The following is a 144,179-nucleotide window of genomic DNA, read 5'->3' as shown; positions in this document are numbered from 1 at the left end:
TTTTCTTTCCTCCTATTTCCTCACGTATACACTCTTCCAGTAACAGCACCATAGAGCATACATTCAGTGAACTGCCACCTCATGAATTGTCATATCGACTTGCATTGCGTAACAATACTTTTATTCGAATGTTACACCATTCTCATCAGACCAGCAATGCGACTAATTGCTGGATATGTGGCCAACTGCCACCTTATCAAAAGGCGAAGGGAGTTCTGCCCTTCTATCCTCTGCCGTTCTCACACAATGGTTCATGTGGAGCATGGTTTGCCTTAATGACCTCAATAGATAGAAAGTACATAGCTTATCCAGGTGGCTGGATATATGGAAACCTGAATAAAGTAATGAATGAAGCATGTTTTCCAGACAAAGACGGATTTCTTCAAAGGAAGGGAACCGATCTAGAGAATGAAGAGTACGAGCAGGGAAATGCATCCGTTAATTTTATAATGTTAAATGTTCAGCCCAAGCAAAATACAGGTCCACCGTTTATTTCAGTTCTACCAGCAAAAGGTGATTTATGTGTTAATAAGAAAGGCTCAGTACATATGGGACACAGCGAGTGTAAAGTTGTAGAGGAGTTTAATGATAAAGGACTTTCTTCTTTCAAAACATCACGCCATACCTATTTCATTTGCGGTCAGACAGCCTATGTACATCTGCCCTTAGACTGGGGTGGGACTTGTTATATAGCATTCTTATTGCCACCTGTATTCTTGGCCCCATCCCATTATCATAGAGATTCACGACTAGAACATGTTAGAGTAAAGAGAGAGACAGATGCCTCAGGGATTGATCAGACTGAAACAGCTTGGGAGCAATATACAGATTTCAACAAAGGATTCTTCTTCTTCATAGGTCCCGTCCAAAACAGTAAACTGATACGCAAGTTAACAAGGACTCTTGAGGCAGTAGTGAATGTGACTGCATCTGCCCTGGCGAACTTGACCCAGGAACAGTCTGCTATGAGACTTGTTGTTCTTCAACATCGCCTCGTTCTAGACGTCATTTTGGCGGATAGGGGCGGAGCTTGTAGCGTGATCCGATCTAGTTGTTGCGTTTTCATCCCAAATAACGCGCCATCTGTGTATGCAGCCATAACAAGGCTCCACAAGATTGCTCATGACATACATCAAGACCCAGGCACATGGACTTGGTCCAGTTGGCTCTGGGGTGTGATATCTGCTTGGGGATGGAAAGTGTTGTCCTTTCTAGGAATGATCCTACTTATGATATTTGGTTGCTGTCTCTGTCTGCAGTGTAACCCGGCCATTTGCGGCCTGTGTGCAACTGCCTGTATTCCACATCCAAGTATACAAAGGGTTAAGGACGAACAAATGATGCTGTATGATCAACTATACGGTCTCATGAATATAGATATATCCTAAAGGGTTACGTAGGGGACAAGGAGGGAATGAGGAAAATGAAATTTTGCCTGACCAAGATGCCCCCTACGTGTACCCTATGTTACATGTGTGTTACATATATGTGCATGTCACCCATGCATATTTTTCCCATGGTGGCCTGAATCACAAGGCCTCTGCATTTATGTCCTGCATTAGGATGCCTGTCATCAAGTTTCCCAAACGTTAAGCTAGCATAAAGCCCATGTATTTGCATTGTGCACTTTTAAATAAAGCACGATAAACCCTTTTTGTGGTTCAGTCTGAGCCACTTTCTGAATTAAGCTGTAGTTACGTATCTCTTATGAATAACAGTTATCTGCCTGCTGTACAGAGTCACATTCCTGCCCAGTGAGGAAGGTAAACAGAACCCGTCTGTAAAGATAGGGCCTAGCTTTCCTGTCTCCGTTTAAATGAAATCATAGTGCTTGCATCCATAGAAAGCTCACAGCCCCATGCAATGAACGAAGAAATATATGCTTTTTCTGATTCTTAGCGATGAATAACCTTTACTTCAGATAATACATCCCCGACTCTAGATATCTCTAGATATCAGATAGTACAAGACGTGCTGGTCGCCCTGACACTGAAGGCTTCTCTACTAGACTTAAAGTCAGCTCTCCGCCCAGTTACACGTCAATTGCACGTCATGACCAAGTTGCACACAAGTAGGGCAAAGTTCCAGCTGGTCATGCAAACTCCTCCTCTGTGTACCACCCACCTATGACCCCTACCTATCACCTACCTATGACTCATAAAGTGTACACCCACATGTACGCCCACATGCTCTTATCTGTTTCTTTCTCTGCTCTGCGTTCCTTCCTACGCCCTATGTACAAGACAAAATGTATATATGTTGTTCATTGTTATTAAATGTTAGAAGACCCTTCCTGAACCTCAGTGGTGATGGAACTGATTCTCCCTTAACTCGAGTTATTGGAATAAAGCCCTTTTAACTTGGACACCACGGACTCTCTGCCTCTCATTTGATACATGCTATTTGTTAATGCCTAGAAATTATGCCAGGGTAATATTTTATTTACCACAAGCGTTAACAGAGACACATGTTCTGCTGCAATGAAGACGCCGCCTGCATCACGCCGCCTGAGAATAGCGTTTGCCGCATGAGAACGTGAGACGCCGCCTGCATCACGCCCCCTGAGAATAGCGTTTGCCGCATGACAATAGCGTTCTATCGCGCAACCGTGACACGCCGCATGAGAATAGCTTTAGCGGAGAAACATGTTCTGCTGCAACGTACCGCCAGCATTAGCCTGTCTGCAAAGATCAACGACACAGGTAAACGGACATTTTCTACATTTACCAAATAAAGCGTGTTAAGGGTTCGAAGCATTGAACACATTCTGTTTTTATGCCCGGACAATGTCGGGATGGGCTGCTAGTATCATATACAACATGAGGAATGAGGGGCCAGATGTAGGTAAATGTCATTTACCGATTCTTAAATACCGAATTTTACCGATTCGTATTTAAAAATCGGTAAATGAGATGTAGGGGAAAAATCGGTATTTTTTACCGATTCGGTAAAATTCGGTATCTGACTTTCGGAAATTACCGAATCGGTATTTACCGAATCGGTATTTACCGAATCGTATTTCCCATTCATCCCTATGGGCCAAATGGCCCATAGGAATGAATTGGAAATACCGAATCGGTAAATAATGTATACATTACCAGTACATCCCACTCATAATCATAATATACGTTCAAAACGCTTGATAAATAAATACAATCTGCCCCACATTCTCGTATGGCCCAGCAATACATGAAAATTAACATAAAAAAGTGAATTACATTACATTCAATGTGCCAAAATCAATTGTTAGAAAGCTAAATAAAACGAACAACCTAACTCATGCCCCTGCTGAGAATAAACATGCCTCATCACAACAATATCCCCAAAATAAATGAATCAATAAATACATCCACAATCATGTCCAAACAACCTAATTTAAGATGTACCTCCAACCTGTCATTACCTGTATTTACCTCTGAGCACATCAAGCTATCTCAGTCACCGAAGTGAATGTGTTGAGAAAAAGTAAACGCTACCAGTGCTTCTAAATCCTATCATGTTGTGAGACCACGTTACCTAACACAAATCCCATAAAACTAAATATAATTCTATTGTTACCCTGTGTTGTCCCAACACCTAAATCCTACCAACTGCATATTTCAACACAAGTACTTCAAAACCAGCTCATAAATAAATATAAGCGAATGATAAACCATGTGATAGGATTTAAAAGCACTGGTAGCGTTTACATTTTCTTAGAGAACACATTCACACTGGTGACTGAGACAGCTTTCTTAAAGTGGCATTTTCAGAGCAGTAACTTAAAATCTGACTTTTCCTTTGGAAAATTTTAAATTACAATTCAATTAAATGTAAACCCTATATCTGCTCTGAAACTAAACTTAGCACATATTTCATATTAGAGCATTGGATTGTTGGGAGCTCCATTGAAGACAATGCAGCTCCAAAGATCTGTATTCACTGGTAAAGGCCCTCTTATCTGAGTGTTCTAAACTCCACACGCTGCCAAGAGCAATCCATTCTATTGGATGCTACGCCATGAACATCAATTCAATGTAATTTCCATTGAAATGAATGGGCACTCCATGACGAGTTACCCTTGTCATTAGCATCCAAGTGGTTAAAATCACAGGGGTATATTATCAACAACTAGCGATAATTTTTGTCTCTAACTTGTTTAGAGACAAAAATTATCGCCGCACATCGGCGATTTTTATCGCAGATAAACCTTGCTATTAGCAAGGTTTATCGCAAATGCGATAAAAAACGCCCGCAATGCATGAATATCGCTGAAAAGTCAGCGATATTCATGCATTATCGAGCAAATGCTCTTAGCCATGTTATCCACCTCCCATTGGATAACATGGCTAAGAACTGCTCAGGGCAGGTGTTAGCTTTTGGAGATATTCACCCTTAGCGCAAATATCTCCAAAAGTTGGTAATAGGAGATAGCGATGTTAGCGACTGTTTCCAGTCGCTAACATCTTGGCACGCCCACTTTGCATGTCATTAGTGATAAATATCACTGACATGCAAAGTGGGGACCATGATGGTCGCTATCTCCTATTAGCTGTCGCTAACTGGTGTTAGCGACAGCTTGGTAATAGGGAGATAATTTTATCTCCGCTTTCTTGGCTAATAAAGCCAAAAAAGCGGAGATAAAACCCCTTGATAATATACCCCACAGTTAGCTCAACAGTCAAGCCAAGGTGAAGAGCTGAGCAGTAGCAATGGCAAATCCTCTAAGATATGTTCAGTTTTGTGAAAAGCCTCAACAAATATCTTTCAATTTATTTGGACACCTTTCCATTGAATGGATAAATAAATCTGCTGGAGTTCAAATGGAGAAGACTGGAAAACGCCACCAAAACTTTGCTGCACATGAACTGGATATACTTGAAGAGCAGAGGGCTGAAACCAGCACTAGAACAGCAACAAAATGGGCGACTCAAATATTCAGAGACTGGTTAGTAGAAAATGGGTATCAGCCGGACTTTGAGATGCAACCACTGCCTGAACTCTGTAGCCTTCTGAGACATTTTTATGCAGAGGTAAGAAATGCTAAGGGGGAATGTTACAGTAATCAAAGCCTTATATCAGCAAGGGCTGGACTAAATAGACAAATTAATAATCCTCCTTTTAGCAGAGCTGTTAATATCATGCATGAGGCTGTATTTGCACCCGCTAACAATGTGTTAGTAGCAATTTTAAAAAAACAACGTAGAGAAGGCAGAGATATCAGTATAAGAAAAGAATTTATCTCAGCACAGGACTTGTCATTGATAAAACACTGTGGTATCTTGAAATGTGATGAACTTATTTCACTGCAGTACAAAGTTTTTTTTGATACCCAACTACACCTTGCAAGACGTGGCAGGGAAGGATTACGGGAGTTGCCTAAAAATGCTTTCACCTTCCAAATAGATGAAAACAACCAATAGTATGCAACCTTAACTTTTAACGAACAAACAAAAAACCACAAAGAAATAGATGAGAAATTAAGATACCAAAACAGAGGTCGCATCTATGCCCAGCCAGACAATGATATGTGTCCTGTGAAATCGTTGAAATTTTATATTTCAAAATTGCCCAGAGATTGCACATACTTCTATGTTCAACCAATGAAACTTACTGTGGAGGATGCTGCATTTGCCTCTGTTTGGTATTTCAAAAAGCCACTAGGAAAAAACACAATTGGAGGACTAATGAAAGAAATCAGCAGAAAAGCAAGTTTAAGTCGCATTTACACAAACCATTGTCTGCGCGCTACAGCTGTGCAATTGCTTGCAGATAATGGTCTAGAAGCTCGACAGATTATGGCAGTCACTGGCCACAAAAGTGAAACCAGTGTACAGAGTTACTGGAAAGCTTCATCTGAAGATCGAAATATGTGGTCCACTGTACTAGCAAATGCAGGTGACAATACCAAGAAAAAAATATCTGTCAAAAACATAAATGGGCCAGAAACTTGTGCAGAAATAGAAGGCAATCCTTCTTTGAAGATGCCAGGGATCAGAGCAGATCACAATAAGGAAAAATTATTAAAGATGTTTTTTCTCACTGTAACATCACATTTAATGGCAATGTACAATTTGTAATGAAATGAAACCTTATAATTGAAAACTTACTGTAACAAATTATTTCTAATGGTTGGCATGCTTTGCAAAGTTCCTTCATTTCCAAAAGTATTAGTGTGCATGTATAACTCCTAAATTTGAAACTTGTTATTCCATGATTTAGTACTGAAATTGTAGTACAAGGTGATGTTAATGGTGTAATAAATAATATTTTTTCACAAACTTAACGGTCTGTTGTTTTTTATTCTCCTTATTTGAATACAGTTTTATATAGCGCAAACTAGACCCAAAAATATCAGGTATCAGAGTGCTTTACATGAGCACCAGTTTATTTTACAGATGGACACATTCATTGTTGTAAGACACAGGGAGTTTAAGTGATTTGCCCAGAATCACAGGATGCTAAGCGTCGTTGCTGAGATTTGAACCCTCCCTTAGCTAGCTCAGTTGCCATTATGGTAATATACAGGTTAAATGTCTTCTTTGGTCAAATGCCCCTCAGTATTTTAAACCTCCACTCTACTTTCCAACTTCAATATTATGTTTTATTTTTTTCACAGTTGGATATGTAGGTCAGGCATAGGGCTTGTTATGTAGCCTAATGTCTCACATTCCCCTTTAAATTCCAAATATAAAAACATTGAAATATACAGTTTCTAAGAGACTGCCAACACACGTATGGTTTTCAATCTAGATCTAAAACTAGTTTTAAACAAATATGCAGCCTGTGAAGGTCTGCAACACATTTAAAATTATTCAACATTATTCACATTTCACGGACGAGAGCCCAAGTTAAAAATTAAGCACTTGTTCGGTATTTACCTTCCATGTGCGAAGCATCGTCTGCAGCTGAAGAATACTAAACTTAACGATTGGCAAAGCCCCTTCTGACATAAAACAAAAGTAAAACCGGCGCTCTTTCTAGCTTCCGGATTTCTACATCAAGGGGTGGGCTCTTCCTTTTTAACTTCGTACCAGGCGCATGCGCAAAATAATCACCAAATCCCGTAATTTAAAACGTTGTTATGACCTTTCCTTAGCCTGGCATTCTAGACGTCGATTTCATGAATGCCCTGTCATTGCCGTTTAATTTTGTTAAACCTTTTTTAAATTCTCGGGTTCAGAACAACCGTAATCTGCTCCACAACATGGCATCAGTTCATCACTTGGATCACGGAGGGAGCAGAACATGGCGTCAGTTGAAAGGTAGGTTTTATTCATTTTCTTTTACACGCGCGCACGATGTGCAGACCTTGCTGCTACTGTTTTAAAATTATGTGTCATGTAATGCCTACCACGGGCCAATGCTCTAATAGCCTTATAGCCCACCGTAGCGGGCTATACCGGCTGTTAAAGGCCCGCTGGCTCGTTAAAGGCCCTCGCCTTCGGCTCGGGCCTTTAACGCTCCAGCGGGCCTTTAACAGCCGGTATAGCCCGCTACGGCGGGCTATAAGGCTATATTAGAACATTGGAATGTTGGGAGCTCCATTGAAAACAATGGACTGCTCCGGGCTTATAATGGCTGGTATAAGCCTGGAACTACAACATTTCAATGTGTCTTTGTTCACAGCTCTGGCTGTGAACAAAGGCTTCAGGGAGCCTGAGGGGATTCCAATCCCCTCACGTTCCCCTAAGTCTTTGTTCTTTTTTGTTAGAACATTCTGCCCTCTAGTGGCAGAATGTTCTAATAGCCTTATAGCCCTTCGTAGCTGGGCTATACCGGCTATTAAAGTCCCTCTCCCTTTGGTAAAGGCCCTCGCCTTCGGCTCGGGGCCTTTAACGCTGGAGAGGGCCTTTAATAGCCGGTATAGCCCTCTACGGCAGGCTATAAGGCTATATTATAAGGTAAGCCAGTGTTAGTCAATGGGAGAGATAGGCTTTAGAACAGTGAAAAACAACTAGGAGTTTTTTACAGTCAGGACATATAAAGCATATACAGAAGTCCTACTTTTCAATATAATGCACCCTGCCCTATGAGCCTTTAGTGCCTTCCTTAGGGGTGACGTTTAATTATTAAGAAGGAGGCTTTAGGACTGGCAAATGGTTTGTTTTGCCAGGTCAAAATGGCAGTTTAAAACACCATTACAGTCTGCATTGGCAGACCCTAGACATGTTTTAAAAGCCTACTTTATTGGGTTGTACAATAAGTGCTGCAGCACAATAGTAGCATTAAACGTAAATGGTACATGTAGTACTATTTACTATGGACTTGTGTGTAAATTAAATGTACCAATCAGGTGTATGCCAATTGAAAGAGCACGCGCCCTTTAGGAGGGAAAAAGTGCAAAGTCCTAATGCCTACAAAGATAGGTTCAGTAACAGAAGGCGAAACAAAACTGGGGGTGGCCCTGCAAAAAGGGTCATGTCCAACACTACATAAATCTCATTCAGGGTGGTCGTTGACAATTTATTATAGTGACAAACAGACTGGCATAAGAACCTCCTGGAGGCCCAGAGGTGGAGCTGCATTGAGACTATTGACTATGAGCATTTTGTGGTCTCTGTAGCTTGTCTGGAGACTGAATGTCTGCTCTTGATGGACGCAGCCGTCATGGTGGTTTCGGTTTATGAGGCAACTCCTGGTAGCAGAGGCCAGGTTGGCAAACCTGTGCATCGTTAGATCCACTAGTGACATCGTTGCACATGTCACAGCTTCAATGCCTGTCGCATGACATCAAAGCAAGGCACAGACATCCAAAGGTATTGTCAAAAGAGGTGCCTGTGCCTATGGGCCATGTAGAAACAACTCAGTCAGTTGATGGGTAGCTGAGTGAAGGTTGAGAACATATACCAACCACTGAGTCAATGCAGCATATACATCAATTCACCACATTCCAGGGGTGATAAATGACATCTACAGCCTTTGATTCCTGATACACTATGGGGAATATGCACAAGGAAGTGGTGAAGAGAGGCGTTAGACTTCCCGGCTTAATTCCTTTCTCCGCCAACTTAAAAACGCATGGCCGCACCATATTTACAAGAATAAAGTGCAGCCTTGCATTTTCCCCAGTGATGGTGCTAAGGTTAGCAACATCGCAGGGACCTGTGCACCATAGTGCAAGGTTGACTGCGTGCAAGGGACACCCTCCTGTACATAAATAATCCTAGGCATTTTGCTTTTTCCATGTGTGCTGCATAAGGCAGCACACATGGAAAAAGAAAACACGAGGATAAATAATGCATTTCTCCTTGTTTCACCAACTTAAGACCAGGTTTTTTAATTTTGGCTCTGCCTCCTATCTACGCCACCCTTGTAAATAGGGGGCAGTGTCAAAATGTATATGCTGCAGTGGAATGCTCACTGCAACACCAACTGCCCACCACTTTTACGCTAACATATTGTAAATAAGGGGCAGCCCCTATCGCCACCACAACGTCGATATAAGTGACGTTGCGGTGGCGATAGGGGCTTGTACATATGCCCCAATGTGTTTGCATTTTTTACTGCTCTTAGGCCATTACCATCAGGGGCGTAACTACCATTGGTGCAGCAGGTACAGTGCCATCAGGACCCAGAGCCTACTGAACCCTGGAAATCCCAGTATTTTGCAACGCCCAACAGTAGTGAATGGGGCCATTTTCTGGGCCTGCACAGATTACGGGGCATCCTTCCTACACTACTGTGAACAAGTTTCTACTTAATACTGAGATAGGAGAGTGCAGAATATAAGGCCCTGTTTACTTTCTGATACTGATTTTGACTTCAGGAACACAAGGTCTATGCGTTCTGCATTAAGCATAGAAGGATGGGGGAATAAACAGAAGGATGATTTCACAGGGGAGTGAATGGAACTGGAAGGGTAAGTTGGGACAGAGGAATCTTACCCTGCCAGTCTTTGATCTGAACTCTGGTTGAGCTCTCACAAAGCATAATTGTGGTGAGTCTGCAGTCTGTTTCTAGGAAGTTTCTGGGTCTGGTGGACGTCTTCGATCCACCTTAGACCTGCAGCAACCTATTTGCATCTCTCTATTTGTGACCAATTTGTTTGTAATGTACTCCAACTGAATGGAGGGAAGACGGAAGTCCTTGACCTTTGGCATAAACCTGACCTTTGGACCCCTAGACACTGGCCTGGAGAGCTGGGTCTGCTTCCTTCCCCGGTGGAGCATGTGCGTAATCTGGGGATGAGGATCTGTCAATGCATTGTCAGGCTAATAAGGTCTCATCTACCTGCTTTACCATCTTGCGCTGGCTGAAGAAGATCTTATGATGCTGCCTAGTGACACCCAGAGGTCTGTGGTGAATGCCTTGGTCACCTCTCGATTGGATTATGGGAACATACTCTACCTGGGGGCAACCAAGGCAGTTGTTCGACGCCTCCAACTTGTGCAAAATGCCGCGGCGCGTCTACTTAGTGGCTGTCGCAGAACCGACCATATCACTGGTCGTCTTCGTGACCTTCACTGGCTGAAGGTGGACAGTCGAATGAAGTTTAAAGCGCTCAGTTACATGCATAAGATTAGGAGAAAGTTAGCTCCCAGTTACTTACAAAACTTAGTGAATTTTTATTCCCCTGTTCGTTCTCTTCGCTCCTCCTCCCAATTCATTTTACTGTCCCTAAGTTTAGACTCGCCAGGATGGGTGGAAGATCTTTCTCCTTCCTGGGGCCCAAGCTTTGGAATTCCCTCCCTTTCGATATTTGATCAGAGGACTGCTATACTCGCTTTCGCAAGGCTGTCAAGACCTGGCTATTTAATCAATAATTAAGTCTTTTTTATCTTTCTCTTTCTGCTAGTTGCATTATCTCAGTGCCGGGAAACCCTTTTGGGTAGGTGTCGCGCTTTAAAAGCTCAATAAATAAAATAAATAAATAAATAATGTGTGACTCAGTATATTGCATGCTTTTTTTTATATATTTTTATTAAAGTTTTTTCCCCCATTTTCTTTATAACATTACATTAGCAGGGCACAAAAATTACAAAGCGTTAAAACACAAAATTGTACATACAAATTCAGACAGAAATCAAAATAGGTTCTTAGTCTTTTAAGAATCTATACCAAGCTTCCATCGGATAAAAGATTCCCAAATTTGCGTACCCATCTTCTTGCCCTTTTTTCCCCTTTCTAGCGTATATGGCTGTTTCCAATTTTTGTATAGACATTACTTTGCCTAACCATTGGTGGTATGATGGGGGATTAGGATCTAACCAAGCAGAAGCCACAATCAGTCTCAAAATCGCCATTGCCACAAATAAAAAATATTTACAAGTCAGCTGCTCATCAACGCTTAACCCCAATAACATAATGGCTGGTGTTAATTCTATTGTCGATGACATTGCGATCTGAAAGAAATTCACAATATCCTGTTTCAATTTATCCAAGTGAGGACAGACTGCAAAAATATGTATCAAATCAGCATCTGCATTTCCACATCTAAAACAGGTGTTACCAGATGTGCCACCCCACTGGGCAATCTTCGCGGGTGTATAATATAAATGATATAATGTCTCATGGTGTTGAGCTTGGAGGGACGATGAACACAGCACTTTTCTCCCCATTTCCAGTGATTCAGTAAAGGTGTCCCTCCCCATATCTAGATCGATATCTAAATCCAGAGACCATCTATTTACCCATTTCTCTAAATCATCTTTCTTTAATTTCGTCATTTCTAAGTAAAACCTCTTAATCGTGCAGTCTGTACCATTTCCTATAGGATCCATCAATGTGTTTCTTTCAAAACCCAATGCACCCCCTTGTTTGTTTAAGAGACAGCTTCTTATTTGGAGATATTTGAAGAAATGTTTTGTGTCCAGAGTAAAATTGTTTTGCAATTCCGTAAATTGTAATATGCCATGGAGGCCCATCATATCTCCAACTTTTCTTATCCCCCACCTATCCCAGTCTTGAAAAACAATACCCGAAAAGACCTCGCTAGGTAGGGAAGGATTATTTTGTAGTCTGGTATATATATTATACTTCCCGATTCCCACCTTTTTGGAAATCCCTTTCCATACATTGTATGCAGCCATTACGGTCTTAAAGCGTGTTCTTTTGAAGAAGCTACCCTACCCTTGAATCTTAAAAATACATTTTCAGCATTCATACCAAGAACCAAGCCATAAATAGCAAGTGAGCCAAAATTATCCCAGCCCTCCACTTCGGCACCTCCAATCAAGCCCACCATACATTGCAGTGCCGCTGCCCAGTAATAGAGCTTTAAATCTGGTAGTGACCAACCCCCTCTTTCCCGCGGGAGCGACATAAATCTCAATGCCCTCCGCGTCTTGCCTTTTGCCCAAACAAAACGGTTAACCAATTGTTCACAAATTTTAAACCACTTATTATCAAATAACAATGGAATTGCTCTAAAAACATACAAAAATTTATGCAAAACCAACATTTTGATAATATTGACTCGTCCTACTAATGATAGGTGGAGATTTTCGTATCGGTCAAGATCTTTCTTCACTTTGTCTATTATTGGAGCAATGTTTTTTTTCCCACCAAGTTGTCTAGATCGGCTGAAATGTTAATACCTAGATAGAGCCCTTCCTGTACCACACGGTTATCATTACAGATAGTCAAAGAGTTCTTAATAATCTGGGTCTTTGAGGTATTCAACGCATAACCCGATACATGCCCGAATTTACGAGCCTCTGCCTCTAACAACCCGATCGCCTCCGTGGGGTTTGGTGTTATCACCACCACATCGTCAGCGTAAGCGAGTATCTTAGAGGGACCCAATAGTGTATTCAGTGGGGTAATATCTGGACATGACTCTATCTTGCGGATTAGTGGGTCCATATACATGGCAAATAATAGCGGCGAGCAAGGACACCCCTGCCGTGTGCCTCTCTTAATCTGAAATTGACCCGTGATACCCCCGTTAACTCTCAGAGCTGCGACCGGTTCCCTATACAGAGTCTGTAGGGCTTTCACAAAGCCCCCCTTTATCCCAGCTCTTCTTAGGATATGCCACAGGAAGTCCCAGGAGACCCGATCAAACGCCTTTTCAGCATCAAGCAACATTACGGCCATCGGGTCTCCTGTGACTTCGGTGGCATCAAACATGGTTATGACTTTCCGGGTATGGTGTGTCGTCCCTCTGCCAGGGATGAAACCATGCTGATTGCTGCTAACCAGGGGGGCTCTTATTCCTGCAAATCTCATTGCAAGTGCTTTTGAATATATTTTAGTATCATTGTTCATCAGCGTAATTGGTCTATAAGACCCTGGTTCAGTTGCCATCTTCCTTTTTTTAATATTAAGACAATATCTGCACCGCTCCAAGATTTGGGCATAGACTCCCCAGACTGTGCAGTTTGAATCGTTCTAATTAAATCCTGCCCTAGGGTCCCCCAAAAAGTTTTATAAAACTCTAGCGGCAGTTGATCCGGGCCAGCGGCCTTACCAGAGGGGAGGTTGCCCATAGCTTCTTTAACCTCAGTATACTCCAACGGCTTCTCCAATCCTTCTGCTTCTTCTGTAGGGACCTTCTCGACCGGAATATTCCGAAGATATAGAATATTGCATGCTACATGCAGATCTACAGGCCACTGAACTCCCAACTGTGGTAGGTGGCTGTCGCGGTATGGTGAATATGCCATTCACTGGCACAAGTTGGCCAGACCTTCTTCTGTAAGCTGGGAGTATCTGTCACAGGTTTTCCTCCTTTGACATATCAACACAGCTTGAACGATTTTTTTGCTAATCCACCTTGACTCCTTCAGTTCTATCACAGCTGGGAATAGAAGTCCGCAAAATGTAAGCGATGCAAGATGGTGGACACAACTGGTCAAGTGGAGAAGTTCAGGCCTACGCTACTCAGATACATGGCTACCTAACACCGCAGTTTTGGTCCAGGGTGGTTGACAATGTGTTCCTATTTTAGACAGCTTTATTTTTCATCTTTGCAGTTAAAATTCTGATTTTAGTTTAGGGGGCAGAATGTAAGTTGGGTGGGCAGAGGGAACTCCATTGGGATGTTAGAGGACATTGCCCTACCATCCTGGGGGGCCTGCTGTCCACCAAATCTAGAGTTGGCCTCCATCTATAACTCTTTAAATTGTTAGTCATGGCTGCTCCTGTCAAAGGAGGAATAGTTTGATGGACAGCACCGTCAAGCATGATGGCCCTCTATCAAACTTTTGCAATGTTTTGCATTTTCAAAATTTTTTGAAAATGTGAAACTAATCTCCTACACACCATGAGACATTTCCCTTGGTGTGGGGGTCACTGTTTTATTTTTCTTCTCTATCCATACAACCTTTTCAGATCTGCACTACCCATGACCTTTAGCTATTACTAAAACTGTATACAGTACAGTTACTTATAGAGTCTTTCAGCTAGCATTAGGCGTCCATTCGTCTGTTGTTGTGACAGTCACATTTTTCTTCAACCCAGCACATGGTGGAGGCCATCTTGAGCTTATGGAGTATAAGACCATCATGGGTCACAGTGATTTTCAAAGACAATCAACAGGCATAGCTGCTGCAGCTGGGGCCTTGCTGCCTGTGTTTTGAAACTCACAGAATGCTGTTATCCTCCAAAGCTGAGAAAGGACTGCACTGGATACAGAGAAGTGCTCAGGATCATACTTGTTATAATGAATAGGACTTTGAGATTGAACATTACTTTCAGGATTCATCCCCTGAGGATTATGAACCCACACATTTGCATCTCATTGCTTCCATGAGGGGAATGAAAAAGATCTTCATCTTAGCCCAGACTTTGATGACCTTTTTTCTGACACATGTATGGTATTATGGTATCTACTGGGATGGAAATGGGATTGCACGCTGTTAGATGAACTCTTTATTACCAAAGTGAATTTCTCATTTTGCAGTTGATGAAACAGTCATGCTGAACAAAATCTAAATAACACCTAAGGAATTTGTCAGTTGTAAGAAATGCATAAGTCTGAACGCTATTTGCATCTGTTACATACATTATAACTATATTTCAGCCCCAGGAAGGCACAGAGCGGCTTATTTATGTGAGTCTTACGTTACTTTTGCACCACGTAAAGTGGTACATGCATGATGCAGGGCTCTCAATCAGATTTAGGAAGACACGCAAAGCCACCCTGCACAAATTGCTGCATTGTCTTACTCTGCGCCCAAGAGGCATTTCATGGGTGTTGCAGTGGGTATTCCCACGCAACACCCATGGATTTTGGTGTTGTCCCAGATTCATGAAATCATGTAAACCTGGGGAAGAGCCTAAACTTTACGCCTCCAAAGGGAGAAGAAATATGTTTATCTTCATTTTTCCATTCTGCAGCACACATAGAAAGATGAAACACCTCGTAGGATTGTTTCTGTGCAGGAAGGTGCCCCTTCCTGCACAGAAACAATCCAGAATTTCACAGAGCCACATTTGCACCCTGGTGCAAGGGTGCCTACTTGGAACTAGGCTGCCGAAATGGCACCAGTGCAAGGAGAAAGGACCAGAATGCATTGCAAAAATACAGTGCATTCCTACCGTTTCACTTTAGTATAGGGCAGATCAGCAAGGTGACTTGCTGCGCTGCCTTATACCACAATCCCATAAATGAGGGCAGGAGTTTTAACAGGCTGTAGTGACTTAGATATACAGAGATTATTATAATTCACATCATATACAACATTAGGAATTAGGTGTTGAAGTCCGAGTGATAAGATCAGTAAAAGTGTCCGCTTGTCTTTAAATATCTGCCCTCCTTCGGTAAATCCTGTGGTCAGCTGAGTGATTACAGATATCCAGTACATCTGTTTCTCTCTCTCATAGCACTGTTCCATATTTGCTGGTCTAGTTCTAGCCAGTGTATTGTTCATTATATAGTTGGCAGTGGGTGAGGGAACTATTGAAGCACATGACGCCCTGATGGATAAGAGTTTAATAGTTAGAGCAAGGAAGGCTGATCTAATAGATGCTGTGTAGCATAGCAGGGAGAGGTGTGGTCAAAAGATGGATGTGTGAGGTAGCTGTGTGGCATAGCTTGGAGAGGTGTGGTCAAGAGATGGATGAGTGAGGTAGCTGTGTGGCATAGTGGGGAGAGGTGTGATCAAGAGATGGATGTGTGAGGTAGCTGTGTGATACAGCGGGAGAGGTGTGGTCTGAAGATGGATGTGTGAGGTAGCTGTGTGATACAGCGGGAGAGGTGTGGTCTAAAGATGGATGTGTGAGGTAGCTGTGTGATACAGCGGGAGAGGTGTGGTCTAAAGATGGATGTGTGAGGTAGCTGTGTGATACAGCGGGAGAGGTGTGGTCTAAAGATGGATATGTGAGGTAGCTGTGTGATATAGTCGGGAGAGGTGTGGTCTAAAGATGGATGTGTTAGGTAGCTGTGTGGCATAGTGGGAAGAGGTGTGGTCAAGAAATGGATGTATGAGGTAGCTGTGTGGCATAGTGGGGAGAGGTGTGATCAAAAGATGGATGTGTGAGGTAGCTGTGTGATACAGCGTGAGAGGTGTGGTCTAAAGATGGATGTGTGAGGTAGCTGTGTGATAGAGCAGGGAGAGGTGTGATCAAAAGATGGATGTGTGAGGTAGCTGTGTGATGTAGTGGGGAGACGTGTGGTATGAAGATGGATGTGTGAGGTAGCTGTGTTGCATAGCGGGTAGGGTGTTGTCTAATGATGGATGTGTATGGTAGCTGTGTGATATAGTGAGGAGAGGTGTCGTCTAAAGATGGATGTGTGAGGTAGCTGTGTGGCATAGCGGGGAGAGGTGTGGTCTAAAGATGGATGTGTGAGTTAGCTGTGTGACATTGTGGGGAGAGGTGTGATCAAATGATGGATGTGTGAGTTAGCTGTGTGATATAGCGGGGAGAGGTGTGATCAAATGATGGATGTGTGAGTTAGCTGTGTGACATTGTGGGGAGAGGTGTGATCAAATGATGGATGTGTGAGTTAGCTGTGTGATATAGCGGGGAGAGGTGTGGTCAAAAGATGGATGTGTGAGGTAGCTGTGTGACATTGTGGGGAGAGGTGTGATCAAATGATGGATGTGTGAGTTAGCTGTGTGATATAGCGGGGAGAGGTGTGGCCTAAAGATGGATGTGTGAGGTAGCGGTGTGGCATAGCGGGGAGAGGTGTGATCAAAAGATGGATGTGTGAGGTAGCTGTGTGATATAGTGGGGAGAGGTGTGGTCAAAAGATGGATGTGTGAGGTAGATGTGTGCTATAGCGGGTAGAGATGTGATCAAAAGATGGATGTGTGAGGTAGCTGTGTAATATAGCGGGGAGAGGTGTGATCAAAAGATGGATGTGTGAGGTAGCTGTGTGAATTAGCGGGGAGAGGTGTGGTCTATAGATGGATGTGTGAGGTAGCTGTGTGGCATAGCGGGGAGAGGTGTGATCAAAAGATGGATGTGTGTGGTACCTGTGTGATATAGCGGGGAGAGGTGTGGTCTAAAGATGGGTGTGTGAGGTAGCTGTGTGATATAGTGGGGAGAGGTGTGATCAAAAGATGGATGTGTGAGGTAGCTGTCTGATATAGCGGGGAGAGGTGTGGTAAAAAGATGGATGGATGAGGTAGCTGTGTAATATAGCAGGGAGAGGTGTGGTCAAAAGATGGGTGTGTGAGGTAGCTGTGTGGCATAGCGGGGAGAGGTGTGGTCAAAAGATAGATGTGTGAGGTAGCTGTGTGGCATAGCGGGGAAAGGTGTGGTCTAAAGATGGATGTGTGAGGTAGCTGTGTGATATAGCGGGGAGAGATGTGGTCAAAAGATGGATGTGTGAGGTAGCTGCATGATATAGCGGGGAGAGGTGTGATCAAAAGATGGATGTGTGAGGTAGCTGTGTGATATAGTGGGGAGAGGTGTGATCAAAATATGGATGTGTGAGGTAGCTGTGTGATATAGCGGGGAGAGGTGTGATCAAAAGATGGATGTGTGAGGTAGCTGTGTGATATAGCGGGGAGAGGTGTGGTCAAAAGATGGATGTGTGAGGTAACTGTGTGATATAGCGGGAAGAGGTGTGGTCTAAAGATGGATGTGTGAGGTAGCTGTGTGATATAGCGGGGAGAGGTGTGGTCAAAATATGGATGTGTGAGGTAGCTGTGTGGCATAGCGGGGAGAGGTGTGGTCTAAATATGGATGTGTGAGGTAGCTGTGTGATATAGCGGGGAGAGGTGTGGTCAAAAGATGGATGTGTGAGGTAGCTTTGTGGCATAGCGGGAGAGGTGCGGTCTAAAGATGGATGTGTGAGGTAGCTGTGTGATATAGCTGGGAGAGATGTGGTCAAAATAAGGATGTGCTGCAGTGCCAAAGAATGCTGTGTAGTCTGAAGAAGAAGTGGTTGTGAATGGGATACTAAGTATATAATGCACCGAGACCAAATGTAGGTGTGTGGTGCAGCAGAAAGGAGGTCTCATCTCATGGAGAAGGGTGATCTAGAGGAGAGGAAGTGTCTATGGTTGAAGGTGGGATCTAGTGTAGGCGATGTGTTCTATGAGAGTAGGTAGGATCTAGGTTAGGAGCTGTGTTTATTGGTGGGGTGTCGTAGTAGAACAGCTGAGGCGTTGTGAGGAGCTGTGGTATTGTGCAGGTTGTGCCTTTCAGAAGAGATTGTGAGGCAATTGCTGTGCTCAGCCGCATGGACGGGAGAGGGTAGAATACACCATATTTACAAAGATGTGAGGCATTTCTGTTGCCTCTGAGCGCTAGTGCACTATGGTGCATGGGTGCTGTGTTGCAGGCAGGATTGTTTTTGTGCAGGAAGGGACACCATCCTCCAAAAAAACAATCCTTAACAGTGTTTACCTCGTTCTACCTGTGCTGCAGAATGCAGCACACATGCAAAGAGGAAATTACTCGCACTGGGAAAGCTGTATCATTTACATTACTTTGTACATACCAAACCACACCGAGCCATGTACGCTTTGCAAAGCTTAGCAAATAACAAAAATAATGTTCCAATTTTACTGCGCCCCAAAAGTGTCACAACCCCAAAGCAATATCATAGTAAATCTGCCCCCTGGTGTAGGGAAGGGCTGGGATAATACCATAAGATATCCATGTTTAAAGCGCTGAGGCTTCACTTTCCAAGGGGGGGAGGGGTGGAGGCTCACAGTGCAACAAATGAAACCGATCATGGATTCCTTCATCTATAATATCTACGCTAAACAACCTCTACATCTTGTGTCATAATGCTGTCGTCACTTCCTGCAGCATCTATTAATTACCAGCAACATGAACACTCTGCTATGGTTTCTTCCTTTCGTATTGAAATCCGACTTGGACACCCTATTTGAACATGTACTTGAAGCAGCCCTTGTCCTGATGATCAGATGTGACTGAACCCACCTGGTGCAGTTACTCAGGGCAAGCTTTTCCACCCACATGTTTAAGGTTGTCCTACGTGTAATCTGTGGGCCCGATTCACAGAACTAAATTAAGACAAAATCCTAAACGTCCTACCATTTTGGTATTCACAGAAGGCACTTAGGCCCAGATGTAGGTAAAATGGATTTACCAATTTTTAATTACCGAATTTTACCGATTCGGTAATTAAAAATCGGTAAATCTAAGGGGTGGATATGTAGGTATTCCAGATGTGCTGGAATACCGATTCTGAAGAATTCGGTATTTACCGATTCGGTAAATACTGAATCGGTAATGCCCTTTCATTCCAATGGGCTTTGAAGCCCATAGGGATGAATGGGCATTACCGATTCGGTATTTACCGAATCGGTAAATACCGATTTGCACAAGGGTGCAGGGGGTGTTTCTTTGACACCCTCTGGCACCCCCAAAACAGGCTCGGGTGCCATGTGGCAGGCATACATGCCCTAAGGGCAGGTCTGCCTGTCACATGGCATAGGTGTGCATGCACATATGTGCATGCACACCGGAATCGGTATTTTACCATCAAATTGGATTTGATGGTAAAATACAGATTCTGTAAGGCCTCTGGGACTCTGAAGAGTCCCACCTACATCTCGGTGCCTCAGAATCGGTAAATTTACAGATTTTTTATTTTACCGAATCGGTAAAATTACCGATTCGGTAATTTTACCGATTCGTTAAAATAATGCCCCCTACATACCTGTCACCCATATACCAGTCGGTAACGGCCGAAAATACCGATTTTCGGCCGTTACCGACCGACCTACATCTGGCCCCTGCTCATTTTGATCTTCACAGAAGTTAGGAGTCCTAACTTTAGGACTCCTTAATGTCTTATGTGAATACCGAAAGTCTTAAAGTTGGGATTTTTCTCAGTTTAGGAGTAGTGAAGTTAGGAGTCCTAACTTTAGGACTCCTTAATGTCTTATGTGAATACCGAAAGTCTTAAAGTTGGGATTTTTCTCAGTTTAGGAGTAGTAAAGTTAGGACTCCTAACTTTAGGACTCCTAAACTGAGAACAATCCTAACTTTAAGACTTTTGGTATTCACAGAAGGCATTTAGGAGTCCTAAAGTTAGGAGTCCTAACTTCACTACTCCTAAACTGAGAAAAATACTAACCTTAAGACTTTCGGTATTCACAGAAGGCATTTAGGAGTCCTAAAGTTAGGACTCCTAACTTCTGTGAATACCGAAATGAGTAAGTGCCTTCTGAGAATACCAAAATGAGTAAGTGCCTTCTGTAAATACCAAAATGGTAGTAAGTTTAGGATTGTGTCTTAGGTTAGTTCTGTGAATCGGGCCCAATGTTATTACCTGACTGCGCTTGTAAGTGCCACCTCTCAGCACTTGTCCCTGCTACGCCACCTGCCTCTTTACTTCTGAAGTATGTTTGCAGCTGTATGTGTGAAAGAGCCCTGTTGCACCATCTACAGAGTCAACCTCCATTCATGAGTAGAACTTCTCAAAGGAGTATGCAGACTGTGCAATTACCACAAATGTGACAACTCCCCTGTTAGCAGGGATGGCTTCATTTTTTAGATGTTATCTGACTTCCTGTCTATAGTTTACTCCTCTCGCCACAGAAGCTGCCCTTTTAAATCAACAGTGTCAATTTAAACATAAAATCCAAAACGCAGAAACAAGAGAATGTGAAAAAAATGTTTTTAATTATCACGCTTGACAGAAACTATGGTTAAAGGGGGATTCTTATTTAACCTAAAGGAGGTAACCGTTATTACAACAGATGTCTACACGTATTTGTTATAGTTGGCTTTTGAATTTGTTTTGCAAACTGCTTGAAAAGTCCAGAAAAATCTGTTTACCCCATGTTGAGTGCCAATTGCTGCGAATTCTGAAGAGTTCCTCCAAATCTGCTGAGGTGGAATCTCACACCCAGGGTGAAGGGACTTTAATCAGTGCACACACACGCTGAACTAGAGATGCCCAAAGACCGCATTACAGACACAAGCCCATTAAGCTATTCTTTGCATAAGCAATGTTTTCAGGTTATTTACCAATAGCCCTTTAACTGAGTTCAAGAACATAGGGGTAATCAAAACAGTTTGTCTTACAGGCAACACAATCAAATATTGCACTAAAGAAAGCAGGACCTGTAGTTGTAAAAGTTAATTTTAAAAGTGTTTATCTTTTTGACCTTGCAGAACGCAATACTTGATACTTATACTAAACTCAAATCTTCACCTTCCTCATCCTCCCATCCCCTTTTCCCATGGCATAAACTTTTGCACATAAATCTCAATGCGTCCACCATTTACTCCCGATTAATGATACCTCCTGAGACCCGAGACAAAACCAAAGTGGAACTCCTGTGGGAATCCGATCTGGGAATGAATTGGCCTATCTCTTTCTGGAACAGAATTTGGACGAAACTGAGGAAATCATCCGGAGCGGCCAGCACAACACAAACACTCTTCTTTATTTACAATAGATTGTTTCTTACCCCCAAATACTTACATAAAATACACAATGCAAATCCTAACACTTGCTGGACATGTTCTCAGGTTGATGCTGATCTCTATCATATGCTGTTCACATGTTCTTATATTTTGGAAACAGGTCTGGCACCAAATCAACTCTATATTTCACTCCACAATTCCCCTGTCCCCTACACACATTTTTCTTGGTAGTTTAGCACCGGACTGGTAAATCCCAGCTACCACTTATTGATTTGTTAATAGCTGTAGCTTTTCAGCAAATATAAAAAAAACTGGAAGGATTCCTCTAAATTGTCCTATTTAGCTTGGTGGTATGCTGTATATCACAATCATCGCCTCGATACAACACTCGTTCATCCTATCTCTCTTGCTACTAAATGCTTTCACCTTTGGTGCCCACTCACACAATTTCTAGACAATGACGTGAAAAAAACTTCTTTACCCGATCCCTCACAATAAGAAGTTATCAAGCCTCCTTGACCTCCTATTGTTTGTCTATAATTATGCGTGAATAATCATTCTCTAGAATATATTTTTTTTTCTTCAAAATTGTGTCTTTTTGCATTATATTGTTATTTACTATTTCTGTGAACCTTTGACTGTGCTCATATCCTCTTATATTTTATCCTTTCACCATTTTAGTGGATATTATATATCATTAATATTCTTTATTATACCTTCATGTATTCATGTATTAACAAATAACTGCACATACGAAGTATTGTTATTTTGTTTTGATGATCATATTATTCTTTTCAATAAAACCTTTTCTGAACTTAAAAAAAAGTGTTTATCTTGTGGAAATGAAATGAATGGTAACAACACAGAATAAGGTTGTGTAGTTATAATTGGTACTAAGAATGAGAAAAATAAAAAATATTTCAAGCATGTTTGCAAGTTGGATATCATCTTATATCCTAGTGGGTTTTCTACACTCACACTAATTTAGTAGGCTAAAACATTAGATCGCATCCCTGCCTGAAGAGCACCTGTAATAAATAGATCACACAGAAGACCTTCTGAAAAAGCAAAAAGAGTGCTTCAATGAAGGACTGGAGTCCCAGCCCGCCTGCTCCCAGCTCCAACAGATGGCTCTCCCGATGTAGGGCATATCCCTGACTGAGGTCCTGATTCACAGAATTAACTTAAGACAAAATCCTAAGCTTAGTTCTTTTGGTATTCACAGAATGCACTTACTACTTTTAATATCCACCTCCGGGCCGCAAGCTCCGCCTTCAAGCTGGAAGCTCCGCCTCCGGGCCGGAATTTCCGGCACGAGTGTGGACGTAAAGTTAGTAGTCGTAAATCCATTCTGTGAATCCCAAAAGTAGTAAGTGCATTCTGTAAATCCCAAAAGTAGTAAGTGTAGGATTTTGTCTTAAGTTAGTTCTGTGAATAGGGCCCTGAGAGCGCACTTAGGGCGAACAAAGCGATACAAAAGGGATAGATTTTGTATTTATTGTTAAAAGAGTTCTTGTTAAAAAGGCTTAAATCAAGGTTCTGTGCTAGTCGGTAGCCCGGACGGGCTACAGCGTTGTTGAAAATAACAGTCTAGCAAATCCAGCAGACTGCGTCGGTAGGGGCCCACTCAAATGTCGCCAGACTCAGTCACAGTTCCTTTTACTTGGGGGCGGCCGGCATGGATGTGCAAGCCGGTTCCGTTGATCCTCGCGGTGCAGAAAGGAAGTGTTGAAGGATGTGTTGTCCCCCGATGCGGTGCAGGCAGTGGCCCGTTGACAGAGTCGGTGGATCCAAGGCTGCGTTGCAGGGCGAGACGGTGCTTCGATGCAGTGCTTGCAGCTTGCGATGCGGTGACAGAGCCGGAGTTCGGGAGCTGGCGTCGATCAGTCCGGACAGGGGTGCGAGTCGGGCGGTGCGCCGCGAAGCATGCGAGGCGGTGCCCAACGCCGGTGCGCTCACAGGACTCGGAGTCAGCAGCAGGGACCGCTTCGGTCAGACCAGTACGAGTCTGTACTGTGACTGAGTCTGTCGACATTTTGAGTGGGCCCGTACTGAAGCGGTCTACTGGATTTGCTAGACTGTTATTTTCAACAATGCTGTCCAGACTACCGACTCGCACAGAACCTTGATTTAAGCCTTTTTAACAAGAACTCTTGAAATCTGATAGTACTGTGGCTTCTTTTTGTCGTTTATTGGTCTTGTGGTAACTCTATATAAAATATACTTATTTATCGCTAAGTAAGCTTAGCGTAATTTTTTCTATCGCCGTGCATCGCCAGTTTTATCGCAGAGATAACGTGCTATTAGCAACGTTTATCTCAAATGCGATCACATTTCAGGCGTTAGCGGCAAAATGCGTGAATATCGCTGGTAATCCAGCAATATTCACGCATTATAGCCAATGGGGATTTAGCCAAAATATCCACCTCCCATTGGATATGATGGCTAAGAACTGGTCTGAGCAGGCGTTCGTTTTCAGCGATATTCGCGCTTAGCGCAAATTTTTTAATTGCTACGCCTGCGTTAACAATAGGCGATAGAGATGTTGGCAACTGCTTTTAGTCGCTAACAGGTTGGGTACGCCCACTTTGCATGTCATTAGCGATAAATATCGCTGACATGCAAAGCAGGCCCCAAACCACTCGCTATCGCCTACAAACTGTCGCTAACTGCTGTTAGCGACAGCTTGCTAATAGAGCGATGAAATTATGCTGTTGGGGCCTTTTGCCCAGGGGTAGTGAGTGGTGCATGGACTAAGTCTGTCTGTGGGGTCTCTTTAATGTAAACATCCTGGATGGCATTGGTTTGTGGTGATTTTTGTGTGTTTTTCGTTTTTTTGGGGTGTACTGTTGATGTGGACTGGCAATGTGGGTGGTGGTGGCCATCTTGAGTGCTGGTACAGGCAACATGTGCTTGGGGTGCAAGGGGCCATTTTGAAGGCAGGCAGTGTTCTCAGGCCTGCACCCATTTTGCCTAGCTTTCATCCATTATGCCCAGGGGTAGTGAGTGGTGCATGGGCCTAGTCTTTCTGTGGGGTGTCTTGAATTTAAACATCATTGAGGGCATGGATGGCATGGGATTGTGCTGATTTTTATGTGTTTTTCGACTTTTTGGGGTGTATAACTGATGTTCCTCTGTCTTCCATTGCTTTTAGGTGCACAAGAGAACCACCAGTCCCAGGAAGAAGTCCTGCAGCGGTGTGTGTGCAGCACAACGTCACGTGTGGCCACAGACAACTCTGCAACTTGTGCAACTGCGGCCTGCTGTTCTGAGTGACATCTGAGGAAGATGGCCCCAAAAAAAGTTCCCCGTAGCTCCTCTAGCAAGAAAGTTGCCAGAAAGGAGCAGAAGAAGCAAGTTACCAAGCAGACTGGTGTGCCGCCCGCCACATTTTTTGGGAATAAAAAAAAAAGTGCGCCTGCAGCAGCAGCGGGATCTGCTGGGGACCAAGCTGGGAGCAGCACCCCCGCTCCATTGGGCTCAGTGCCACCACCCCCACGTCAACTTAAGTCCAAGCCGTTGAGTGCTGCAGAGGCAGCCAGTCTACTTGTTCAATCACCATCGACCAGTGATGTTGGCTCATCGCAAGAAAGTAGCAGCAATGTCCCTCAATCAACACAGGTTGTTGTAACTCATCTGACGAGTGTTGACCAACCACAGCCGCAACAACAGCCACATGTGCAAGTACAAGCCCAAGTACATGTGGAAGGAGAGGCGGCACAAGGAGAGGAGCAAGCAGAGGTGCATGGAGGGGCACAACAAGTGCCCACAATAGTTGTTCCTCCAGAAGTAGGGGCACATCTGGAAATCGACAATCAAGCCAAGGTATCATTTGAGGAAGCCACTCCTCCTGATGATCATTCATTGTCTTCCACACCCCGAGCAAGGAAAAGATCAAGGGTTTTGGTGTCTACATCTTCTTCAAGCCCACCTCCTTCTGATGATATGGATCTTACTTGGGAACCAGCACCACTGCCGTCTGAGAGTGAGGCTGAGGCACACCATGATCTGACAAAGGTAGCTAAGCGTAAAAGGAAGGTCGTCGAAACTCTCATAGTTATGGAGTGTGATGACGCTCAACAAGAAGTGGCGTATACTCCTGCTGCTGAAGACTCCCACGAGGACGACGCAGTCATCACTAACGTCAATGAAGCCCCAGCGGGCATGCAGCAAACAGACATTTTTACCCTAGCCCGACAAGCTGCTGAGCGTGATGATGAAGTCGACGAGGAGGCAATGGGAACACCAGAATCATTGAAGTTAACTAGTACACCACCACCTACCGCTTCCATATTTCTTCCTCGCAAGAAGGGAACTCCATCCACCACGACCTCAATTAGTGGTGGGCAAAGTGCACAACGTAGTAAAGTTCATCAATACGCATCCTCCACTTCATCTGGCATTAGCAGCATGACCACCACCAGTATCGCCACCTCCGGCCCCCCCAGACATTTCAAGTCCGCAGTTTGGGACTTCTTTAGTATTTGCCCAAAAAAGGAAAACCGAGCCATTTGTAGCATTTGTAAGTTTGCAGTTAGTCGTGGTAAGCTTGGTACCAACTATGGGACTGGAGGACAGAGAGGTCATCTTGAGAGACAGCACACTGTCCAATGGTTTGCGCACCTAAAGGAGATCAAGGAAGCCCGAATTGCAAGTCGAGCAAACGTTGATGTTCCATCTGATGATGACGAGGAGGAAGAAGGGTCACACACTTCATTTACACCCAGTACCCCTGTCAGCACACCCCCTGTGAGCCACACTAAGAGTGTGGGACAGAGTGAGACACCAAGGCGAAAAAGTTCATCAGCGAGCATAACTAGGTCGAAGAAGTCATCATCATCCCGTAAAATGGTCCAGGGCAACATTAAAACCATGTTGTTTTCAGACGCGCCATATGAACGCAACCACCCAATGGCGCGTCTGTATAACACTAAGCTGGCTAAAATGCTAGCCCTGGATCTTCTCCCTTTTTCTTTTGTAGAAGGGGTTGGTTTTCTAGAATTAGTGGCAGCGCTCTGTCCTAAATGGAAGGTTCCTAGCCGGTACTATTTTGCCCGAGTTGCGGTTCCAGCACTACATGAAGATGTGCTGGAGGTGATTGGGGCAGCTTTGCAGAGGAGTGCTGTTCACACTATACATCTGACAACAGACATGTGGACCAGTGGCGCAGGCACTGATTACATGTGCATCACTGCACACTGGGTCTCTTTTTCAGGTGTTAAAGCAAAGCTAAACGCAGGTGTTGACCTGGACCAAGTTTTTAAAGCTGCTCGGAAACATGCAACACTAGCCATGTTTGGCTTGGAGAAACGTCATACAGCAGAAAACATTTTGAATGAGTTTAACACAAAGGTCTTGCACTGGCTGTCCCCAAAAAACGTGAGATTGGTTATGTTTCCACGGATAATGGCGCCAATGTAGTTAAGGCCACGGATCTGGGTCACTATTTCAGAGTGCCGTGTTTGGCGCACTGTATAAACCTGGTTGTTAAAAAATTCTTGGATAAAGACAGTCCAGCATGCGAATTAGTGGTCACCTGCCGAAAAATGTGCAACCATTTCAGCCATTCTTTTAAGGCCCGGAAGCATCTGAGGAGCCTGCTACATGAACGTCGAATGCCAGTGAAAGTACTCATCCAGGAGGTGCCAACACGTTGGAACTCAACCTTCTACATGCTTGAGCGTCTGTGTGAGCAGTTTACGGTACTCGATCAGTATTTCTTAACACTGGGTACAGCTCAGAAGGACCTGAGGCTAGATGCGGCGGAATGGAAGCTAGTTAAAAGCCTGACAGACATGCTTCGTCCTTTTGAGGTCTTCACGCGTGCAGTCAGCAGGGAGGACTGTAATTTGGGAAAAGCTATCTCATTGTTGCGCATGCTGGAGCACAAACTGAAGGCGGTGTCTTCTAAGTTTCAAAAAGATGAAGAAAAGCAAGAAGCTTTTGTTTTGGCGGAGAAATTATTAGAGCGCCTACTTGGCGATGAACATCTTTAAAAGATCCACTCAGAACAGCATTACATTTGTGCTAATATTCTGCATCCACGCTAAAAAAAGGCGCTGGCAGGCAGTGCATTATTTCCTTTTGGTGATGAAGATGTTACAAAGTACAAACATTGGCTAGCCTTGTCAGCCATGAGGTTTGAAAGAGAACGGCAGAAAATTCAAGGAAAAGGCATTACATCAGCATCAGCAGGCCATCCCCAGTCTAAAGACTCTACTTCTGCACCTGTGGCTGTGGCAGAAGTGACCTCTCAGCCGTTAAAGACACTGGCAACCGGATCATCTGCACCAGACACAACAGAAATATCGGGTGATGATAGTGAAGAGGATTGGCTAGCTGAGCTTGGGTTTGGTTCTCAAAAGGTCCGAGCAAAAAGTAAGCAAAGAGGAGGAACCATGGAGAACCTTGAGTTGATGGTGCAGGACTATCTGAATGACTCAACAGAGGTCTATGTTAATGCTGACCCATTGGCGTATTGGCATGGGAAAAAAGAATTGTGGCCAGAGATCACCAACCTGACTCTAAATGACTTGTCTTGCCCACTCGCAAGTGTGTCTTCTGAACGTGTTTTCAGTGCTGCTGGTGGCATTGTAACTTGCAAACGGACCCGCCTCTCGCCCAAAAATGTGGAGAGATTAACAATGATCAAGATGAATCAGCACCTCATACCACCAGATTACAAAGTACCAGATTACACGATGGAAGACGAGGAGGACAGCAACTTAGATGAGGGAATTTCTTCTGTGTTAGGTGACACTGACCTACTCCTGCCTGAATTCGCAGTGTATGAGGACGAACTCTTCTTCCCTGACACCGAGCCCTGAAAATGAGCCAATGAATCAAGAACTTTCTTTTTCGTACTTATTCACTTTTATTCCTGTGTGTCTGTCTTTCTTTGTTTTGCACAGTTAATATAATTAAAACTTTAATCACCTGTACTTTTGCTTTTTGGCTGTTTGGGGGTCTTCTACTTGTTTTCGCCTGGGTTGACGGCTCTGGGCCATTGCTGGGAAGGTCTAATACCGGATAAAACTGGTTTGGACAACATCCATGAGGAAAAAGGTTTTGCATTTTCTGACATTTCGCTCAATGTAGCGTTTTCGGGGGCCTGTTTGGGGGGCTTCCTGGTGTTTGTGGGTGGGTTTCGGGGTCTGGGAGCAACGCTGGGTATGGATACTTTTCATTGCAAGAGGTTTGAAGGAAATCCATGGAGGCAGAGGGGAGTTAGGGCCTAGCTGCAGAGCGCGCACTGAGTGATTTTGGAAATTTTCAGAAAAGTGACAAAGTCCCCATTTTTGTACTTTTGCTTTTGGGCTGTTTGGGGTTCTTCTACTTGTTTTCGGCTGGGTTGACGGCTCTGGGCCATTGCTGGGAAGGTCTAATACCGGATAAAACTGGTTTGGACAACATCCATGAGGAAAAAGTTTTTCCATTTTCTGACATTTCGCTCAATGTAGCGTTTTCGGGGGCCTGTTTGGGGGGCTTCCTGGTGTTTGTGGGTGGGTTTCGGGGTCTGGTAGCAACGCTGGGTATGGATACTTTTCATTGCAAGAGGTTTGAAGGAAATCCATGGAGGCAGAGGGGAGTTAGGGCCTAGCTGCAGAGCGAACACTGAGTGCTTTTGGAAATTTTCAGGAAAGTGACAAAGTCCCCATTTTTGTACTTTTGCTTTTTGGCTGTTTGGGGGTCTTCTACTTGTTTTTGCCTGGGTTGACGGCTCTGGGGCCATTGCTGGGAAGGTCTAATACCGGATAAAACTGGTTTGGACAAAATCCATGCGGAAAAGCCTTTTGGCACTTTTTGTAACTTAGGGTTCGTTAGGGTTAGCCCTAGCAGCAGGATTGCATGTGTTTCGGGGTGTTCTTGATTTTTGCAACTGAGTTCTGGGGTCTTAGAGCACTCGTGGGAATGTGTAATTTTGGTTGCAAGTGATTTGAAGAAAATCCATGGTGGGAAAGGGGGGATCACTTACTCTGTGAGAGGCACTTAGTGTTGAAAACATTTAGCCATTTACACTTAAAGAAAGAAAATGACACAGACTTAAGTTTCAGGAAAACAAACTTACTGTTAAACCCCCACCCACCAGACTCAAAAGCAGTAAAAAACAGGTATGCTCAGATTAAGTTTCAAAAAGTATATTTGTGTAGCTCTAACAAAATAATCTCCCGCAAGACCCTCCCTAACCCCAACGATTGTCCTTCAAAAGTCCCAAAAAGAGCCCAACTCCCAATTCCCACCCCCCAAAAGTCTCTAAAAAAGGGGCAAGGGACACTACGGTAGGATGCTGTTCACTGTAGCGGCCAGGGCATCATACTCCTTGCGGAGGGTGGCATGGTCGGAGCGGAGGCCCTCCACCAAGTTCTTATAAGTTAAGCCCTCCTGCTCCAGGTAGGACACTCTGAGGCATAAGCGGCGCTGGCGTGCCTTGCAACTCCTGTGGGGGGCAGCTGATGTCTTTGCTGCTCGGCGGTGGCGGTTGGCTTTGGTAGCCCGGCTCCGTACCGCTGGAGCACTGTGCTGGCTGGCAGCCCGTGTGGGCCCGGAGGAGGATGCAGCTGTCGCAGTAGATGTACTAGTAGACTGCGTGTCCTCCTCCTCCAGGGCCAGCAGCCGCCGATATTCTGCGACAGTGGCATCCAGCCTCCGTTGCCGGGCCATTCGAGCCTGCTCCTTCCTTGATGGTTTTGGGGATTTGAAGGAGCAACTATATGAAGAAAGAAAGACATAGTCTGTAACCAATGCTCTTAAGATTAACACAACATGATTGAGCAGAAAGTTGTGTCACAGTACAACTAGCAACTTGAAAGCACAGTACATAACTATTGAGGCCAGTATCTATCTAACCTCCTACTTCTTCATCCTTGCTCTAACATTAGTGGGAGTTTAAGGAACAAATTCTACGAGCACTATGGACTTCCATTACAGTCGACTATGACAGTACACCAGTCTTATTCTTCTTCTTCTCTCTTGTTTAGGAAAATTGGTACGTTATCTTCTGCAAGCCGGCATAATGCCAGCGCAGTGAACTTGCACCCGAGAAAAACAGACGCACACCATGATGAGTGAGACAGACTTGCGTTACTGTACCGGTACAGTACATGCAGGTGGTGAAGCTCATATTTTTCTATAACAGGTGGCACTGAGAATACTCTGTTAAAAGGGCTACTGCTTAATTAATTTAACTTTCACCCTACAGTGCAAATGAGTACTAGAGAAGGAAAAAGAAGAAACTAAATAATCTGATTATCTATCACTTCACATGGGATGTATTTGATTACATATGGGATGACTTTAGGTGCTTTGCTTTTTATTGAGTGAACAGCGATAAACCCACACATGAATGACGTACTACTACTAAACTAAAATTATTAACTGAGGTAGGGAGTGTCCACCGTAATAACCGGATATATGCTGTGCTTGCAGTTGCAATACAAACTACTGCTACTATTCATGGTAGTATTTGGACAAAATAACAACTTCTTTTCCTTGCCTTTCCTACACTGGAACGGACGTGAAGGTGCGGTGTTACATGCTCTTCAAAGTAACACTTAGTTCATCCAGTGACCGTCTACTCTCTCTAGATACACATATGCTATCTAAGAGTCAGATAGTACCATGATCCAGGCATCCATCCATTCAAAGTATATGCACACATACAGTTTCTGTTTCACCCACCAAGGCTGTTCTCCTTCCACCCATCCTTGCTTCATCATTCACCCAGCCATGCACCATACCATATTCTTTCCCTCCCAGCCACCTCGGGGACCAAGCAAACACATATCATTCTTCTTTGCCAGTCATCATTAAATTTCTCATCCTTCCACACTTACTTACACCCTTCTTTCGCTTTTCGTTCATCCCATCCATCAAGTTCATCTCAGATCTGATTGGCATTCTTCTCGCCAAAAACTTCACAGCTAAGTCGAAGTACATTTAGAGGAGGCTACTACCTGGTTGATTTATAATACACCCGTGCAGAAAGCACACTCTGCAGTCTTCAATCTCAATAAGTAAGGAATATATAGCTTACCTTTGCCCGCCACCACCGTGTGAACCCTCACAGGCACATTGGTGTCGTCCGGCACTTGCACCGCCTCCTCCCCAGAAGTGTTGTCCTCCTCATAATCCAGCACCACCACCTCCGCGCTGGCCCCGCCACCAGATGTTCCACCTACAAAGTACATTTAAGATTGTTAGAATACACCACTCACTACTATATACTATTTGGTCTAGGAATAAAGAAATGTGAAAAAAAAACAGAAAACAATGTAATAATTTGTGACTGTCTAATCTAAAGTAAAAATGTTCCTTTTTCCAGGGAAGGCTCAGTGCATAGAGCTATTGCTGACTAGAATGGGAGTCTAATGGAATTGCCAAATGTGCAATCTTAGTTAGCTACATAGACAGACTAATAAGAATAATCTAGTAATACCACAGGGAGTCATAGTCGAGGCAGGATAAGAATTTAGATACAGTCTACAAGAAGATCAAAGACGATTTAGAAAAAATCGAATGAGGAACGCTAGGAAAAAATAGGTACTCTATATTAAAATGAAAACTTACTGGGGCCAGCAAAGGAGCCCTCGCCTGGCCGATCCTGGCCTTCTACAGCAGCAGCAGCAACCACCTCCTCCTCTGTCCTCTTGCCCCTGGGGGGACCTGATGTACAACATGAAAGAAAGAAAGACACGAAGACACGGATGATTGTTGTCAACCAAATCAAACATTTCAAAAGAACAATAACAAAATATTTTGGCGAAATAGCAAATAGACAACTATTCCACAGGATATATTGACCGATCCCATGTGGTCTACTACGTTATTAGTATTGCTTCATTTGCGGACCATCGACTTGGAAAGTTCTTATGTAACTCACTAAACAAACTACTAAAAAGGTTCGCCTAGGACTGGCAGGCAGCAGTCCGCAGCACGCAAAGTGACAGACAAAGTCCATCGTGATTGCAGATCAGCGACAACACTAAAAAGTTTCCTACTACATTAACCAGTCATTAAAATACTCAAACTATCAATCCTCCACCACTATTTCTTCTTATCGCCATGTGTACAAAGGAAGTACTGGACTTGAGTCTGTAGGGGCTGATTTAGAAGCCCCTTGCGGCTCTTTTGCTCCATTGTTGCGTGACTTTTGTGACGCAGCGGCAGGACAAAAGAGGCGCCATGGTGCGGCGTATATTAACAACGTGACGCATATGGGAGATGCATCACGTTGTAAAGCCCTGCGCCATCAGGGGGGCGTTCCGGCGCAAGAGAGGGCGTTCCTGCGCAGGAACGCATCCTAAAAGTGGCTGAGTGACATCTACAAGATTTTAATCGGTCACTTTGAGGACAATGATGCGTGACTCAAACCCTGCGCCTGCTTGAAGCAGACGTACGGCTTGACGCAGCATTGGGGAGATAGAGCACCCCAGAGCATTGCTGGAGCTGCACCATCGTTGCGACGCAACTCCAGCAATGCGCCGCCTTTACGGCACAGAAGCGTAACGCTTCGGTGACGTTTTGGGCACATGGTGCGCCGCATTGTAAATATGGTGCACCATGGGTGGTGGTGGCGTGGCGCACAATTACTGGCGCATCCCTGCTACTTTGCAGGGATGCGCCGGTAATTAAATATCTGACCCTTAGTGTCTAGCATTACACAGTTCTTTAAACTACACTCATGCATAATTTCACAGGCCAATGAAATGAAGACAAATCGAAAACAAATAAGCATAGTAGCAGCGCTACTGAGAAGGAGAGCAGTGCACCTGAAATGCACAGAAGATTTTGAAATATAATTTACCTACAATGTAATCAGCAGCATTATTGCTCTTGGTAAAAAACAAAAATTTGCAAGATAATAACACATAGAGCAGGAGAAAACAGAGTAGTAAAGAATAGCTACTACTACTCACCAAGCCCGGGGATCTCAAGGCCGAGCAGGTCCAGCAGATCGCGTTCCCGGTCCAGGATATCCGTCCAACGGTGGGTGACTTGGTTGTAGGTGCGCCGGACCCGAGATTGTTGTTACATGGACCGGCACACCTTCTCCCACCGCCTCCGACGCTCCCGGAGCCCGTAACCGCTAGCGATCTTGCCGCCTGCCATGATGGTCCTGGGGAGGCGGTGCTGAACATAAAAAACTAGTGCGGCCACCTCCTCCGCGCTGAAGATCTCCCGGGGTGCGACATTCTCCCCCCTCAAACGCCCGCACGGGAGCCGGGCACGGGGTGCGGGACCCTTCCCCTTCGCGGGCTGCTTCCCGACTCCCTTTACCTTGGTCTGGGCAGAAAGGAAGCTAAATAATAAAGAAGAAATTGAATAGGGAAGAAGAAAGGAAAAGAGTTTAAAAAAGTAGTTTAAAATTAACAAAAAGTAGCAGAAAACACAAAAATATAGAGCTAGAAAAATAGAGGGATAGATAATAAGTAAAATAGATAAAAAAAAACTTCAAACAAGCAAAGGATGGCAGAGATTCAGAGAGGATACAGAAAGCATGCCCAGAACCATAGCAATGAATGAGAAACAAAATGGCCGCGCCCGTTCACGACCGCGTGGGTAAGTTCGCGCGAGATTTTCCTCGCGATCACACGCGAAATTGTTCTAGCAAGCCGCACACTTTGCGAGATTACACATAGCGCCCGGAAACGGAATTACGTCACGCAAACAAGATGGCTGCGCCCTTGTACGACCGCTAGGGTAACTTCGCAAACCTGTGATGATGAACCAGACGTAGAAACAACATAGTCGCGGCCGTTGCGAGCCGACAAGTAAGTTCGCAATTGCGAACTGGTACACAAACCTCGCGAACTGGTAGAAACCCTTGCGAACACAAAAAATAAAAAATTTGCGGGAGTTTGCGGATTTTGCGGATTGCGAATCCGTAAATACGCAAGTTCACGGATTGCCAATCCGCAAAATCCGCCCATGCTTAAAAGAGATACTTTCTCCATCATGTGTGTGTTCTTGACACCACATTGCCAGTGCAGCCCATGCCATTGACAGGAAGTGTTGGTGGGCATATTTGATCTAATTTTACACTGGCTGACAGTATTGATAATGTGGTCATAATAGTAAGAAGCATATTAGTAAGATGAATTTTATTGACATCTTCTTATATAAAAAAAAACATGTCACAATATTTCAGAAAAGCTGTTTTTTGAAAACCCTGACTGTAATGCCCTGGGTTGCATGGGTGAGGCTGACTTATGTGTTAGTTAGCTTGGCAGGGCTTTCGGATGCTTGATTTCTTGGATGACCCTATAAGGGGCAGGACTCCATATTTGAGTGCATGCCTCAGACCAGCCCTGTTTGAGGTTGCACCCTTGGTGTTTTTAACACGAGACAGAGTGTAGTGGATTGTTTGATGAAAGTGCGACTGATTTTGAAAATGTTAAAAATCTGTTATCCTTCTGTTTTAAATGAAAGGTTATAGTAAACATAAAACTATGAGAGCAACATTGTAAGAATTGGACCACCTTATAAGAGCTGCTTTGCCATGTATGTTGGCTTAGGGTATAATGAAATTGCATGATATGTTATGGTGTTCAATAGTATGGTGTGCCACATTTCTCTATGTGTTATGTTGTCATGCTTTTATATTGTGTTTTGTTACCAGGCTGTGATAAAGGCATACCATTGCTGATTTAAAGAGTGCTGCAGGCAGATATAGGTCTCCTTAAGTGCACTAAGACACAAGAGGGAAGGGGGTGGGCACAAGAAGGTTTACACAGCCAGCTTTACAGCTGCATCGCCTCAGACTTCATGGGTAGTGCCAGCTTCTCTGAGGCATATTTTTACCCGAGCAGGGAGTGGACCCAGAACATCTTTGTATTCTTCCTCTTTGGGGGTTCTGTATTTCTCTTCTCAGGGAGAGGTGGTGGGAAAGCGTTGCTTCTATTGGGATGTTTACAGTGTCTGGCAGCCCCCAGTTGCGCAACCTGCTTTCCAAATGAGGCTTGATGGGAGGCTGGCTCAGCCGGGCCTGTTTCCTCTCTCTTGAAATCCTGCTTCCAGTTGGGTGAAGGGTCTTGACCAGCTCCGGCACAGCAGCTACATCGGACCCTCCGTGCAGTTGATTGCTCTGGCTCGTCTTGGTCAGAACTTCGAGACCAAAATGAGCCAGACATCCATGTGGCTTCTGTCTACCACCCACCTTCTGCCCTTAGGTGCCAAACATTACAGACAAAGCAGAGACCTTTGATGGAAAACGTGCAAAAGAAAGAGATACAGATTTAGTGGTGCTTCTCTGGTCTATTTTCTATGTTCCCTGTAAGAACGTGGGTATGACTGGGTATCCCGGTGCACTGTAAGGTCATCATTTACTATGTTGTAAAAGTTAATACATTTGAATATACAATGAAGAATATGTTGTATAATGCACCACTTTTGCCATTTTAAAAAAACCATTATTAGGGGAGAACCACCCCCTACCCCCCAAGCACACTTGCAAGAGTCAAGCCGGCTCGCTACGTAACATAGAGCGTAGAGGGACTGCTCTGACAAACTATGCCAGGTCTGCTTTGGGTTCCCAGTCTGGCCCTGACCTGAGAGCTCAAGACTGGGTCCAGAGCATGGAGGGCCCCCTCCATAAACTTTGCAGGGGGGCCCCCTCAAGTTTCGTTATGCCACTGCCTTGACCTGGACTTCTCTCTGCATCTCCACTGCCTGGATGTTCCTCACTCAGACAGCCTCCATCTCATCGGTCCGCTTGTCTGACAAATCATGCGAATGGGCAGGGACCAGGATTTCATCCAGTGATATCCCAGGTTGTCGGAGTATCTGGCACCGTAGCTTGATGGACTTTGATCCCTGGATGATTTACGCCCTGATCTTCTCATTTTGGCCTATGGTTGTGCAGGAGCGGGTCAACTCCCAGAGCCTGGCGTAAACTATGTCCACTGTATTTTCTTCTGATTGCCAGGCTTGGCGCAACATGAAACGCTCGTACTCCGGGTTCATCTGTGGGTCGAAGTATCTATCCAGGGCTGCGATAGCGACATCATACTCGTGGGCAGCTCGGTGTTGGACAGCATTTCAAACAGCTTGTAGAGCTCGTCCCCTCCGAAGTGCATCAGCAAGATGCGCTTCACCATTCCGTCCATTTCTCGAGTTCCAGTGAAATAATGGTTGAGCCGCCCCACCAATAGCTCCCATCTGAGCCCGCCCATGGCGGGGTCAGCTAGCTGGCTGAGTGAGGGCATAGGCGTCACTGACACGGGCCAGTGAGGCAAATGCGGCCGCATGCCGGTAGCTGGTGCAGCTTTCATTGTGCGGAGCGGAACGAGAAGAAGACGCGAGGGTCCGTTCACACCTCTTCGCCAGTGTGGCATGGCAGGAAAGGTAGGCTGCGCAGTTCACAAATGCAGAGCAAGGAGGGCACACCAGACAGCAGCCTGATCTTGGCCGAAGGTCACGTGCAACCTGGGCCAGCTTATTTATCCCCTCGGATCGCACCAGGTCACGAGGGGTGATATGTGCAACAATGTTGTGTGCGGGCTCGTTGGCCTCTCTACAAGACCCTACTTCTGATGCTCTGGTACCACAGGCTACAAGCTCCAATCTGTCTCCATCAAGGGGTTGGGTTGGGGAGAGGGGACTGCTTGGACTTTTCCCACTCAGATGGCTGATCGCCAGCACAGTTTACACTGTGACTTGCTCCATCAACAGGACAGCCATGATTTACGTGGTCCTGGCCCTCACTCTCATAGGGAATGGGTGAGCCCAACAGGTCCAAGCCTGATTCTGCTGCAGTAAATGGGACAGGAAGTGCCATGCCCAGAACTGCGCCCCTTGGATCAGCCTCCTAGTGGTCCTGAGACTCAGAAGGGCTTGGAGAGGCATTAACAGCACCATCAAACATGACTGCCCCAAAAACAACACGCTGCGTCCCATGCACAGGATGCAGGACTTATCAGCAGTCAACAAGTAAGAAATACTACTTTGTTTACCATTGTCCACCATCAGTGCCAGCATCAGTGGAGGTGTGTGTGCTCAGAAGTCCATTAGGGGTTGGAGGAGCTGAGGAAGCGGACCTTAAGCACAGTAAAGCAAAGCATTTCTACCGGTGTAGGACAGAAAGACGCGCCTCAGGCTGAGGTTCAAGATTTAACACCTTGGCCGCGGCTGGTATGCCGCGCCGGAGCTGGACATTCCGATCGCGGGTGTGGTCATGACGGCTCCCGGCCGTCATCAGCACACGCCCACCGTGACTCATGACGGCCGGGAGCCGTCATCAGCACCGAAGGGGTTAAGTTTCTGCATCACAGGCACCCAGACAAAAGTACCACAAGAGATCGGGTTATTTATAGCTTTGCATCCTGTTCCACCGGCACTTGAGGAATTCGGATTTTCACAGTTTACATCACTTTCCTTTCACAAACTCTGGGGGGGGATAGCGGAGGAAGTGAAGATTAGTCTGAAGAGCGAGGCAGTTATATATGTTTCAAAATAGAAATCAAGGGGCATATTATCAAGACAGCCCATGTTAGATGTGAAGGACATCTAACCTGATCTTCAATTGGAATACCATAGAGCATATTATCAAGCCCATTATCGCCGTTTTAGCAGCAGTTTTCTGCCGCTAAAGCGCAGATAATCTTATCTCCGTGCTTGATAATATGCCCTCAAGTTTTATCAGGAGTGTCTCAAATATGTCTGCCCTGCTTTTTTTACAATCCCGAAACATAATTACAGGTAGTGCAGAGTTTAATGCACTCCAAAATTACCCAGTGCGATAAAGTCAGTCAGGCCTGCGAACTGAAACAGAGGGAAAAGTCACGAGGACTACAAGAATATGCAGATTTCAGTGCAGAAATACCACTTGAAAGGGGAAACTCATCATTAGAGCTAATTGGTGCACTTGTAAAATTCTAAAGCCCGGGGCTTCAGAGCACCAGGTTCAGTGACGGTTGTATAACCCTCTGGGGCACAGGTAATTGCCGCCTACATTTGTACTTTCAGAAAACCACATATCACAATCAGAACATAATTACATTAATAATATATAGCTCCAATAGGTGAAATGAAAGAAAAGACTGAAATATCGAATATGAGGTTAGACACTCACCAAGCACATGTTTGCTTTTGTCTTAATCATGCGTTTACGCCTCCAGCACATCTTAAAAAATATTTAGAAACCGTCAAAACATATTTTTCACTTTAAAAGGTTAAGATAATATTTCATAGAGTGCCTTTCAACCACGGTTATAGAGTGTTGAGTAAGTACACTCCATTAATGTAAGGTGTATAGTGTGCATACAACGTGCGAATCACCCCACTGATTGTCAATCAATACCCTCCCCGCAAACATGTGCCACAGAGCGACAAAACACGGATAGTTGATCATCACGGAGTAGGCCTTTATTTCACCTTTAAGGTACTCTTTATTTTTGTTCATTGAGTATTCACTTTGGGCCATATGTATCATTCTAAATTGCTATCGCAAACGCCAAAATTCGCAGAATTTCAGCGTTTGCAATCGCAATTGGGCTCAGTGGTATGTATGAAAGAAAAACTGCTTCGCAAAATAACGAATTGCAACATTTGCAATTCCCTATTTTGCGGTTGCATTTAAGAAATCGAAAATTGCTATTCCTTAAATGCAATGTAAGAAGCACATTAAAAGTGCAATTTGGCCTTAAGGAATCGCAAATTACCGACAACTTCAAGTTGGTGGTAATTTGCGATTTCTCTGAAAAATGCACTTTTTTGCATTATTCAAAGTGCCATGTGGTGCACATTCATGAACTTAAGGCATGTATATGTGCCACATGTGCACACATGCACATTTCAGGGGTGCAACAGGGTGTCCTTTTGACACCCTGCACTCTTGAAATGGCATTCTCAATTTGCAATTCTCTATTTGAGAATCGCAAATTGAGAATGTCTTCCCATTCATGCCAGCTTCAGTGGAGGTGTGTGTGCTCAGAAGTCCATTAGGAGTTGGAGGAGCTGAGGAAGCGGACCTTAAGCACAATAAAGCGAAACATTTCTACCGGTGTAGGACAGAAAGACTCGCCTCAGGCTGAGGTTCAAGATTTAAGTTTCTGCATCACAGGCACCAAGACAAAAATACGACAAGAGATCGGGTTATTCATAGCTTTGCATCCTGTCCCACCGGCACTTGAGGAATTCGGATTTTCACAGTTTACATCACTTTCCTTTCATCAACTCTGGGGGGAGGGGTAGCAGAGGAAGTGAGGATTAGTCTGAAGAGCGAGGCAGTGATATATGTTTCACATTAGAAATCAAGGGGCATATTATCAAGACAGGCGATAAAATTATTGCCGCTTTAGCGGCAGAAAACTGCAGCTAAAACGGCGATAATGGGCTTGATAATATGCTCTATGGAATTCCAATTGAAGCCCATGTTAGATATGAAGGACATCTAACCTTATCCTAATAATTTTATCTCCGTGCTTGATAATATACCCTCAAGTTTTATCAGCAATGTCTCAAATATGACTGACATGCTTTTTTTACAGTCCCGAAACATAATTACAGGTAGTGCAGAGTTTAATGCACTCCAAAATTACCCAGTGCGATAAAGTCCGTCAGGCCTGCGAAATGAACCAGAGGGAAAAGTCGCGATGACTACAAGAATATGCAGATTTCAGTGCAGAAATACTGCTTGAAAGGGGAAACTCATCATTAGAGTTAATTGGTGCACTTAGTGTGTAGTGTGGTGTGGCTCACTTAGTAGTGTGGCTCACTGGTTAGAGGCGGCAGACCCGAGAGCAGAGGACGGCCCGGGACCAGGGTTCGATTCCCGGCGCGGCAGGTTTCTGGACCAGGGTCAGCGGACTCGATAATTCTCTCGCCACGGTGCCCACTCTGATCAGCGTTCACACTCGGCAACTCTGGGCATTAGCTTGCCTCATCTTCACTAACGGCCCCACCAGACCGCCGGGGATGCCTGGTCTCACCCTGGAGATACCCATTAAGGGACCATCTCTCAGGGAAGCCAGGAAGGGTTTCGCAGCGGTCGAAGCGCCTTGGGACCCTACGGGTAAGTAGTGCGCTATATAAATGCCTATACATACATACATACATACACTTGTAAAATTCTAAAGCCCGGGGCTTCACAGCACCAGGCTCAGTGACGGTTGTATAACCCTCTGGGGCACAGGTAATTGCCGCCTACATTTGTACTTTCAGAAAACCACATATCACAATCAGAACATAATTACATTAATAATGTATAGCTCCAATAGGTAAAATGAAAGAAAAGACTGAAATATCGAATATGAGGTTAGACACTCACCAAGCACATGTTTGCTTTTGTCTTGATCATGCATTCACGCCTCCAGCACATCTTAAAAAATATTTAGAAACTGTCAATACATACTTTTCACTTTAAAAGGTTAAGATAATATTTCATAGAGTGCCTTTCAAACACGGTTATAGAGTGTTGAGTAAGTACCCTCCATTAATGTAAGGTGTATAGTGTGCATACAACGTGCGAATCACCCCACTGATTGTCAATCAATACCCTCCCCGGAAACCTGTTCCACAGAGCGACAAAACACGAATAGTTGATCATCACGGAGAAGCCCTTTATTTTACCTTTAAGGTACTCTTTAATTTTGTTAATTGAATATTCAATTTGGGCCATATGTATCATTCCAAATTGCTATCGCAAACGCCGACAATCGCAATTGGGCTCAGTGGTATGTATGAAAGAAAAACTGCCTTGCAAAATAAGGAATCGTAACATTTGCAATTCCCTATTTTGCAATTGCATTTAAGGAATCGCAAATTGCTATTCCTTAAATGCAATGTAAGAAGCACATTAAAAGTGCAATTTGGCCCTAAGGAATCGCAAATTACCACCAACTTCAAGTTGGTGGTAATTTGCAATTTCTATGAAAAATGCACTTTTTTGCATTTTTCAAAGTGCCAAGTGGAGCACATTCATGCCCCTAGGGCATATATGTGTGCCACATGTGCACACATGCACATTTCAGGGGTGCAACAGGGTGTCCTTTTGACACCCTGCACCCTTGAAATTGCATTCTCATTTTGCAATTCTCTAATTGAGAATCGCAAATTGAGAATATGTTCCCATTCATTCGTATGGGCCTCTAGGCCCATAGGAATTATTGGGGAAGTATTCCTTAATTGCGAATCGCAATTTGTAATTCTCAATTAATGAATATGTAGGATTCGCAAAATTATTTGCAAATCCTGCATACATAGCTTTTTGCGATTCTCAAATAGCGATTCGCAAAAAATCGTAATTTGAGAATTGCAAAATCAGAGTTTGATACATATGGCCCTTTATCATTTATTCAGGCATAGGTAAGACACACTTTGTTTACTACTTAACTTATGAAAGGAAGAAGAGGCCGTATTTCAAAGGATACATTTAGGCAAATGATTGTATATACATTACAGTCATGGCATTAACCATCAAGACACAAAATTTGTAATGACTCCCACTGTGCTCGCTGTGCCAGCATGGCCCAGCTTGCACTGGCCCCTGAGTACCACCAAGGGCATCGGGCAGCATTGATGTATCACATTGACCACCAGTCACCTTTATTAGTAATACCTTTTCCAGCCCTCCATCCCCGAGGTACAACCACCAGGACTCTGCATGATGCCTTCGCCCCACCGGGTTTCCTAAACACAGCCCCCCCCCCCAAAGTATTTCAATACACAGGCATCTTGGGTAGGGCAGGAGAGTCCAGGACCACCAGCAGGTCAGTCCCCCCTCCCGCCAGCCCGGAGCCCCATTAAATGCTCGCCCTTTCCAAGGGTTGGTCAGTAACCTCAAAAAGAGTGCACACCCATTTTTGCTGCCAGGGACCCAGTCACAGGGCAAGAAGCACATTGGAGCTCTTGCCCTCCCCCTCCTATAGCTTGACTACAAGACCCTTCTTTAATGGCCCCTAAAATGGTCTGAATAAACAGTTTGTGACCTTTGTTAGACAGATGCACTCCATCCGGCAGATATAACTCTGTATTGGATACCTGGATCAGATTGTGCCTGATCATGTGTCCTGAGGAGCCAGCCAATAACTTTGCGAAAGCCTGATTCAATTTCTTTACCGATCTGTTCACTACTTGCGCAGGTGCGCCCTTGGCCCAAACCAAACGTGGGATTACCTCAGACCAAAATATGACTGTGTCAGGCAAGAGGTGCTTTACCCATGACTGCATAGAGATCAATGCTTCCTTCAATCATCTCCGGCTGGAGGGGATCATATCATTACCCCCTGAATGGATAACCAGGACGACCGGGGCTGGAATTTCGGTGAATTGCAACGCCACCCCCTAGTGATTGAACAACTCGCTTAACCACTACCCCCAATCCCTATCCAGTGGTGTTTGAAGCCCAATGCAAATGGTACCCTCTCTAATTCTGATCCATTAAATACTGTCCTGCTCTGCGCACAAAAGAGTGGCCACACCAGCATACCTGTATCAGTGGCCACTTGTTGACTGTAGGAGAAAGCAAAGAAAGAAAAAAGGGGGAAGAATTACTAGTCGCCCTCAGGAAAAAGGATTACTGCTGAACAATCCCTCAAAGCAAGATGACTTTCATCTGCCTACTCCTTTTATCACACATAGTGATAACCCTATTGAGGCTGCCATTGTGGCAGCCCCAATGCGAAAGGAATGTGACGAGAATTGGGACGTATCTTCACCCAGCAAAGTTAAAGAGCGCTTACACGAGCGTGTGAACTGGAATCTGGTCAGCGGGAACCATCTGCGTGTAATAAAAGCCTAGAATCCCCACACCTGGGTCTCATATAAAGGAATGTCTGCATCAGTGTTACCGGACAATAAGTGGCTGCCGGAGCAGCACGCAGGCGCACCCATTCTCCCTTTCCCAACAGGTCTGTCTTGGCTCTCCTTACCCTGACCTGCAACATGTCCTGTGATACGACATCAGATAAATTGACTCCCACACCTCTGTCTCTGTTTGCTGAAGGTATTAGTTTTGAAACTCTGAATGCCCCAAAGAAAGCAAGTGAATATTGTTAGGCTTAACAGGTGTGCCACATAAGGTGGTGCACATACCTGGGGTAGTAGTCCGAAAATACAGGACAATCTAGATCAATAGGGGCTAGATGTAGGTAAATCTATTTTACCACTTCTTAAATACCGAATTTTACCCATTCGGTATTTAAGAAGTGGTAAAATAGAGGGGGGGAGATGTAGGTAATTCCAGATGTGGAATTACCGAATCGGTAATATTCGCTATTTACCGATTCGGTAAATACCGAATCGGTATTTCCTATTGATTCCTATGGACTGTGAAGCTCATAGGAATCAATGGGAAATACCGATTCTGTAATTACAGAATCGGTAAATACCGATTTTGGCAAGGGTGCAGGGGGTGTCACTTTGACACCCTCTGGCACCCCAAAAATTGACATGTGCGCCATGTGGCACACAGACATGCCCTAAGGGCATGTCTGTCTGTCACATGGCATAGGTGTGCATGCACACCTGAATTCGGTATTTTAACACCCAATTGGATTGGGTGGTAAAATACCAAATTTGTAGGGCCTGTGGGACTCTGAAGAGTCCCACCTACATCTGAGATTTACCGAATCGGTAAAAATACCGATTCGGTATTTTACAGAATCGGTAAATTTACCGAATCGGTACATTTACCGATTCTGTAAAAAAATGCCCCTACATACCGAAAACCCATTTACCGGTCGGTAACGGACTAAATCGGCCGTTACCGGTCGGTAAATGGCTCCTACATCTGGCCCTAGATCTCCTATTTTCCTTAGCCCCCTGGGCTAAATATTCCCAACCTTTCACCGCCCATCGCACCTTGGGATCCTTGGTAAGGTCAGTAACCCCCTCCAGCCCTGCAAAGAAGGCAATCGCAGACAACTGCCTCTGAAACAGTGCTGATGATTTCCCATTCTCTTTTTGCTTAACCAAAAATAGCAAAACTCCTTGCGGTATGAATCGCTCTTCAACTCCGGGAGAACAGAAAAAAGACATATACACCTGCCGTGCATGCTAGTACATACTCTTAGTCTTGAGGGCCTGGGCGGAGTCTATCAGACCGGGGGCAATGGGACACTAAGCTTCCACAACTCCTCTGAGAAAACCAACATCCTGCTGTCTGCTTATGGCCATCGCGCTCTGATTCTGTCAACTTAGAACGAGACAGGGCGTCAGCTACTATATTGTCTACTCCTGGCATATGTTTGGCAGTAAAATACATATTACGCGCCAGGCAGCAGCAGATGAGCTCTGTAAGCAAGCGAAGCACAAATGGGCATTATGCACTCTGATTATTGATTGGCATCACTGGGGACATACTGTCTGACCAAAACACAATACCCTTGTTAGCCCACATGGGCCCTTAAAAATGTAGTGTCACGATGATAGGGAATAGCTCCCTATCAGCACAAATGACACCCATTCAAGGGGCCAGGTTTTCATGCACCACCTCAGGCCCAACACCGCGCCGAACCCTATGCTGCCTGCTGCATCTGTGTAGAGGGCACTTCTGCATTTAGCTGGTTGTTGCCCAAGCAGACAGCCGTTGATTCAGTCAAGAGCCCTTGCCAGGTGTGCAAATCATCCTTTACTTCAGAAGAGAGTCTGACATGGTGGTGTTTATCCTGTAGCCCTGGCAATGTTCCTGGAGAAGACCCTGCCCATGGGTATAACCATGAGAGCGAAATGTAACTGCCTAACTACTACCTGTAATAATGCAAGGTAACATTCCTGACAGCTAGACATTCATCAAGGAAAGCCCTGAACGCCAGCACGTTCTACTGAGGAAGCCTGCACACCCCAGCTATGGTATCTATCTCAATGCCCAGGAAAGTCATGCATGTAGCAGGACCCTCAGTCTTGTTCTCTGCCAAAGGAACTCCGAAGGACTCAGCCAACTGTTGGAAACCCAGCAGGGCCTTCTCACATGCCACCACGCCAGGGGTACCCAGGAAGAGAAAGTCATCCAAATAGTGTACCACGCCTTAAGAGGACACCAGATCTTTCACTGCACACTCCGAGAAATGGCTAAACGACTTGAATACAGAACTGGCAGTAGAACAACCCATTATCATACACAAATCAACAAAGAAACTCCCTTCAAATGTAAAACCCAGAAAGGGAGCGTCATCTCTGTGTACTGGCAAGAGGCGGAGGGTGGCTTCTACATCAGATTTGATCATCAAGGCACCCTTGCCCAATCTCTGCAGGTGGTGAATTGCTGTGTCAAATGTAGGGTAACGCACAGTGCAAAGCCCTGGATCCAACCTGTCATTGACTGATTACTCCAGCGGAAATGAAAGGTTGGGAATGAGGCGGAACTTCCCTGGTTCTTTCTTAGGGACCAATCCCAGCGGGGAAGATACCAGGTCTTGCTGTGGTACTTTGTGAAAGGAGCCTGCAACTCCTCCTGCACTTACTTCTTTCATGATTTTCTCTCTAACGATCTCTGGGTTGCAAAGAACTGACTGCTGGTTACGTGGGGGTACTGTAGTAGATGAGGCACTGGCTGGAATGCAAAAACCATATTTGAAACCATAAAATAACCTATGAGTGTGTTGCCAAGAATCATATCTGCCAAGGCGGTGAGCCAACACATGCAAATGAATGGGAGTGGGTACATACTTACGCTGACTACAGTTAGCGACTTTTGGGAGGGTGCTTATCCTTTGGCTTTCCCAACTTCTTTAAGCACTTGCTCCCAGGGTGATCCTGGGTACCAAAGAAGGAACATAAGTGGACCCCCTACTGCATTCTTTTTTGTTATACTGCCAACATGCCTGCATGTTGTCCCCTGCCCCTTTGTCCAAACGAAAAGAAAGAGGGTTTTTTGCAACTGACAGTGCCATATAAAATTCTGCATGCCAGATGTTAATTTCTCGCTGATCCCATGCCATTTTAGGCCTGACTGCTTTCATACTTCTAAATATAATATCATACTGGAGCCAGTCCGAGCCTTGAAATTCTGACGCAGCACCATGAATCATTGACATGTACCTGAAATGTCGTGCGGCAGAAGCAGGAAACATCTCCACCATGATAGCTGCATAAATAGCAAACCCGCAACCCAATTCTTAATGGAGCAGTCCACCCATGCTTTCTTTTGTTTGAGCTTCCCCTCCTTGCCTGCCCTGCTCTTGCCTGGGATCACGCCCACGTTGATAAGATCAAAATCATCTATGTACTCCCCATTGAAAATCTTCTCCCTTGTTTCCGCTAGCACGTGCCACATAATAGCTGCAGATGGCGCTAATGCAGGGGCTGTGGAACCAAAGAAGCATTGGACTAATGGTAAGAGGGGTCTGCAATGTTGGTACTGCTGCTGGGGCTGACACTGTATGTAGTACCGGACCAGGAATTACCAATTTACTACTAGTATGGGCTTGTGATGTGGAAGCAACTACAAGGGGTGTTTGTGCCACCCCACATGGTTGCACCCATACCTGGGTTACCCCGCTGCCTTGCTTAGCTATTAAACATGTTGGGGTTTTCCCACTCTGCAGCCATGCCAACCTGTGTTGTTCTGACTTCAGGAGAGGGAGTGCTGATTTCGCTGCAGTAGTTGTGGCGTTTTGCGAGGGGTCCGCCACCTACGGTGAACCCCATTTCTCTGCCTGCTTTGACTGCTACACGCTACCTGCCCCTGCGTGCTGGGAGCTTGGTTTGTGCCTGGACCCACTAGGGGGGCGGTCCACTTTCGCAGTCTCACCTGACAAGACTGCCTGTGCTTGTGTGCCATGCATAATAGGCTCCTGAAAGGCTTCCTTGTATCGAACCGGGACCTTCCTCTGCCACTTAGGTAAGGTCAGCCTTTTGCGACCACTCTTCTGAATCTTGCATCAACTTTTGGAGGGCCCACTCTATGCTGCGCATCTTTGTGACCTACCACAGTTCACTGAATGACCAAAGCTCTTTTTGGGAGGTTGGGGTGTCCTCGGCAATGCGGGCGCGCTTTGGAGCCATGCTGGGAATAAACATCCGTGTACCCACCAATGCACTACGTGGAATGGAAAGAAAATCTTATTTAGTAAACGACTAACCATCAAACATAATACAGTTTGTCATAGTTTTCCATAGATACTCCTTCAGATGTTAAATTAATGTCTGTGCATAGGGTATGTGGTCTACCGCAGGGTCGCAGCCACATTCCACTACTCCGGCACGCCCCCACCAACCAGTAGGGGGCCGGTTGTGTGTTTATCTCCCCAAACCTGCTGGGTGGGCGAAAGCAGCTTCTATTGCCCGGTGCACCTAGGCCTAGGAGCCCACCTGAGCACCAGGTGAGAGGAATTTTTATTCCTTTTAAGGAGCGTGCTTTGGAAAATACTTTTGACATGTTGAGCACAATCTTTTGGGCAGTATAAACTACCTGAAGGCATAACATTTATTTTACTGAACTAATAAGTAAGTACGGTGCCTTCCAACCGTAATACCGAAGAAAACAGACACTATAAATCTTGTTATGCAAAGAAACATTGACTCTCCATAATAACAAGCCTTGTCAGTTATACCCAGTGCAGAATTCTTGTTTATTTTCTATTCTCTTTGTAATTTTGTTTTATTATTGTGAAACGTGCAATGCGCAAGAACGGGAGTCAATTTTTGAAGGGCTCAGGTATATTCCTTCAGATACTTGTGCAATTGACAACACATATTCAGAGCATGTTTTTCTATGGGTAGTTCCCATTTAAATATTGGCATATTATCAAGCCCATTATCGCTGCTTTAGCTGCAGTTTTCTGCCGCTAAACTGGCGATAATTTTTAACGCCGTTCTTGATAATATGCTCCAATTTTCTTGAACAAGGTTATGCCAACACCACAATTCATAATCTGGAGTTCCAGAACGTCCCAGACCTTTCCAGAGGTGTCTCCCTTGACTCTGCGAAGACCTCTGGCATCTTCATATCTCTTGTCTCTCTCTTCTCCCTTTCCCCTTTCCCCCTGGGGGTGTTCAGATTGACAGTGTGTTTTCTGTCCATAACTGTTACGCTGTTAGCTCCCAAGGCACCTGGGGAAGAATATAGCATGTACAATGCGTGCTTTTACTATGCTGTAGGTAACAGTGCGGTGTTACAACGACCGCTTTGTTACAACGCAATGCCATTACTATGCAAGTCATTACATCGACTTGTAGTAGATGGCGCCGTAACATTAGGAATGTATAATTTACTATTCCAACTCCAGCCTATGCAACAGTAGGGAAGGTGTTGGAATAGTACATTTTACTATTCTTTATGTTAGAGCCCCATCCACTGCAAGTTGATGTAATGACTAGTGTAGTAATGGCATTGTGTTGTAACAACGCGGTCATTCTAATGACCGCGTTGTAAAGGCATCACTGTCTAAGGACCGTGATGTAAAGGTTGTTTTCCCTTGGGAATCATTATCACCGAGGTAGAACAACCTGGAGTGCAAGTGAGTGCCTCATTAACAGCTTCTCTCTAACCCCGACACAATGAGCCGGACGCCACTAATCCTAACAAATTAACTGAGGGTATAGTGCACAAACAGCCAAACTACTCTTCCACGGGGGATTTCTTCAGTGAAGTGCGCCTCTCCGCACATAGTACACCCACTTCATTCTTAGCCAAACTACACTTTCTGAGGTGATTTCTTCAGTGAAGTGCCCTGCTCCGAACACAGTGCACCCACTTCACAATTTCATTAAATATCGTGAGGCTTTTAAGGGTAAAACAACTAGATCTGTGAATTCAGTGCTCAGCTGTTGCCAACTTAAGGATCTGATCATGCCATCTCATCTCCAGATCAGTGCACTGAATTGTTGTTCTGCTGATCATGTCTTGTGTGTCTTCCCTTACATAATAAATAAATGGTCAAGGGAATGGATGAATTGTTCTTCCTGAGAACCCTGACAGATAGAAAGAATCCCCATAGCCACATGTGTGCAATGGCTGATGCAGAAAGCTCTCCAGGCAAATCCGAGCCAGCTACTGCTCTTTCTACAGGAAGAACTTCACTGCAGCTGGTTGAGGATTTCAGCATCTAAGAGGTCAGCTTGCTTTTGATTTCCACTGCTGAAAAGTAAGAGGTATCTAAAGGTCACTTGGGTATTGTTGGCCATGGTCCTCTCTCTTGCATGAGCTGATTGAGGATTTTGTTTCTACAGGCAGACCTTCCCTGCAGTTGGAGGATGAGCACAGCACTTCTCAGAGCTCATGTTTGATCTCAGCCATGAGGCAATGAACAGCAAAAGATTCCAAACATAAGAAGCACCAGGCAGGTGGATGCAGATATTGTCATGTGAGCGTCTTCAGTTTACTAGATAGAGAATCCATTATTTAATCCCAAGTTGCATTTCTTGGGCCGGGTTTACTGACAAATGAGTATGATGCCTTCTTTAAAGGTGGACCATCATCCATTCACTCTTAAGACACCTTTGCTGACTTTATCATATCTTGAAGAGACCTCGAGACAGATTTGTCAATACTTTGTGCTGGTGCAAAGTCACAAAAGGGTATCAACCAATGCAAATGTTTGACTTATATTTACTTTCCAGTCATTTGTTTTGGAACATTGCCTACAATTATTAGAAAGTACCCCTTTGCACCGCTTTGGGTTCCTTTGTGTCATAGGGACATATGAAAGGCACATTCCCACACTATCATGCACAGATTTATATGCAGATCCCTTAATTCAAAAAATGATGTACACTCTAACATACACCTTCCCAAGGAAGGTGTTAAAAAGGAGACATTTTTCACTTCTCCAACTGTTTCTAAGTTTTGCATGCGTGCTGCACTGTTCAGCAAATATAAACAGCAGAAATATTTAAAGTTTGTCTGAGCAGAGAGTTGTTCTTTAGAAAATGTGCCCTTCCACTACAAAATCTTTCAAAGACACATACACATACCTTTACACTACAGAGCAAAGGTGTGTGTGTGGAGGGGGAGGTGGTAGGCAGTCTGATTATTCACCAGCTCTTGGGAAGAGAACAGAGAAAGAGCATGAAGCATGCAGGGCTGAAAGAAGTCTTGACCCTGACCAGTGCCAACAAGCAAAATGGACATCGAAGAAGCAGAGACAGACTTGGATGTGAACACTGCCTTACAACAGAAAGAAGGACTTGTCAATGCCATGTGTTCTCTCAAGAATGGAAAGCTCATAGCCATGTCAATTGAATGCAAAAATGTTCAAGGCATACCTTGAAACATCAGACAAGATCCTCCATCCACAGTTTGCATAAAATTCACGGGAAAAGAAAATACTAGATAAGTGGCACCAAAGCATCATCATCAATATTCCCAAGCAGGGAGCATCGACCAACAATAACAACTGGTGTGAAATCACCCTTCTATCCATGCTGATTGGAATCCTGGTGAAAAGCATCATATGGCGCATTTCTGATGCTGTAGAGAAGCAGTTTAGAAAAGAGCAAGCTGGTTTCCGCTATGGCAGCGGGTGTGTTGATCATATCCTTACTCTACACAACATCATAGCACAGTGCACGAAAAGGCAGAGACATCAACTTCAATGATTTTGGGAAAGCTTTTGGCAGTTTCCACCAGGAGAGCCTCTGGCATATACTGAGAGCCTTTAAGATACCCCTGCAGAAAGTTCTCCTCATTAAAACTTCTATGATAATTTTACCTGCGGTGTGGGAGATACTGAGTATAGCTTTGCTCTTCAACCTAGTCATGGACAGAAGACCAACCCAGAGGCATCAGATGGACCTTCTTAAAGTGGAGGACCTTTACTATGTGGATGACCTAGTCTTGGACACCAAAAGATGGAGATGCATAGTACACACTATCAGACAAGAACAAGAAAATCACAAAAACAGCTCTCCACTGGACCTCTGAAGGCAAATGGAATAGAGGCGCTGGGACGCTCACGGGCAGGCATGCACTTTAAAAATCTGTAAACATAAACACATAAACAGGCAGGCAAAAGAAGACCTGGAGCCAAAGTGCGGAAACATAACTGAAGACCCACAACCATAGCTGGGGTACCATGAGGCAACTTGTGCAAGACAGGCAGAAGTAGAAGTCCTACGTTGCTGCCCTGTTTGTCCGTAGGCATGAAAGTAGGTAAGTAAGTAAGTCCTGGGAAGAGAGGAGCAGCGCTACATCTCTGTAGATGTGGCACCGTCCTGCTCTCTTCCTTCAATTAAATGTAGCACAGAAACCTTATGGGAGATCCCTCTCATTCCCTCTCCTATTTTTGATTTAGAAAGGCTCACAGAAGTCCTTTCATGAATTGTAAATCATTTTTTGACATCTAAAATATCTACTATACTAAAAGGAAAGCCATTTTGTGATTACAGACCCTCTGATTTTGCTTTTTGCAGGGATTGTGATTGCAAAAGGGCATTATAAATAAGTCACTTAGTGCTAGATGTAGGTAATTGTAAATTACCGATTCGAAAATACCGAATTTTACCGATTCCGTATGTTCAAATGGGTAATTGCTATGTAGATAAAAAATCAGTAAAAATTACCGAATCGTTAAGATTCTATAATTACCGAATCGATATTTACCGATTCGGTAATTGCCATTCATTCCTATGGGCCTCCAGGCCTATAGGAATGAATGGGAATTACCGAATCGGTAAATACCGATTCAGTAAAATAGGGAAAGAGTCAAGGGTGGCAGGGTGTCACTTTGACACCCTGTTGCACCCCTCATTAGTGCTTGTGTGCACATGTGGCACACTGCCACATGGCACAGTTGAAAATCCATTGATTTGCATTTTCTACGGTATTCCTTATTTACCACCAACTAATATTTGATGGTAAATAACGAATCCTTAAAGCACATGAGCACTGTTTAAAGTGCTTCCTACATGTCATTTACTGATTCGGTAAATACCGAATCGGTAAATGTTGATTCGGTAAATACCGAATCGGTAAATACATTATCCCATATATACTCCACTTGTAATCCAACAAAAGGAGTACCCCTCTGCCAAACTCTACATCAAGCACAATATATATATATCTCTCTCTCGCCACGTATACATATGGTGTGAGAAAGAGAGGAAACAAGTGGACAAAGCAATGAGAGAAAAACCCAGGCTGACTGAGCAGTAGCTTTGAACAGATAGGAAGACACTGATGTAGGGCAAGAAGGATTCTGATTAAAGGACTGTAGTGATGGGATCTCACAGGCAGTGAGTTGGCAGCTAATATTCAATATAATCCCAGGGAACTTCCAGAGCTGCCTTTCTAAATTACAAGTAACTGCTGATTAGAGACATAATTAGCTTTTGTGCAATTATTCTGTGAAGTGTTAGTGCTGTAATAAGAGCTTGCTGCTGCTCTATTTACTTGCAGGAGGCAATTAGTGAACTGTTTATTTATTATGGAAATATAATATAATTGTTATTATTGTAGCAATTAAGAAAGTATTTATTTTACATTTATAGAGCACATGATGCATTACTCATCTGAGTGAGTGTAACAGGCAGTCTCTTTCACTCTGCCCACTAAGCAGTGGGTCAGTCTTCCCAGTTTTACTGACCTTTGGAGGCTGGTACTCTTGTCTACCCAATAATTGTAAGTTTGGCAACCTCAATCTGTCCAGCAGTCAGAGGGTTAATTTTGACAGTATATTGTTGGTCTTCATACTTTTTAGTGCAGAAAGTCTTGCACAGAATTTTAACCACCTCCAGCTTTTTAACTCTGTTCTGCAAGTGGAGTGTTACTCTGATAAATAACAAGTACACTTAAACGAGTCAGGTGAAGTGTCCCTTTTCCATTCCCTAAGCTCTTTCTAACAGGCAGAGCATCAACCCCTAAACATGTTGGAAATAACAAGTATATAGTTCAAGATAGCAAAGTCCCAAATCAGCCTCATCCTTTTATAAGCCATGTCTCCAAATAGCCTCTTGGCCATTTCTACCAGGTCAGTGTCCCAGCTGTAGATCACTCACTCAGAGCATGTGCAAGCCTGGCTAGGGGAAACATCCATCACAACGCAACTTTTACGACGCACTACCATTACAACGCAGGATATACAACGCAAGTCATTACAACGACTTGCCCTGGAGGGCGCTGTAGGATAGGGAATAGTTTAATTTACTATCCAAAACCTTCCCTACTATCCACGGGGACTGGAGTTGGAATAGTAAATTAAACTATTCCACTATCCAGCACCCCCCAACGCAAGTCGTTGTAACGACTTGCGTTGTAAATCCTGCATTGTAAAGGCATGCGTAGTAAAAGCATGCGTTGTGATGACATACAGCCCTGGCTAGCGGCAATGTGTGGATGTGCCGCTGGTGTGCCGAAGGGGTGCCTAAGGAAAACATTTCTGCACCTGTTTGTGCTACTTTCAGGCGGTCGAGCATTAATCACTGCCCGATTTCGTATGAAAGCAAACCATTTATAGACTAAATATTAATTTCTGGCCATTTCAAATACAGGTGTAGACCAAATTATGCCAACTGAACCTAGGGTGAAATTGTATGCTTACAATAAGGTGTCTCGACCAACTTGATTTTTCCAATATTATGGAGCCTGGAAAGGATTGCTTACCAGAGGCTTTGTTAAACACGAATGGCCTCATTTATGAGAGGGTTGCGTCATGTTTGCACCATGCACCGTGGCACATGCATGACACAAACCTCTAAGTCAAATTTTTGAAGCCCAGCAAAGCCACTTTGCGTGACTCTAAGTGGCTTTAAAGATCTGGAATAAATCACTGCAATGCGTTATCCTGCCCTGGGTAGGAATTTTATGGGGTTTGCATTGGTGTTCCAACTCCCATAGATTTTCACGCGTCCCCAGATTTACAAGAGCGTGCAAACCTAGGGATGCGGCAAAAACGTACACATTCGCATGGAGAGGCATCACCAGGAGAATTATCTCCATTTCTACCTGTGTTCTTCCTCTTTCCATGTGTGTTGCATTTTGCAGCACACATTGAAACAGGAATGTCTCCCAGAAATGTGACTATGCAGGAAGGTGCCCCTTCCTGCACAAAAATAATCCTGCATGCAACCCAGGCACCCTTGCACAATGATGCAACAGTGTCTGCATCGGAACCAGTCTGCCGAAACTGTGCCGGTGCAGAGACGAGTACAGGAATGCATCATATTCTTCTAAATACAGCACATAACTATGGCCTCAAGTCATTGTCATATCATGCAGATTAACTTTGCATGTTACTACTCGATGTTGAAGTAAATGTGTCTATTTTAACTGAAACCTGGATGAATGAGGCCTCCTACACAGATATTGTAGCTGTCATCCCCCAAAGATATAGTATAATCCACAAAGGGGTTTGGGTCGCAGTGATTTTTAAGACCTCTCCAAAGCTTATAATTGATCATTCAATTGAGTTTAATAAAGCAATTGATCCTAGGATATCGATTTCAGCTTTTGCTCAACATATTTACTGCCTATTTACAGACCAGCTGAAGATCCAGCTTTGTTTTGAAAACATTTTGCTGAATTTGCATGTTTATTAGCAGCTAATAACGACAAGTTCATTATTTTGGGAAATTTTGATGCCATGCATAATTTTCTTTTACTAAGCCACACAACCCGTGGAATTCGAACTTTTGACCCATTTCATTAGGGATCCCCCCTGCCACGGCTTCGTCAGTAAAAAGCCTGGGGATCATGATCAGTTGCGATCTTCCCATGAAGGTCCAGGTCAGTTCGGTGGTCTCAGCATGCTTTTTTCATCAGCGCAAAATTAGGAAAATCAGCAGGTTCCTCTCCATCGAAGCCTTGACCCAGGTGGCTCCTGCACTGGTCATCGCACGCATCGATTACGCCAACTCCCTCTACGTGGGTATTCCTGCCTGCCAAGCACTCCGCCTGCAACGTGCTCAGAATCAGGCGGCCAGACTCATTCTTGGACAGCCTAAGCACTCCCACGTGAAACCATTGCTGAAAAGCCTTCACTGGCTACCTATTCCCCAGCGCTGCCTGTTCAAGTTGGCCTGCACCATTCACAAAGCCCTGTCAGGACGTGGCCCTGCTGTTATTGCCCTAAACATCCAGCGGTATCTTCCCTCTCGCAACCTTCATTCTTCTAATAAGAACTTACTGGTGTCCCACTCTTTTAAACGGAAGAAACACCCTTCCCCCCTACCTGCGCACGACGGACTCCTATACCCAATTTAGGAAACTTCTCAAAACCTGGCTTTTCTCCCATGCGTACAACTGATGCTCACTTTCTGTTCGGCATGGCGATCGGTCCTGTTCATAGCGCCAAGAAACCGCCTGGTGAACATGCGCTCAAAAAATTAATTTTAACATAACATAGCATAACAACCATGCATATTGGACTGTTTGATGCTTAGTAAAGACTCAAACTTTGGCAGTTGGAAAGAACATGATGAAGATCATATAAGGAAGACACCTCGCTCTCCTACAAACGTCAGCGAAATGACTCTCAAGAACGCTTGAAAAGAAGTGGAACAAGTTAATTTAATTATTTTATTTCATTTGCATCTAATACCTCTAAGACGTTAAGTCATGAAACATTTGTCTAATCCTTGCTGTCTAGCTACTGCTCATACCACCTCTCAGTAATTCTGTGATAGGTTGTCTGATTGCTTTATTAATATGATTAAGCCAATTAAAGATGACATGAATTCTTCAACTGACACAGTTGTCTACTTCAGCCCCTCTGTTATAAAAAGTACAGATAGCTCTCTGATTAATTCTATTCTTCTTATTCAGCAAGATGCACATTTTGAAATCACTCCTGTCTATTAAATCCCCAGATGATGTGTTCCCACACTAGCTAATTATATGAGTTGACTGAAGCTGTCACGCCAGCCATAACAGATATCTTTAACCTGTTTCATCATTCTGTAAAAAGTGCCCAAACTTTGGAAAGGAAGTGAATGAAACTCCCCATACAGAAGCCACATGTTGGGCTCTCTCTGCCTTCCAACTATAGACCCGTGTCTGCAATAGGGGTGGGCGGAATTTGCGTAACACAATTACGCAAATATCCGCAAAACGGTAAAAAATCTCCACGAACACGCAGAATATCCGGCAACAGGAGGAATTGCTTGTTCGCGATGCTTTTTCCCTGTTTGCAATCGCTGTTTTCATGCTCGGGGGAAAATATCTTGTGAACACGCATTTTGAGAACGCAAACAAGCAAAAAATTTTGCGAAGTCGCAGAACGCAGAATTTGGGGTAATTTTGCGTTCTCCGCGAAACGCGAAATTACCCAGATTCCACAAATTCCGCGAGCGGAACGGAATTTACTGCCCAGGCCTAGTCTACAACCCCTACTGGCCAAGACTGGTAAGAAATATATATCCAAATGGTTGCCGGACCACTGGGAACGCTGTAGCTTATTACACATGTCTCAGACAGAATGTGGGGCATGATGTACAACGCGATTTGATGCTCACAAAGTTCAAATTTGAATTTTTGCAACTGTAAAATGGCACTGTTGAATATGGAAAACCCAAACTGTGATTTGGTAACACATTACGAAATTGCAATTTGGGTTTCAGACTAAATACAGAATCGGTATTTGCTATCTAGAATTATTGGGAAACTTTCTTGAACATTTGTAGTTAATTTAGAACTTTTCCGTTAGAAGAGCTTGGAGATTTTGAAGGAAATTAAAAATATGTATAATTTTTGTATTCATGTTTCCGATTCCCGCCCTTTTCTATTTATTTATATTTTTATGTGGATATCTCTATACCTATTTGGTCGATATGCTCCATAATTTAATTCATGCATTCATCCAAGCATTCAAAATGATATTTAGGAGCATGCGCCAGCTAATTACTGTCAAGGCTTGTGCACAATAGGGCTCACACCGTGTAGTGTTGAAAGTCCATGGCTCAGTCACCATGTACCACCGTGCTCTTGATTCCTATATTTTTGGTGGACTTAATATTTTGTCCCTTGCAAGGGAATTGAATCCTCACTCTACATGTTTTATGTTATACATCTCCACTTGACTCTGCTGAAGCGATCCTCATTTCGAATGAGTAACTACTGTCTCTGTGTCCAAAACCTTGACAACACTGACAGCTGTTGACGGTTGTACGGCATTACAACGCAGGCTTTTACCCCGCATGCCATTACAACGCATTTTTACAACGCAAGTCATTACAGCGACTTGCTTTGGGGGGCGCTGGATAGTGGAATAGTTTAATTTACTATTCCAACTCCAGCCCACATTGACAGTAGGGAAGGTGTTGGATAGAAAATTAAACTGTTCCCTATCCTACAGCGCCCCCAGCGCAAGTCGGTGTAACGACTTGCGTTGTAATAGCAGTGCGGGGTAATGCCCGTGTTGTTATGGATGTTTCCCGCTGTTGACAGCTGACCGATGTTCATTGAATACAGGACTATTTACTTGCCCGCCAGGTAGGAATGTAGCCCACTGGTCCTGCTTGGTGAATTCCTGCATTCTGACAGGACCTCGTGTGTGTGTGTGTGTGTGTGTGTGTGTGTGTGTGTGTGTGTGTCTGTGTGTGGTTGTGGTTGTGTCTGCGTGTGTGTGTGTGTGCATGTGTGTGTGTGTGGTTGTGTTTGTGTGTGTGTGTAATACACTCTGACGGGAAGTCCTCATGAGTGTAGCACCAAGTGTGAGTCAAATTTGAGCTGTAGACCTTGTTGCTATCTTTTCTTTGTCTCCAGTACATGTTCATCTATGAGTCCTTTTACCTGTGTACCATTCCTACTGAATCACTGCAGTCTGACATGAAAGCTGCCTCTCACCTGCCACCCCATCTGCAAAGAAAATGAATGTGTGAATTTGTGAATGTGTATGTTTGTGTATGCATATTCAAACATATGTGTGTGTGTGTGTGTGGGCGTGCATGGGTGTTTGTGTGCATCATATATATATCCCTTGATGAAATTCCCACATGTGGGTATAGCCCCAAGAAATGGGTCGCCTTTAAGGCGTCTGTATACATTGCTGCTTGCTGACCCTTTGCATGTCAATGTACTGATATTTTTGCCTCTGTATGAGGTGGGGAAGTGCCCCACTCTCCCTTGCTGGTGAATCCCTGCAGTCTAACATGAATGTTATCTCTCACTTCCCATTCTAAGTGCAAGGTTTGTGTGAGAGAGTTTGTGTGTGCTTCTGTTTGCATGCATATATGTGTGTGTGCTTGTGTGCGTGTGTGTGTAATAACCCCTGATGGGGTTCTCAGGCAACAGTGTGTGATTCAGCTTTGAGGTTGCTTCAGACTTTGCTTGTTACTGTCTTCCCTTTGTCCCCCTACATGACTGTGCATTCTTCTCTCTTCCTGAATGGAAAATTAAAAGTAGTGGAGAGAGGGTCTCTGTGTGTTCCACTGTTTGGTATAAGTTCAATATGTCTGCCTGCAAGAAACAATGGGCCTCATTAACGAGAAATGACGCATCGCTGCGTGAAAGCAGCAATGTGTCACTTCTCAGTGCGCACTCCTTGCGACATTCCTGATGCGTCATATTTAATGTATGACGCATCATGTCGCAAGGAGTTACAGGATACGTCAGTATTTCTGATGTATCTGTAAGCGCGAAAGTGACGCATTGCTGGCGTGTGTCACAAAAGTGACGCAACTCCAGCAATGTGTCCTTTCACATGGGGCAAGCCCCATGTGAAAGGGCCTGCATCAGTCTTACGCCTGCTGTGAGGCAGGCGCAAGATTTTGACGCAACGGCGTCCTAAAAGTGACGCAGTGAAATTTAATAGATTTCACTGCGTCACTTCTACGACCCTTCCTTGCGTCAATACGCCCCCCTTGCATACATTATACCCGGCGCAGGTATAATGTGGCGCAGGGGTTTACAAACTGACGCATCTAGGTAGATGCGTCAGTTTGTAAATATGACTCAACAAGGCGCATTTTTTAGGCCACTGGTGCGTCACAAAAAGTGACGCACCGGCGGCGTAAAAGTGACGCACAGCCTCATAAATGAGGCCCAATATTTGCACGAAAGGTTGACTTGGGCTCAGTCATCTGAAGAAAGAATGTGCTGCCTGCGTCTACCATCACTTCAGTGTCCAGCTCTGCTAGAGAGCTGTAACTCAGTAAAAGCTCCTGACTGGCCAAAGGATTGCTTGGAACAGAGATAGATTCCCTAGTCGCACTATAGGGAATATCTGCCATTGTCATCTCGTCAGAGGCTCTAGTCCTGATGCACTTCAGGCACTACAAGATGTGTGTAAAGTAGTTCCAATTCTGCCTCTTGTTTCTCTTACATTTTTTCTGTGCAGCTGTGGCCCATGCAGGTAAGAGTGGTGGGGCCGGGTCGGGGGGGGATTCGACAGAAGTCAAAGAGGGCAAATTACATAAATAGTTAATTTTTCCCTGTTGTTGTCTGTCAAAATCTCACCCACCCCACCTCTCTAACTTGCACGGGCCACGCCGCTTTCTGTATGTAGGTACATCTACATGTGCATACAGGATATAGCAGTAAATATGGGAGATGCAAGCCGGGGTACTGGGAAAATGGGGAATAATTGATACAAAATGGGTGGGCTAAGGGAAATATAAGGAGAGGTTTAGATGAGACATACTAATACAAACACAGCTCCATCTAAGAGCATGACAAATTCACTCGTACAAAACCAGTGAAATCCGGCAGTCATAGTTACCTGAGCAAACTATAAATGAAACCCCCACAATGTACTGCTTAGGAACTTAATATTACATCACTGATGGCATTGTCAGTGACATCACTGGTGACATCCCTGATGACATCTCAAATGACATCACTGATGGCATCACTGATGTTACCATCCAGTGACTGAAACTATTTTGTAAGAGTTTATGATTGTTAAGCATCTGCACTTAAGTACTACAAAGGTAAGGTAGTATACTAGATGTACCTCTAATGAGTGATACAACTTTTAAAATATATCATGAGAGTGGCTGTGTGACTGTTTGTATCCTTGTGCGTATGGGTGTAGGAGTGGATTTATGGGTGTATAAGTGGGTGTGTGAATAGCAGTGTGGTTTAGTGAGATGCTGTATGTGTGGCTGTATTGGTGAGTGAGTGGGTGTGTCAGTGGCTGTATGGGTGGGTGAATGGCAGTTTCTGTGGCTCTATGGCTGGGTAAGTGGGTGCATAGTGACTGTATGGGTGAGTTAGTGAGTCTGTGTGAATGGCTGTATGAGTGAGTAGGGAGATGTGTGGTGTGTGTATGGATGTTTGAATGGGTATGTAAGTGGTAGTGTGAGTGTGTGAGGGTATGTATATGTGAGTGAGTGGCTGTGTTGAGAGGGTGATTGGTTGAGTGGGTATGTGTGAGACTTTGGAGGTAAATAAGTGGGTGTGTGAGTAGCTGTATGGTTGAGTAACTGGATGTATGATTGGCTTGGTGCGTGAATGGTTATGTGAGTGATTGGGTGTGTGAGTGGCACGTTGGAGGAATGAGTGGGTGTGTAAGTACTGGAATAGGTCTGTGAAAGGGTATATCAGTGGTTAAGCGGGTGTGTGAGTGGGGGTACTATAGGTTGTATGGGGGTGTATGTAGGTATTTGAGTGGCTCTGCAGATTATGTCATCAGTGATGCAATTTGAGATGTCATCAGTGATGTCAATAACCATGTCATAAGTGATGTAATATGTGAGGTCATAAACAGTGCAGTGTTGGGGCCTAAGTTATATTTAGCTCAAGTAACTATGTTACCGATTGCAGTGTGGTACAAAAAGGGATCAGGGCCTCCGGCTTAGTGCCTGTAGATTGTTCATGTTTTTGTATTTTAATTTTTAAGGGAAGAAGGCTGTGTGGACACCATTCCCTAGGCCGATTTAGGCCCTCAGGGCCAATTATTTTTAGTGTGGGGAGGGAGTTTGTGTGTCCCCCTTCCTGGGCTGCTTGTAACTCAGGGGACCCCATACCCCAGGGCACAGCTTTTTCATTTTTTAAATATTTTCTTTTGTAATAAAGGCCTCTTCCCTGGGCCAAATTTGGCCCTGTGAACCCCATCCCCGGGGTCTGCCCTTTATTTATTTTTTAAGACATGGGAGAAGGGCTGCTCGGCCTCCTCACAGGCCTACTTTGGCCGTAGGGACCCCATCCCGCGGGCCTGACCATAAGACTGTATGCCCTGGTCCAACCCAGGGCACCCAGTTTCTCACATTTGGATGGCAGTGGAAGCCTGAAGGCCCCACCGTCCCAGCTAGCTCCCCAAATTCTGCAGGAGCTGGCATTGCTTTTGAAAAGAGGTAGCTGGGGTACATGCAGCTCCCTCTGTCCAAAAGCAAGTCTGCTCCGCTTCTAGTAAGTGAGAGCATTTTTAATGCTCTCAGGTGCCAGAGGCGTAGTTTAGTTTGGTATGGCTTGGTGATTGCAGTAATGCTCCCACCAATCCATAGCAAATCGCTACCTCCCGAGGGTGGGCACCTCGGGAGTTAGCAGTAGCCGGCCCTGGGGGGTGGCGGGTGTCCCCAGCGCCTTGTATGGCTCCAAGAGGGGGTCTCATGGCCGCCTCCTTTCTTCATATTTCCTGTAGTGGTCCCCGAGGCAATTGAAGGGGGTCTTGTGGCACCCCAGCATTTTTAAAATTAAATTGTTGGGAGGTGGCAGCCCCCAGGGCTGCAGGGGGTCCATAAGCCCCCCTGCTGTGTTTTAGCATTAAGCACTGAAGAGGTGGTGGTGTCTTTGGCTGACGACTTCAAGAGGCCCCCCAATTTAAAAGAAATACGCCCCAGGGAGGGGCTAATACTTGGTGCAGCAGGGGAGTCCGTATGGGCCTCCCCTGTATTCATTTTTAAAGAAACACCTGGGGCATAATAACCCCCAGGAGGGGTGGCTCTTGAGCCCCCCTCCTGTTTTTGCATAATGCCCCCAGGACCTGGCCCACCCTTGTGCCAATAATTAGCTAAACATGGGAGCCCTGGCTTTTTTTTTCTCAAAAAAGTCCTTGGGGATCAGGGTGTTTCTACCCTGCCCCCTTTTCATTTTTGTGCTTTTTTTCGGTGACTCATTTCAATTGAATCATTAGATGGCTGCCAACACTTCCTGATTTGAAGTGTTGACAGCCAATCAAATTTCAGTAGGGTTTCAGTACGACTTTGGGCTTCCAGATATCTATATTTTTTCAACTAAAATGTCTCTAAAACTACTGTAAGGATTTACACCAAATCACAAAACGCACGCTTTATGGAACAACATATAGAATTCTGCAAAATTTGGTATAATTCCATTCGGCGGTACGGGCTCTAGTGTTCAAAAAATGAAAAAGCTTAATAGATATAACATGAATAAAACACGTTTTGGGAGCCCTCTTTTTTCCCCGGACCCCTCTTGATGGTTCAGCCGAAACTTTCAACACAGCAGCTGAACTCAAATGGGGAAGATTTTGGGATTTTTTTTTAAAGATTTGTGAAGCGGCGCCAAAGTTACTGTCAAAACAAAAAATTATTTTCCCATGGAAAAGTTGGTCCTAACTTTATGGCTTTAATCAGTAGATTATATAAATGTAGAAATATAGATTTATATATTTATAAATAAAAAATGCTTTACTATGAAAACTTTGTTCCTAACTATATGGCTATTGTCAGTAGGTAATATATGTGTACATAGTGCCATCATAGAGACAGGTAGTAGGACCAAGTAGTTGTCCAGTAAAAGTAAGTAGAGGTGTGTGAAAGGAGAATCTGTGTATCATAGCATCCTGTTCCTTATTGAAAGTATGATCTATTTTGCAGTTGCGTCGTGCTCTAAGAAACTCATGATAGGGTATGCTATGAATGAGTGGGGCAGGATGATGACTCTTTGCATGCAGTGTATGTTGTTTGTTGTTAGAGACGGTAAAAGCTACATCCAAAAGTGCACAGTAGGTTCTACTTATACTGTGAGTGAAACTCAAATTCAAATCATTGGTAGCTATACATTGATAAATTCCACTTCTAAGTTCTCATTCACACGCCAAATCAGGAATGAATCATCAATATACCTTATCCAAATAGGGACGTGTTCAGTGTATTTTTCATTGGTCTCAACCCACACCACCTGCTCTTCCCGTCAACCCAGAAAAAGATTTGTCAGGCTGGGAGCAAAGCAGGTGCCCATAGCTGTCTCTGTCTTCTGTCTATACAGTGGTTTTTTTTCGAATAGAAAAATATTTGCTCTAGACAATACATCATCATGGTCTGCAACATATTTCTGTGATCTAGCATGGATATTGGCCTACCCTAAATAAAAATGCATGCAAGCATCGACACCCTTCTTCTGGTCAATGCACGTATACAAGAAACATACATCTAATGAGACCATTATCATTTTCTGTAATTTCATGAGCTTCGATTTTCTAATGTACAGAAACAAATCGATTCTAATGTCCACATAATTCATATCATGGGTGTAAGAACTGGGACCGCCAGTTCTCCGGGGAGTAGCATGGCTCAAGGAGGAAGGCGGCCAGGGGCTTATGTGTAAAGCAGCTACTTAACAAGCACATCCAATGAAACACACAGTGGCGCAATAATGGAGACCACACCAGAGGTTGTATTTGAAAAATCAAGATCTTTTATATAAGCTTTCAATTAGAGCAAGGCATTGGTAATTCACTAGCATTTCAGATAAGCATTTCATGAAGACATTCCATGTATCACGGGCAGGTTGCATTTCCTGTGAAGAGTAAGCATTTCAGTAAGGCTTTTCACTAAAGTTACAGCCAGTTCATCTATGTCGTGAAACATTAACCAACCCCGCCTGTCGCATCAGACTCTTTGACAGGCAAAGGGGTAATGGTATAAACCTGGAGGATCCTACAAGAAGCGACAATTATAATGCATCTAAGTAGCACATCAAACCTCTCATGGACGCTTTTCCTAGAAAGGAATAAAACATATCAGCAAGTACTTATCAGTCTAACTAAGAACTTCAAAGAACACAGCCTTTAGTCATTCGTGACAAGCCTTTCTTCTTGTAAATATGGGCCGGCTGCGACCCAGATCAGAGCAACAGAATGTTATGGAAGTCCACCTCTGCAAGAAAATTCAGTACAGTGAAGTGACTCTCCATCTCATTAACAGGCTTGTAAACATGGTACACTTTAACCATTTCAGGCTTGTAAATATGGCTCACGAAGAATAATTCAGGCTTGTAAATGTGTAGGCAAAACAATGAAATGAGGCACATTCAGAAAGGGGCCAACGGGGCCCAGTCACAGTTAACCCCGGGGGAGGGGCGACCTCGGGCCTCACTCGGCCTACCGCCCTCCTCTCCAGGGGGTTACCTCACTTCTTCGGCCCTCCAGGGCCCTTGCGTGGTTCTCGGGGGAAGGAGAGGGCGCTCTGACCCTCTCGAGGCCTCACTCGACCCAGCGCAGTGCCGACGCAGCCTCAGGGCACCGGCGCTGGGGACGAGGTGGGGGCTCTCACTCGGGCCTCGGCGGCAAAGGGGGCAGTGGTGGTTCTTGGGCACCCCAGGGGGGAATCTGGCATGGTGCGCAGTAGGCGGAGGGGGCTCTCGTGGTCCTCCACCCCCCTCCGCGGTAAATCAAAACTTCGCCGGGTACTGAGCCTCACAGGCAGGGGCTCGTCCCCGGCTTGGGTGGGGGGCGCGGCCGATGACGTGGCGGCGCTCCCCCATCACGTGATGTGGGCCCAAGGCGGCTTCAGGCCTAGCGCGGCCTGTCAGATTCAATGCGGCGGCCCTCTCCTGGCATCGAGGGCCGCCGAGGGGGGTCAAACTCGGCACTGAACGCAGCACGAAGGCGGGCAGCCCCAGGCGGGCCGGCATTGCCTCAAAGACGTCGCGTGGGCGGCGCTGATGCCGCGGTTACGTGGGGCCTCCCCAGGCAGTCAGGTACAGCGCTTGGGGGCGCTTCTCAGCACTAGGTGCCGGCAGGGTAGGGAGGCAATTTTGACGATCCCTGACAGGGCAGGCAGCCTCTGACACAGCGCTGGGCAGGAGGGCAGATTACAGCGCTCCACAAGTTAGTCAGTCAGAACTGCAGGCAGGATGGGGGCAAATTATAGCGCTTGTCACACAGTTCAGTCAGGGGGAGACAGGTAGGCCCAGCTGAAGGCAGGGGATGCGCAGGGCAACTCAGTCCAGTACCTGGTCTCAGGAAGTAGGTTTCTTGGCGCTTGGATGGTTCTGCACCCTTAGTTGCTTGTTTCTTGAAGTTGCAGAAGGGGGGGGATGATGAGTTGAGGGCTTGAAGAATTTCTCCTCAGTCACTGCAGATGGGCCCTGGGGTTCCCTACCACTGGGCCAGATCAGGGGGCTAGCTTTGGACACCTCACCCAGCTTAAGAGGCAGCACCTAGATCCTGTCACTCCCAGGAGCATAGGTTCCTCACTAGGCCCTCCCGCCTAAAACTCCTGCGTGGGTTCCCCAGGTCAGTGATGCCCCAACAACTGACTGGAAAAAGTTCCCTCCCTTGCTTATATATGCCCAGGTCAGGTGACCACTCTCTAAGGCGGGAAAAGTCAGGTCCGCCTTCCTTCTGGAAGGTTCCAGGAGCTTCCCCACTCTAACTATGGACAGGGGCTGGGTGGCTGGTGTTGCAACATTGTATGGGGACACAGCCTGCTCCTGGCAACTAGGGTGCTACACTAAAAAGACCATGCTGCAGTAGCAGGGGCCAGTGGCAGCCATGTTGAAAGTAGAGAGCACCTGCACCCTAACACAGATTAGCTATGCCAAGGTGCCCGAAGACCTAAGGGCCAGCAAAAAGTAGGTGGGAAAAATGAGGCAAGGGCAAAAAAAATCACAGTGAAAGACCACCCTAGGGCTGACAGGTCTAACAATGGGTATAACAAAAACATAGACCAAGTGTTAGCAATGATTCCTCCTCCGATGTGGGGGATCAGAATGTAAGGTTAACCATAGTTTTTTCGTCTTCAGTGTCAGGTCCCTTTGCTAAGCACATCCTCGGTTTTGTGGTCCTTCCGCCCCTTCTGTTGGTTATTCTCTGTTTTTCTCAGATCATTTTGCTTTTCCTTTGCCTCTTCCTCTTCCTTGTCACTTTCCCTTTGTTACCTTTGGGTCATTTGGTATTTAGTTTTATTAGTTGGAATTTATGGATTAAGGTCAGCGGGTATAAACCTGATGGGATTGCCGACCCTTCTGCGTCTGAACTCAAATCTGAGCTGGAGCCTGTGGACACAACCTCTTGTTGTCTTTGTTGTTGTAATATTCTTAGATCCCTTGGTGCCCAATGGAATCTTTTGGTACACGTTAGGATTTGGCCATCAGCATAATCTTTCTTGTCAACCAAGAATTTTCATTGCTTTTTGGATTTTATAGTATCCTCATATGTTTTCAAACAAACTTCGAGGGCTTTTAAAAATTCAATTACAGTATAGTCATCCTTATATTTGTCCAATTCTGATCTCACCTTTATTAGTTCTTGTCTGGTTGTTTTCCAAATACATTTTAGCATTTTGGTCAAGAGTTCCAGCAAGCCTTTGCAAATTTTAGCCATATAAACTGCCCATTCTTTCAAAAGGTCAGGATTCGGATTCTCATATGTAGGAACAATTGAAATTCCCAAGTTTCTTTGCACCCTTCCCACTTCTACATTATTGGTTACGGAAGTAACTTTCCACCACTTGTTCAGTTAGCATTTTTGCTAATTTCTCAAGTAGTGCCAAGTTCTGTTTCAATGACGACTCATGGATGCTGGTGATAATATTCGTTTTAGTGCCCAATTGATCAGAGTCCAGATCCTCATTAAAAAGTAACAGTGCAGCAGCCTACTGTGTTCCCTACTGTATTAACAATCACCGGGTCAGTCATTAGTAAGCTCCAATGTTGTTTTAGAATCTGTCTAAACTGATGAGATCTCTTGTTATACGTGGTGATCAACCTTGGCTTGTTTTGCACAATAAACGTTGTGCTCTTCACTTGGTGTGCCGCTTTTATCATTCTGGAATGCTGGAATGGTTTGTTGGTATTTATGTTTGATGGCTGCTGCTACCAGGGCAGGCACGGGAACCACGAGGTGGATTACGGCGTCCCAGCAGTTCACTGTTTACTGAAACGTGATATATATATATATACATATATATTTATACATGTATATATTCACACACATATATATACATACATATATATATTTATATATATATATGTATCCATCAATTGCAGGTAAGCCCCAAAGGATTCGACCGCCAGAAGTTAATATCGTTCCAACTCATTTATTCTGTATTTGAAGACTTGCAAGCAGGAGTATGACAGGATAAAGCACAATGTCATTAAAATGCCAGACGCGTTTCAGGAATCTAACTGTTCCTTTCATCAGTGGCAAACATAGCAGCACAGAGCAAAGTTCATCGCACACCTTTGTAATCACTACCAGCTGCTTCAATGGGCGTGGCTTTAAGCAAAGCCTTCTGGTGCTTGTGGTGCGTCAAAGTTTTCCCTTGTGGGTTTGTTCTGTTACTTCGTGTGCATGAAATTAAGTAAATGCCCAAGTGGGTTAGTGTTTTGTCCGGAAAAGCTCCTGCCCCGCTTTGCAGAGTTCAAACAGGAACACCAGCTGGCTCCGATCCTGCATCGGCGCCCTCTCCTTCTCCCCGTTCTCCGCAGTGCACATTGGCACTGCACGGACCTGCTGAAGCAGTGGGTCGAATCCACGGCTGGGCAACAGCCGTAAACATCGATCAATTGGAGGTAAGCCCCAAAGGATTTGACCGCCAGAAGTTAATATCGTTCCAACTCATTTATTCTGTATTTGAAGACTTGCAAGCAGGAGTATGACAGGATAAAGCACAATGTTATTAAAATGCCAGACGTGTTTCAGGAATCTAACTGTTCCTTTCATCAGTGGCAAACACGGCAGCACAGAGCAAAGTTCATCGCACACCTTTGTAATCACTACCAGCTGCTTCGATGGGCGTGGCTTTAAGCAAAGCCTTCTGGTGCTTGTGGTGCGTCGAAGTTTTCCCTCGTGGGTATGTTCTGGTATTTGTGTGCATGAAATTAAGTAAATGCCCAAGTGGAGCATCGCCAATGTACACTGCGGAGAACGGGGAGAAGGAGAGGGCGCCGATGCAGGATCGGAGCCAGCTGGTGTTCCTGTTTGAACTCTGCAAAGCGGGGCAGGAGCTTTTCCGGACAAAACACTAACCCACTTGGGCATTTACTTAATTTCATGCACACGAAGACAATTTTTGTGGGTTCTGAGAGGAACTGTGGTAGTCTGACATGCTGTGTTGTACCAGTGAGGAAGGAACGGAAGCAGTCCGGTGCTTTGTTGTGGATGCCGGTGTCATGGAGTCTCGTGCTTTGGGTGCGTTGAAAGACGGTATCGAAGGCGACCTAGAGGTCCAGAGGGATGAGAGCTGCTGTTTCGCCCCGGTCGAGGAGGGAGTAGCTGTCATCTGTGGCAGTGAGGAGGGCGGGCTTGGTGATGGCATTGCTTTGGAAGCTGGATTGAGAGGATGCCAGGACATGGTTGGCTTCAATGAACTCGAAGAGTTGGGCGTTAATGGCCTTCTCAATGACCTTGGCTGGGAATGGGAACAGGGAGATGAGTCTGATATTCTTGAGGTCTGTTGGGCCGGTGGACAGTTTCTTCAGCAGTGGATTGATCTCGGCGTGCCTCCAGTCATCGGGGGAGGTGTGGTCTCGATGGAGCACTTGATGGTGTGGCATAATTCAGGGGCGATGGAGGTAGCGGCTCTGTGGAAGATGTGGTGCAAGGAGGGGTCCGAGAGTGCTCCTTAGTGAATGCTCTTCATGGTCTTGAGAATGTCGTCTGTAGTGATTGAGGTCCAGTTGAGCAGAATCTGTTGGGGGCATTGTCGTCACATGTGGTGGTGGCAGAAGTCATGGGCAGGTCTTGGGTGTGGATGCTGTCATAGATCTGCTTGATGTTGTGGTGGTAGTAGGTGCTGAGTTTGTTGCATAGGTCTTGGAAGGGTGGGACTTCTGTGGTCTCACTGTTGGGTTTGGTGAACTCTTTGACAATGGTGAAGAGTTCTTAACTGTTGTGTGTGTTGGCATTGATTTTGTCATGGAGGGCATTTTTCTCTGTAGTTTTGAGGAGGAGGTGGTGTGCTGTGACGGCGGCTTTGAAGTCTGCATGGCCTCCGGGGGTTTTGTTGTTCCTCCATGTCTTCTTGAGCCGTCTATAGGTGTGTCTGGAATTGTGGAGAGTGGCAGTGAACTAACTGGCTTTCTTGGATTGTTGCTTGCTGGGTGCTTCCTTGAGGGGCGCCAGCGCATCGGAGCATTTGGAGATCTATCGGTGGAGGTTATATGGTGCGGTGTTGGCATCTGTGGATGTCGTCAGTGTGGTTGTACTGAGGGTGCACTGAGATGTTCTTTGGTGACCAAGTTCCAGTTATTACGGGGCAGTGGGTGCGGAGGTGTATGGAGGGTTTGGTAAAGGTGAAATGAGCACAGTGGTGGTCGGTCCAAAGATGGTGGTGGCGTCCTATCGGTGGAAGGTTCATGAACCAGGGTCTGTCGCGCTGGGTGCGGTCCAGGCATGGATGGACCGCAGGCAGGCTTGCCTTTGGTGCACGTTTGGCATGCTGGCAGCACGCCCTCTGTGGGACTGAACAAGCCCTGCTGACGCTCCGCTATTTTTAACTCGCTTTATAGCCTTATAACAGTTGTGGCTGCTTATCTCCTCGGTGGTTACTAGGGGGAGATTATCACAAGTTGTGTAACTAGTTAATCATCAAGTGACTTTTTAAACTTATTTTAAATTGCGCATTTGCACATCACTCTTTTGGTGCCTCAGCCTATAGATCATTTGCATCTTTCAGACTAGATAGGCTGATAAAGAAGGGAGGAGGGCTAGCAGTAATATATCGGGAACATATTTGAGCTAAGTTCTCTCCTGCGGGTAACCCTCACTACAAAGGCCTCATTTTTGCACTTGATTTAAGTCCAATAAATACTTTTAAGGGCTTATTGGTCTACCGCCCCCCAGGCTCAGAGCTAGTTTCACTGGAAACTTAGATTCATTGTTGGAACCCTTCCTAACCACTAATGAATTTACAATCCTGGGCTATTTTAATTTATATCCTGAAGATCAAGAAGAAAAAGATACAGCTATACTTATGGAAAGCTTGGGTTCGCTGTGGCGAACCCAGATGATTCATAAACCTACGCAAGAGGCAGGGCACACACTCGACGGGGTTTTTTCTTCAGTACCGGGTCTGGCAGTTAAAGAGATCTACCCAATGGTCTGGACAGACCACTCACTCATCTTAATTGATTTGGTAAATTCAAAGAACCAGACCCACCAAACCACAGCAAAGCACCTATAAAGCATGGAGTAAATTAGATATAAATAATTTAAAACTTCAGCTGGAAAACACACAGCCTACCCGGAGTACTCATATAGACGAAGCAGCAGAAGATTACACCAAGTGGCTCAATGATGCCTTTAGGACTACGGTGCCCACATGCACAAATGAACCGTACACAACCATCTGCCCCTTGGTTTACTGAAGCCCTGTGTCTAGAAAAACACAATTGTCGTAGAATGGAAAGATGCTGGAGACTGAAATATGAGACACTCTATAAAAATAACTATAAACTCTCCCTCTCTAACTACAAATCACTACTGATCACAGAGAAAAGGTCTTATTTTTCTCAACAGATAGAGAAAGCACAATATTCAACCAAAGAACTTTTTGGGGTAGTTGAGAAACTGACCACAGTTCCCAAATATAAAGCTTTAGGGAGCTTGACAAGCTCAAGTTGATGACATATATAAAAACTTTAAGTTGACTACACCCAATAAAACAGAGAAGGATCCCTTGAGTAATGAAACCGAAAGGAATATCTTCCCTAACTTCTCAGAGGTTTCAAAAGAGAAGGTAGAAGAATTGATCCAGAGAATCAAATCAGGATCCCAATTGATCCCTACCCTCTTGCGTTGTTAAGAAACATTGCGAGGGAGGTGGGCCCCACTTTAACCAAAATATTTAATAACATCTTCACCTCAGGCACTTACCCGGCTATCTGGAAAGATGAAGCCATCTTACCACTAATAAAGAAAGCTAACCTGGAACCATTATCAACTAGCAACTACAGGCCAATTGCTAGGCTGCCCCTCCCAGCAAAAGCAGTGGAAACAATTATGAATAGCCAGTTAACCAAATTCATTCAACAAAATGATTTACTCGATCCATATCAGTTCGGTTTCCGTCCAGGTCACAGTACGGAGACAGCACTGATTAAGGCAACAGAGGAGATAAGAGCAGTGATGGATAAAGAAGGTGCAGAGGTACTTATCCTCTTGGATTTGTCAGCAGCCTTCGATACCGTACATCATGACACGCTGAACCAGAGCCTTGATAAGATAGGGATCAAGGAGCTGGAACTGTCTCTAATATAATCTTTTCTGAAAAACAGAAGACAGACAGTGATTCTTAACCAGTTCGAAGCAACACCGTAAGTGCTCCCATGTGGGGTTCCCCAGGGCTCCTAGTTGAGCCCTTCCTTATTCAATATTTATGTGTCGGAACTGGCTCCGTTAGTTCAAATCGTTGGTTTGCAATCTAACATCATACACGGACAATACCCAGATTGTGATCGCGGAGTACAATAATTCTCCTTCCCCAGCAACTCAGTTTAAAAAATGTATGAGAGAAATCAGCGGATGGATGGGAAGACATTGTCTTAAACTGAATTGAGACAAAACCGAAGTGGTAACCTTCGGCAACCTACAGCCGAGCTGGGCCGCTCACTGGTGGCCGACAGAAATTGGAGAAACACCAAAACCAGTAAAATAAGCCAAAAACCTAGGGGTTCTGACAGACAGTAAACTCTTCTCCACCCAAAAAACGAATGCGACAGTGTCTTTCTACTTGATAAAAAAAACTAAAGAAGTTTCTTCCCTTTATTTCCCCTGAATCCAGGAGAACAGTGGTCACCACCATGGTGCTATCGAAGCAGGACTATTGTAATGGTCTCTATCTTGAATTACAAAGACAACATCTAAAAAAGCTTCAGATGGTGCAAAATTCGGTGGCTAGGCTTCTATTGAACTTACCAAAAATTGCATCAGTTAAGGAAGAAATCAGAAAACTCCATTGGTTGCCAGTGATAAAAACAAATTAGGTTCAAGGCGCTTTGCCTAGCCAACAAGGCCTTGAATAACAAAGGACTGGCTTCATTGAAAAGCCTATACTCATGTGGAAGAGGTGTGGCGCAGCGGCCAGGGCGACTGGCGCCGGACGTTGGGAATCACGGTTCGATCCCTGGCACCGGCGGCAGGGGTCTGCCCAGCACCATGTGACTCTGGGCAATAGCTTGCTTAATCTTCCTGACGGCCCCCAGTGCTGGAAAACCTACGGGTAGCTGTGCGCTTTACAAATACAGGATTATTATTAAAATTATGGTGGAACCCGGACAGACAATTGAGGTCCTCCAATGCCGGGCTGACGTTAGTTCCCAGGATTCAAACAGCGAGCTGGGGGGGCCGAAGCATTGCCTACGGCACAGCTAAAATCTGGAACATGCTACCAGATCAAATAAGAGGCTCCAACTCTCTGTGCGCTTTTAGGAAAAAACTAAAGACGTGGCTATTCCACAATTAGGATATGCAGGAACAGGTAGAGTCGGTTCATTTCAGTGCCAAGACACATCTGGGTAATTGTGCGCTATAGAAGTTAAAATAACATAACATGTAGCGGCAGCCATTAAGTAGTGTGAGGGGAGGGCTGGACACCTAGGAGGTGGGAAGCAGGAAACACAATACTTGAAGGGGGCAGGGCTTTGCGGGTTAAGCAGGGGCACAGCACAAACGAGGGAAAAGATTAAAAAAGGAGGGAATATAGAAAAGAGTAAAACATAGTTCAAAAGTCTGCAAAGAAGACAGAGGGGCAAAAGAGGCAGGAGGCACACAGACAGATGGCAGACCAGCAGCAGAACAAATCTGCTCCCCACTAGCCCACTAGTGATGAGGGACAGGCAGGATTATGCAGATGGAGGATGGCCTCAAGCACCAACCAGCAAGGACCACTGGACCAAGGGGCCGGGGCAAGGGGCAGCAGCTACCAGGCGGAGCTGCGCAGGGAGAGAAGAAGTTCACTGACAAGATCAGTGAAATTGAAATTGCTCTTTTCCTGGAGCAGAGGCTGTCATGAAGTAGTGTGAGGGGGAGGGCTGGACAGCTGGGGCAGGAATTGGGAAGCAGGAAACGCAGTGCTGGAAGGGGGTGGGGCCACGGGGGCAGAGCAGCAGTAGGGTCGCGGCGCAAAAGAGGGTGAAAAAGTGAGACAGCTATTGCCCCATCTCACTCCTGAATGGGGATGTTAAGATCCTGGCCAGTGCTCTGGCCACCCTGCTCAATAAGGTTCATACCCCACCTGGTTGGCTTTGTTTCAGGCTGGGACTCTCGCAATCACCTCTGGACCCTGGCTCACGTCGTTTGGCTGGCGAAAGACCTACCGGATGAGGCCGGTCCCTGTGCATTAGTGCTGAGAAGTTGGATGATAAGGCATAGAATGGGGGTATCTCTTCGCAGTCCTCTGCCGGTTCGGTCTGGGTGATGACTTTGGGGCATATGTAGGTAATTTCCATTTTGCGATTCCCAAATAGCGATTTTTAAGGAATCGCTATTTGAGAATAGCAAAATGGAATATAGTTAAAAATTCACAATTTTCTTGCGAATCTCTATCATTCCTTAATTGCGATTCGCAAATTGCAAATCGCAATTAAGGAATGAGTGTCCCATTCATTCCTATGGGCTAAGAGGCCCATAGGAATGAATGGGGATACATTCTCAACTTGCGATTTTCTATGACAAAATCGCAATTTGAGAATCGCAATTCCAAGGGTGCCAAGGTGTCCAAAGGACACCTGTTGCACCCCTGGAATGTGCCTCTAAGTACATGTGGCGCACATACATGCCCTAAGGGCATGTCTGTGCGCCACATGGCACTTTGAATTAAAAAAAAATGCATTTAGAAAGGGAATCGCAAAATACCATCTGCTTGAAGTAGGTGGTATTTTGAGATTCCTTAAGCCAAAATCGCATTTTAAAATTCACTCCTACATAGCATTTAAGGAATCGCAAAATTGCGATTCCTTAAATGCTTGAGCAAAATAAGGAATTGCAATTTTTGCGATTCCTTATTTTGCTAATGTGCACCTACATACCAATGCACCGTTTGCGATTCGCAAACGCCGCAATTCGCAAATCTCAAACGCCTACCTACATATGCCCCTTTATCACCAAGCTCCAGTGGCTGTATTACGACACCTCACCGCAGATGAATTGCAGACGTTTTCTGTCCACTGCCTTGCAGATCTGGCATGGGAATGATCAGGGTTGTGCCCCTCTCTCCAATCGCCTTCCCGTTAACCCTGGAAGCATTAGCATTGGCTGTCCGTCAGACGCCGGAGATCATGGGCATAGCGATGCCATGTGGTCCCTCCACAATTCTCCTTTATGCGGATGATATTCTGCTGATGCTTAAGAACCTCCCTCAATCCCTTTAAACTCTCTTTACCATCATAGATGGGGATGTATGTCAGTACAATGCGATCAAAATGATCGCAGTACTTGACAACGCAGTTTTTACAACGCAAGTCGTTACAACGACTTGCGTTGCAGGCCGCGGATTGAGGATTATTATAATTTTCTATTCCAACTCCAGCCCACGTAACAGCAGGGAAGGTGTTGGAATAGAAAATTACAATATTCCTTAACCAACAGCGCCATCCAGACACAAGTCGTAGTAATGACTTGCGTTGTAATGGCAGCGTGGTAAAGGTTGTGCGGAGTAAACACCGCATTGTAAACAACGTTTACCATAGATGGCTTTGTGCAGATGATGGGCTAAAGGGTTACCTGGCGGAAGAGTGAGGTCCACCCCCTCTCTTCATCTATGACCCCAGTTATCGCCAAAGGCTATCCATTCCGCGGGATGCCGTCCTGCCTCAAGTAGATGGGGATTTTTGTCAGCAGGGGGTTGCAGTGTATGCCAAAGGTCAAAATTGGATCCCTGCTGGAACGGATTTGGCCAGAGTTTGCCAAGTGGACACATCTCAATCTCTCCCTTTAGGGGCATGTCCAGGCGGTTAACGTATGTTCTGAGCATGTTGACCTTTCACGACCAGATCTCCCTCCTTCATTCCACGGGCAAACCCACCGAGGGTTTCATATGGGGTGCAGCCTGATGGCAGCTGGCAATCTCCAAACTGGTCGCCCATAAGATGTGTGGTGGGTAAGGTCTTCCCTCAGTGGAACATTATGCTCTGTCCATCCTACGGCCGCAACTTGTTTATATGCAGTGGGGAGTGACAAACCCCACCTGTGGGTTCTGATAGAATGGAGCCTTTCAAATAGTCTGTCCGTCCTTTACCCACTCTATACATTCAGCGCCCTCAAGCAATGCTCTGCTAACCACATGCACCGGGCGATAACCCTCACCTGGAAATGAGCGTATGTTCTTTTTTCGGTCCACAATTGTCTACATGCTGAAGCCTCTACTTAGCAGAATGCTGGCATCTGTTTTTGGTGGTTCTCTGCCTAACTAGCCTGAGTGGTGGTGGCTGGCCATCGAAACGCTCTCACAGTTGCTTGCTAATAGCTCCCTCAAGTCCTTGGATGTATGACGTTACAACGCATACTTTTACAACGCATACCATTACAACGCATTTTTTACAACGCAAAATCCTTTACAACGCATTCCATTACAACGCATACCATTACAACAAATTTTCGAAAAACTGAATTTACAACGCATTCCATTACAATGCATACTACCTTTACAACGCATACCATTACAATGCATACCATTAAATTGCATGTATGGTAAGTATTGGATAGTATAGGGGTAAAAATGACTATTCTAACTCCAGGGCGTGCAACAGTAGGGTAAGTTTTGGATAGTGTAAGGGTACTATGCGTGATGGTATGCGTTGTAATGGTATGCGTTGTAATGACTGCGTTGTAATGACATGCGTTGTGATGGTATGCGTTGTAATGGTATTCGTTGTAATGACTGTGTTGTAATGGCATGCGTTGTAATGGATCTTGTGTTGTACAGGTTTCGTTATAATGGTAGTGCGTTGTAAAAGTTGCGTTGTAAAGGTTGTTTCCCCAAGTCCTTTGCGGCCCTTAGGGACGAGTTTTGCATTCCTCCGCGTCAGTATTGGCTGTATCTGCAAAGTAGCCACTATCTTCACAGTCTTCTGGGGGTGCTCTCATGGGACTTGGGGTCCTCCTCTACTGTTGACTACTTCCGGGTATGGGGTTTCTACCAGGTAGTGATGTTGGGTCTGTACAATCTGGTGATCCATTACAAATATTCCCTACCCCAGTCGCAACATTTGCAAACGTCATGGCAAGCGGTCCATCCGGTGGATTATGATGAGAAGGGTTTGGACAAGACTCTGGATGGCCTGGAAAGCTGTGTGGAGGAGGGCTGGATGAAGTTCTGTCTTTTTAAAATAGTGCCGTATTGGTCCGGGACGCTCTCCAAACTGGAGAGTGCAAGCTTCCTCCACCACTCGCGCTCATGGCGATGCGCCCTCCCAGGCTGTGACCTTCTGCACATACAGTAGGGTGACTGGGTAGTTGTGTAGTATGGGCAGAGGTGAAGGACACGCTGGGCCAGATGCTACCACTCCCCTCTCTACGCACCTGTTCCACTGTGCTTTTACATGCCCTGCCCCCCCCCGGATGTCGCATTACGAGCGCAGGTTCTTCATCATGGCCTTGACATCGGTAAAGCTGTGCATCCTATGGCACTGGCTCACCCTTATGTACCCGGACATGTAATGTAAATGTAATTTGCACTTGTATAGCGCCTATCACCCAGGGGTCTCTAAGCAATGTACGAATACCGCTGTGGAACCCTTCCAGGCCTGTTCCTGTGAGGTGTCCACTCCTGGACACCCCCAAGGCAAAGTCAGGCATCCTAGCGCTGTTAGGGCCGGTGTGGAGATTAAGCAAGCTATTGCCCGGAGTTGCAGAGTGGGACCCATGATTAGACTAGGCACCGAGGCAAGAATTATCGGGTCCAAGGACATTGAGCCCAAGACCCTGCCGCGACGGGGATTGAACCCTGGTCCCGGGCCAGACCTCTACCTCAGGGTCTGCCGCTCTAATCGGTGAGCCACACTTCTCCATGAGAAGGGGAATGGGGAAAGGCTAACAGAAATGTTTAAGATAAAGTCCTATGAGAGGATCATATATATGCACAACAACAATAAACTGGACGTTCCTTGCTGATGATATGTGATTGGGTGGCCACCCCAGTATACCCTGTGTCTTCTTCCATGTTTCGGGTGGTCCTTGTTATCATCCGTGAAGGGACGCGGGAGATCTTGTCACCCCCTACCCCCCTGCTAGCACCCTACCAGCCTCCTTCTTCTTCTCCACAGTCCCCCCCCCCCCAATCACTTTCGCAGCAGTTTCTTTCCTTCATTTCCCTTTATTGTAGCTCGTTGGATTTGAAGTGCTGAGATAAATGTTTCCCAAATGCGGCATCTGCTGTTTTTTGCACTCTTCCCTGACAGCTGAGCCTGTGTTCTGTACTGTTTATGTTGAAAATCTAAAATAAATTCTACAACAAAAAAAATATATCCGTCTTCAAATTAATTTCTGCGACTGATATTTCTCTGGGATAATTAGGTGCAATAAGAGTTTTTACCATCAGCAGAGTTTCCAAACCTCGCAGAATATTGTTTTGCTATTGTGTTTAAGCGTTTTATTGTACCAGATTCCATTTTTGCTGAACTTGTTTTTGCTGGCTTTAGGACTCTGTCCACTTTACCACAGCTAACCAGTGCTAAAGTGTATGTACTTACTCCTTCAAAGATGGTAACATTGGTTTATGCACAATTGGCATATTGAATGTATTTATAAGCCACAAGTAAAGTGGTACTACATGTACCCAGGGCCTGTAAATTGAATGCTACAAGTGGGCCTCCATCTCTTATTGTGTCATCCACTTAAGTAGCCCTTTAAACATGTCTCAGTCCTCACATTGCAGTCAGTAGGTGTGCCTGGGTGGAGCATCACTGGAAGGGTAGGAAGGGTGCATCTGGGCACAGGCTTGAATGGGCTGTGTCCTGCCTTGACACAAAGGGATGCATACCCCCTGTAGTTAGTCTGGAGTCAGGGCAAGGAAGGCAGGATGCCTGTGGACTTCAAAGAGAAATCCCTAGAAACTTCTCTCACTTCAAAGGAAGGCACAGGTAAACATATTGGACCTCAGACATCAGGTCTTCAGTTCACTTCTGGACCTGTGGATAATCTGTTAGGAAGAAGGACTGCTCTTCTGCCTGAAAAGACTACCACTCTGCAGGACTGCTGCTCTGAACAACTGCTGCCCTGCTCCCTGCTGCCTGGTTGAGAAGGACTGAACCTGCTTCTTTTGAACCCAGGATAGCAGAGTGACTCCGTGGGCTAGTTGGCTGACCTCCTGACTAGAACCTCGGGGACGGACGCCCCCAACAACCTTGAACCTAGCACCTGGACTCTGCGATCTGTGAGTCATACCCTAGGAAGTGATGCCACCTCAGGCCTGGACCCTTAAAGGTGGGCCTGGAGGTGCTCTGCCAGCCAATCTGTGCACCCAGCAGAACCGAAGCATCTCCTATGCTGAGCAGCATAATTCAGAGCAGAACAAACACATTGCCTCTGCTACAACAAGGTTCACTCCAGTGCAAGGACTCTGCATCGACCTTGCCACCTGCATCGGAATCACCACTTGTGCCAAGCTTCCGAACGTAGGCACAATCTCTTGTTAGTGGCAACCTTGAGGACGATGCACATTTTTTTAGGAACAGACACTTTGCCTCAACTGCGCAATGCATCTTTAATGCCGAACTTCACATCGCAAGCCCTCATCAAGAAGATCAACAACAATGATGCTGGACCTCACAATGCAGCCTTGAATCACCTCAGATTCGACACATTACTGTAAATGTAAATGTCATGGTACTTATAGAGCGCACTGTCACCAGACGGTCACCTTGCGGTGTCGCCTATTCGGCTTCCTGGCGCTGATACTCATACCGCTGTGGAACCCCTCCTGGCTTTCCCTGTGAAGTGTCCACTCCTGGGCACCCCCAGGGTGAAGCCAGGCATCCTTAGCGCTGTTGGGGCCGGTGTGGAGGCCAAGCAAGCTATTGCCCAGAGTTGCAGCATGGGGCCCGTGATTAGAATAGGCACCGAGGCAAGAATTAACAGGCCCGAGGAAATTGAGCCCGAGACCCCGCCGAGGCGGGAATTGAACCCTGGTCCCGGGCTAGACCTCTGCATCAGGGTCTGCCGCTCTAACCATTGAGCCACACTCCTCCACATCCACATTGCTGTAGCGGCATGATGCATCCTCCTAGCAAGACTTCGCAATGCTCCCCAACCAGGATTTAAGGAACTCTTTTTCAGCGAGCCTAACTGGGCCCCTCGAGCCCATCACAGTCGGCCTAAACTAGTGACTCTGTCTTGGTCCGGCACAACCAGATATTCACAGCTCTTTTTGGTGCTATTTTTACTGATCTATTTAATATTGCATGTCTCCTGTTCTACTAGTTGGATTTTTGCCATTTTGATCTTGTTTTATTTATTACAAAGAAAACTCTATGTTACTAATATGTTGAAAGATCGTTTTGTGGTGTGTTTTCACTGTGTTCCTGTTTAAACTGTTGCACAAATAATTTACACATTCCCTCTGAGTTAAGCCTGACTGCTCTGTACCAAGCTGCACGAGGGTTGAACACAGGTTATTTTAGGGTTTGCTTGTGGACTCACCCTGACAAGGATTGTGGTTCCAACTTGAGCAGGGTTTCCCCCACCTATACCAGTAACCCAATTTCTTACACTGGTGATCAGCGGAGAAGGTTTGAACTTGTATTTGTGCAGTGCCATAAAGTAATTGTGTGTTAACTAACATCCCTTATAAATCATTTGAGACCATTTAGAGGTTTTTTTAATTCTCCTTGAATGCAAACTTCCAAATCAACTCTGAATTCCACTGGACTGTCTGAAACAATACCTACACAATAGAAAATTACACTGTGGTTGAGCTCAAACTGTTCTGTAAAGAAAGGGGACTGCAAATGAAGAAGGACATGAAAAGAGCTAGAGTTTCAGAAAGCTCTGAGGGCCAGGACAGAGGTCTACCAGTTGATGACAGCAGCAGAGGTGCAAGATGAACAGAATATTTGGTCCATGAAAGGAGCCTTAAGGAGCGGTAGCTTAAAGCATATTAGGCAGATTCCAGAAGCATTGGTGGCAGCATTCACTCAGTGTCTGAAGGAGAAGAAAAAGTTGCATACCCAAAGATCTGTTACCAAATTATGCGGTGGGAGATAACATCGATAAATGGTGTTTTGCCTGTGAGGTGGCCCTGAGGGTGCACAAAATCCCAGAGGACCACTGGGGGGTGGGTGGCTTGTGGAAAAACATGACTCCAGTGGGGTGGAACACACTTCTAACCCTGAAAGTGAAAGACCAAACCTCGTATAACCCCATGAAAGCCATCCTTCTTACTAATTTGGTCTGACCCTTGAGAAGTACCGCAAGAGGTTGAGGGACAGCCACAAACAACCAAATCAGTATTGGGTGGATATCCTGGACTACTCTAGCAAGGCATTGAATGGCTGGGTGAGGGACCGCAAGGCTAATGATTACAATGGGCAGTACAACTTGATTCTCAAGAAGCACATGCTCAAAATCTCTTCTGCAGAGCTGTGTCAACACCCAGCGGACAGCAAGATGACTGACCCAAGGAAGCTTGCTGAGGAGTCCGACCTCTAGGCCAGCAACAGAGGGCTTGATTCACAAAGGTAAACTTAGGCTTACGTGTAAGTTTGCTACTTTTTAGTATTCAAGAAGGTATTTACTAGTAGTACCTTTACTACAAGTAACTTTACTGCTAATATGTTTACTAGTAGTAAAGTTACTAGTAGTAACTCACTTTTGTGAATACCACACGGTAGCAAACTTAAACATAAATAGTAAACTTAGACTTAAGCCCAAGTTTACTTCTTTTTGGTATGTACTGAGGTATGTTAATGCTAGTAACTTTACTACTAGAAATTATACTGACAGTAATGTTATTAGTAGTAACTTACCTTTGTGAATACCAAAAAGTAGTAAACTTAGACTTAAGCCTAAGTTTACTTTTGTCAATTGAGTCTAGAGTATCGAAAAAGGCATGTTGGGGGATGCCCAAATGGGTGGATTTAGGGGTCCTACCAGAAGAAAGAGGGGGAGAAAAACTTATAAAGTAGGGAGTTCTCAAAAGGCTCCTAAAATAATAATTCCCAAGGGGACTGCAGTAAGCAGTTCCAATCTGTACCAAAGAAGAAGGCATTGTCCGGCGGCCATCTTGGGTGAGGCAGGCTTGCTAGTCGGCGGACTAGGCTTGCTGCCTCACGGGCGGGACTATAAATTTGGACGGGGATGGCCCCGCGCAGCGGACGCGAGCAGCGGACGCGCCTAACCCGCGCCGAAGGAGTGCCTAAGGAAAGCCCGCCTGCGCCCGGCAGCGTCTCGGAGGCGGACGGGGGCGGGCGGGCAGGCAACTCCTTGATGCAGCCCCAGGGAGAAATTTGCAGGTACTCATCAGCGCATCTCCTGAGCTTAAGACGTAACATCAATAGAGGATGTACAGTTCAGGGCCGGTGCTTAAAGGGCAATTTTCACTGTGGGTGGTCATTGAACAAAGTTTTGTCGAAGAGGGCCCACAAGGAGCCAGGGCACTTTTGTGATCCGATGCATGGGCTGGGACCTTTGGTACGTACTTTCAGATGTGCCCTTTTGAACACTCGGTCGGTGAGCAAACATGCTCAGGATATGAAACCTGCTTGCCTCTTCCTGACAGAAACTTGGCTCGGCGAGGCGTCTGGTCCGGATATCGCCAACGCCCTGCCTCCTAACTATTTTATGTTGAGGAAAGATCGGGGCTTGGGCAAAGGCGGTGGAGTGGCACTGGTGATAGACAGACGCTTTGATCGTTCCATGGTACCAACGGAAGACATTCATGGAGCAGAAGCGTTGGGATTCTGCCTGACACTTTCACCTGCCCAATCCTGTGCGGGACTGTTGGTCTACAGGCCTCCGGGTCCTATAGGGTCCTTTCACGAGGGGCTCTACTCAGTGATTTCGGCAATGAGTGTGCAGTATAAACACTGCCTACTCTTAGGCGATTTTAACATCCACTTTGATGTAGCGGATGCTGCTGATAAAATCAAGCTTTTAGACACCACTAAACCTTTGGGCCTGTCGCCTTATTTGACGTCCCCCACCCACAACAAGGGGCATACGTTGGACCAAATTTTTTCTACTACTCCTATTGCTGTTGCCCCCCCAATCAGTGCTGTGGTCTGACCATATGCTGGTGACCTTTGATATCCAGTATAAAACCAGCTCTACCATCAGAGACAATGGGCGTCAGCCCCAGATACCCCGCGCCCTCCATCGAGTGTCACCGGATATGATCAAGCAGTATCTGTCGATACACCCTTGCTTGTCGTCAGGCGATATAGAGGAGGATCTTGCTCTCTTCCAAACATAGCTCACGCGTTGCTTAAGGGAATTGGCACCACCTGAGCGGGCTCTTAAGATCTCTACTCGCGCTTCGGCACCGTGGTTTACGCCAGCACTCAATATCAGACGTAGGCTTTGTAAGAAGGCCGAAAGAGCATGGCGATTAAACTATCTGGAACCACTGAAGGAGGCCTACAGGCGTCGCATCAAGACCTATCACAAGGAAATCTACTTGGAAAAGAAGGCCTACTTTGCCAGGAGGATTGAGGAGGCCACTAACACCAGCAAATAAATCTTCGTGATTGTAAAGGAATTTACATCGCCGGCCTCCATTACTCCTAAGTGCTCATTTTCGGAACCTTGGGTTACCCAACTGGCAAGTTTTTTTGCTAATAAGATCAAAAGCATTCAAGCAACTTTTCCACCTACAGTGATAGTGGGAGTGTCTAATCCAGGACCCTCTGTGTCGGCTGCGGGGCAGCCTAGTCTGTCGATTTTTCCTCCCATTGGGCAGCAAGCTTATTTTGAATTTTTATCTAAAATTAGGTCTGGCTCCCCGCTGGGCCCCTGTCCCACTAAGTTTTTAGCTAAAATGGCATATGTCATCAACCCTACGATCAACTCGATTTTAAATCGCTCCTTGGAGACAGGGGTAGTGCCGCCAGTATGGAAACAGGCGTTGGTTCTCCCTCTCTTAAAAAAGCAGTCTCTGGACCCTAGCATGCAGGCCAATTATCGGCCTATCTCTCTGCTCCCGGTCCTGGCTAAGGTTGCGGAAAAGTATGTGCAGGCCGTTTTCTCTGACTTCGTAGAGTCACATGGTGTCCTGCATCATACTCAGTCCGGCTTCCGGGCAAATATGAGTACTGAATCGGCACAGCTGGAGGTGTCGGAGGCTATCAAGGAGGTCCTGGACATTGGAGGGAAAGCACTGCTGGTGTTATTAGATCTTTCGGCGGCGTTTGACACCGTTCCCCATGACCGACTTCTGGCAAGACTCTTGGAGATTGGTGTCGGGGGAACGGTGTTTAGATGGTTTGAGTCTTTTCTTTCCAACCGACAACAGACAGTCTGGGCCCCTCCGTACTCAGCCGCAGTGCCGTCTCTGGAGGTGGGAGTCCCCAAGGGTCGATTTTAAGTCCCACTCTCTTCAACATTTACATGTCCCCTTTGGCGACACTGGTCGAGGCATTTGGTGCCCAGATTGTCTCGTACGCTGATGACACCCAGCTTCTCTTCACCTGCGGAAAAATATGGACTTTGATGGGGATCGCATTAAGAGCTCTCTGGGTGCGGTTTTTGCCTGGTTTCGACTTAACCAGCTAAAATGTAACAAATCCGAGGTTCTTTTCTTTGGTTGTCCTTCGGACCCCGGTTGGAAGACTTGGTGGCCGGCGGGTATGTTTCCACCTTCCGCCGACACCTTGGCGGCTAAGAATCTTGGAGTTAAGATGGACAACTGTCTTACTCTTAAACCACAGATTCTGGGTCTGGTTGGACAGTGCTTTGGGATACTAAAAACGCTAAGGAAATTTCTTCCTTTTATTTCCATTGCCCACAGGAAAACCATGGTACAAGCCTTTTGGATGGATCAAGGCTTGACTATGCTAACGTGCTCTACCTTGGTCTTCCTGAGTATCTTCTATCGCGTTTACAGGTAGTGCAGAACTCGGCAGCACGGGCAATTTTTGGCCTTAGCCGTAGTTCCCATGCTGCGAGTTTGCTGAAGTCTCTCCACTGGTTGCCAATTCGGAAACGCATTGAGTTTAAGGCTCTTACCACCGCGTTTAAGGCACTTCACGGCACCGGTGCATTTTACCTAAGGAAGAGAATTGGTTTTCACCATCAGTCTAGAGCCTTGCGCTCGGCGTCATTGTCTCTGACCACGGTCCCGGCAATTAGGCGTGCTCGGACCGGAGGTCGATCTTTTAAATATCTGGCGCCCTGGGCCTGGAATGCCTTTCCACTGTCACTGAGAAAGAGTGAGAACTTACTGTCCTTTAGAAAAGAGCTCAAAACGTGGCTGTTCCGCCAATAATCTCCCCTCTCCGCCGGGGTTATGCTGTGTTGGGTTTGATAGCGCTGGGACACTCTGCTTGAGTAGCTGAGCGCTCAACAAAACACCAGTTAACATAACATAACATAACATAATAAACAGACAGGAAGGTTTGTACCCCAGTTTACTGAGAGCTACGCATATTGCTACATATATGGGCACTCCAAGGGAGATACCAAATATCCCAAGAGGGCACAGCCCCCCACCAGTAGGCAGACACCTTGGTTGGTGAGTGTAGCGCTTGGGAGGAGGTAGCCCCAGTCATTTTTGGGGAGCAGACTGATACTACTCTAGCATGCCTGGGGGATAAGGAAATATTGCCAAAAGCCCATATCCCTTACCAATACTTCTAAGTACAGTCAGTGGGTATCCATCAATAGACAATGGGTGGAGACTCTGAGACACTTAGGACCCAACATGACTACTGTAAGGTGTCAGCTGGGGTCCTCTGAGCAGGACTTCCCTTACATATTCCACCAAGTCATAGTCGCAAACAACCATGAGAGTAGTCTACCCATGGCTCTGGTTCCCTTTAAGTTGTGGGGGGCTCAGATTCTCTAAAAGTAGCTCTGAGCCTTGCCATGCCGGTAGATTAGTTGTTTAATAATGACCTGAAACACACTATCTGGAAGGAGGTATAGCTTAGGTCACACTTAGAAATGTTGGGATTGCCTGAATGAGTCTTCATTGCCACAAGGTCCATGTCTGCCTGGGAATGGAATCGTGGATGCCTGGAGCCTGTAAGAATAACCCAAGCAGCTGCTAGGAAGAATAAGGGCAAGAGGTATGGGAAATCCGCCCGTGAAGTTCCCACAGACCAGGTCGATGGGGTAACTGAAGAGGATGCTCCTGAGCCTAGATGGGAGGACATTGCCACACTGGGTGACCTGCCAGAATCTGCTAGATGGCAATTTGAGGGTGGGCATACCAGTGAGGAATTCTGCAAGGCGCAGGAGTGTCCCTCTCTTGAGGGCTTGAAGTGAAAAGCTGAGGCCCAGGCAGCAGGTGATACCTCTGGAGATCACCAATCTATTAGGAGAATAACCTCATATACAGTGAGCCTAAGGTTCTTGGAGCTGTGGAAGCCCATCTGCTGGGGGTTGAACAGTGTTACAGGACCTTCTGACTGGGGCTGGGTCATGATAGCCACCTCACATGACATCTGGGGCAAGAAATGGTCTTCTCCAGGTTTGTTATCTACTTCTATTGGCCCTGGAAGAAGACAAATCAAATCAAATCAAATTGACTTTATTTCGGATATATTGCAATCCATAAAAGTACACACAATAGACAATTCATAATAAAACATCACAGTGATCACAAAGTCAATCTTAAATTACATACATCTCAAATGTATCATAAAAAAGAGTGCATTGACAGAATCAGAATAAAAAATGCAAGTAAGGTCCATATACAGAATGTACGAAATAAAGTGCGATAGTGCCATAAACTGCAGTTAATGCATATTTACTCATCCAAACAATTTCTTAGTCTCATGGTCATTTTTAAAAATTCTAACACCTGACTGGGGCTGGGTCATGATAGCCACCTCACATGACATCTGGGGCAAGAAATGGTCTTCTCCAGGTTTGTTATCCACTTCTATTGGCCCTGGAAGAAGACATCCTCAGATGCATTCCATAGGTCCTGTCATTCCGGCCAGGCCTGTGGAAAGTCAATGAAAAAGCCTGACCCCCACTACCTGTCATTGGGAGTCCCTTTCAATGGGTGGGCATCAACATTGTTGGTCCCTTGGATGCCAAGACAGCTTTAGGCAATAGGTCCATCCTGGTTATGGTGGACCACACCAATAACTAACAAAAGGCTATTCCACTAAGGTCAGTAACTGCACCTGCAATTAGCCGGGCCCTGATGGGGATTTTTACCCGTGTGGGGTTGCCCAAAGAGGCAGTGTCTCACAGAGGCACCTGGTTCATGTCAGCATACATAAAGTCCATGTGGGATGAGTGTGGAGTGACTATCAAGTTCTCCATACACTATCACCCCCAAACAAATGGGCTTGTGGAGAGATCCAACAAGCGCCTCAAAGGCATTATAATGATACTACCTGAACATAAGAGAAATAGGTGGGATGTCCTTCTTCCATGCCTTATGTTTGCCTACAGGTAGGTGACACAGAAGTGCATATGGTACAGCTCCTTTGAGCTCCTCTATGGCCACAGTGCTTTGAAAGGGAGGCTGTTGTTATGGGCTGGGCAATGAAGAAGCTGAGACTATAACTGTTTGAGACTCACTTCAGGGTTTAGACAGACCACAGGCCCCTCAGGTTGCTCATGCAAATGATGGGCGAAAATCCTAATCTGTTGAAGTGCTCCATGTCCCTGAAGGGAATAAAATTACTCTGTAACACTGTCCTGGGTCTGACAATGCCAGTGCTGATGGTCTAACCAGGTTCTTCTACCTTAGTGTTGAGCACTCCCAAGAGGTTGGGTAGTTCTCCCCACTTTCAGCTGGGAGTGACACATGCTAGAACTGTCAGCCTTAGGGTGTCTTCCCCCGAATCTTTTGGCCTTCCTCTTCCATTTTTGCTGATCTTGTTTTTACTGGTCTTGTGACTCTATGCACTTTTTAACCAAAAAAAAAAATGATCTTGCTACTATTTCAACAAATGTCTTCCACTCTTGTGTCAGGCAAACTATTAGGTTTTTTAAAATAACCCTCAACCACCAATCTAGTTGGTGGCATGCTTCATCTTTGGGTTCCCATCTCAGATGTCTAATGCATCAAAGGTGTGCTACTATAACTCCTGATTACAGCGGTTCTTTTTTTGTGATGCAGTGAATTTAATGTGAGATTAATTGAAAATTACCTCAAGGGGATCCTTCTGTTTGAGAAAATATAATAGTGGACCCTTTGGATATAGTTAAAACAGTGAGAGTGGATGTGCAGCGAGGGGGAAATGATATCTCACATCCAAGTGCAAATTGTGTTAGGTCAACATGTTTTTGCCAATCATGCGCCCTGTCTAAATCACAGTGCCTTTCTTTAGGACCAATTAACCTACTGGGAATGTCCTAGTAACCGTGAACTTTACCAGTGCTTACCAGTGCTAAAGTGCATTTGCTCACTCCTTAAAACATGACTTATTGCCAATTTACATATTTAATTTATTAATCAGTCCCTAGTAAAGTGGTACTACATGTACCCAGGGCCTGTTAATAAAATGCTACAAGTGGGCCTGCAAAAACAACAGTTGATGTCATATCTCATATCATATCATTTGTAAAGTGCACTACTTACCCGTGAGGGTCTCAAGGCGCTGAGGGGAGGGGGTGCTGCTATTGCTCGAAGAGCCAGGTTTTGAGGAGTCTTCTGAAGGTGAGCAGGTCTTGGGTCTGTCGCAGGTGGGTCGGGAGGGTGTTCCAGGTCTTGGCAGCGAGGAAGGAGAAGATTCTGCCACCTGAGGTTGTTCGTTGGATGCAGGGGACGGCGGCGAGGGCGAGGTTTGCGGAGCGGAGCTGGCGGGTGGGGGTGTAGAAGGTGAGTCTGCTGTTCAGGTAGGCTGGTCCATTGTTGTGGAGTACTTTGTGTGCGTGGGTGAGGAGCTTGAAGGTGATCCTCCTGTTGACGGGGAGCCAGTGTAGGTCTCTCAGGTGGGGGTGATGTGGCTGTGACGAGGGATGTTGAGGATCAGACGGGCGGAGGCGTTTTGGATGCGTCGCAGTCGTCGTAGGTGTTTGGCCGGGATTCCTGCATAGAGAGCGTTGCCGTAATCCAGCCTGCCACTTGTAGATCCTGTGGAGCATGCAGAGGGTGTTGTAGCAGGAGGAGGAGATGGCGTTGACCTGCTTCGACATGGAAAGCGAGGAGTCGAGGATGAATCCTAGTTTGCGTGCATGGTCCGTAGGTGTAGGTGCTGTTACCAGTGATGTCGGCCACCAGGAGTTGTCCCAGGCAGAGGGGGTGGGGCCAAACATGAGGACCTCCGTTTTGTCCGAGTTCAGCTTCAGACGGCTGCTCCTCATCCACTCAGCGACGGCCTTCATTCCCTCGTGGAGGTTGGTTTTGGCTGTGTGCGGGTCCTTGGTGAGGGAAAGGATGAGCTAGGTGTCGTCGGCGTAGGAGATGATGATCAGGTCGTGCTGGTGGGCCACTTGTGCGAGGGGGGCCATGAAGATGTTGAACAGGGTTGGGCTGAGGGAGGAGCCCTGGGGTACGCCCCAGATAATGTCAATGGCTTCGGATCGGAAGGGTGGGAGGCGGACTCTCTGGGTTCTACCAGAGAGGAAGGACGTGGTCCAGTCCAGGGCCTTCTCCTGGATTCCAGCTTCTTGGAGGCGTGTCTTTAGTGTGCAGTGGCAGACCATGTCGAAGGCCGCAGACAGGTCCAGGAGGATGAGGGCTGACGTTTTGCCGTTGTCTAGTTGGTTCCTGATGTTGTCTGTGGCGGCGATAAGGGCTGTCTCTGTGCTGTCGTTTCGTCTGAATCCGACTGGGACGGGTCTAAGATGTTGTTGTCCTCAAGGTGGAGGATCAGTTGCATGTTGGCGATTTTCTCGATGACCTTCACTGGGTAAGGTATTAGGGAGATGGGCCGGAAGTTCTTGAGGTCTATGGGGTCCGCCTTTGGTTTCTTGAGGAGGGCGTTGATTTCAGTGTGCTTCCAGCTTTCCGGGAATGTCGCTGTCTCAAAGGAGATGTTGATGACCTTTTGTAGATGGAGTGCGATGGTTGCGTCTGCTTTGTTGAATACGTGGTGTGGGGAGGGGTCTGATGGTGATCCTGAGTGGATGGTGTTCATGGTCCTGCGCGTCTCGTCGTCGTTGAGGTGGGACCAGGAGGTCAGGGGGTTGGTGCAGGTGGTGTTCACAGGGGGAGTGGGATCTGCCGTAGTCTGGGCAGTTGCGGTGTTGAAGCTGTCGTGGATGTCAGCGATCTTGCGATGGAAGTAGGTGGCCAGTGAGTCACACAGATCTTGGGAGGGCAGGATGTCGTTGGTGTTGGTGCTGGGGTTGGAGAGTTCCTTCACTATGCTGAAGAGCTCTTTGCTGTTGTGTGCGTTGCTGTCCAGTCAGACAGAATGCAGAACAATGTCATACATTCACCCCAGTACAGAGATACAGTGGCATGGCGATCACGGGACTCACGTCTGAGCATACCCGTCCTACTCGGGGTGACAAATGCAAAAACAACAGTTGATGGACAGAATGCAGAACAATGTCATACATTCACCCCAGTACAGAGAACTGGGCCTAAATCCATCGTTTTTTGCTCACCATGCAATTCCAGTTTGAACCTAGCCATATGCAAATCAGTCTTGATCCTGTGCCCCATGGGAACAGTCCAGCCCAAACTGCCAAGCCAGGTACTCCTTGGACTGGAAACAAGCCTCCAAGGACCGGTTTCGAGATTTCAGTCCTCATCAGCCAGGATAGCTTGATTCCAGTGGCATGAAGAGCACGGGACTCACGTCTGAGCATACCCGTCCCACTCGAGGTGACAAATGCAAAAACAACAGTTGATGGACGGAATGCAGAACAATGTCATACATTCACCCCAGTACAGAGATCTGGGCCTAAATCCATCGCTGTTTTGCTCACCATGCCATTCCAGTTTGAACACAGCCATATGCAAATCAGTCTTGACCCTTTGCCCCATGGGAACATTCCAGCCCGACCTGCCCAAGCAAGTTCCTCACTGGACTAGAAACAAGCATCCTAGGACCGGTTTCGGGCTTTCAGCCCTCATCAGCCAGGATAGCTTGATTCCAGTGGCATGGAGAGCACGGGACTCACGTCTGAGCATACCCATCCCACTCTGGGTGACAAATGCAAAAACAACAGTTGATGGACAGGTGGACAAGTGGCCCTGCAGCACATAATTTTCCACCCACTTAAATAGCCATTTAAGCATGTCTCAGGTGAACCATTGCAGACTGTGAGTGCCATTTTAAACTGTTATTCCGACCTGGTAAAATATGTTTTTTTTTGCCAGGCCCAACCCTTCCTTTTTAATACATATATGTGACTCTTAGGGTAGGCCTTGGACAGTACAAAGGGCAGGGTAGAATATATTTAGAAAGTTGGACATGTACTTTTAAGCTTTACCTGTCCTGGCAGTGAAAACTACTGCAATGGCCTATCTCTCAAACAGGATACCATTGGAGTTACCTTATTACACATACTAAGCTGTAACCTCCAAATGAAAACAGGTACTAGTTCATTTTTGGAGCCTTTGAAACGTATTGAAAAATCATCTGTTATTGTAACGTTGGATTTTGAATTACAATTTTGAAAATGCCTCTTTGAGAAAGTTGGCATTTTGCTGCCTTAGCCATTTAGTGCCTGTAGCCTACCACTGGGTGACATGACTATGTGTAGCTGATAGTTGGCCTTCATGTATTCCTCCTAGACAGCCACATACAATAGAGTGCTTAAGTGTGCCAGGTTGGGCCATCACTTGCAGGCTGGGAGAGAAGAACTGGTCACAGTCCTACTTACACTTGAATAGGCTGTGACCTGCCTCCACACAAAGGGCTGCACAACCCTTGCAGTTAGCCTGGAGCCAGGGCAGAGAAGGCAGGATGCCTGTAGACTATACATGGAAACACCTAGAAGCTTCCTGCACATCAAAAGAAGGCCCAGGTATAAGTATTGGACCTCAGAAACCAACTCATCAGTGCATGTCTGGATTTGTTGATACTCTGCCATGAAGAAGGACTGCTGCTCTACCTGAAAGGCTTGCCACTCAGCTGAACTGCTGTTCTGAAGGACTGCTACCCTGCTGTGTTGACCTGCCGCCTTCTTCCTGGGTGAGAAGTACTGGGTCTGCATCTTTTGAACCCAGTACCCCAGAGTGACTCCAAGGTCTAGTGGGCTGACCTCCTGACTAGGTACTCAGGGAAAGAAGATTTCAACAACTTTGAACCCAGTATCTGAACTCCGCCATCTGTGAGACCTACCCTGGCAAGTTGTGCCACCCCTGTTCTGGATCCTTAGAAGTGGGCCTAAAGTTACTCTGCCTCCCCATCTATGGACCCTGGAGAACTGAGGCATCTCCTTTGCTGCGCAACCCAAGCCCAAGCTGAACCGAAGCATCACCTCTGCAGTTAGGGTTCTCTCAGTGCAAGGACTCTGGATCGACCACCCAGCCTGCATCGGAACGACTGCCTGTCAGAGGCTTTCGGCACCCAGGCCTTCGCATCGCAAATCTCTCATCAGCGGTAGCCTTAATGATGACACAGGTTCTCGTATTGCAACCTCACAGCTCCTCAGAACCAACACATGCCTCGACTGGGTGACACATCTTCAACAACAGGCTTCGCACTGCAAGCCCTCATCGACAGAATACTCGTCAATGATGCAGGACCTCACATTACAGCCTCACAATACTTGAGAATTGATGCATTGCCACTGGTGCACAATGCAACCTCAGCGTGGGACCTCGCAACATTCCCCAACCAGGATTTAAGGTAGTATGAGGGTGAGAGCACACTACCTCACATCCCAGGACTTCATTTGCCCCAATGCATCATGGTAAATGCTGTGCATGATATAACTTACTTCAGTAGTAGTCTTTAATTTTTTACCCTTGTTGGTGCAAGTTGTGGTAAAAGGAAAAAACAACCAGCCATGAGAACCACGGAAATAGAGAGGACAAATAGCAAAAACAGAAGATGGCCAGTGCATAAATTAGACAGGCGTAGAATAGACTAAAATAACTAACTGCTGAACAAATTGAACCGATGATGGTGGACACCAGACACCGAAGATGAGTCGTAATACAAAAAGAGTAGTGTGTAACTACAAAGAACTCTACAAACATTATATACACTAAATATAATACATACCAGGAGAAATTAAACAAAAACAATGGGAGCAGGGATTTATGGTATATACCAGCGGGTGATGTACAGATGAGTAACATAACAAGGCACAGACAGGGAAAGAAATTCATGTCACATAGGATAACACCTGAAAAAAAGAACAAATATAGATTGAAACCAGAGCCTGGTATGAACATTTGAATAATGATATTAACCTAACAGACATAATAACTTTACCAAAGTGTTACTAGGAATATCATTGATTAGAGAAATGCAAAAAACAACAGGTTAGCAAAATCAAGTTACAAATCCTTGTCCAAGGTCCTTACGAAAGATATGTGAATGGAGATGAATTCTTCATGTCTGCTTGGGTCTTCAAAGGACTATGTTCTGACTCTCTATGAAGCTCTGAAGACATAAGGATGAATGAGATGTAACGAGCAGTCACCTGTTGAAGTTGAGGGTGTTAGTCTAAAAATTCCTTTCTCCTGGCAGCAGTAGCTCTCAAAAAGCCTTGTAAAAGAATTATTGCATAAACCCTTCCTTTAAGTGTCTTCCTTTTGTCTGCTTGAAGGGCCGACACCAGGTCAGTAAATTGCAGAAAGCAGTGAGTGATGGCTCATGGCTTTGTAGTGGGTGAAGCAACTTGTAATTTCGGACCTAATCTGTGATTCCTTTGAATATTGAGTGATAATGAACCTAGAATCACCAAAAAATCAGGAAGCAAAGTTTTGAGAAAGGATGATATATCAGAACCCTCCAAGTCTTCTAGGATTCCATACATGCATAAATTATTCCTTATGTTCCTATTTTCTAAATGTTCAGTAAGTTTGTTTAACCCCTTGCATGCTGATGACGGCCCCCATCCGTCATGCACTACGGCGCTCATGTGCTGATGACAGCTGGGGGCCGTCTTAAACCCGCCCACTTGCGATTTTGCCGCACAGGCGCAGAATCGCGGCAGCAAGCAAGGGGTTAAGGAATCAATTTCCTAGGAAATATGGGTACATTCGTTGATATCATCCTCAGTGTTACTTATCTGTTGTTCTGCCTCAATAACGATATGATCCATGCTTAACAATCCAAGAATTTAGAGGTTTCATCTCCTCTAACAAATTTTTCAAAGTTAAAGGATTAGGAGATTTCAAGGGTGAATCCAGGTCTTTTTTAAGCTTTTTAGCAGATGCAGAGCTGTCTTTTGTGGAGATGACACCAATAGCACTATGAGGTGTTAAGGCACAGTTATCTTTGTTTACCCTGTGATATAAGGCCTTACTACCTTAGAGGATTGATTTATTAAGGGACACAAATCCAGGCATTTTAAAGCAGAAGGAAGAGGATTTAATAATATCTTTTAGTTTGCCAGTATGACCATTGAATGAAATTACAACTGTTTAAGAGCAAAGAAAGATTGCTGTGCCCCAGGATTATCCAATACTTATAAAAAAGCAACAGTATTATCAAAGAAATCCCTTTTAAGGTACTAGTGTTCACTAACTAATCTGTAGGCATAACATGTAAACCCAAGAGAGAATGCCCAAAATGTAGTTCAGGAGTGTATAAAAGACCTGTTGGGGTTCCTGCTCCATCTGAATAGCCACTGCATACAAGAATCTGTACTCATGCTCTCCTCTGATAAAAATAAAATGTCTGACACCAGCTGTGAATTGCTGTGGAGTGAAGGCAATCTTAAGCAATTGATGACAGGCGCTGGTGGCGATTCTGAAAAAGAGACCGCTCACCTTCCCAGGCCTGACACCCGCCAGCTGCCTAGCAACACACAATATACAGCATCCACAGGCTCCAAGGAAAAGATGTCTGCCTGCGTCTCTGAGCCTTCTTCACCGGCGCTGAAGCCATATTGCCAATCTGCATTACTCTAGTAATGTGAAATTTCCAAAATATGCGATTATAATTGCTTAAGTATTTAAGAGTAGTTTGGGGCAAAAGTCCTACCTCAGCAGCACAGGCACAACAAACTTAGAAAGCACTAGCTGCTGCTGTTGTTGATGTCCTGTTACATTTAGGATTATTTTCTTCCAAAATGCATCCTCTGGACTATTTCGGACACAAGGGTAGAATTTGTGCTATGAAAATAGCGCTAAATGGTGGATTATGCTTCTCGCATAATTGTGAGTAATTCTAGGTAATTTTATGGTAATAACTCTAGATGCAATTACGCGAGTTACGCACACCCCTAGTAGAAAGGTGGGAAGAGAAGTCAAACGTGGCCTTCTCTTGGAGTTAGAGTCCAGACCGAAGTAGATATGAATGTTTAGCTAATGTAAGTTAATTGCTCTCATCAGTCAGAAATCTGATTATTGGTCATGTAGACATCTGCCTAGCTTTATTTTTTTAGTTCTGTTTCCACAATCTAGCTCAGGAATGGGAGATTTAAAATGTGTCTTTAGTCAGCTAGTATTTTCAGCTCAGCATTGGTTTTCTTCAGGAGTCAATATAAATTGTGTATGTTTCACGGGTCCTGCCAATAGGTCTTTGGCGATTGACATGTGCACTAATTTTGTGATATTGGGGTGGAATTCTTTGATTCTGGATGTCAAGTACAGTTTCACAGGGAGGTTGCATGTTTTGACCTTGAGTTTGGTTGCTGACTGCTGGTTCATCTACCTCTGTTACCATTACTTGGCAGTTGGGAGATTGTGCCAGAAGACATGGTGATGTTGTGGTAGTATGTAATAAAATTTCGGATTATGACAATATAAATTAGACCCTCATATAGCTGTGATCTTGCATCAACGGTGCTTTCTTTTGGGGAGTCAAGGTTTGTAAGTTCTCGAAAGATGTTAAAAATTCCTCAACTGGTTTGAAGCATCAGTAATCTCTTGGGATGTTAGGCTTGTTAGACACATTTGATAGTTGTATGATAAGCATTTCTATACATTTTGCATTTGACTATGAACAATGTTGTCACCGAAAAGAGCTATTGTAATTCTCTTCTGGATATCTCTGCACTGTCCCAAATGTTGAGAGGTCTTTCCTCTGATGTTTTCTTGGTCAGCTTCAAGCAAATCACCTCATCATTTGTAGTAAGTCATTACAGTTAGGGATATGTAATAGTTTGTCATAGTTTGGTTCATCGCCAGCACTTTTCTAGAGGTCTCATGTATTTTGCCTTTTACTCTGTTTAGAGCACAACTGCCTTTCTGCTGAGTTTTCAACACGTGAACACTTAGGGTCTATGAAATTCAATTTTACCCACACAGTCTTATCAATTCAGAGTCTGTTTGTGGTTTGGTGTTGAATTTATTTCCCTCCCTCCAATGCATGAGCTCGCCACTGATTTCAACGCATAAAACTGAGCATGCATTGCATGCCGCCATGTGCAAGACAAGTGACCCAAAGAATATAGCTGAGCTGTAGAGACTCCCTTGGGGTAAGCTTAATGAAATCTTATTTGACGTACCACTACGAAGGACAGTTCTTCCAACATCAAGAAAATTAAGAATACCAATTATGGGGTCGATTAGGATTGCGGTGAATCCACATCCTCCGGGCCGGCGGAAGCTACCGCCAGCCCGGAGGATGCGGATTCACCGCTGCGGTACATGAAAAGACCCCCCCCCGCCACGTTAGGAGGACTGGGGGGTCATCGGCGGACGAGAAGACGGTCCGCCGCTTTTCCACCGCGGTCGCCTTCCGACCGTGGCGGAAAAGCTCTAACATGGTGGCGGTGTCTATCAGACACCGCCAGCCATATTAGGATGTGCTTCAGGACATGCCTTTCCGTGGCGGCAATAAGGCATATGGTCTTTTCTTTGGGGGCCCGTTGCGGGCCCCCAGGGTGAAGGGGGGTGGGGGTTGCACATGGGGGGTACCTATGGTACCCCCCTGCATTTGCATGCACAAATGTAAATGCAAAGCATGCATTTTAACCTTGCGGCGGGTGCTGCTTCAAGCAGCACCCGCCGCAAGGTTAAAGATACGGGATGTGACCGCCAGGGTGGCGGTCACATCCTAATTGCACCAGAGGGACCGTCGCTGCCCCTGTGGACGGTCCCTCCACCTCGGGAGCGGCAGACGGACGCAGGTCCGTCTGCCATCCTAATAGGCCTCATAGTTTGGAAACTCCAAACATTCTCTGACTTGGATAAAAATTGTCCTGCTACCCACCCACATCAGAAAGCATTGCTTGGCCACCATAATCTCTTGCTGTTGTGGCTGAAGTATCCATGCAGCTTTTGATTTCATATTTTACTTAAGGCTGGATGCTGAATATCTACAACCCTTGATTCATTATGGTTCACCAAAGATTGTCCATACTCAAAGCTACCCAGCAGCTACTGGAAAGGGAAAACACAAACAGGATACATGACATGAAAACATATCAGAATATTGAAAGTTTCTTTTAGGTTCTGTTAAATAGTAGCACTTCCCTTCCTGAACAAGCCAGGGCAACTGATGAACTACTCGGATGCACTGCTCTGGTGATACTCTCAGAGCACCCTCAGGAACAAGGAGGGTGCCTGCAAACCATAATGCCTCATTCTTTTAACTCACAAGAAATTCTTTGAGAATGAATTTCTGCAGCTTTTAGCGAATTGTAGCAATTCCCGAGCAGTCCTTGACCCCTTGGACATCAGGGATTTTCAGCGCTATCCTTTTTCTCACATCAGCAGCAACTATCACATCTATTGAGATTGCACCGCTTGCAAATACAACTTTCCCATGTAATCTGAAGATTTTGTGCATAATGCCCCTCTTTCAAAAACAAGGTCTGAAATTCTCTGAAACAAGTTACTATAAATCAACTGCTCTAGGATGAATACAAACTATGTTGGACAATCAAGGCCCTCATTATTAATTTGAGTGTATGGTATCCCTGTGTGAAGATACCTCTTCGCCAGGGGTTCCTGCATCCAGAACTACAGGGTGAGAGAATACTGGTCCAGGTGTTGCCAGGTATCGTTGTGTTTGTCTCTGCAGCCAACACCAGAGGACATTTCATTAAACATCTGCCAACAGTGCAGCCTTCATCAACCACAGCTTGAACTTCCATCCCCCGCCTAGAATGCTACGCTCTGCCTCCCTTTAACTTACCCCCCTGCATCTACTGAAGCAGAAGTGGAGGACGCTTCTTCTCCTACATTGCAACAAAAACCTGGAACAGCCTCCCGACATAGCTCTGGACCATCAACTCACTTTCAGAATTCCAAAGGGCACTCAAGACCTGGCTGTTCAAGTGAGCCTCCTGGGACCTGCAAGTGCCTGTCAGATGACTAGCAGCTCTTTATAAATCATGGTTCATTGACTGATTAAGGGTAGAGGAATGAAAAACACTGAAGGAAAAACAAGTAGGAGATGTCACATGGCTTTTAGAATCCTGAAGAATCACAAGACACTACCGGCAGGACTGACCAGATTTATGGTGCGTGTCCGGACCTTGAGAATGAGCCAGAGGGTTAGTAAGTGAAGTCCATGGCCAGCACCTGCTTCTACTATCCACGGCACACAGCTTTGACCTCCTACGTGGCCTCTTGCAGGGTCAGCTGGATGCAGCTCAGATTCCATTACTACAACTGACTTCATGCCATCGATAGGAAAAGAATACAATGAAGAGATCATGTAACAGGGGATGAATAGAAATGTTACCCATTTTACAGGGCAGGAACTGTTGATGGAGCACTACATTTACTAGACAGTGACACACATGGTTTGGGGATGAAGGCTTCAAGTAATGGCCAAATGACTCTCCATTTTACAAAGAACCCCTGTAAGAAAAGAGGCTAATTGAATCTGCAAACACCCATGTAATCACTGCTCTGTATGGTGAGTGCAGCTTGTTGTGACATTTTGGTAAAAGAAGTCCCTGCTGATGGGTGATTCCACTGGCCCTGCAAACTTTGGGGTCTGATTTATTGGCCACATGAATACAATGTTCCATCAGTCCACTGCCAGTATAGATATGAGCTGCTGCTCCTGAGTCAAGATCTCTAGGTTGCCTACTCCAGTCACTGAGGTAACATGGCTACAAGGAAGCTGCAAAATCCATAACTGGTGGTGTTTTGTGAACTCTAGTCTCACAAAAAGGTACATGCACAGAGTAGCCCCGCACCCTTCAAATAGTGTCAGCATAAGTATTCATCTAAAGGTACACTTTTTTTTTTATAGCAAAGCGTTCAACAAAGTTCTCATTATAAGTGAATGACCACGTTTTCAGTTGTTTTCCCAAGATGAGTTAATCAGGGTCTTCAAGTTTAAAATGTGATCTTTATTCAAAGTTCTTTTATGAAAAGGAATAGCCAACGTGTTTCGTCAATTACCAGACTTCTTCAGGGCTATAAAAATACAAAACACAGAAATACTATTTACAACAATGTAGAAATACTATTTACAACAATGTAGACACACATTTAAAAACATGTTAAAAAACAGATATTATGTAACTTGCCTTTCCACAATCCTTCTTGTACATATATGCTTATTTCTTGGGAAAACATTCTCACCAGATGCTTTTAACAATGCCAAAACGTTTAAGTCAGATGTTGGACCAGTAGGTTTTAAACAGAAATTTTAAAAATACATGCAACAGCAATTTATCAGCATGATCTCCTAGGACTTATCCATCTGTACAGAATGAAGTACCTTTATTTTCTTTTTTTTTGATAGTCCTAATTCAAGATTCTGTGCACTTTGAAAAAGCCAGTCAGTCTGTAAGTAGAATAATATCCCAAATTACACTCCAAATTAACTAATATTTACACATAGCAAACAACAAGGCAAATGCATTGTATCAACAATTTATACAGTTACATACATATAAGATCTTGTTATCAGCAATGTGATAAAGACACACACCAACAGTGCATGGAAATAGTCACATCCCTTCAAATAAATGCTAAATTGTGCCTAAACACATCTGAAGTCATGATCTTCGTCATTGCTCCTGATAAAAAAATTCAATTTATCATCTAGACCCATACAAAAAGGTCATAGGATCACACTCCTAGTGATTTAATCAAGGAGATTAAACATTGCACCCATTATGTCTACTGACTTGTCATTTGTTTATTAAAAACATTGTGACTTACTTCCAATTTCACCTATGTATTCCAAATGTGTTCTAGGTTCGAATAGTCTTTTCACAACCGACAAGTAAAGTATATCCTAAGTAAATCGAAAAGATAATGCAAATTTTCAACGTTTGAGAGATCCAAGATTTCTAATATATTTTTATTTAATTTCATTAAGAAATCAAGTAAGCATCCATATTTTCTATATGGACCCTACATTCCCTAATATTATCACTACAGCAGGCTTTATATATATTGAGCCTAAGAAAGCATTATGGATGCCATAACAATTGTAATGACAAGGACCAATGGATTACATAAAAGATGTCCATCTCCTGTCTTTTATTATAGTGTTCATACCCCCCTAGTCAGCTATTAAGCTCCCAACCAGTTTTACAAAACCATCATTTTGGAGGATCGTTACTCACACAATCAAATTTAGAAGTCTAGACTAACACCCTCCATAGTGCCACTTAAGTTTGACACAGTGTAAGGGCAGCAGAGTTTCTAGCCAGCACTCTATCTATTTCACTATTCATGCACCGCGGTGGCCATCTTTAAAGAGGGCACGGTTCCCGCAATAGACAAAGTCTTATTATGCGTTCAAACGGGGGATACGTTCGTGGGTGTATTAAACCGACCCCACATTTTGGAGGATCACTGCAACATCCTCAAAAATATCACTTAGATACACCGCAAACCAAGGGCAGCAAAAACACTGGTCAACACAGTTTTTGTACCAATCATACAGCGCAGTGGCCATCTTTGAGGAGGACACGGTTCCCACAGTATTTCGTTATGCGTTCAAGTGGAAGACCCATTCATAGGTTTATTAAAACCCTCCCCACAGTAAGCAGAGTTTCATTATACATTAAATTTAAGGACACGTTCATAAGTTTATTGGGACCGTCCCCGTCCCCCTTCCCTAGCGCTATTGATCATAATGTTAAAGAGCGGGCAGAATTATACATAACCACACAGGAATTAAAGGCCTAAGTTAGCATTCATCATAATACCACAAAGATCACAGGCACAAATATGGTGACAATCACATAGAGATGCTGCAACATGCCCCTCCAGACAACAAATTACATCATATTTCACGCGAAACATACAGACCAGGTCAACCTTGGAGTGGAACAGCCACAACCATCACAGGCCGACACGCAGTATATTATAGTAGTCAAATAGCGGGGTGGCCATCTTTTAGAAGAATACTTTTCCCACAACTAAACAGCGTTCCATTGCACTTTTGGCTCGGAGTACATGTTCTTAGATATGTTAGAGCACTAATAGTCATAATATTTAAAAACAAGCAGGGTTATACTTAAATCGCGCATTATCCTTCCCTCGCCAAGCCATCTATTCACCCCAAAAGTTCGCGGTCCGTCGCAGATGCGGTCATCTGGTTTGAAGACCCGGTACAGATGACTCGCTTTTAAGTAGTTTATTAATGGGCTAAATGATCAATTAATTAAAATCAATTACTCCTGAATCCCGTATGTCGCTTACAAATACTTATATGTGGTGAAAGGTAAGAAACCCCACATTTTTAATAAACCGCGAAATACATTACTCTATTATGGTTCAGTTAGACGTAGTTTTCATAGTATGACACTATTTGAAGGGTGCGGGGCTACTCTGTGCATGTAGGATTTGTATGCTATTGGGGAAAGTTGGAAGGGGTGGGTGATAGTTGCACCCTGAAGGGAGCTATTATGTAAATATTTGTAAATGCCACGGAACACAAATCTAATGAAGTGCTGCAAAGATGGTGCTTAATGTGCTAACATACTATATGTTATAGGTTTAAATTCATGTGCAAAGCACTGAAGAATACATGCAAAGTTAGAGGGGATAAAGGCCGATGGGGTTATATCACAGAAAACAAACTTTACGTGAGGGGACTCACATCGGATTAGGACACAATACTCTAATGGACAGATTCACTCAAAAGTGCCTAGAAGACTAAAGGAATAGCCATTCTGCAGAGAAATAGTTTGGAGTAGTAATATTAGGATCCTCAAGAGGTTTCACTTTGGGAAATGCAGATTAGACACACAGGGACATATTTACAAGGGGAAATCACCACCAGAACGTCACTTTTAGCGACGTTCTGGTGGCGATATCCCATTCTCCTTATTTACAAAGCAGCCTTAAATAAGGCCCCTTTTCAAGCTTCACTTAGCGTGAAAGGAGCGCGCAATGGGTGTTGTAGTGGAAATTCCGCTGCAACACCCATTTCCTGCACATAAACAATCACCCCTGCAGTGCAGGCACCCTCGCAGCATGGTGAAAGGGTGCCTGTGCTGGCGCTAGGCAGCTTTATTAGCACCAGTGCAAGGGGAAACACAGGTGTGCATTGTATTTTTGTAAATATGATGCATCTCTGCATTCTAAAAAATGATTTACCAATTTTGGCATTACACTGTGCTCCAACATTTTCTTGTAAATATCCCCCATAGTTTCTCACAGTGGCGCCTATTTTTGCCCAAACCAAGACATTTTTACACAAATGGTGCTAAGGAAGCTGTGAGGGTTTGCTGAGGAGAAACACTACTGGTTGGGTATTAACCAAGCCATTGATGACAGGATAGATCTCTCAGCTGAAGGATCTGGGCAGTGTGTTCATATGTCTCCAGGCACTTTGGAACAAATACTTCCGGTGGACACAGGGATGGTGGTCACTCTGCCCTGAGGGGAACAAGGACGCCTCTTCCTCCCATGCCCAATAGGCACACTCCAGATCTGATTTCAGGAGGGTTGTGGCCACTATTACAGGTACATGAAAGAATATTCTAACTATCAAACCTCTCCCCACTAGCATGCACCCTGCAAATGTAGTAGATGTAGATGTAGAGGTACTTGTATAGCGCACGACTACCTGGAGGCATCTCGGCGCTTTTACGAATACCGCTGAGGAACCCTTCCTGGCCTGTCCCTGTGAAGTGCCCACTCCTGGGCACCCCCAAGGTTAAGCCAGGCATCCTAGCATTGTTGAGGCCATTGTGGAGATTAAGCAAGCTATTGCCCAGAGTTGCAGAGTGGGAGCCATGATTAGAATAGGCACCGAGGCGAGAATTATCAGGTCCGAGGAAATTGAGCCCAAGACCTGCCGAGGCGGGAATTGAACCCTTGTCCCGGGCCAGACTTCTGCATCAGGGTCTGCTGCTCTAACCATTGAGCCACACTTCTGAAGTGTGCCTGATGGGCAGGTAATCAGAACACCTCTTGCCACAGAGAGAATGCACCCTCTGCTCCTCTCTCTCTCTCTTCCTGATATTTGCTAAAGACAGGGACCAGACAAACACTATTCTTGTGCCATTAGTAAAGCGTCATTCTCCACGACTAGCGGCAAATTGTTCTTCTGACATTTAAGTGAAATCTGTAGTTCTCGGAAAGGCCAATTAATCAGCCCTTTACTGGATTGGGGATTTTCTGTACTTTAAATTTACTCAGAGATTGGGAGCTCGAAATGTATTAAACTTTAATAGGCTGGTTAACCCCGAAGGACGGACCACTGGTCCAATTAAGGAGCTGCGACAGTGTAGATGCTTTAAAGGAAGCGGAGATGGGCAGCCTTGGACTGGATTGTGAAAAAAGTCTGTACGTTTACCAACATCCTGCCACCACAGAGGCCTTGCAGCACTGGAGCAGAGACAATCATGTGCGCCTGACTAGAGACGACTGACCCGGTCACAGCCCTTCAGGTCCTTCTGAGGTCCCGCCTTATAAGCACATCTCTTACCTCCCCTTTATTCAGCCTACATTTCTAGATGGGGAGGTTTAATATGGATTACAAGAAGTAGTGTTTGAAGTGGCTTGATCTTAATTCTTGCAACATTTAATAATTTTGAGAAAATGCTACCTTTGCAAAAACATAAAGGTAGCAAAGATTGTATTTTTAAAAGGGACCAAAATAAATGCAGCTATAGAGACACTATGGGGAACTATTCCGATGTCGGACGGACCTAAGTCCGTCCGACATTGGGCAGGAGCTGTAACCGACCGACCTGCCTTCATCAGTTACTGCCCTGGTAGTTCGATATACCTTACAATGCAAGCATGCTTTCCGACGGGAAAGCATGCTTGCATTGCTGAAAGCAGGGGTGCAGTTCATCCCTGCACCCTGTGACCGGCACCCCAAGGTGCCTGCCACCGGGTGGAGGGATGAACGGTGGGGCACAATAGGTGCCCCCAGGCTGCCAACCGGCGGCCTCACACCCATGGGGGCCCTGCTGGGGGCCCCCAGACACAGCTTCTGACTGCCTTTTCATGACGGACAGGCCAGCACGAAAAGGCAGTAAAAAGCTGCCATCATACTCCCTCGGTCACATAGAGGCGACCGGGGGAGTACTGGAGGATTTCCGGACTGCGAACAGGCTCTCCGAGCCTGTCGTCCGTAATCCAGAAATCCGAGTCGGATTCCTTCCTGCCCGAGCCCATCGGAATGGCTTGGTTGGGAAGGAATCCGAACAGGACTGACCGATTCGGTCTGAAGGGCTCCGAACATGGTTCGGAGCCCTTCCGGCCAAAATTGGAATCGGCCCCTATGTGGTAGTTGGAAAATGTCTACACTCACAAAAAAAGAGAAGGCCTAATAAAAATAAGGCCAGGGATGTTAACCCACTTTAGATTGAAAAGTTATTTTGTTCCTGCCCCCTGCACTATGTGGGAATAGTAATTAGCGAGAAACAGAATAAGAGGGAAAATCAAAAGATTTTATAATACTGCCCTCACCCACTATGCAGTGGCATACTTCATCATAGGGTCCCTGCAGACGTCCAGGCACAGACCAACGCACTGGGTGGAGCACTATTTTTTTAGGGTGGGGGAGAAAAGGAAACAAAAGAAAGTTCGGGAAAGGAAAGAGTGTTCCCTAAAGAAGGGATCTCTAGTGCAGAAAAGCAAGGGAATAAAACTGTCTAAGGAGATACCTTTGCAATACCTTTATTCTTGATTCCCCTTGACAGGGTTAAAAATAATGCGATCTGGGGATATAATGTAGGGGTAACTGTCCCTAAATCCACACTGCAAGTACCAACATGTTTTGGCCTTCCACTCTAGTCCCCATGGGTCAAAAAGGCCTTCTTCAGGGTGTAGATCACTTGGATAGTATGGTTCTGACCCAACATTTGGTCTGTGTGAAAAAGCAAATTTTTTATATAAAAAATATAAGATGCACCTTCTACTATATCCATACTATATTCATTTTCTGTAAAGGAGACAAAACATAAAGAGTCCTGTTTGCTCCCTTCCAAAAAACATCATCAGATAGGTTCGATTTCTCCATTTCAAATGCACCTCTGTGTTGTGCCTCTTATCTCACTCATAAAAACAAAAGAGTAGTCATGCTACTACAAGTAGGAGGACACCTGTGAAATTCTGTGGACACTGTAATACTAAACCCCTTTAAAAAGTTTTTTTATCCTCTTCATCCCATTATAATAAAAGGAAAAAACCAACACTAGAGCGTATGACACAAAACATCTCACCTGAGTTTAGGAGTAATTCTCTGAACGGGGACCGATGTGGGAACGCTGTCTTATTGTCACACTCTGTATAAAGAAGCACAAGTCAAACTCATATTTTAGATCCAAATACAATTTAGCAACCCTTCTCGATTCGGATCCTTATCTCTCAGTAGAATAGCTCCATTCGTCTCTACTTTAAATAGCACATGAATTTTATTTTCAAATCCGCGGAGTCCTTCTTGTTGCGCTCACTTACTTCACGGTAAGTTTTGAATTTTGAATTCGGGAGGTCCCACCCTGTACTACTTGTCATTTAGAGCATGAAGGTAAAGTAATGTTATTGGTACCAAAGGGCCGGTCACACCACCACGCACCGCGCACACTCCCCGTGGGTGTGCCCAGGCTGCCCCATTCCCGCCGCAGGCCGCAGCTGTGCTCCTGACCAATAGGCATGGTCTCTGCCTCTGTAGCGCAGCGCCGCTTCTTGCCGACTGCTCGACTTCTCCCCTGTTGCACGTTTGTATCCCCTGTGTTGGTGCTGTCTCCCCTGCTGCCCTTCTGTGCCCAGCCTTTCTCTTTTAGTTTTAGTTAATTTGTCTGCCGTTTTTGACCCGCTGTGCCCCCGCCGCGTTTCCCGCCACCTCCCCGCTCCCCGCCGCTGATCCCCTGCGGCCCCGCCCCCTTCTTCCTGAACCCTTCCCATTCGCCGCCCCGCTCCCGCCTCCCAGCTGCCCCTCCCTCGCTCCACCCCCCCACTCTCCTCATATGGCAGAGTGGCAAACGCGCAGCGTTGACGCGCAGCGGGCGCGCCGATTGTGTGCCAAAGGCGCGCCAAAGGTAAGCCCGTCTGCGCCCGTCCGCGCCTGGACGGCGCCCAGTGCCAGGACCCCTGGCCCCCACCGACGGAAGCCGACCCGACGGACCTACGACGCCACCGAACTCAACGCACTCAACACCAGCCGAACCCCGGGTTGCTACCGATCCACACTGAGACGCACCCACGGACCCTTCAGCTGCCACTCCTGCAAGTTCACCTGCAACCGGACCCACGCCACACCAGCACCCACCAAGCCGAACCCCAGCAGCACCCACCTGAAGTGCATCCTGCTCAACACCCGCTCCGTCCACAGACACGCCGTCGAGCTCTGGAACCTGCTCGACACCACAGCCCCAGACGTCGCCTTCCTCACGGAAACCTGGATGAACGCCTCCTCAGCGCCCGACATCGCCATCGCCATCCCGGACGGCTACAAGATCATCCGGAGGGACCGCTTCAACCAGACCGGAGGAGGCATCGCCATCATCCACAGGGACACCATCCGCATCACGACCAACACCGATGATACCCTCGCACCCACCGAACACCTGCACTTCCAGATCCACGTCAACCCCAAGACCACCCTCAGAGGCACCCTTATCTACAGACCCTCGGGACCACGCACACAATTCAGCGAAGACATCGCCGACTTCATCAGCCCACACGCCCTCCCCTCCGCAGACTACATCCTCAACTTCCACCTGGAGAACAACAACGACCGCAACACCACCACCCTGCTGGACAACCTCGACAATCTCGGACTCAAGCAACTGGTGACCACTCCCACCCACTGCGCCGGACACACACTCGACCCGGTCTTCTCTTCCAGCAAAGACATCGCCTTCAGCCACGCCACGGGACTTCACTGGACGGACCACAGCTGCGTCCACTTCATCTACAGAAAGAACACGATCCACCACCACCAGCTTCAGGTTCTGCGCAGAAGCTGGAACAAGATCACTGCAGACCAGCTCGCCTCTTCCCTGAGCAAGAACCCTCCCACCAGCACAACGAACCCCAGCCAAGCGGCCACCAACCTCACGAAATGGATCAGCGACTGCGCAGACGACCTCGCCCCTCTGAAGACCCCGCCAAGCAGACCCGGCAGCAAGAAAGCCCCATGGTTTAACGACGAACTCAAGAGCTCCAAGAAGAACTGCAGAGCACTCGAGAAAACCTGGCGCAGAGACCCAACACCGGACAACATGACTGCCCTCAAGCTCGCCACCCGAAAACACCACCAACTGATCCACGCCACCAAGAAAACCGCATTCAAGGAACGACTGGACAACAACGCACCCAACAGCAAGGAACTCTTCAACATCGTGCAAGAGCTCTCCAACCCCAACGCCGGAAACAACAACATCACCCCTTCGCAAGACCTCTGCAACTCCCTTGCCTCCTACTTCCACAACAAGATCGCGGACATACACAACAGCTTCAGCACTCAACCGACGCACGCCACGACCGAATCACCGCCCCCCACAACCACCCTCCGCGCCTGGACCCCGATCAGCACCAAAGACACCGTCCGCACGATGAACTCCATCCACTCCGGATCTCCGACAGACCCCTGCCCTCACCACGTCTTCAACAAGGCCGACGCTGTCATCGCACCCCACCTGCGGGACATCATCAACACCTCCTTCGACACCGCCACCTTCCCGGAGAGCTGGGAGCACGCCAAACTCAGCGCTCTACTTAAGAAACCTTCAGCCGACCCCACCGACCTCAAGAACTACCGCCCCATCTCGCTGCTCCCGTTTCCGGCAAAAGTCATTGAGAAGACCGTCAACAAGCAACTGTCCGCCTTCCTCGAGATGAACGGTTCCCTCGACCTCTCGCAGTCTGGCTTCCGGGCCAACCACAGCACCGAGACCGCCCTGATTGCAGCCACCGACGACATCCGAGCCCTGCTCGACAACGGAGAAACAGCGGCCCTCATCCTCCTTGACCTCTCCGCGGCCTTCGACACTGTCTGCCACCGTACCCTAGTACAGCGCCTGAGCAACGTCGGAATCCAGGAGAAGGCACTGGAGTGGATCATCTCCTTCCTCGCCGGAAGGACACAGAGAGTCCGCCTCCCCCCGTTCAGATCGGAGGCCACCGAAGTCATCTGCGGCGTTCCTCAAGGCTCCTCGCTCAGCCCAACACTCTTCAACGTCTACATGAGCCCCATCGCAGCCATCGCACGCCAGCACAACCTCAACATCATCTCCTACGCTGACGACACCCAGCTGATCCTCTCCCTCACCAACGACCCCGCCACCGCCAGAGCCAACCTGCACGAAGGGATGACAGACGTAGCCAAATGGATGTCGAACAGCCGCCTGAAACTGAACTCGGACAAGACGGAAGTCCTCATCCTGGGATCATCACCCTCCGCCTGGGACAACTCCTGGTGGCCCCCCTCCCTGGGCAGCGCACCCAAACCCACGGACCACACACGCAACCTGGGCTTCATCCTGGACTCCTCCCTCTCCATGACCAGACAAGTCAACGCCGTCTCCTCGTCGTGCTTCAACATCCTGCGCATGCTACGTAAGATCTTCCGATGGATCCCCACCGAGACCAGGAAGACGGCCACCCAGGCCCTCGTCACCAGCCGTCTGGACTACGGCAACTCCCTCTACGCCGGAACCACCGCCAAACTCCAGAAGAGACTCCAGCGGATCCAGAACACCTCAGCACGACTCATCCTGGACATCCCCCGCCGCAGCCACATCTCCGGGCACCTGAAAGACCTGCACTGGCTCCCGGTCAACAAGAGAATCACCTTCCGGCTCCTCACCCACGCACACAAAGCCCTACACAACCAAGGCCCAGGATACCTCAACAGCCGCCTCAACTTCTACGCTCCCAATCGCCAGCTTCGATCGACCAGCCACGCCCTCGCTGCTGTCCCCCGCATCCGAAGAGCCACCACGGGAGGAAGGTCCTTCTCCTACCTGGCAGCCAAGACTTGGAACTTCCTTCCGACCCACCTCCGCCGGACCCAAGACCACCTCGCCTTCAGGAAGCAGCTCAAGACCTGGCTGTTCGAGCACTAGCGGATCCCCTCCCCCCAGCGCCTTGAGACCCTCCGGGTGAGTAGTGCGCTATATAAATGCTTTGATTGATTGATTGATTGATTACTTTTTCAATCCTATTCCCTGTAGCCCCCTACTGCTGAGAGATGCAACACAGCATCACCCTCCTTCCCAACATACTTCGTCAAAGACTGGCGTTCGTCTTATCCCACCCTCTCGGGTCCTCCAGCGATAGCTCGTTCCTGCTGGAACCTACTTTTAGCCTGTTTCTCCTCTGGCTCTTGATCATATCCAGATCCGAGCATTACAACAGTAGACAACTAGTATATCATATGTCTGGGAAATTGCTGTCAACTGTGGCGGCCATATTGGAATTCCTGCAATGGTTATACTTCTTGGGCTAATTCTAGATGTCTAAGGTTATAGCAGCCATATTGAGAACCCTATTTCCTAAGGGTCTATGTTTGGGATATTTTTCAAAGACAGAGTCTATTTCAAAATTAATAGGGGACTCTTTACTACTGTGTTCGCCCGTCTGTTATGGGTGGGTATAGTATCTAATCCCATATTTGTCCCTAATGATCCCTTCTCTTTTCGGATCACTAGGAGCCAGTTTCTATTGATTGTATACTACAGTTTATTGTTGTTCTCTCCCCCTTCCTTCTCATTCCCTCCAGACATATGCTTTCAATTATACTTTCTGATTGCATCAAGTATTTTAGATCATTCAGACCCCTCTTACCCTTGATTTAGGTGTTGAATATACCATGTAGTTAGTACCAATGGATAGAGTCATTTAAACCCAGACTACTGCTGTTTAATCTGTTTACCCATCTCTGTTCTCTTAGAAAAAGGAAATTTGTAGTGTCAGTGATAGTTGGTAGAATGTATGGTCTATCAATCACTGTCCATACCATTTTTTTCTGTGTGGCTCATTTCTTTGTAGTAGGTTGTAAGTTTCGTGTTGCATCTACCACACCGTATGTTACTCACATGTTCCAGTGTTCGGACCTTCACACGGCAGGTAGGCATACAAACATATTGTAGGCCACAAGGACATTTCAACAGATAAATGACATTTTCTGAATTACACATTGTGTGTTTCCTCAGTACCCATGGCTCACGTAGGCCAATGTCTACACTTTTCCCATTCAGTGTAATTAGACAAGCTCTACAGTAGCCACATGCATAGTGGCCAGTCACCGGGGGTAAATTCCAAGGGTTCTCCCTCCTATGGTGTGGACCACCATATCTTCAATGCTTACACTTTTTCAAAAAGAGAATAAAGGAGGTGGCTGGTTAAGTCCATTTGAATTTAGCATACACCAGTTCTTTTGTATAACCTTCTTCATATTATTAGATGTCGTATTATATGTTATAACACATATACTCCTGTCCTCCTGATCTCTTTGATGTGTCTCAAGTAGAGCCTCGCTGTTGTTGTTCTTGGCTCGTTTCTGTGCTCTCTTGATTACTTGTTTGGGGTAGTCTCGTTCGCGGAGCTTCATGTCAGTTATGAACAGTACCTGCGTAAACACAGGCCCTGTCCATATGGGAGGGACTCCATTAAGGAGGGTGGGTGGAAGCTTTTAAATGAAAGTAGTCTGTTCTTATCAGTTGGTTTATGAAACAATGACTCACTAGGCCGACATTGTTCGCCTTGATGTTCAGATCAAGGAATGAGAGAGGGTCGGTTGTCACTGTCCCTGTAAAGAACAGGTAGGGGTTTCTTTCAATTAGCCATGTCAAACATTCCTCTGCTATGGACTTGTTCCCCTTCCAGATTATCATCACATCATCTATTTATCTTCTCAAAACCCGTATTTGGTCGAAGAGAGGGTTGTTTTGTGAGAAGATATTTTTACCCTCAAAGTTCGAGACATAAAGGCAAGCCAAGCTTAGGTCAAAAGAACTCCCCATGGATGTCCCATGGACTTGTATGTAAAATGTATCCCCATAGTGAAAAAGTTCTTGGTGAGGGCTGGTTCCATAAGGCACAGAATGAAAGCTCTGGGTGTCTGGTAATCCAACTCTTCTGCAAACAGTATATTCTCAACCACCCTCAGGGTCTCTCTCTGGGGGATGTTGGTATACAGTGACTTGATATTGAGTCCAATCAGCGGGGAACATCCTTTACAACACAACTTTTACAACGCACTACCATTACGACGCAACTTTTACAATGCAAGTTATTACAACGCATTGCGCTGGGGGGCGCTCTAGGATAGGGAATAGTTTAATTTACTATCCAACACCTTCCCTACTATCCACAGGGACTGGAGTTGGAATAGTAAATTAAACTATTCACTATCCAGCGCCCCCCAACGCAAGTCATTGTAAAACCTGCGTTGTAAAGGCATGCGTGGTAAAAGCATGCGTTGAAACGTCATACATCCCAATCAGCATTTCATTACTGGGATCGAATTCCAGCTCCTTGATGAGGTTAAGTACCTCACCAGTATCCTTCAAATACGCCAGCATTTTTTTGCACATGGGGCGGAGATAGAGATTACGACATTTGGATAGATGTTTGAGTACTGAATTAATCCCCAGAAACTAGAGGGCGACCTGGAGGGGGACGAGTTGATGTATGTATTTATGGTAAAGTATAAAAGTATGGGACCGTGGGATGTTGATAACATAGAAACATAGCCTCCTCCTGGCTAATCCAGCCATGTGAGACAGCCTCTTCTACATGGGTACTGATTTCTCTCATTAGGTCATCCGTGTTTTTTTTTTCAAGGATAATGTAGTTTCTTCTGTCACTCAAGAGGTGCAAACTTTCGTTGTTATAGGCTTCTTTTCATTGAATGACAATAGCCCCGCCTTTATCCGCAGATTGTATTACTATTGTCGGGTCCTCTCTCAGCAGGAGGCTATCTGTAATGAAATAAAGAACATCTAGCACGGTTATATGGCATTAAAACGTGGGCTTTTACACCGTATGCCATTACAACGCTGTTTTTACAACGCAAGTCGTTACAACGACTTGCGCTGTAAGCACTGGATAGTGGAATAGTTTAATTTTCTATTCCAACTCAAGCCCACGTTTCAGTAGGGAAGGTGTTGGAATAAAAAATTAAACTATTCAGTATCCAACAGCGCCCTCCAGCGCAAGTCGTTGTAACGACTTGTGTTGTAAAGGCAGCTTTGTAATGGCTGTTTCCCTCTAGCACTTTGGAGCATCCTGACTTCTCTTTCTGTATTAGAAGAATAATCTGGTGACACAAATCAACAAAACCACTAAAATTATTTATAGGAAGACATACAACACACAACATGACTCATGGTCAACTGCCATGAACAAAATCCTCATTTGAAAATGGCACAGAAATAAAAAATAAGTTACCTTAAAAACAGAGTGGTGGTTCACCGTGAGATATGCTGAGTGTTCTGTGTATTCCTATACATAACAGGTGAATGTTCTTCTTGTTGTGTGTTTGAGCCTCAACCATAAGTCATTGTTACTTGTAGAATTTATTTGCGAATCATATTGTTTTTTCTATGGCCCACTGCAAATGACCTTCAAATGTAAATGTAAATGTATGTGTCTTGTAAAGCGCACTGCTGCCCTGAGGCGTCGTGGCACTGTAGACCGCTGGGGAACCCGTCCTGGCTATCCCTGTGAGATGGTCCCTACTGGGTATCTCCAAGATGAAACCAGGCATCCCCGGCGAATGTGGGGGGCCGTTGTAGAGATGAGGCAAGCTAATGCCCAGAGTTGCCGAGTGTGATCCCTCGTTAGAGTAGGCACCGAGGCGAGAGTTATCGAGTCCGCAGACCCTGGTCCACGACCCTGCCGCGTCGGGAATTGAACCCTGGTCCCGGGCCATTCTCTGCTTCCGGGTCTGCCGCCTCTAACCAGTGAGCCACACCAATCCCTCTTCTGTATCTGCTGTACATGGCCAAAGGCTGTGCGCAGTGGGGGTTTGGCAGCAATGGTGTTTTTGGCACAGGGCCATTCACCATTAGTGGAGTGGGTGTGTATCACTTACAACGCAACTTTTACGTCGTAATGCTGTTACAACGCAGCTATTACAACGCAGGATCCATTACATCGGATGCCATTACAACGCATGGCATTACATAGCAGATGGTATTACAACGCATACCATTACATCGTAAGTATTGGTAAGTATATAAAAAATTTTTATTTTATTTAATATTATATAATTGATTTAATTATTATTAATTATAAATGAAAATAAATAAAAATATTTATTTATGTTTTTAAATATTATAAATTAAATTTATTAATTTAAGTAATTTTTTAAATAAGTATGAGTATAGGAGTATATGTTTTGGGGTACTGAGGTATATGTTTTGGGGTGTTTGGGTATTTTTAGATTTTAGGGCAGGGTTTGGGTTTTGGGGTACAGGGGTGTTTTTAGGTTTTAGGGCAGGGTTTGGGTTTGGGGTACAGGGGTGTTTTTAGGTTTTAGGACAGGGTTTGGGTTTTGGGGTACAGGGGTGTTTTTAGGTTTTAGGGCAGGGTTTGGGTTTTGGGGTACAGGGGTGTTTTTAGGTTTTAGGGCAGGGTTTGGGTTTTGGGGTACAGGGGTGTTTTTAGGTTTTAGGGCAGGGTTTGGGTTTTGGGGTACAGGGGTGTTTTTAGGTTTTAGGGCAGGGTTTGGGTTTTGGGGTACAGGGGTGTTTTTAGGTTTTAGGGCAGGGTTTGGGTTTTGGGGTACAGGGGTGTTTTTAGGTTTTAGGGCAGGGTTTGGGTTTTGGGGTACAGGGGTGTTTTTAGGTTTTAGGGCAAGGTTTGGGTTTTGGGGTACAGGGGTGTTTTTAAGTTTTAGGGCAGGGTTTGGGTTTTGGGGTACAGGAGTGTTTTTAGGTTTTAGGGCAGGGTTTGGGTTTTGGGGTACAGGGGTGTTTTTAGGTTTTAGGGCAGGGTTTGGGTTTTGGGGTACAGGGGTGTTTTTAGGTTTTAGGGCAGGGTTTGGGTTTTGGGGTACAGGGGTGTTTTTAGGTTTTAGGGCAGGGTTTGGGTTTTGGGGTACAGGGGTGTTTTTAGGTTTTAGGGCAGGGTTTGGGTTTTGGGGTACAGGGGTTTGTGTTTTGGGTTAATTAAATTATATTAACCATTTTTAAATTAATTAAAATATATTTAATAAATTAAATTAATTTTATTTCATTAATTACATTTTTAAATTAAATTAATTAAATTAAATAAATTATTTCAATTAATTTAATTTAATATCAATTATAAAAATATGTACATTAAGTTAATTTTATTATTTTAATTAAATTAAATTATTCCCATTTTTTATTAAAATTACATTTATTAAATAGATATTATTTTATTAAATTAAATTAATGGCTTTTTTAAAATGTATTTTATTTAAATTAATTAAATTAAATTAAATTAATTAAATTAACTTAATAACATTTTAAAAAAGGGTATACTTACCTATACTTACGATGTAATGCCATGCGTTGTAATACCATCTGCTATGTAATGCCATGCGTTGTAATGGCATCCGATGTAATGGATCCTGCGTTGTAATAGCTCCGTTGTAACGGAATGCGATGTAAAAATCCGCGTTGTACTGACACCAATCCGCTAATGGTGAATGGCCCTGTGCCAAAAACACCATTGCTGCCAAACCCCCACTGCGCACAGCCTTTGGCCATGTACAGCAGATACAGAAGAGGGATTTGTGTGTTAGAGTTGATTAAGGATGGAATGGGAGAGGTGTGGCGCCGCGGCCAGGGCGACTGACGCTGGAACCTGGGGACCTCGGTTCGATCCCCGGCTCCGGCGGCAGGTTAGCCCAGCACCATGTTACTCTGGGCAATAGCTCGCTTAATCTTCCCGACGGCCCCCAGCGCCTAGAGACCCTTACGGGTGATTGTGCGCTTTACAAATGTGGACTTTACATTCCAGTGATGCAAGAGATGACTGACAAGAAGATTCAGGTGTAGTTGAGCCCATGAGAATACTGATGATATTACATCCATTTACCCCTGTACTTTCAACCAAACAAAGGGCCAGATGTAGGAAGGCCATTATCGGTCGTTAACGGCCGAAATCGGCCTTTACCGACCGGCAATAGGCTTTTCAAATGTAGGTGGCAAATTTACTGATTCGGTAAATACCGAATCGGTATTTACCGAATCATCATTTACCGATTCGGTATTTACCGAATCGGTATATGAAATGTAGGATGCACTTTGAAGAGTGCTTCTGTGCTTACAGAATTCGTTATTTACCACCAACTATTAGTTGGTGGTAAATAACAAATACCTCTGTAAATGCAAATCTGTTCATTTACACCTGTGCCATGTGACAGACATACATGCCCTTAGGGCATGTATGTGTGCCACATGTGCACACAAGCACTATTCAGGGGTGCAACAGGGTGTCAAAGTGACACCCTGCTACCCTTGACTCTTTCCCTATTTTACCGAATCGGTAATTACCGATTCGGTAATTACCACATCTTAACGATTCGGTAGTTTTTACCGACTTGTTATCTACATAGCATATACCGATTCGAAAATACCGAATCGGTAAAATTAAAAGGTGCCCAGTCTTGTGGAGTTCGTTTTAATTGCAGGACAAAACTCAGAGCAGAAACAGTCTAGTTTTTTTTGCCCATGTTGGGTCCAACCTCTCTGGGAAACCCTTAGCTTCCTTTCTTGGTTCTCCAGAGTTGAAAATATAATTGAGCACCACTTTCTGCAACTGATTGAAAAGTTATTTCTGGTCTGTCCTGCAGTCTGAGGTCCTCAGGACAGGGTTCTATGCACTAGATCTCGCTCCATGCTTTAGCTTTGTAGGAGACTTTGGGGACTACTTTGCCTAAAAAATGGGTAATCCAGGTTTCCCAGGGTTGAGTATGCTTCCTCCACTGTCCACGCAGTACTCTTGCAGTGTCCAGCAATTTGTTGTCATCTGGACCCCATTGGAGTGAGGAGTCATTCTGCTTTTTTTGTCCCTGGAGCAGACAAACTGGAGGTCAGTCACCTGACCCTTCGAGAGTAGTTTTAGTCTCTGGGTGCCAACAGGAGTCCTCTTTTTCCAAGAGGTATCAGGCGCTTTCTTTTTTCACGCAGGACCTTCTTATGGTGCAGTCTTCCCAAGACTAGGAATAGTTCTCAAGTGGTGGCAGTCAGAGGCCATTCTCATCCTGTGTACTAGCTAGGGATTGGAAAATTTTCCCCGCCCAATCTTGTCTAAGTTCTTGCCCTATGACCACCTCCTTTTTCAACACTTCTTCTTCGCTTTACCAAAGAGTTCTCAGAAGCCATAGATTCAAGATGGTCAAACCCTTCTTTCTTCTAGAAGAGCTTCAGGCAGGCCCCAAGCCACTCCTGATTTAGATCAGCTCTCCTACCTCCACACCACTCTCCTGAGATTGGCAAGACAGTATCTGACTGTCTCTGTCACTCAACCCACACTCTTCTAGACAGTCTTCACACTCACACATTAGGACTAAAACCTTGGGGGAACACCTCTCCCTGCACCTCTCATCTAAAGTCAGTAGAGTGTCCCTCCCACCACTTGGACCATGAACCCCAGCGCCAGTTTCCCCATTCTCCTCAGGGATGCTGCGCACTACTGGAGCTACCTCATGTCCTTGAACCTCCTGGTGTATGTTAACCTCCTCCTTCAAGTCAGGCGCCACATCTCTGCGTGTATGTACTGCTCCCTCAGCCCTAGATAACTCAATTTTGTGGACACCATCTGAGCTGGACTCCACCTTCAACTCAGCCAAGCCCACTTCCTGAGCTTCACACTTCTTCTTTTCAGCTAAGGCTTGCTCAATTTCTTTGCACTCCCGGTCTAGCTGCCTCAGCCTCCGGTCCCGAGCACAAATCCGATTCCTCTCTTCACAAGCCAATATTTCTAAAAATGTTTCCTCCTTAAGACCACTGCCCTCTTTGTATTCTGGCTGGGGATCCTCCCCCTCAGACTGCTCCTCAGAGTCATCTGTTAGTGTTGCTTATCAGGGTAGCACCTCATATCTATACAGGTCTGCCTAAAGATCCTGCCTTGTGGATCTCCTCTTCACAGGCAGGCCCCTCTCCTTGCAAAATACTTTTAGCTCCCCTGTAGATGTACAGGTGAGAAAAGTTGACTTCCATTTTGACAAGGTCCAACAGGTGCAACAACTAACCAGAGTTCCAAAAACCAAATTCCAAAGGGAAACAGGGAAAATAGTATGTGGTTGCGTTTTGGTCTGCACTCACTAGTAGTGTTCACCAATCACTGTACATGAGTCACAAATGCAAGTCCAGAATCCCACCGCTGATCATCAATGTTAGATTTGGGGTCTCTAGTTGGCACAGGTAGGTAATTGTGACAAATTGGAGCCCTTGCCTCTAGTCAGGCTAAGGGGGTACACCACTAAAATAGTCCCTGCTCGCCCCCTTTGTAGCTTGGCATGAGCATACAGGCTTATCTCAGAGGCAGTGTGTAAAGCATTTTTGAACACATACAGTAATCCAGTGACAACACTACAGATGGACACCACACATTTGTATATTAAAAATAAGGATTCTTTATATAGATTCAACACTAGACCACAAACAACCAAAATCCACAATACTGTACTTAAAATGGTGGAGTTAGCTTAGTTCTCTTTAGATCTTAAAATGCGACACTTTGAGTCAATGTACCTTTAGATGCGACACGCAGGGCAACGAAAAAGTGTTGCAAAGATGGTGATGTGTTGAAATTTTGGTGCAAAGAAATAAAGACGTTGTCTTCTTGTAGTTGCGGCACGCTTCTCCGATGATGTCTTGGCTCGATGCATTAGCTGCAGCGGCGACACCCTTGTTCAGAGATGCGACTACAGAGGCTTTGGCGGAGACACTCTTCTCCCTCGATGCGAGATGCTTCTGCTCGATGCGACAGCTGCAGCGGCGACACCCTTGTTCAGAGATGCAACGACAGCGGCTCCGACGGCAGCACTCTTCTCCATGGATGCGAGGCGCTTCTGCGGTGCAATGGGTCAGCTATAGCGGCGACATCCTTGTTCAGAAATGCGACGGCAGCGTCTGCGACGGCAACATGCTTCTTCTGTGACGCGAGGCGTTTCTTGTGATGCGATGCAATCCGTCAGCTACAGCGGCGACACCCTTATTCAGAGATGCGACGGCAGTGGCTGCGACGGCGACACGCTTCTTCTTCGTGAGTCGCGCTTCCTGCTCCTTGCGACACGCAGTCCCTCAGAAGGCCCAAAACAACAGCAGGCACTTCCAAAGAACTCTTGGGGAGCTGGTGGTTGAAGTCTGTTGTCACTGAGACTTCAGCAAGAGGCAAGTTCTTCTCTCAAGCCCTTGGAGATCCTTCACAAGTTGAATAAAGTGCACACAAAGTTCTTTCTCCTTTCTTTGGCAGTCAGGCAACCACTGCAGGCCAATCCCCCAAGCAGCACTTCAGCTTAGGGATAGTCGCTCCTCAGTTTCTTCTGGTTCCTCTCCTCAGCAAAGGTTTCTTCTTGTTGTCCAAAAGTGATCTAAATTCTTGGGATCAGGGTCTCAATACTTATACCCCAATGGCCATTGATGATTTTCCTAAATTGGTTGCTTCGTGTGCAGTATGCCGTAACACAGATCATTCTGTTGGTATTCTGTCTTACTGTTTTTGCCGTCAGTATGGTTTCTCGGTTTTGGAACCATGCTCGTTTTCTTGGTCGAGTCAGTAGTCTTTTAGGATATCCTCTCTAGAGCAGACAATTGATTAGGTCATCTGACTCCCTGAAGTAATCTTCATGCCTGGAGCAGTTCCTGCGGATCCGCAAGAACTGCCCGAAAGGGAGGTTGTCTCTGAGACTTCTGTTGTGATGACTGGTATACATCAATAGGGAGTTTCTTTCTGCAGGCTTCCTATAAAGAGTCATACGCAGGTGGTCTTCAGATGCCTTTATCGAAATGTCCAGAAAATCTATGGCATCTCTGCTAGATGTAATCGTAAATTTGATGTCCTCAGAACATGTATTTAACCATTCAAAGAAGCCCCTCAGGTCTATCTCATCTCCTGTCCATATCAAGAGGATATCATCAATGTACCTCTGCCACTCAGTTACATTCAGCTTGTATGGGTTCTTGTAAGTATATGTCACGTATGAACCTCATAAAGGATAGAGCCTATGTTGTTTCAAGGCTCATAGTGTTTCCTTTCATCCTTTTTTCCTTCCCCACTTAGGAGCATTATTATACAGCCCTACATCTAGACTGAACTCGGCGGATTCTGTTCCCTGTTTTTCTTTCAAGTAGGTATTCATACCACTAAGATCGGATTTTAAACTCACACACCACTGTAAATATAGCACCTTACACATCGTTTACTCTCCATAGGTGCTCCCTCAGTCCTGAAGAAGACCCCGCCACAAGGACCACTAATCATCCTTTACAAGAAGGGGTCGAAACGTCGACTATAATCTTAGTACAAACTCCAGTGACACCATATAAGAGAAATTTAGGGTCTTACAGAGTTATGTACCACTTTGGGAACATTACGATCATGTATGGGAACGTACGGATGTATATATGTCACTACCACCTTTCGCGGTCCCCCCCCTGCACTAAAACACTTTATCCCCCTCTCTCTCCCATTTCACCTGGAGCACTGTATAAAAAGGATTATTTACTATTTCAAACCCTTGAGCATATATAAGACTCATGTTGTTAGATGCCTTGATTTGTACTGCATCTGTTCTTTGAAAAATCTTGAAAAAATATAAATCAGTACTAAGTGAATCTAATGATCACATTTATATTCGTGTTGTGTGCTCTTTGTAAATATATACATCTAACTGCCGTGACCACATTGCATAATACTGTTCAGATTCATAAAACAGCCAACAACAGGTCAGAAAAAATACTGGTGGAAGGCAAAAAGTTCAGAGATGACCCTGCAAGAAGGACCAAGTCCAACAATCTCCTTCACAATTCTGCTTAGGCATGAACCAGAGGGTTTTGGAGGGCTCTGAGAATGAATGAGAGAAGGTGCTATCAACACTATTTGGATCAGCAAGTCAAAGGAAGAAATGTTAAAGGGGCCCATTGTTCTACCTGCTTTCTTATAGCCCTCCTGTGTGGTCATATCTGCTTGGGGGCTGTTAGTACTGGGATTCTCTAGTTGGCTAAGGTAGGTACCTTAGGCCAAATAGGAGCCCTTGCTTCTAAGTCAGGGAATGGAAGGACACCTGCTCAGATAGCCCCTGCTCTCCCCCTCAGTAGCTTGGCACAAGCAGCCAGGCTAGTTTGTAAAGTATTTACAACAACACTCTCAGTAACCCAAAGATGACCCCACAAATGGACTCCACACGAGTTTCATAAAAAACAACTATAAGTTCATATAAAAAGCTATAGGATTAGACCACAAAATAAAAATCCAACACATGCGTATTTGTAATATTTCATCTTACTGGTTATTAGGCCAGCAAGCCCTTGTAGGCTCTTGCAGTATTAATGAGCAATTCTACATGATCCAATGCAGTCCTCTGCAATGCTATACAGTTTGTAATGCAAGAATCAGGTACTTTGTAATGTCAAAACAGGCAGTTCGTAATGCCAAAATAATACAATGTGTAATGCAAGAATCAGGTAGTTCGTTATGCAAAAATAATGCAATGCATAATGCAACAATCAGGCAATTCGTAATGCAAAAATAATGCAATGCATAATGCAACAATCAGGCAGTTCGTTATGCAAAAATAATGCAATGCTTAATGCAGTGCTTAATTTGTAAAAAATGAAGTGCAGGTGCTCAAATGTTTGTCAGAGGCCACACCTACTTTCTCTGGCTCCGCCCACTTCATCCACTGGCTCCACCCACTTACTATATTGGCTCCACCCACATTTTCAACTGGCTCTGCTAAAAGTTAGAGGTAATATATATATCTGGCTGATCCGAAATTTCAGCAAGGGAGCCTTCCTCATAGTAAGGTTTTGATAGGAGGGTCCCTTGCCTTGTGAACATTTTGAAAAAGATTAACTCAAAAGTGCATTTAAAGCACAATGTTGTAATAAATTAGCTAAAATCACTAATGCATTGAAAAGGGACCATTTCAGTGCTGTATGTGCTGATTTGGTGAGAAAGGAGTACAATACTGGGGTAGGGTATGCCATTTTTAACAGTCTATGAATTCTAAGGTACAACTTTTACATAGCTTATGTGCCAAAATGAACCAAAATGTTGTTAAAACACTCTAAACGGAGAAAGTGAATAACATCATGCAATGTACTTGAATTAGTCAGTCATCATGGCACTTCCAGATACATGATACATCTGCCCTTAGCAGGCAATTCTGGCTCTGAGTCCACTAACTCTCTTGTAAAAAGGCACCTGTATTGACAGGACTGGAGGTGGTCATGGGGGGTTATTAGCACCAAAATCATCCTGTACTGATTCCACTTCCAGGCAGCCTGCAACTGCGCAACAAATAGCCAGTGAGTGCATACTGCTGGCAACAACAAACATGATTGTGCATCGATTCGTGATGATCAAACTAGCCTAAAGCCAGGGCATCAGTAACAACATTTAAGCAGTGTGACTTCCGAACATAAAAAAAGTTAATCTGTAGGCCTCACCTGCGCAGATTTATTATCCATTGCTATTTGCTTCAAAAAAAAAAAAAAAACAGCCCTTAATGTAGTAGTGTAACTTAAGTCAGTCAGAACATTTGCGCATGTTGCAGCTTGCCTGGCACAGCCCCAGGCCGAACCCCCACAGATTTTATGATATTTGAAAAGGAAGCCGAATCCTGCCCTGCCCTGTAACCTGTACTGATTTCACCCAGGCAGCCCGCAACTGCGCAACAAATAGCCAGTGAGTGCACACACAACAAACCTGATCGTGCATCGAATCGATTCGTGATGATTAAACAACTAGCCTATGCCAGGCAGGGCATTAGAAACAACAACATTTAAGCAGTGTGTGACGTGACGTCCGAACATAAAAAACTTAATCTGCAGGCCTCACCTGCGCAGATTTATTATCCAGATTGCTTAAAACCAGCCCTTTAATGTAGTGTAACTGACTGCAACAACTAACAAGTAAGAGGTAGAAGATTTGCGCACCACACGCTGCAGCTTGCCTGGCACAGCCAAGCCCCAACCCCAACCCCCACAATTTTATGAGCGTGCCCGGCCTGAAAACGAAACCGAATCCTGCCCTGGGCCTGCATCTCATCCTCTACTGCTTACAGGCAGCCCACGGCACAACTGCGTAACAAATAGCCAGGCAGACTTGACTGAGTGCACAGTTGCACACTAAACATGATCGTGGTGGTAAGTGGTCCGTGGGCTACAGAGGTGATGCGCTGGAGTTAGGTTGGGGACGTGGTATCTATGTCGGGTGAGATAGGAGGATGCGCAGACTTGGGCAGGGTGGGTGAGGTTTCACCTGGAGGACGGCGTTTGAAGGCAGAGCCTTTGAGGTGATGGTCAGTGGACAGGGTGGGGTGTAGATGGTGAATGTTGAGACAGCCTTTGACATGCTGGACTGTGAGTAGGGTGGGTGTGGTGGGGAGTGGCTCTGCTGGGTGTGTGGGAATGCCGCCTTCGAGATGCTGGACTGACTGTGAGATTGGCTAAAGAGCTGGGGGGGGTCTGTGCGCCTCTGAGGTGCTGGTCTGTGGTCAAGGTGGCGTAGATGATGGTCTATGTAGTGGGGTGGGCTGTGGTGCTGAGGGCACAGTCCTTAAGATGGTGGTCTGTAGACTGGGTGGGTTCAGAAAACGTGCACACTGACTGGAGGCGTGGGACCGCACCTTTGAGAAGTTGATCTGTGTGGGCAGGGTGGCTGCGGGGAATGGTCTGTGGGGAAGGTGAGCTATGAAGCTCTGAACTGCGGGGCGATCTGATAGGGTGTGCATGGCCTCTGTGTGAGACATGCATTCGGTCAGCCTTAGGTGCAAAGGGTGTCTGTGAGAGGGGGGGCGGTCTTCAAGATTCGGGGGTGTGTAGCTGCGCTGTGCTGCCAGGGTGGACTCCCGTTTGGTGCCGGTGTGATGGCTTGAGTGCCCTGCTCTGACGCGGGTTTGCTGGGGGTGGTGGGGGGAGGATGGGGTGGGGCTGTTCGGGGCACTGATGTACAATGTGTGCTGGTAACGCGCCTCGTGATGGAGGGGGCACTGCCTTAGGGTTGGGTTGGTTGGCTGACCTCCTTCGGGGGCATTCGCGGACATTCACTCATTGAGAGTGGCACACGGACGGAACATCTTTGTGTGCGTGCGTTGGGAATTAGAAGGTGTGTGTGGGGATGTGCAGAAGGAGGGACGTGCAGGGGGGGTCTATGACTCAGACAGGAAGGCATGGGGAGGGCCGTGGAGCCAGGGTCTGAGGCGTTGTGCCAGCCCATGCCAGCACACCCGGTTCACCGCTGCCCACCTTCCTCCTTCTCTGCCACTTCAGGCAGTATCTGTCTATCCTCACCCCACCCCTGTGGGTTCGGTAATCAGAGCCTGGTGATACCACCTCAGAATGGAAGGGTGGGGTGTTGGAATCTGCGACCAACTCTTCCCGCCACCGGGCAGTGCCCGCGCCCTCCACACCCCCAGAAGGCACAGCAGGCACAAAGTGTTGCCAGGACAGGAGCCAAAGTATTGTGCCAAGCAACGAGTACAAAAGATGGGGCTGAAACACCGCTCCGGGCACTCCCCCCGCCCAACCCCGTTTGGTAACCAGTGCCCGCCGTCCGGTCAGACTCCAGGCAGAGCAGGCCAATCATCTACTTCTTCATGTGATAATGTTGTGTAATCAATCATGTAATGATAACATGTTACATAACGGTAACCCTACCCTCCCAACCACAATGATAATTAAAAAAAAACGTAATCCTTCCTGCGCTTGCGGCCCCCGGCCCCGCCGCCCCAGCCCAGGCCCTGCCCAGCCCTGCCTCGCCTCGCCTCACTCACCTCACCTGCCTGAGCTGCCTGCTGCCTTATTTCGGAAATTCGGCCGGCGCCGCCGGCCTACATACAGCCAGGCCATCTTGTCCCTGCCTGAGGCGCTGCTGTAGCAGTGGTACTAGGTAGACGGTTGGGTCGACCAATAAGTATTAAAACCCTGGCTGACTCACTGGTCTGGCCACCACCAGTAAATTAATGATAATTTTAAAAAAAAAACGTAATCCTGCGCCTGCGGCCCCCGCCGCCCCCAGGCCCTGCCTCGCCTCGCCTCACCTCACCTCACTCACCTGCAGTGCCGCCTCAGCTGCTGCCCTGCCTGCCTTATTTCAAATTCGGCCGGCGCTGGCCTACCCCCAGGGCCAGGCCCCACCGCCCCAGCCAATCTTGTCCCTGCCTCCAGGGCAGCGCTGCTGTAGCAGTGGTAGGTAGAGTCGGTCGGTCGGTCGGGTCGACCAATCACCAATCACACACAGTGTTAAAAAACCCGACTCAAGTCACTGGTCTTCTGGCCACCACCACCAGTAAATTAATCACGCTCACTCACTTCACGCCACGGTTCATTGTTCATTCAATCAAAATGTATTTCTCACCCCACTGCCAGCAGGCCTCTGGCCCCCGCCCTGCCCTGCCTCGCTCGCCTCGCACCCAGGTCCGGTCGCCCTCACCTGCTTAGCAGTGACGGTGAGCACTCGCAGTCGCCGGCCGCTCCCAACTCCGAGTCGAGTCTCAGTCCCCCGACTGACTCCCCCACCAGCAACTTTGGAGTTTGGGCGGGCGAGGGTCGGGAAGAGGTGCGGAGTGCGGACGTGCGGTTATGCAGGGGCGGGCAGAGAGAAAATGCGCGTGCAATGCATTTGCATGCAATCATCTGCGCACGCGTCACTTCCTCTGGCGCGCACAGCCCCAACCCCCGCAGCAAAGCCCTGCCCAGTGCCTGCCCCTGGCCCCTGCAAGGCTGCAAAAAGTAACAAAGTTACAATTTCCAACGGCAAGTCCCGGACTCTCCCGCCCAGGCGGCGCCGACTGGGGCCCTGATCCGCGCCGCGCCTGGGGAAGTGGAATTCATTTGAGTTGACTTCTTCTGTCTTCTTTAACTAAGTAACTCCAGTCAGTGCCACTGCCTGCCTGACAGTAATAGTAATACACAGCAGCGCCACACTCTCTGTGCCTGCCAGAGAGTCATCACCACGCACCAGTCAGTGCGCACGCAAAAAGAGACACGCACGAGTCTAAAAAATGAAAATGAGGCAGAGAACAGGTGCACTTTAATGCCGAGTGATAGACCCGGCCCCCATAATTAAGTGCCGGTGCTGAGCACCGGCAAGCTCCGGCTCAAATTAAGCCCTGGCTTAATGCAACAATCAGGCAGTTCGTCATGCAAAAATAATGTAATGAGTAATGCAACAATCAGGCAGTTTTTTAATGCAAAAATAATGCAATGCGTAATGCACTCCTGCACCGATCACAGTGCTTTGGACAGTCTCTATGCCACTCGTACTGACTCGCGGTCAGTTACTGCCAACATATGCCCCCAACATGGGTATGGTGTAAACCAATGTGCAGCTCCACACTCCGTCCCCGGTACTGCCACTCCTTGGCAAGTGCGGGCCACGATATGTGCTTGAGCGGAGGCTCGCGCAGCGAGAATGGGAAAGGCCGAGACCACCTTTCTCCGATCCCACACCCTGCCCCAGGCAGCGACACACATTACCTGGGGGGCGTGACCTCGCTCTCCTCTCCTCGCGGCTTGGGCTCCCAATGTGACTTCGTTGATTTCGGGCAGTGGAACTCGGGCCCCCGCCCGACGGGGTTGGTTCGAGGTCCCGCTTTAGCAAAAGCAGGCATGGGCAAGTGGCACAGCTCCTCTGGGGCAGCTGGTCCGGGCCAATCGTGATGACGAAGATATCAGGCTGCAACAGGGCACACGCCTACAGCGTCGCTGAGACTCACTTGAGTTCCACGAGCGCACGATCACAGGGCAATCCTCACAAAGGTCTCAGGCTGCACAAAGAACATGTACACAGCGTCGCTGAGACTCACTTGAACTCCGGGTGCGCATGATCACAGGGCAATCCTCATGAAGGTGTCAGGCTGCACTAAGCACACGCACACAGTGTCGCTGAGATTCCCTTTGATTCCGGGTGTGCACGATCACAGGGCAATCCTCACGAAGATCTCAGGCTGCACAAAGCAAACGCACACAGCATTGCTGAGACTCACTTGGACTCCGGGTGTGCATGATCACAGGGCAATCCACAAAGGTCTCAGGCTGCACACGCACACAGCGTCACTGAGACTCACTTGGACTCCAGCTGTACATGATCACAGGGCAATCCGCACGAAGGTTCCAGGCTGCACAAAGCAAACGCGCACAGCATCGCTGAGACTCACTTGGACTCCGGGTGTGCACGATCACAGGGCAATCCTCACGAAGGTGTCAGGCTCCACTAAGCACACGCACAGCATCACTGAGACTCACTTGGTCTCCGGGTGTGCATGATCGCAGGGCAATCCTCACAAAGATCTCAGGCTGCACACGCACACAGCGTCACTGAGACTCACTTGGACTCCAGCTGCACATGATCACAGGGCAATCCGCACGAAGGTCTCAGGCTGCACAAAGCAAACGCGCACAGCATCGCTGAGACTCACTTGGACTCCGGGTGTGCACGATCACAGGGCAATCCTCACGAAGGTGTCAGGCTGCACTAAGCACACGCACAGCATCACTGAGACTCACTTGGTCTCCGGGTGTGCATGATCACAGGGCAATTCCCACAAAGGTCTCAGGCTGCACACGCACACAGCGTCACTGAGACTCACTTGGACTCCAGCTGCACATGATCACAGGACAATCCTCACGATGATCTCAGGCTGCAAAAAGGACACACACACACAGCGTCACTGAGACTCACTTGGATTCCAGGTGCCCACGACCAGAGGGCAATTCTTACGAGGGTCTCAGGCTGCAAAAAGCTCACTCACACAGCATCGCTGAGACTCCCCTGGAAACATTTCTGTTCCTGAGTTTCCACAACAGGGGGCCAGCTCTCCTCTGGCTCTCCTCTGGCCCTTGGGGTTAAGCTACTTCAGGACACAGCACACAGCAAAGTCATTTCCAGCAGGGGGACACAGCACACAGGAAAGTCCCTTGAGCCTCTCCTTGGTTAAATCAGCAAACTGCAGGTCATCCCCAGAACACACAGCAAGGGTCAGTCCTTTCCTTCAGTCTCTTCAGCTGGTTCTTCCTTGGCAGATGTTCCTCTTAACCACAAAGTAGTTTCAATCCTTTTCAGTCTTTATCAGTTCGATTCGCTCATTCAGGGGTTTCAGCTCTCGTAGTTATACCCCTAAATGTCATTGAAGTCTTTGTGTTTCAGGGAGGCACTGACCCCTGTCCAAACCATTTCTGTGTATCTCCCTGCCAGTGACACCTTTTTCCTTTGATAGTGGAGGTCTGGATCCTTAATCACTCAGCTGGAGATGGAGCTATTGTTTTATGGCAGCAAGCCAGGCCTCTTCACCTCCAGGGGCTACTCCTCCCTCTACACTCCAGATACAGGTCAGCCTGTTGCTGTCTCACCTCCTCCTCTGGGTCAAGAGATTCCCCAGAGCCTATCGCATTCAAATCCAGACAGTCAATCCACAGCCAGCCAGTGACACACAGAAATGTTAGAGCACAAAAACCCAGCCAATTCTAAAAGAGTGATTTCTAAACACACAATGCAAAAACAACCTTCACAAAAAGATGTGTTATTAAATTGTGAGTTCAGGCACACTAAGCTTCAAATCTCCATCTTACGCCTATGGAAAGATAGGCTGGAAACATATTACACAGCCTCCCCATTCTGTCCTAGGGGAAAGATGGCATTTCAACAGTGAAAAACGAAATGGAGAGTATTTCACTGACAGGACATGGTACACACCTCAGTACATGTCCTACCTTTCACATACACCGCACTACGCCCAGGGGATACCTTGGACCTACTATAGGGGTATCTGATGTGCTTAAAAAGGGAAGGGTAAGGCCTAGCAATTGGGTGCACTTGTCAGGACAACATGGCAGTTTACCAAACTGCGTGCAGGCACTGCAATGGCAGACCTGAGTTCTCTCTTTAGGGCTACATGAGTGGGTGGCACAATTAGTGCTGCAGGCCCACTAGTAGCATCTGCATTACTAGCCCTGACACACATAGTGCCCTTTACAATCGTAGACAACCAATTACCATTGCACTTTTCACAAGGAGCACTTGCATTTTGACACTGATCAGCAGTGGCAAAGTGCCCATAGCATCTAAGCCAGTAAAACAAAATCCATCACAGCATCACAAATAGAGGAGGTAGAAGCAAAAGTCAGGGGTAATCACACCAAGAAATGCCAGGTCTAACAGGGGCCATCTACCTTCCTTGTTCAGAGGCTAGGGCATTGTTCTCTGGCAGGCAAGACCATCAAGACAAGGTCATCAACTTTAGCCACAAACACATATTGGCCTCTGGAGGTGTGATATGTGGAAGAACTAGTTTTAAACCAGTTCTGGCTCAGAAAGCACAAAATACATTGTATAAAGTTACTTTTCAATAAAGGTATCAAAAATCTGATTTCACAATTAAATATGCCTTTAAAAACTAACTTGAAAATAACTTTGAATTATTTTTGCTATCATTTTCAAAGCAGAGACATAAAATGAATAATTCAAACTTATCTAGGCCTGTTTTTGGGAAAATTTAGCTAATCCTACAGAGTGGAAATAACTTGTAGGCCTTCTGTTATTGTGAGGGTAGCTATTTCAAATGTAAAGTGTGCCACATTTGTAAATATATTAGACATCAGCATTAAGATCCAACTACTTATTGAAACTCACGAACTAGACGTCCTTTTCATGACGGAAACCTGGACTCGTCCTGACTGCCTGGTTGACCCAGGTTTTACTTGTCCTCCTGGGTTTAAATTCCTTCATACCCCTAGGGCTAATGGTAGAGGAGGGGGGGTTGGTGTGATCTTTACTGCAGCCTGCAATATTAAGACTCTTGCTTAAGACCCGACCGAAGGAACGGAACTCTTAGGACTATCAATCCAGACTCACTCCGGGAACATTGTCACAGGGATAGTCTGTTATCGCCCACCGGGTGCGTTCAGCCTTCAGCACCAACAAGCGCTCTTGGCCACCTTAACCAATATTGCTCTCTCGCATCACAAACTGTTTATTTTGGGTGATTTCAATCTTTGGTAGAACGGCGTCCTTGACTCCGGTCTCCGCAACCTTCTCAACTCTTGCGAATGCCTTGGACTTTCCCAGCTGGTCACTGGAGCATCCCACAGGGGCGGACACCTTCTAGACCTACTGTTCGCAGGTCCCCAGTTAGTAGCAATGGGAGAAACTCTACCCATGGATTGGACAAACCACTCACTCATTAAGTTCTTTATTGACCTAAAAGGTGACTATTCCAAAGCTCCTGGGTTGACCAACAAAATCAAGTGCAGAGATTGGAAAACGCTTACTCATCTGCATTCGTCAGGGGAAGTGTTCCAAATAGACCAATTCTTTGACGAGGAAAAACAGGTAGGTGACAATTACTCCTCTCTCTGTTCTAGGATTACTACTATCCTTGACGTTCATGCCGACTATTACTCCTCCATGATCTGTAACTCCCCCAACAGCTCTAGAAACATCTTTAATATATTGAATAGTGTCACCAACCCGGAATGTGTCAAAAACTCTATTGTCCCGTCTCAAGATCTTTGTGAGAATCTTGCTATCTTCTTCAAAGAAAAAATTGAACTTATCATCAAGGACCTAGAAGCCTCACCTGACTCCATCCCTCCCCCCGATCTTAGTCCGAGACCCCCAGCTAGCCAGCCAGTAGTGCCATCCTTGGCTTCAAATGATCTTCTACTTGAGCTTCCATCTATCACGTATGAGGCCTTCTGTAAACTAGCCAGAAAGATCTCCTCTGGGTCTCCTTTAGACCCTGTTCCACATAAAATATGGAAGGAATTTGAGTCGGAACTTCTTCCTTCCCTTCACTTAATTTGCAACCAATCACTTGCAACCGGAACTGTTCCTGTTTGGTGGAAGCGGGCACTAGTATCCCCACTGTTAGAGAAGCCCTCTCTTGACCCGGATTGCTCTAAGAACTACCGTCCCATCTCTCTGTTGCCCTTCCCAGCCAAAATTGTCGAAAACTGGGTTAGTAACACCCTCTCTAACCATCTGGAACGTCATCAACTTCTTGACGTGGATCAATTTGGTTTCCGGCCTACCCAAGGAACCGAGACCGCCTTAATCACCGCTATGGACAAGCTTCAGAGGCGTGCAGACCGAAGGCAGGCAGCGTTCCTGATCCTGCTTGATAGACCGTTAAAAATAATAATACCATTCAACCCTTACTGCTTCAGATCATATTTGTGGGAATGTTAATTAACTATGTGTGTTGCATTACAAAGTACTAGTAAATTATTTGCACTTTAATTAATGCATTAGCACTTTAGTTAGTACTGTTGAAAATAATTGCTGCTATTTTCGATTTTCTTCTTGACAAGGTCATCTCCTAACAAAAAAACTTTTTTAACACCCTTTGTCTTTCGAAATGTTTATCTTTGCTGATAACCGATGATTTTTAGACTAAAAGCCGATTGATATGATACTTTTGCCCTTCAATGTGACGTATTAGATTACTTACCCTCGCAGTTGAAATTTAGTGAAAATGAGGTATTAATTTTTGTATTTTAACAACTGATGTTTTTAGTAAACCAGATTTACGAGGCTAATTATATTGTATCAATAGGTGTAATTGTGAAATTGTTTTTTATCTCTTTGCTTTGTATGAAAAAGCTGTTTTTATTCTGTATTTTATGTGGAATTCCATGGAATTCCAAATCATAATAAAAATAAAAAATAAAATAGTGCTTGATATGTCTGCCGCCTTTGACACTGTGAACCACGACATATTGCTGAAGCGGCTGTCTGAGGCGGGAGTAAGAGGTTCGGCAGTACAGTGGTTCCACTCGTTTCTGCAGGATAGACAGCAGGCGGTGTCCATTCCCCCCTTTTCAGTCGGCGTTCACTTTGGTCTGTCATGGGGTCCCCCAGGGCTCTGCAATTAGTCCAATTCTTTTTAATCTGTACCTTAGACCGCTGATCATGCTGATTAAAAGCTATAATATCAAAATTATCAACTACGCCGACGACACGCAGTTGATCCTCTCCCTGGAGGGAGAAGACTCCACCTCAATTGAGACTTTTCACAACTGTTTGCGTGACACCTCTCGCTGGCTAAAAGACAACTCCCTCCAGTTTAACGCAGGGAAAACGGAGGTACTTTTTAGCACTGGCACCAAGATTCCTCGGCCTTTCCCAGATAACTTTTGGCCACCTGAATCTGGGACCACAGTTCGTCCAGTAGCTACAATTCGCAACCTGGGGGTTTTGCTGAATCAGAGACTCAGTATGGAGACGCACATTCAAAAGACTACTGCTTGCTGCTTTGCCATCCTCCGCTCCCTAAGGAAGGTACTGCCTCTCCTCCCCATTCATGCACATGCCCAAGTGGTACGATGTACCATCCTTAGTCGACTAGACTATTGCAACGCCCTATCGCTGGAATCCCCTGGGTTCTTGCTAGACAGACTCCAAAGAGTCCAATCAGCAGCTGCAAAACTGGCATTGGGGCTTCCTAGAAGAGCAAATGGAGCATCCTCACTGAGCAAACTCCACTGGCTTCCGGTGAGGCAGAGGGTACAATTCAAAGCCCTATGTATAGCGTTTAAGGCGCTTCATGCAATAGGTCCTGCCTCCCTCCAAACTAAATTTGCTTGGTGCACCCCAGCTAGGCAGCTTCGCTCTTCTGAAGCCAAGCTGGCAGTGGTTCCCAGATTCAAAAAGATCAGATCCGGAGGCAGATCCTTCAATGCTGCAGCTGCCAAGCTTTGGAACACGCTCCCAGCTGAAATTAGACACATTTCTGAATTTCTGCCTTTTAGGAAAAGGATTAAAACCTGGCTCTTTCCCACGATAACTGTCCGATAATCTCTTGTCCCTGTTGTTTCCTGACCTCCCTGCTTCATCGGATTTCAGTCAGCGCCAGGATGCCTGCTATGGTGACAGTGCGCTTAATAAATGCCTAAAATAATAAATAAATTCTGTCCTGTGGGCTTATACAGTACATTTTAGGCAAGAAATTAAATGTGACAATGCCAAAAAGATGAATTTGCTCCACATTGCTACAATATGCTAAACCGGTTCTCCTCATTCCTACACAATTGAACCCCAAGACTCAAGGTGAATCTGTCTCTGTCTAATCCCTCCCCACTCACTCTGGGGGTGCCACAGGGGTCCACACTCTCATCCACTCTCTTCAACTTGTTCATGGAGTTTCTAACAGATATTCTGCAATTGTCCAACTTCCACTATCACATGTATGCTGATGACACTCAACTTTACCTGAAGGTCTCCTCCCCAGAGGACATCTGGTCCCTCACCTCAGCACTTCAGAAAACGCAAAGTTGGCTGACACTTAATCACCTGAAATGAAACACTCTCAAAACAGAATTCATACTTATCGCCCCAGCCAAACTGTCTCCAGAAATCGAAGAATGGATGCATCAATTAACAGCTCTCAATGGCAATGCAAACATCATTGATTCCATGAGCTCTTAGGGAATAATGCTAGATAAGCATTTCAACATGCAGAAGCACATTAGTGCGTGCACCAAAGGAGCGAATTTCCAATTGAGCATCCTAAGGAAAATAAAACCATTCCTACCCCACAATGACTTCAAGACTGTGGTGCAAGCCCTAGTGATCTCTAAATTGTATCATGGAAGCACAACCCTCTGTTGCCTTCCCAGGTCGAGGATGGCGCCACCATGGGGGTTTCTCAACTTGTCTGCAAGGCTAATTATAGGGTCAAAATATAACAATAACTTCATGCCGGAGCGGAAGTCACTAAATGTGCTCCTGTATGTAGCAAAGATACATCTAAAAATTGCATGCATGACCCACAAAGCTTTACATTTCAACAACCCAATATACCTTGCACAAAAACGTGAGCTCTCTGGTGCCTACAGATCCTCTAGGGGCTCTAGCAGTTTACTGCTCAAGCCACAGAAATTGCATAAAAAGAAAACCTGCAATCGAGCATTCTCAGGTATTGCACCACGAATTTGGTATTCCCTGCCACCTCAAATAAGAGTGAATAATCCACAATAATAATCAAAAATTTTTGTAAACCGCGAACAATCACCCGTAAGGGTCTCTAGGCACTGGGGGTCGTCAGGAAGATTAAGCAAGCTACTGCCCAGAGTCACATGGTGCTGGTCTAATCTGCCGCCGGCACCGGGGATCGAACCGTGATCCCCAGATTCGGGAGTCAGTCACCCTGGCCGCAGCGCCACACCTCTTCCTTCAAAAGGGAAGTTAAGGTGATACTGCTGATAACATTTCTGGGCTAGATCCCTCGCCCCCAGGTACCCTGTTTATATTTGTCTATATTTAACTGTTGTGATTCTTGTCCGGGGGTCTTTGTTACCACTTCCTGTACCTTCTTAACTACCAACTGTAAAGTGCTCTAATAAGCACTGTGGTCATGTTTGCGCTATATAAAACTTTGGAAATAAAATAAATGCATAATTACCTCTATGTTACTTCAATTCAAATATGTAATTGGTCATTTTATTCAGAAATAGTGCAAAGAATATCAGCACTACAGGACCCTACTCAGCGAAAAGGATGTAATTGCAGCATCAGCCTTCAATAGTGTGTCCTCTGCTTCTCTCTCCTAACCTTGCTTTAGGGACAGATGCCCTTTTGGCCTTACTGTTTGCTTAAACCGTGCACTACGCAATGTGACATCTTGTGGCCTGTGTTAAATCACTGTCTCTGTTACTGATTCTGTTCCTTCTTATTGGTGAATTCTATTGCCTTCACCTCATTTCCTATCTCGTTCTTTCATTCAAAGCTTAACTTGCATCTGCTTTTGTTCTTTCTATGTTATTCAACAGATCACCAAACACTTGGAACCAAACAACCTACTCAACACCTCTCAATCAGGATTCCATGCCGACAACTGCACCAAGACCGTGCTGATCAGAGCCACGAATGACTTCAAAACCTTCCTCAACCATGGTGAAACTGTTGTCCTGATTAACCCTGGGTGTAGTTTGTGGAGTAGCGCTACGCGTAGCTACGTGAAGTCGTGCCGGATGCTTGTCCGCACTGTGCAATCATTGCAAACGGCATCTTGCACAGTGCAAGCGGTCATTTTCTGCCGCTCGATTAGATTTGTACTCGAGCTGCAGCTTTCTCAACGCGGACTGGTAGTTTCTTATCGCGAGCACTCACGAGCATGCGCGAGCTCTCGCAATGAGAAACCTGACAGTCCCGTGTTGAGAATCTTGCCAGGAGGTTTATTTTCCACGCTTGCGATCGGCAAATTGATGTTGCTGATCGCGAACCAGGAACCAGTCTCGCCGGGATGTTGATTTTGCTCGCTCGCGGTCGCCAACTTGTTGTTGAGGACCGCGAGCAAGCAAAAAATGTCCGCTACGCGTTTTTGCACTGTGCTGCGTGCAATTTGCGTATCGCGTAGTACTGCAAACTACACACTCTCCCTGAGCGTAGTGTAGTCCTATGCCCAGGGTTAATCCTGATCCTACTCAACCTCCCTGCTGCGTTCAGTACCGACTCCCACCACACCCTCATCGAGGATCATCCCTCAGCCCCACCCTCTTCAACTTCTATATGACACCCCCCTTGCAGATGTAATCAGACCCCACACACAATATCCTACTTTAACGACACTCAATGTATCTTCTCACTCACCGAGGACCCCTCCAACGCCAAAACCAACTTCTGAAAATGCCATGACTGACATTGCCAAATGGATGAGAGACAATTGCCTCTAACTCAACTCCAACAAAGTATAAGTACTGATTTTCAGGAAACACTCCTCTGCATGGGACCACAGCTGGTGGCTAGCAGGGCTCAGACCATGCACCCAACCTCTGCATCATCTTTGACAGCCAACTCATCATGAAACAACAAGTCAACACAGTTGCCTTCTCTTGCTTATACATTGCACATGCTCCGCAGAATCTTCAGATTGATCCCAATCAACATCAAAAAGACCACCTTGACTGTGGCAATACCCTTTACACTGAAAATTCCTACAAGTCCTCAAAAGACTCCATATTATATAGAACACCACAGCCAGAGTCATCCCATACCTCCCAATATGGTCCCACATTACCCCCACCTCAGAAACTTCCACTGGCTACCCATCCAGAAGAGATGCCAGTTTAAGATCCTCACACACACATACAAGGCTCTACCCAACCAATAACCATCCAACATCAACCATCGACGGAACTTCCACCTGCCTTCAAGACATATGAGCTCTACCTCACTCACCCTTGCACACACCCCCTGCATCCACCACAGCCGCAGCGAGGGCCGCTTCTTCTACAGCACTGCCAAGATGTGGAACAACCTGCCCCTCCACCTCCGCACCATCCCTGGCGGACTTCAGAAAGAGACTCAAGACCGGGCTCTTTGACAGAGACTCAGCACCCCTAGCGCCCAGAAACACTAGGGGTGACAATGCTGCACTATAGAATTGCTGATTGATTGATATTTATAAACCGTACTAGCCTATCAAATTTCTGTGCGTATTTGTCCTCTCCTACTTATTCAAAATTATTGATCACCTTGTCTTTGCTCAACTTTCATTTTTCTGGTATGTCTATGCACCTGTTTTCTCCTGTGCCATCGGGTTTTTGTCCAGGCTTTTCCACTGAAGCTGCTATTTGTTCTCATTCTAAATACCTTTGACATGTATGCTACTATAAACTCTTGTCTCTTTTAGAAGTCTCTGCAGCTTTTGATATGGAGGATCATTCTGTAATTGTGATCTCTCTATCTTTACTATATATTTCAAGCACTGGGCATGATTGCTCTTATTCATCTCCACTCATATTTTAGGTGTCTTGAAAGGGGTTATTATCTGTACCTCATCCTGTTCTTTTCGATGTTGCCCAAGGATATGGCATTAGCCGCTCTCAGCCCTTTCCTCCAGGAGGTGTCCTCCCTCCAGTTCCTGCTGCCTGCATCACCACGCTAAGAGCGCAGAGATCGCTCTCACTGGCAGACTTCAGAAAGAGACTTAAGGCCTGGCTCTTTGATGGAGACACAGCACCCAGATACCCCTAAGGGGGACAGTGATGCGCTTTACAAATGCTGTTTGATTGATTGATTAATGTACTCTGTCCATGTTTAATACACTGATTAAAAACCACGTCCCAGCCAACCTTTCAAAATTGTCAGAGATATAAAGCCTTACAATTCCAGCTTTCATTCTCATACAATAACAACTCTCTTCATGCTAGTCTGTTATGCAGTCCACAGTAATGAAAGATATGAAATGTTGGTGCTTCCTGGATACCTTGAGCATACATTGCCTCAAAGGTGGTTTCCAACCCGTTGACATCAAAAAACCTCCCATGAATCTGACCTGCGCAGTGTCACTGGACTACAACACCATAAGTTGAGAGAAGGCATACAAAGGTTTCAACAAAAAAGAGCAGATCATCAACATCTGCTGGTGACAGAACATCACCAAGGGCCAGATGTAGGTCGCCCAATACCGGTCGGTAACGGCCGAAATTACTGAATTTCGGCCGCTACCGACCGGTATTCGGCATTTGGAATGTAGGTGGTCTTTTTGTAGGATTCGGTACTTTACCGAATCCGTAACTTAAGGAATCGGTACATTACCGAATTCTTAACATTCCGATTCGGTAAATTACCGAATCCGTAATGTAGAGGGCACTCAAGTGAGTGCATTCCTCAGTTAAGGATTCGTTATTTACCACCAACTTCAAGTTGGTGGTAAATAACGAAAACCTTTGAGAAAGCAATATTTTGCTTTTCCAACAGTGCGATGTGGCAGACACACATGCCCTTAGGGCACGTATGTGTGCCACATGTGCACCCATGCAGTATTCAGGGGTGCAACATGGTGTCAATGTGACACCCTGCCAGCCATGAATGTGTTCTCCATTTACCGATTCGGTAATTCCTAAAAACTATTGGCCTCTGATTTTTTAAATACTGAATGTTACCGATTCGGTAAAATTTAGCGAAAAATGACCTACATACTATTTACCTATTCTTAAATACCGAATTGGTAAAATTCTGTATTTAAGAATCGGTAAATAGTATTTACCTACATCTGGCCCCAAATCCACAAACGTTAAAACAAAGGAGTCAGTGATCGGGCTGCTCACATATAATAGTTGTGATTGCATAATTCCTCCTCAATTGCTGCGTCTAACTGATACTAATACTTGTGCCTCAAGTCAGGGAATCCTTTATAGCGCTAGAAGCCTGAAATTTAATCCTCATTTTGTCTTTTTAGGTCTGGCTTTCGACAGTATTTTTGATGTCTCACCAGACAATTGTTTGTCACAAAAACACAGACATAATATGCACATATAGATGGGCTTTCTGTATGCAACCTTCATCCATCGGTCTTTTGAATTGTCGTTTATAGTTTGCTTCTGCCCACCACAACATACTGCATGGGTGAATGGCTCAGGCCACTTACCTATCAGCTCCATTCACTTTGCATGACTGCATAAAGCCTGGTTGCATTGCTCACGTCGTCCTAAAATAGCTTCTTTCTATTAAATTTCAGTGGTAGTTATTTGTATTCTTCTACTCTATTTTAAATTGTATGTTATAAAGTGTTTAAGTGACATTGTAAATTGTAGCTCTCTATGATCTGTTGGCTTGATTACGCAGGAATTTATTCTTGTCTCCTTCACAAATATTAATAATGAAATGCCTGAAAAAGGTTTGCTGTTTAACTATATCAGGAGTAAAATAGTCTCATTTGTAGATGCTTTTCAAATTTACAATTTTTAATGAAAATATATGGCGGTATTGTTAGATGATAAATACATTTCTTTTTCCTTCTCTATTTTTTTGCCATATGCTTATAATAGAAAAATTAAAAATACCACCACACCAGCAAGCTAATTCTACACCTACTGCTAATGCCAATGCTTGTTTAATAATTCGGTTAATTTAACATTTTTGTTGTCAAATTTTAGTTTGTTATATTAACACATATTGTGATCTATACATGTTCTTTTAACCACAACACCCACTTCATCAAGTAAGTTGATTAGACTTTGTTCCTTAATCTTCACTGATGTAAAGTTATTCTCATAGGAGTGATTGGTGACTTTGATTATTGCAGGGTTGATATCAGTTTTTTGTGTGTCACTGAGCCAGTTGATGAGTCGAGTACACTTGCTTCAAGGTTGCAAGGGCACAAAGAATATGTGGTTTCCACTTTCCAGCACCAAATTTAGACTCATCTGGAGCACAATAACACATTAATGACCCAAGTTGAGAAATTGGCTTCAGAAAGAGATGGATTTGGCATTACCCCCATCTCTTCTCCCTTATTTCAGTCCAAATTGATGTATATGAGGGCTCACAAATTAACGTTGCGTGGCTTTGAATGGCCTCATAGATATGGAGTAATGCAAGGGAGCGCATATGGCTGTGTTGCCTTACTCTGCGATATGGAGGCATTTCATGGGCATAGCAGTGGGTGTTCCCATGCAACACCCGTGAATTTTGATGCTGCCCTGAATTTACAAAATCATGTAAACCTGGGAATGTGCCAGTACCTTATGCCTCCACAGAGGAGGCACAACGAGGGGAAATACCTTTATTTCTCCTCTTTTTTTCTCTTCCCACATGTGCTGCGTTCTGCAGCACAAGTGGAAAGAGGCAAAAAGCTCCCAGGATAGTTTTAGCCCAGGAAGGTGCCCCTTCCTGCACGAAAAAAATCCTGTCAACAACGCAGGCACCCTTATACCATGGTGTGAGGGTCCCTGCATTGGTGCTCGGCTGCCAAAACGGCACCAGACAGTGGAAAAGGAGAGGAAGGCACCATATTGGACAAATATGGTGCATTCCTTCCCTTGGCTGCACTTTCCTATGCCAAAACGCCAGAAATCAAGCCCTGGGTTGCAGTTACTAGCCCCATGTCCACGTGCTGATGCATGCAATGACTGTGGAGAAACTTTTTTTGCGAGAATGAGATTTCAGGGTTTTGATCATCGTATAAATAGAAGACACTGCTCATCTGCCTTTACTAACAAGCATGAAACATGGGCAGGAACAGTCGGAGGTGGAGGTCCATCAGATCTCCAAATCTAACCTACAATCCATAATTAATGTAGCAGTAAATACTGCCCTGGCAGAGCCTCAAGCAAAGAGGCAGAAAGATGATCAGGATGATGAGAGAGATGCTGATCGGAAGGGCAAATATATATTCAGATCCAGCAACTATAAGAACTTTAACCCCTTGAATGCTGATGACGGAACCACTCCGTCACCAGCCACGGACGCGCTGTGCTGGTGCCGGAGTGGTGTCGTTACGGCCTGGCCGCCACACCTGCGCGGCATTAATTCTGCACATGCGCTGAAAGTTCCGTTGAGCGGGCGGGCCGTGACAAAACCACTCCGTCACAAGCACAGCGCACCCGTGGCTGGTGACGGAGTGGTTCCATCACCAGCATGGCGGTGCCGCGCGGCCCCCCTCCTCCCCCAGCGTCGCAGCGGAATTACTGCCGCGGCCAAGGGGTTAAAGCATACTAGAACATATTAGAGATGCTTTAGGTTTTAAGGAAAAGCCTCAAGAGTAAGAGGGTTTTTATTTGCAGTATAGTAGTGTTTAAGTGAATGGCTTACCTTTGCATGACATCAACAGACAAAGGATACTTAAAGAGTGGAAGGACAGTGATAGAGATGTCTATCCCATGCTTCCTCAACAAGTGATATGAGATATGGAGATGGACCTTATTACACAGTTCCTCTCTGACATACTTTTTGATGGCTTGTGGGCAGCTACATTGGTGGCAGGGGCCGCTACAGCTGGAGGTAGACTTCTTTAAATGAAGTCCTGGAAGCTAGATGCGGCAAACAGATCTTTTATCCAAAAACTGCCAATAAGTTGTTTGGCGAAAGCTTGATGAGCTGCTCCAGAAGGCTGCGTTAGAGAAGAGGACTCTCAGAATATTCAGGTTGTTGATTGGGAAGAAATCCTTCTTGGCTAACGAGCAGCCATTGAAGTCTCAGGGTAAACATCCCTTTCATAGCCTGGCCTGAGGATGGGGGCTGTGTTTGCTCAACAATCTCAACCTTTTACTACCCAAGATCTAGGACAGTCAGGCAAACGACTATTGTGAAGTTGGGGTGAAGTTGAGCCTGTTCTCCCATCAATGGCAGGGAAACTTTCAGATCATTTCAGGTACGTGTATGCTCCATATGTCAGAGATGGGTATTGCATCCCATTTGTACAGAACACCCTCATAACCAGTTTCAATGATCCATGCGGTCCATGCGGCTCTGAATTCCGGGCCCGATTCACAGAACTAACTTAAGACAAAATCCTAAACGTACTACTTTTGGTATTCACAGAAGTTAGGATTTTGTCTTAAGTTTGTCTTAAGACAGACTTAAGACAGACTTAAGTTAGAAATCAGTCTTAAGTCTGTCTTAAGATTGTCTTAAGACAAACTTAAGACAAAATCCCAACTTCTGTGAATACCAAAAGTAGTAAGTTTAGGATTTTGTCTTAAGTTAGTTCTGTGAATCGGCCCCTCAGACTTTGTTGGAGAAATGAATAGTCATTCCGCTTTCTGATAGTCATCCAGAACCAGGATTTTATTCAACTCTTTTTCTGGTGTCAAAGTTGTATGGGACTTACCATCCTGTGTTGGGCCTAAAAGACGTTGAACTGCTATGATATTGCACGATATCTCTTCAATCAATCATTCCGTTGGTAGTGGAAGGTGATTTTTTTAGTGACTTTGGACTTGAAAGATGTATATATTCACGTCCCAGTTCAGAAGGAGAGGCATAAATGTCTATGCTTTGCACTAGGGCACAACATTTTCAGTTTCAAGCGCTACCATTTGGATTGGCTACGACACCCAAAACCTTCACCAAGGTTATTGGTGCCAGTTGTATCTTTTTTCTCCAAATGAAAAGTTGTGCGATATTCCCTTATTTGGATGACTGGTAATGTCTGCTTCTTCTCTCCCTAAGGCAGAGGAGAATGTGCGGATGGTGACAGACGCCTTGCTGGAAAAAGGATTCATCGTCAACTTCGAGAAATCTCACCTTCAACTGACACAGAGCAAGCAGGTTTTGGAGACCAGTTTCCCACTTGACTAAGACTTAACGTCCAGCCTCAAACCAAGATTTGCATCAATTCAAACGCATCTGTCGCATCTTGTGACCAAGCCCAATATGACGGCCAGGAGGTGATTGAAGGTGTAGGGTTTAAGGACTGCAACTATAGCATTTGGTGGTTCACATGAAACCATTAGTGAACCACATTCTACACCTTGGTCTCCAAGGGGCATATTACCAACAAGTAGTGATATTTATCGCTAAATAGGCTTAGCGACATTTTTTTTATCGCTGAACATCGCCGGAATTTATCGCTGAGATAACTTGCTATTGGCAAAATTTATCTCAAAAGCAATACATTTCCCGGTGATAGCGGCGAAATGCGTAAATATCGCTGAGAATACAGCAATATTCACGCATTAGCGACAAAATGCTCTTTGCCATGTCATCAACCTCCCATTGGATAACATCGCTAAGAACTGGTCTGGGCAGGTGTTAGTATTTGGAGATATTCACACTTAGCGTGAATATTTTGATCGCTACGCCTGCCTTGCTAATAGGCGATAGCGACGTTAGCGACTGCTGTCAGTCACTAACGGTTGGGTACGCCCACTTTGCATGTCATTAGCGATAAATATCGCTGACATGCAAAGCGGGCCCCAAACCGCTCGCTATCGCCTACAAGCTGTCGCTAACTGCATTTAGCGACAGCTTGTTAATCGCCCTCCTTGATAATATGCCCCCAAGTTCTCCGAATTGCGACAATGTTATTCCTGAAACTCAGCAGCTGAAGGTAGCACGCCACTGGTGGTTACAAAATGACAACCTTGTCATACAGGTTCCTTTACATCTTTGGGCTCCACTAAAACTAATGAGAGATGCCAGCCTGTGGGGATGGAAGGCCTCCCAGGGATGTCAGGAGACATAGGATCTCTGGGCAGAGGAGATGAGTTTACACTCTTCCTACTGGAGTGAACTAATAGCAGTGTGAAAGGCACTGCAGCCCTTTCCCCACAGTTGAAATGAGCCCATCTAGTTGTCAGGATGGTGAGGTGCTTTCTGAATTGTCAAGGCAGTGCCAGGAGTGAAGGCTTGAACTGGATGCAGCTCAGATATTTGCTTGGGCAGAGCAGATCCTTCTGACCTTAAGGGCAGGTTACAGCCAGGGCCAGTTGAAGTTCCAGGCGGACTGCTTCAATCGCAACCTCCTGTCGTCATGGTAAACGTCGTTTACAACGCGGTGTTTACACCGCATGACCGTTTACCATGCTGCCATTACAACGCAAGTCATTACTACGACTTGCGCTGGATGGCGCTGTTGGTTAAGGAATATTGTGATTTTCTATTCCAACACCTTCCCAACTGTTACGTGGCCTGGAGTTGGAGTAGAAAATTATAATAATCCTCAATCCGCGCCCTCCATTGTAAAATCCACGATGTAAAGTACTGCGATCAAAATGATCGCGTTGTACTATCATACATCCGTCGTCATTGATGTATCACTTGTCTGTCCAGAGATTTCCACTGGATTTGCCTTCTCTTTAGTTTAAATAGATGGACCTTTTTGTGTTGCATCGCAATGCAATGCTACCAGTCTTTCGCTCAGGGAGACGTTGACCGCAGGCCCTGGGGCATTTTACATGCCTTTCCATCAATTCCTCTCCTCCCGAGGGTGCTTCAGAAGATTTTGGGAGGAGAGGGAATCGATGATTCTGGTAGCCCCCTTTTGGCCAGGATGCCCACAATTTCTCTTTCTGATGTCTATCTCAAGGGGAGCTATCTACATCTAGCCCTTTCAGTTTTCCCTCTTGCTGTCAATTCAGCTACAACACATCAAATGTATGGCCTACAAGTTGAGAGTGCAGGTTTACAAACCACAGGATGTTCTGTAGATGTTGCCAGGGATATTCAGGCCGCAAAAACACCTTCCACCTTATTTTCTTACAGAAAACATTGGGGTTCATTCCTAAGGTGATGTTCTGCAAATGCATTTGACTCTATTGCATCAAAGGACTTTCAAATCCATGAGTTTCTTAGTGATGGGTTTTTGCAGGGTTTAGCACCCACAGCCAGCCATTCAGTACAAAAAAGGTACAAAGGGCTGTTCAAGTATCTCACCACTTGTACAATGGCTTTTGAGGAGCTTCACATTGCAGGGACCGACAGAGACCTCTCAATAGATTTGAAGGGTTGCAACAATTCCCCATTGAGCCTCTAGATTAGCAGATCTAAGGCCCAGATGCATCAAGCTAAAATCCACTCGCAAAGGGGCAGATTCTGAGATTTTTGCGACCGGTATTTTTGCATTTGGTATGCATCATCCCAAATGCAAAAAAATCGCAAATTAAGAAATCGCAAAATTGCGATTACCTAAATTGCTATTGCATTTAAGGAATCTCAAATTGAGATGCCTTAAATGCAATGCATTAAAGTTAAAAAAAATAGCGATTTCGCTAATAGGGGGCGCAAATTACCATGAAGTTGAACTTCATGGTAATTTGCAAAAACTTTGAAAAATGCACTAAAGTGCATTTTTCAAAGTTCCATTTTACACACAAACATGCCCTTAGGGCCTGCGTGTGCGAAAGATGTACCCATATGCAGATTTCAAGGGTGCAGCAGGGTGTCCTTTTGGCACCCTGGCACCCTTGAAATTGCAATCTAAATTTGCGATTCTATAATTGAGAATCGCAAATTGAGATTGTCTTCCCATTCATTCCTATGGCTCTCTCGGCCCTTAGGAATGAATGGGGAGGTATTCCTTAATTGCGATTCCCAATTCGCGAGTCGCAATGAAGGAATTTTAAGAAATCGCTATTTTTTAAGGAGATCTTCGCGCATAGCATTTTGCTAAT

The sequence above is a fragment of the Lissotriton helveticus genome, chromosome 11, assembly GCF_964261635.1.
Source record: "Lissotriton helveticus chromosome 11, aLisHel1.1, whole genome shotgun sequence".
NCBI lineage: Eukaryota > Metazoa > Chordata > Amphibia > Caudata > Salamandridae > Lissotriton > Lissotriton helveticus.
This window is presented reverse-complemented; position numbering follows the sequence as displayed.